General features: G+C 37.2%; 3 protein-coding genes across 4 annotated transcripts; 1 reads left to right on the forward strand and 2 right to left on the reverse strand.

The window, feature by feature from the left end:
• The first annotated feature begins 1,648 nt into the window (after positions 1-1,648).
• Positions 1,649-56,657, forward strand: LOC127630635 (sodium- and chloride-dependent creatine transporter 1-like). The gene is made up of 13 exons (XM_052108262.1): positions 1,649-2,612; positions 20,515-20,646; positions 21,177-21,441; positions 24,653-24,785; positions 31,103-31,237; positions 32,353-32,456; positions 32,789-32,913; positions 44,038-44,150; positions 48,347-48,484; positions 49,145-49,247; positions 49,468-49,568; positions 50,388-50,558; positions 51,913-56,657. Exons 1-13 carry the CDS (start codon positions 2,309-2,311, stop codon positions 52,051-52,053), a joined length of 1,965 nt encoding a protein of 654 aa, XP_051964222.1. The 5' UTR covers positions 1,649-2,308; the 3' UTR covers positions 52,054-56,657.
• Positions 56,658-62,646: 5,989 nt separating this feature from the next.
• On the reverse strand, positions 62,647-87,955 carry LOC127630438 (B-cell receptor-associated protein 31-like). Of its 2 annotated transcripts, none has more exons than XM_052107958.1 (8): positions 87,839-87,955; positions 86,976-87,084; positions 85,411-85,511; positions 83,942-84,086; positions 75,663-75,798; positions 69,579-69,705; positions 67,823-67,923; positions 62,647-63,158 (listed from the first exon to the last, which is right to left on the reverse strand). In XM_052107958.1, exons 2-8 carry the CDS (start codon positions 87,065-87,067, stop codon positions 63,120-63,122), a joined length of 741 nt encoding a protein of 246 aa, XP_051963918.1. In that variant the 5' UTR covers positions 87,068-87,084; positions 87,839-87,955; the 3' UTR covers positions 62,647-63,119. The 2 variants fall into 2 exon arrangements, with proteins under 2 accessions (XP_051963918.1, XP_051963917.1); XM_052107957.1 differs by having other exon boundaries at positions 86,976-87,120; positions 87,839-87,936.
• Positions 87,956-88,186: 231 nt separating this feature from the next.
• On the reverse strand, positions 88,187-106,573 carry LOC127631237 (UDP-galactose translocator-like). Its single transcript, XM_052109302.1, has 5 exons — positions 106,297-106,573; positions 103,637-103,819; positions 99,518-99,669; positions 97,148-97,842; positions 88,187-89,754 (listed from the first exon to the last, which is right to left on the reverse strand). Exons 1-5 carry the CDS (start codon positions 106,367-106,369, stop codon positions 89,721-89,723), a joined length of 1,137 nt encoding a protein of 378 aa, XP_051965262.1. The 5' UTR covers positions 106,370-106,573; the 3' UTR covers positions 88,187-89,720.
• Between the last annotated feature and the right edge of the window lie 8,254 nt (positions 106,574-114,827).

Raw genomic sequence — 114,827 nt, forward strand, 5'->3', positions numbered from 1 at the left:
AGATTTCAACACTGTTCATTTTCATGAGCTGCAACATGGATTTAAATTTAGTAAAGGTGAGCTCTTCTATGGCGGTGTTAAATTTCATGTTCAGCTCTGCCAATTGAGCGGAATGTCCAGCAGCATCTTGGTGATTAAAAGCTTCAACAATCGAACCGGATCCTGAATTCTTTGGCACACACTGATTTTGGCATTTCTTGTGCTTGGCACTCTCCCCTTGTTTAATTAAGCTCTTGCGCTTAAAATGTGTGGATTCAGTGGCGAAGGCAGTGTTACCTGCAACCTCTGTCACACAGACATTACAATGAGCCTTGAGACACTCGAAGTCTTGCAGCCACTCACTCCGAAAACTGTAAGCCTTCTTTTCTGCTGGTGGATCCAGATTCACCACCTGATCGCCATCACCAACTTCAGGAGTTACATTAGCTGTAACTTTAGGCGGCTTACAAAAGAAATCTCTCAGTGTTCTATTCATCTTCTCTCTTCAGCTCTTAACATTTTGCATGCCAGTTAGCCTCCCTGTCACGTGACATGGAGCACAGTGAAAAGGAGTGATTGACGGCCAATATTAACCAATCCAAAATCTGCATTAGATTTAAGAATGTAAAGATCAAGAATGTAAAGTTAAATTGGTTATGTAATGTTGAATGTAGCGGATGACTGGTCACTATATCAGCTCACAGCAGGCACATAGTGCCGTTAGCGAATATTTTGTAGAGAAATGAAAACCGGTTGTGTCCCAGCAACTATTTGCTTTCGCACAGATGCTCCCAAATATATTTTGAGGATGCCCAGATGACATTTCGGGAGCATATGCGACCAAAATGGTTACAATTTCGAGACTTGTATCCTATTCACCTGCAGTGTCTTGACAAATAAAGCAAATTATCTAATTTTAATTAGTTAACACCTATTTTGCATATCAATGTGGCAATTGTGATGACGTTATTAAACACAAATTTGACTGTATTCACCTGTAATGTCTCCAATATGTACAGTATATTGGCCTGTATGGCCATGATATATTGCATGATATATTGCCTTAGCTAGACTTTAGCTAACCTATTACATTAGCTAGTATAACTCATGAGTCATGAATGTTAGCAAGACACAAGTTAACTATATTTGCTTTTGGCTAATTAGGCATCGACAAAATCTCATCTACCGACCTGATGTTTTGATTTTTTATTTAATAAATATATTTGTTTGACAGGGAAGCTGTGCGCAAACAGGAATATATATATATATTAATTTATTTATAAAAATATATATATATATTTTTTAAAACACCCCAGAAAAAAGGGCACTTTCTCTCGAGGAAGAAAACGGGCAGGTGCTCAAGCCCCCTTTGATGTGTATGTGTGCACGTGCCTGCCTAGTCCTAAAAGGTTTCATTTTCTTTAAAGAGGGGAGGGGCATCATCTTTCATATCGCGCATAGAGTGAACCGCACTTGCTGCACTTCATGCAGTATACTGTGTGTACTAGTATGTAGCGACGGGGGCAGTACATGAGCCTTCCATTCTCTGTTTTCCATAAGCGGGACTGAGGAGCGGAGGGCGGAGGGGGGAGGAGGGATGGATGAGCTCTGACGTTACTGAGACCATTAAAAGAGCGACCGGCTCGCACGAATGCCTCACAGACAGTCCGCGCGCGCACCGAGGAACAGAGCAGAAGCAGTTGCCGCCACACCTCCTAAAGACTTGAACCTCGTCTCGTTTATACATTCTGAGTGTGTAATACCGAATAAGACGATGGTCTGAAGATATTTAGGCGATAAATTCTCGAATGTAATTCCATTACATTCATCCAGTCAGCGCGCGCTCGAAGGGCCGCTTTGGTTTCTCGGTCTCTGCTGTCGCCTTCTCTTTGAGAGATATACGAGCCCATGCGATTCTTCAGACTCACCTTTAAGTGTTTCGTGGATTGTTTTTGAAGGTGCTTTTTAAATTCGATGTCGTTTTCTTTTACGATCTATTATTTATTTTCCAAACGCGAATTTTGATAATAAAAAAAAAATCCGCCAATATTTTTGCCAATTCGTCGAGAAATCTACCTGTCACCCGTTAGGCTATTATAACGGTCTGACGCTGATGAGAAAAGGAAAAATACATTCTTATAGAATAACGCTGCTGATTGTTTTGTTATATATATATAAGGATAAAAGGACCAGTTCCTGTGCTGATCTTAACAGGATCATCTGAGGAAGAACAAATAATAGACATATATTTATAAAACAAATATTTATTTTGACTTCCGATTTAAGCCCTTCTTGTGTGTGGTTGAGGGTCGCTTTGTTTACAAGTGAGATGGAGAAAACCTCTCTGGACGAAGACTGCTGCGTCCTGAACACAGTCCTTGTGGAGGAGAAGAAAGGACATCTCATTCCCAATGGAAACGCGCATCAAGGCGTCAATGGGACCCTCATAGGAGGGGCCAACGGGGGCCCCATATCAGCAGCCCCTGGAGCCATAACAACGGCTGTGAGAGGTGGTTACCCCGAGCGAGAGACGTGGACCCGGCAGATGGACTTCATTATGTCCTGCGTGGGCTTTGCCGTGGGTCTGGGGAACGTCTGGCGCTTCCCGTACCTGTGCTACAAAAATGGTGGAGGTAAGACATGTAGATGATTGTTCATCACACATTGATGGTCAAGATGACATTCCCCCCTCCCCCCTCTGACGTCACTGCATGGCGGAAGACACCTCCTAGACCTAAGTATCAGACTAGACCCATTGATTGGTTCATTCATTCACCTGTGCACCTATGCCTCATTGACTTGAAGCGCATTTTCATGTTAAAAATATTAGTAAAATTATAGGTACTTTCATCAGTAAATCATTAGCAAAAATTCTACAGTGCAGGCTAATCATGTAATGCAGCAGTTGATATATTAAAATATGAATACATAGAAAGTAGTGTTGGGTTCGAGTCTTTAAACAATCGAGTCCGAGTCCAGAAGGGGCTGAGTCAGACTCAAGACTGAGTCCATAACAGGCCGAGTCTCTGAGGAACAGAGCAGCTGCTCTGTTAAAATATCTACTCAAACATACACCAAAGAAAGTGAAAGCTGCATTAGTCATTACAACCAGAGTTATTATTATTTCTACTTCATTTTCAATTTGTCTATTCAATTCAATTTAGATTGATCTTTGAGAATAATGGGTGAAATTGAATGTATTTAATGAAATATATTTAATAAATGATAATATTAAAAAATGAATAATGCCCATAAAATTAAATGCAACAACATAAAATAAAAACAGAAAAGATCAGATACCCTTAAAAAAATATTTATATACTACAGTACCACACTTCACACTTTTCAGTCCTCCTGTTGTGTCCAGGTGTATCTTACTTCCCTAAAGTCAAGATACAATTTTTGACAAACTCACCTTGGGCTAACGTTCCTTTTCACATTATATTTAGTATGGATAATATCTAAATAAAGACTTTGCCCCTCACTTTTTGCCATTGAAATGCAAGTGCCTGCTTTACAGTTAACACACAGAGGTTGCGCTACAAAGATGTGACAGACTGAGTTGTACAATTTCCATCATGTTCTATTTCATCCATCAAATTAGTTTAAATGTCCCTGATACATAGTAAATTAGATTTTGTCTATATATATATAGTCAACCTTTTCAGTTAGAAATGACTTTGTATAGTAAGCGTGAGTCTGATAAAACATCTGATAAAACAAGTTCTATTCAATAATTTGCAGAGTTCGGGAACTTACTTTTTTAAAGTGTACTTGTGTTATTGATATTTCTAGATGAGAGTGGCAGAGCACGTCTGTGCGATTGGCGATCTCTTTCCCGCACACACATATAGCATGTGCGCGCGGGTGAGAGAGTTAAAAAAGTTGAAGAGTGCGCGGTGCTGCTCTCAGCCAGATTAATCACATATAAGGACATATACGTGTAAAAACTGATGCGCAGTATCAAATATACAGAATGTATGCTAGTACTAACTGTAGAGAGCACATCAAGATGAAGACAAAGCCAAATCCCGGACATTTAGAGGCAACTTTGAAATCCCGGTCTGAAGCTTTTTTCAGGTCTGAAAAAGAGGACATGTCTGGGGAAAAGAGGACGTATGGTCTCCCTATGTTATGTTATTTTTTTGTTTTAATTAAATTGTTTTTCATTGCATCACAAATGCCATGGACTTGGCTGGACTCGTAAAATATATTCCAAGTCCGAAAGGCTCGAGTCCGAGTCAAGTCTGAATAAAAATGCATCCGAGTCCGTGACAAGTCCAAGTCCATTAAAAATGGACTGGTGACAGACTTGAGTCTGAGTCCGAACTCGAGTACCCCAATTCTAATAGAAAGTATTTGTACAAATAAGCTATCCTTAAATTGTGTGAATTCCAGTGCTAAAACAATACACTGAAGAAAATTGAGGTTGACAAACTGGAGTGGTGGTGTAGTGGTCTAAGCACATAACTGGTAATCTGGTAATCAGAAGGATGCTGGTACGAGCCCCACAGCCACCACCATTGTGTCCTTGAGCAAGGCACTTAACTCCAGGTTGCTCCAGGGGGATTGTCCCTGTAACAAGTCCCTGTAATAAGGGATAAAAGCGTCTGCCAAATGCATAAATGTAAATGTAAATATACAAACGTTAGTGAATCATGCCTATTGTTAATGTGATAAACTATACCAGTGGTTTCTCTGCTGGGACATCCGTGTGAACTTGAGGTACATCCTCTGAAAATGGCCTTGGGACCAGTTAGTAAAATGTAATTGCGAAATAGCACAGAAAATCAAAGTTAGTTTTGAGAAAAGGCATAGCTTCATTTGTTTGCAGATGCCGGTTGGTTTTATGCTTTGTTATGCAGTGCAATGGAATTGAAAGCGTGCCACTGTATACAAATCGAGTTTTAATGACATTTCTAGTCATTTGATGTAAACTGACTAATGATCTGTGAAGGACTGTATATATTTTTTGTTAATCCTCATAAAAAAAATAGTACATTTACTATATATGTGCAAACTGTAAAATAATACCCGTTTCCATTGCATGCTATTTGCATTTACTGTAAGTGCTGAACAGCAGGTTTGTAAGAGCGCATGTCAGGTTATCCCGAATCTTTGGGTTTTCCCCTTTAGACTAGTGGGCGTGTCTTAAACCGGCTCTCATTTTGCTGCATACTGAGTGTGCAACAGCATTGCGCATGTCGCTGTGCGATGTACTGCTATGTGTCAGCATCAAATACAGCCATAAATATAATGTGAGGCTGTTGAAAGTGAAAAGACTTGCTAAATGCAGTAAGATTCATTCTAGTTTGAGTCTTAAATGTATTGCACAAAACGCATGAAGGCAGAGGTCACACATTCCCATGCAACCATTAGAGAAGTCACCATAAACAAAATTTCCTTTCATGATAGATCTTGGCTGTGTATCAAAAAAAGAGTAACGGTGTTACGTTACCTCAATAGCAATAGGATACTGTTGGCTGCCTATTTCCTTCAGATGTAAGGAGGGCCAAATGATAAAATATAAATAAATTGTTTAATCTACAAAATCATTAAATTACTAAATAAATCAATGAATGTCCCTTGTATATAATTTTGGCACTAGTTTTAATTTGAGCATTATCTATGGCTGAGCTTGGTATAATAAGAGATTTATTGATTTTTTACAAGATTTAACTCTTGCAGATGAAGTTGCCAACCAAAATGTTGACAATGACTTAAATTTAACCCATATAATAAATGTAAGGGAAATGTTTGCTGAAATAAAAGCTGTAAAATTACAGGAAATTGGCTTAGATGTGTAGACCAGCTTTAAGCAGTATGTTCAACTGGAAAATAAGGCTGATTCTGTGAGAGAAGGTCGTTATCAAAGAGGGCATCCTACTTTGTAAAAGGTGACGCACACTGTCGATGAGTGATGTGCCGATAACGTCATTCATTGAAAAGACACAAAGCTCATGCTTCAATGAAAAATCAACCCAAAGGTAATGCTACAACTAAAATGGACGCAAACTTGTTTCTACAAAGGGATATAAAAATGTACAAATGGCACTTTGCCAAAGCAGAAGTAAAACACTCGCAGCATTTATCAAATGGCCCCTTCATTTTAAAATAGCTTGCTAAATCAACACAAACTATGAAATTTCATCAAAAGGTGAAATGTCTGCTTTGAATGCACTATAATTATGTGGAAAAAAGGGACTGCCAAAACACATATAGCATAAAAAAAGAGCAAAATATTTATATAATTCTTAAAAAAATGCTGTCTATATAGGCAGCACACTACTGTAGGTTTTGAGACACAGTCCTTGTCTGATAACTAATAAGGGTAGGGTTAGTAGGCATTGTGCACCACTCATCATCAACTCCACTGATTCAGGGTTGATTCTATTTCTTGTCCTCTGTGATTCACCTTCTGATGCCTTTAGAATGAGAAGCACAGGTCTGTGCTTAATGGGCCCCATTAGAAAGAGATCCATTGTGTTTGCCTGAATGACGAAGTTGTCTCTCAATGTCCTCAGCACTCTGGATGGTGTCCAGAATTTGCTGAATGAATGGCCTTACATTAGCAGGATGGTAGTATGTTAATATACTATTTGTCTCTATGTCTGGATGTTTCATATAATAAGTACATTATATGAAACATGGAGTAATTAATGATTATCATGACAGTCTTACATTATATGCATAAGACTACAGCTCTAATGTCCAGTAGTTTCTGTAGTTCAACTGTTCAACATTTCAACACTAAGGTGAAGTGTTTAATTCCCAGTGAATATAGATACAGATAAAATGTATACCTTGAATGGACTTTAAGTGGCTTTGGATAGAAGCGTCTGCCAAATTGCATAAATATTTTACATATTTGAAAGATGATATCACATGGCTCCTTACAAGTATTGCGGCAGTTCTGAGGTAAAATGCCCATTGAGTGGTGCTAAAAATGAGTAACATTTTCTCTCAAACAGATGAAGGTTTTTAAAGGTTATTGGTCCATCGAGCTTTAAATCTACAAAACCGACCTCCCAATCCGTAAACCTAAACTGATAGTGTCAGTTAATGGCAAATTGACAAAAAAAAAAAACATATAATTTCTTGTGTTGTTTTTAGGACACTTTCATATCAAATGGTCTATCATTTGAGCTACCATGCAATTAAATTGCGCTCAAACAAACTTGTAAATTTAGTTGATTATAATGCAAACATTATAGTAAAAGTGTCCAGATGTCATAAGATAGCATTCTGTGAAGAACAGGGTGAAAAGTAAGTGTTTATGAACTGATAATCTGTTTAAGATTTGTGTTAAAGAGAATAAAAGTAATTGTTGTTTTAGCGCCTCTATTGTTAATTTCACCAGGACATTTTGAAGGAGCCACATAAAAGTAACATGATTCTATAAGACCAGAGCTGTGTCTGAAATTCCTATATAGTGAATAGCAGTGAGTGCACTATATATCTCAGCAGTGAGTGAACTAAATGAGTGAGGTATTTCAGACGCTGACGTAAATTCCATGCATCAGAGCACTCAGGATCTGTCGCAGACATTTTGTCATGAACATTCCACCTATGTGGCTTCTGTAATCTTTATATAGTTTATATATATATATATATGTATATATATATATATATATACATATACACAGCATATTTATATTTATAATATGCAATTAAATATTTTACTGTGCATACTATTTTTTTCTTAAGATAGTTTTTTACATTTTCAGCTTTGGAGTGTCAATAGGAAATATACATTTTAGACTCCCCAAAAATGTACTTTACAAATAGAATAGAATAGAATAACAGGTAGCCCTGCAATAGATGTCATGGTCCCCACAAAGCACCCACTGAATATTGAGTCAGGCTGGAATTACAAGAAGAGACAAAAGCAATTGAGAATTAAGAATTGTGGCAAATTCTCCAAGAAGCTTGGAATATCGTATCTGCCAACAACCAAGAACAATTGTATCGAGGTGAACAGTCGTGGCTAAAAGGATTGGCAGTGTCATCATTTTTGTGTTTTGCTAAGGTTGCTGCTTCATTATTTGTAGATTATTTTTTCACATTTCTATAGTATACTGGAAAACAATGATAAGCATTTCATAAGTTTGAAAAGCTTTTATTGGCAAAAACATTCAATATATGTAAAGAGTCAATATTTACAGTGTTGACCCTTGTTCTTCATAACCTCTGCAATTCGCTCTGGCAGGCTGGACATCAGCTTCTGGGCCAAATCCTGACGGATGGCGATCCATTCTTGACTTATCAGTGCTCGGAGTTGATCACAATTTGTGGGCTTCTGCTTGTTCACTCGCTTTTTGAGGATTGACCACAGGTTCTCTATGGGATTAAGATCCGGTGAGTTGCCTGGCCACGGATCCAATATTTCAATGTAATGATCTCCGAGCCACTTCATTATTACTCTTGCCTTGTGACATGGTGCTCCATCATCCTGGAAAATGCATGGATCATCACCAAATTGCTCCTGGATCGTTGGAAGAAGTTGCTCTTGCAGGACGTTTTGATACCATTCTTTATTCATGGCAGTGTTTTTGGGCAGAATTGTGAGAGAGCCCACTCCCTTGGATGAAAAGCAATCCCACACATGGATGGTCTCAGGATGCTTCACTTTTGGCACGCCACAGAACTCATGGTAGCGTTCACCTTTTCTTCTCCGGACTATCGATTTTCCAGATGTCCCAAACAGTTGGAAAGGGGCTTCATCAGAGAAAATAACTTTGCACCAGTCTTCTGCTGTCCAATCCTTGTAATTCCTGCAGAATTTCAATCTGTCCTTGATGTTTTTCTTGGAGAGAAGTGGTTTCTTTGCTACCCTTCTTGACACCAGGCCATTGTCCAAAAGTCTTCGCCTCACTGTGCGTGCAAATGCAGTCACACAAACCTGCTGCCAATATTGAGCAAGCTCTGCACTAGTGGTGACATGATTCCGTAGCTGACTCCTCAGGAGGAGATGGTCCTGGCACTTGCTGGACACTCTGGGACGTCCTGAAGCCTTCTTCACTGTAGTTGAACCTCTTTCCTTGAAGTTCTTGATGATCCGGTAAATGGTTCTTTCAGGTGCAATATTCTTTGCAGCAATTTCCTTGCATGTGAGGCTATTTTGATGCAAAGCAATGATGTCTGCACATCTTTCTTTAGAGATAACCATTGCTAACAAGAACACAATGATTGGAAGCTCTCCTTCCCTCCTTTTATAGCAATCAGTATGCTCTTGTAATTCAATCAGAATGATAGAGTGATTTCACCTGACTAGTACATTTTCCTAGGTGCTGCTTATATGATAAGTGAAATTATGTTAGCTGGTCATTTTGTACCAGGTCCAAAAAACATTTTTTTGTGATAAAGTTAATTTCTTTGGCCAATGAAGCTTTTTGCAATTATTTAAAATGCATCTGATCACTCTGCACAATAATCTAGAAACAATGTGAATCAACACCACAACAACTGAAGCAGAAAACTTTGTGAAACACAAAATTTATGTCACTGCCAATACTTTTGGCCACGGCTGTACCTAGGAGGATTTGTGCTGTTTTGAAGGCAAAAGTGGTCACACCAAATATTGATTTAGCTTTTTTATGTTTACTGGACTTTGTATGACGTTAATTGATAAATGAAAACATATATATATACATATACTAGAATTTTGTTTAAACTACCTACAAAAACGTCTCTGTTACTGTTGTAACCTCAGTTCCCTAATGGAGGGAATGAGACGTTTGGTCGATGTAGTGACATTAGGGGTCGCTCTTGGGAGCCCCAAACACCTCAGATTTTGAGAAAAGGCAAATGAGAATTGGCGAGTGGAATTTGCATGCCAATCCCCTGGACAAATGGGTATAAAAGGAGCTGGCTCAAAACCACTCATACAGGTTTTGTGCTGAGGAGTCAAGACAGGGTTCCGGACATTTCAGCAGGTAGTACAGCATTGTGGCAAGGGGGACACAACGTCTTGTATCTATATCTAGTATGGGAGCAGACCGCACCAGCCGTGGTCTTTTCTCTCTATGTTTTCTCTCCACAGAGTACTTTTTCAGCTGGGGCCTTTTAACGCTCATTATATGCTCATATTTCTCATTGCCCTGCATCTCCACTCCCTCTTGTCCTTCTGCTCTGGCTCCTCTGGTATTGAATCAGGGGAACACACTGCAGCAACAATGCAGTTTTCCTCTGATGAGGCAATTAGGATGGGTGGCTGGATGGATGACCTCCCACCTATTACCTCATCCATGAGTTTGTACCACTTCCATGTTCCTGCAGTGGATTCCCCCGATTCAGTCCCAACTACAAAGGGTGGTTTCTTTAGCTCCTAAAAATGATTTAGGAGAGAATGATATATCTTACAGAGATACATGACATTTTCATATAAAAAGGCTCTGACAGCATAAAGTCGTTCAGTATGGTTTTAAAGGAATGGTTCACCCAATAATTATAATTTGCTCTTCATTTACTCACCCTTAAGTGGTCTCAAACTTTTATGACTTTCTTCCACGGAGCACAATTAAAATATTTTAGAGATATGATCTGTTTATCTCCATACAATGCAAGGCATGAAGGCGGCAAAAAGGTTATGCACAAGACTTTCTAATAGCTTTTTGATTAGAACAGACAAAAACATTTTCACTATAAATCTTGACATAAGCATAAATAATAGGGTCTCCTAGCCCTAGATTTCAAGCTCAGGTCTCCAAGATTTAAATTTTTATTACACTTCCTGGCACCATCTTGCATTCTGGCATGCATCAAGCATTATGAAGTGTAATTGAGCTTGAAATCATGATTGGCTAGGATGGCTTTATGTCGTTTTTGGAGCTAAAAGATTTGGTCACCATTCACCTGCATTGTGTGAACAAACAGACGTCATATTTCCATTAAAATATAATTGTTTGAATTCTGTGGAAGAAAGTCAAAGGAGTTTGAGATTAAATAAGGTTGAGGAAATGATGAGAGAATTACTAAATATGATCATTGTTGGGTGAACTATTTCTGTAATTCAATGCATGATAGTGAGTATACTACCTGGCCCACATGACTCCACATGCCGAAGTGTCCTTGGGCAAGACACTGAACCCCAAGTTGCTCCCAATGGCAGGCTAGCGCCTTGCATGGCAGCTCTGCTGCCATTGGTGTGTGAATGTGTGTGTGAATGAGACACAGTGTAAAGCGCTTTATAAGTGCAGACCATTTACTGTAGTCTAAAATTGATATTTCCAATTAAAACTCTAAGCAGAATGGAGGTGCTCTAAGCAGAATATAGTAGTGGTGGTGGAGTAGTGGGCTAAAGCACATAACTGTTAATCAGAAGGTCGCTGGTTCGAGCCCCACAGCCACCACCATTGTGTCCTTGAGCAAGGCACTTAACTCCAGATTGCTCCGGGAGGATTGTCCCTGTAGCAAGGGCACTGTAAGTCGCTTTTGATAAAAGTGTCTGCCAAAAGCGTAAATGTAAATGTAGAATAACTTGTCTTAAGGCAAATCTTTTTATGAAGCACCTAATGTGCCTAAGACTTTTGAACAGCACTGAATAAAAATACAGCTGTGCTCAATGTTTGCATACCCCTTGTAGAATCGTTAAGATTATTTTTCAAATTAGCAAAAAGAAAAAAAAAGTTTTTTTACTCCATAAAAATAATAATGAAATACTTTTAAAAAAAAAACCTCTTTGTTATTAACTTTAAGCATAAATGATTGTTTGTAGCCTTTTGTAATAGTTGGACACTCAATTGTTCTGAGTGGCCAAGCTGGATCAGCCACTGTGTTTGAGAGATCAAACAAGAAGTGCTATGCACAAACATCACAAAAGGCTACAGTCATTGACCCTGAAGGAAGACACACGATAATACGAACCAAGGGCTTGTAAAATTTAACAGGATAATTTGTAAATCTAGTTATGATCTGGATTTGTGAAATGTATGTACGTATCTGTAATATCAAATAGCTTCATTAATGCAGTACAAATCAAAGCTGCTTTTATTCATCATTAAAAAAACAAATTGCTGCAAATCAAACCTATCTCTTTCGGTACAGTTCTGTAGTGCATATAATGTAATGTTTTAAATATTACTAATTAGACATATCAACTGAAAATGAACTCCTGAGGAAAATTCCTGAGGAAATGTCATCTTCAAACTCACTCTTATCCAAGATGGGCTGCATTCCTGCACCCAGAGAAGAGATGCCCATTGGCCATCCTGCTCATTATGAGAAGCGTCTTCATCCATCCCTAAAACAATAGAAAACTTTGGTACATTATTTTCTAAAGTGTATGCGAATACAGTAGTAATATATGATCAATAATATATGTAAACAATCCAACAAATTATCATTCGCTGTGTGAAATCCCGACCATAAAAATTACCCTTGCTAGTTAAGTGTCAAAAATAGCATTCAAGCTGAGTTAGTGGCCAATCATACATTAATCGATAAATATGTATAATTTTACTTAGATTTTATTCTGTTTTATCTTGATACAGATGTATTTTTATTACTTACTTAGTTACTTACATTTGAAAAAGTTGCCACCTCTGTGTCTGCCATTTGCAATTTTCTTTTGCACTCTGCCGCCGTCTCCGTGTTGGACTATGGGAAATAGGGGTCGGAGAGCATACATCATATGTACACCCGAAATCAGATTGCATTGTGGATAAGAATGAGTGAATAAATTTAGGGAACGAGATGTAGATAATTAATTCAAAAACCACTTCAAAATGGCCGACACCCGAAATAGAGCACTATTTTGTGGATTGGGGCGGTTTCGGACACGGCTCAGGTAAGATATTTCAAGCTATTACACTTGTGCGATAGTTGTAACAATTCACTATCTATAGTAGTTTACATACAAACAACATTCTCTTTGTACCTTATACTGAAAAAAATTCAAATGTCGAATCAATTTAATAGTGAAAATATTTTGAAAATAGTATCCCACTGTTCTTGGGAAATTTCCAACATTGTTTACCTGTCTCATTAAGATATGTGTTAGGACATCTTCTCATGGTTTATAAACTTACAGTGAATGTGTAAACTGTAACAGTGATCTTGGTACTTGTTCTAAAAGAAGTGTTTGCTTTGGCATTGCACTGGATCCCTGTTGTGGAGAAAATGATAAGACTTGGTAAGTGTTGTGTTAGCATTTGGGTTAACATTCCATTCTCTCTTGATGGATAACTTGAATTCATTCCTTCTGGTTATTTAGAAAGTTATTTTAGTGTATTTTGGCTCCAAAGATTCACCCGCCTGTGGTAGAGGGGAAAGGCCATTGAACCAGCTGATGGGAACAGATCTCCAGCACCATTCATTCTTACGAAAACAATACTTGATTCAAATGGGAAATTCCAGCTTGAGAAAGATGAGATGCCATGAGCATGTTGTGAGAATTGCCTGACTCTTTGAGCTCCCCATGGCCAAATACTTGCTTTACCCTCAATTAGGAGTTCTTATAAGTAACAAAATTTAGTGTCTCCACGTGCAGGTCGCAAAACTCAGTGTGTCATCTTTATGTGTAAAACTAATAGGCTCCTGAATTGTTTTGCCAAATCAAATCAGGGCTCTTAGAAAGCCCATAAAGATTATTGCTGGTAGGAGAAGAGTAAATGCAGATAATTTCGCACTGTGATGAGGAGGAGGGCGTGGCCGGGTCGTGAGGGTACATGGCCGGTGCTGAATCAGCGGGAGAGTGAGATAAAGGGGAGCCGGTGATGCCAGATTGAGAGGGAGAGAGATACACATGTGGCCGCTCTGCATGTGTGTCTGTGTGTCCTTATGTTTTATGTTATTTTAAGTTTGAGTTTTGACATTTAACTTGCGTTGATTGTTCAAACTGTTCATGCCTCCTTGTCCATCCTTTACCCGTTACATGCACAGTCTTGACTTTTTGTGCACTGTTCAAATGTTGAGACTTGCGATATTTACTTTTAGAAGTTCATGTTTGCAGTCACCCAGCTTTTTAGTGTTTCTTAGGCTCTGAAGACAAATTTAGCTGCAGCAAAATTCAAACCCATATATTTTTTTTTTATCTATTGTGGCAGGGTGGAGGGTGAGCCCCTCATGATTCCGCACACCCGGCCCCTCAACCCCTGCTCAACATACTGAACACGGCCATAATAATAATAATAATGTCAGAAGATACACTTACCGAACAGGAGAGCAGCAGTCACCAAATGAAACGCAGCATGAAAGCAGCAAACACCGGAACAGACACCAGCGCCACAGAGCTGCAAACACAGAGCAGCAGGAACCCAGAAACAGCGATTAGCTGACCTGGTCACGCCTTTTTTTTATACCCCCAATAAATGCGGCTCAAGGTAAATGCCAAAGGGGCATGGGCATCAAACAGCCTTAAAGATAGAGGCAATGAACTACATTTCACCACATATATCTAGCCAGAGTTTTCGTGCTTTGTCCCAGACTCAAAGTATGACTATCTTGCCCTAAATAGCCAAAGCTCCACCTTCCGCGACAAATTATTATGTCTGTATTTCAATGGGGTCAATTCTCTGAGGCCATTAGACGACATTCAGTACTTCAGTTCTGCCACGGCACTTTTAATATTCCCTTCCAATTCCACGATTTCTTGGTTTTGGATTATTTGGTGAAGGAGGCATACTCCTAAGAACCAGTTTAAGTGCCACGCCCACTGAGGACCAGTTGATCTCCATATAGACATTGATTTCAGCTTTTAGGTTTTGCAAGAGGGATATATTAAAGTGCAAACCATATGATTTCCTTTTCTTCATGTGTGGCAACACCTCTATTCATCTGAAACGCCCTGATGCGTGAGACTAACATTTTTCTGATTGAGCAATCAACGACAGATGAAATGAGGGACTAAGATATTTAAAATAATCTATTCTAGATTAAATCTTATGAACTGATAAAAAAAAAAACATTTATAGTACCTACCAGTTGGGTTCAAGAGCCTCCAAACTGTAATTTAGTTTGGAGGCTGTAATTTCAAACTCCAACTGTAAGACAAAGATTTTAACACAACCTGTGAAGTGTCAATGCTGCTCTAGGGGGCTTGCTCACTTTTGCTTCACTATGATCAAGGACTGAGTCCATCAAAAGATTAAAGTCTTCTCCCGATAGTGTATCATGAGGTGTGTCAGTGGCTTGCAACAGCCCTTCAAGATCTATAAAAAAAGTTAATATTAGCCAAAATAAGACTGTCCCTGAATTTCAGCTAAAACAATGATTCTACCTAATTTATCTTTACTCTGTTTGAGACATTTTAATTGTAGATGTTTACTTATCAGTGTAACGACTACCCTACTTTTACTCGAGCCAGCACTAAATAACATGCTTCCTGTGGAGAAAGTTGCGTTTCTTGAAGAAACACTATATCCTATTTCTTATGCTTAAGATGAGAAATAACCTTCCTTATTTTTATAGGGTGCCCCAACATATTCACATTCCACGTGGAGAGAGAGCATCCATTCATATTAACATTTTACATTTTGACATAACAAAATATAGATTGTGTGTCAAAAACAGGATTCTAAAGACCACATTCCAACATTAGTGTAACAATCAAACCTTGAACATCCCTTAGAACAAAAAAAAAAGATAAAAGAAAAACGTGCTCATTAACCCCCGCACACAACAGCGCCAACTGGTGTCCATCCCTCCATACTCAAACAGTCCATGTGTGTCTACGAGAACCCGAGATAGGCGGTACCAGCACAAAAAGAGTGCGCAGAATCTTCAAACAGTCCATTGACTTTATGAATGACATTGCTTGCTGTTGGCATGTGAATGTTTTACGTCCATCCTTAGCATCTATTCTCAATTTGGCAGGGAATATCAGTGCAAAAGCGACCTTCCATTGATGTATAAGTTTCTTGAATCGATCATGTTTATCGCAACGTCTGGGATCAAGAAAATGCTATGATTCTTCCAAAAAAGCCTTCCTGTGAGCCCGCATGATTTCCAGTTTATGGCCTGCTATATTGAGCATACTCGGAAAGAGTCCATCCAAGAATTCCACCATATTCTGTCCCTCCACTCCCTCCGGGACTCCACAATACGGACGTTATTCTGCCGGCTACAGTTTTCCATGCCCTCTAACCTTGGACGCTAGTGGATTAGCAGATAATTCCTTCTCCAATGACTCCAGATAATCAATCCGTTTCTCGACATCCCCCACTCTTGCGACCACATCAGTAAATTTTGTCTCCATGGCAGTGATTGATCGACATATCACAGCAAGATCCTCCAAGTCAGCAATGACCTTCATCAGCATTGCCGACATGCTCAACCTCTCTCACCGTAATTCTCCGACCAAATCGAGTCTCCTGTCCGCTGCCCGATCAGGGGTGTCAGCCTGAGCATGTAAGTGTCTTTTAATGTCTCCGGAGTCAGAGGATTTTGAATTCTTTGATATATTGTCCTGCTAGAACAGTTATGGAACAGAGTGTATCGAATCTCACGGGTTTGTCATTAAAAGGCATTCAAACTAGCAAAGTGTGCAGAGCTCGCCATTCACATGTCTGATCCTCGTGTGGTGTCACATGACCTGACTTTGCTGTTTTTTTAAACAAACTTGCTCATCCTATTGTTGCCAAATCCCTTGTGAGCTAATTGATTTCCCATAGGTCTCATAAGAGGTATCTCTGCACCTGTTGGTTTCACTAATTTTCTGTATTCCTTACAGAGATTTCAGATTCTATTAAAACACTCCAAAGATCTCAATAAAAGTCAATTAAGGTAAAGAGACCCCCTGTTATGTTAATCTGTTGTTTGAATAAACCCCTAACTCTTAGTATAAAACGTGTAACTCATCCCACACCATTTGTGCTACAGACAGGAATATCACCTCAAATCATGCGTCTAAACTGGAGTTAAAATTCCATTAGACTGACATTGAGGAAAGGGCTCGAGCCATATCAGGAGCTAGAATATCATAGAGTCTTGAGGGTGGAGTCTTTTGCCTTGAGCCAGTAAGCAACCACCTTGCAACCCCATAGCCAGGCCTGGCAACCACCCACACACCCTAGCATCATGATGGTGAGTTTAGCATTTCTCACATTTATTTGCTGACACACAGCCCTAATCTTTAATAAGGGTTTATGATAGGACGTGAGAGGACACATTAGTTGTCTTATTTGTTTCTTTATTAAACTTGCTCCTCACTCTGTGCTCTCTGAGGTCAAGAAACTTTTAAATGAGTTGCTTTGATTGACATTGTTCCTTTAGTCAGACCTATAGTAGCTACCTTTGAAGACGCAGAAACAATCCAGCCTTTTGTTCCTCGCTCCATGTGGACGGGTGAATAGGAAGAGTGCCGGTTAATCTTTATAATCCCCTTTTTCTGACTGGGGCCCAACACTGGGTGCTTTAGGGTTCAGGAAGCATACAGCCGAACCCATCTTTTTGAATTTATCTTCACCTGATTTCTTAATATGCTGAGAATTAAACAATTTAACTATTCCTCAGAATGCTAATACCCTTGTAACATAAAACTGTATTTCTTAAGCTTTAAATGGCAGGCATCTATAAACTTGTGTGACCTCTTTTGACTTTGGCCAGTGATCCACCTAGCAATGTCCTAGCAGCAACAAATCAACATACTAAAATCACTCAGAACACTTAAACAACCGAGTAGCAACACTCTGGCAAGCACCCACAACACCCTAGTATTTGTCTAGTTTATTAATTACACTTTATTTTAACTTCTTAGCTTGTTACCTTTTCATTGGTTAAGGATGCTTCCTACATCATTCTGACAAGATCAGTATATATGAAAATCAGTGTTCTGATGAGCCAGATGGTCTGAATTAATTTTTGTGAGTGTAAGAAGAAACTTCCTCTTGTTTTCCAAGAATGAGTAGTGCCTTAAAGGTTTTGTACATTTAATATTTGCTAGAACAAGCCCAATCAGTTCAAAATTTTGAAATATTTGCTAATTTTTGTATCTTCAACAAGGTAAATTAATCTCCTAATCCACATGACTGGCAGAGTATTGTGAGAAAATGTATAAATAACATAGTCATAGATCAAACATGCATGCATGGACTAGTGGTTGGATGACTGATCTGAAATGTATAATAGATAGACATGCTTGATCCCCAAGAGGCAGTTGAGCAACAAAACAGGAACAGAAATGTATAGTGCACAGTAAAAACACTAGCCTACCACAGTATAAACACCACATGTGTATTAAGGGATAGTTTACCCAAAAATGAAAATTCTCTTTTGTGCTCACCCTCATGCTATCCAAGATTTGTATGACATTCTTTCTTCTGCTGAAGGTTTTATATTTCTTATATTTAATATTTCAGCCTGTAGTTCCATACAATGCAAGTCCATGGTGGCCAGAACACTAAAGGTCCAAATATGACATAGAGGCAGCATATAAGTAATCCTTACGTGGTTTAAACAATGTCTGAAGCAATCTGCAAGATGGCTATTTTTAGGCCATGTCCATACTAATAAGTTTGTGATTGAAAACACATAAATTATGTTATGTTTTTGCTTCTTTTCTACACTAGAACTCCGAAAACAGAGCGTTTTCGAAATCTCTCGCCATTACCGCATATTTTGGAAAATTATGACATTAGGAAACAAATTAATGTGAATGTGGCCTTAGTTTATTTTTCATTCAGTTCCAAAGTGTGCTGTGATGGAAAGAAAATGTTTTCAAAAGTGTCAATTTTTGCCAGAAAATGCTGTCCCAGTGTGGATGAGTGATTGAAACACTGCATTTATAAACAAGAACTTCAATCTGGCCTCAGTATTAGGGATGGGCTGATCGATACTAAAGTAAAATATCGACCCTCACATAAAAATATCGATTCAGAAGTTTTTTAACAAGTTTTTTTAACAAGTACTTTTATTATTTAGAGAACATGAATATTAACGCATCTCATAAGCTTCGAAGTGGAAAATAATAATTATATGAGCGAGTTGTTGCATGGGACCGGAACTATTTTTTCTTCCGCTCAACTTGACGCACAGAAGCTGGGCTTCATGTGCCAATTTTGCTAACTGGCAAATGGGATTGAGCGCCCTGATGATCACCTTCTCTCTTAGCATTTTTAGCATTTTTTTTCTTTTGTTCCTCATGTCAGATATTTATTATGTACACATGTTGATGCAGAGTCAGGTGCTCCATAGACAAGATTCTTCCTCTTCTGGGCAGTCACAACGTCAGCCACAGCAGCAACTCTGTGTGTGTGACTCACATTTGTTCTAATTCCATTGGTGTGTGTGTGTGTGTGTGTGTTCCCGTAGTCACATTCTCAAACATCATCCGTTTTCTCCTGCTGTTTGACACAAGCCCACGTATGCATATTTTATAGCTGCCATTACGCCAAGGAACGGCTCACATCACGGCATGTTTCCAGACATGGCTATTTGTTATCACTGTGTGGAACGGTCTGGATATCTGTATCACACATTTTGTTCAATGCATCGTCCCATTGGCAGTTTATCAAAAGGCTTCTTTCTGAGGCACAAATAATAAAAAAAAGCTCTTGTTTTCTAAATGTAGACCAGACCAAGCTCCTAAAAAAACCTGTTCATTCATATTCTTTTTTTTTATTTTTTTTATTTAAACAAGAAGCAGTGTTTTTTAGGTTTAATGATGTATGGTTTTGTTGTTATTATTATTTTCTATATTAGCTGTCTGTCTGTTTATTCTAAATGGGACGAATTGACTGATTTGCCAAGTACACATTTTTCACACTGAATTGGGCTTTTTTTAAACTATATATGTGTTTTATTTCTATCTAAAAATGCATATTCTAAAATAAGGGAGTGGTATGTTTTGAGTTTTTGGTAAGGATTTTAGGATAGTTTAGATTATTTTGATATTGTGCTGTTTTTTACGCAGACCAGGCAACCCTGGTGTTGCGGTGAGCCAGCAGAGCTTGTATTACATAAAGAATGTCACTTTGTATAATGCCGCCCGCTCTGTAAATCTCTCTCCATATCTCTGACTCATTTCTGTTCTCTGCTCTTCTTTTTTCATTGTAACCCTCTCTTTGTCTTACACTGGCTCTCACATTCTCTGTCCCTCCCCCGCAGTCAACCTCACATCTGAGTAGAAAGTGACATCATCAAAAATGTCACTGTGTGCCAGCATGGTATTCAATAGATAATCTGCATCACGCCGGTTAGAAAACCCAACCGTTCCCTTACCCGCTACCCCTCAGCCACAGCAAATCTGCTACTGTGAATGTCAATCTCAGATCAGTCGAGTAAAAGTTTATTTTAAATACATTTCAGCCTTCGCGTTGGTATGCTGCCGTGCAGACCCCATGATGAATTTCTAATGCGTCCAGCAGCAGTCAAATCCTAACTGACCTGCTAACACGTGAAGGTGTTGTGCACAAACAGCAGATTATTCCCTCAGACAAAATGGGCTCTTATGTCTTAATATCATGAAGATGTATACAATGCAATTAGTGTTGACACTATATCAAAATTTCAGTAGTCAGTAGTACATTATGACACCTTGCGACTAGAATTAATTGAATTCTCATGACGTTAACCTCTCCCTCTTGTTTTGTTTCACAGGGGTGTTCCTAATTCCCTATGTTTTGTTCATATTTCTGGGGGGCATTCCTATATTCTTCCTGGAGATTGCACTGGGTCAGTTTATGAAAGCCGGAAGCATCAATGTGTGGAACATTGCACCTCTTTTCAAAGGTTTGTTGTTCATATTGATAATTAGAGATGCATACTGTATGTCTATTTCTGTTTTAGCTGTAATGCTTATCTACTCTTTTTTTCTTTTTTCTTTTTTTTTTTTTTTTCACAAAAATAATTCCCCATGCATCATTTAATGTAACATTTTTTATCACAATTAAGCCATATAATTTTTTGTGGTCTCATCAACTTGCATCTGAACATTGCAGTATATTTCATTATCGTCACAAGTAATACAAATACAATATTTGGATTGTACTGTATGTCACATAAATAGATTCAAAAGCCAACATGAAATCAAAATTGACCCTTTTTACTTTCATTATATATGTCTCGGGAACTGGTTTGTCCCCTATTTTAATTGTCTAGTTTTGGTCCTTTTTTAGTCTAGTCTCTTCTAAAAGTTGTCAGCTTTTGGGACTACAATAGTAGGTAGCTAATAGACGTGGAATGTTTTTGATTTTATAGGGTTTTAAAATATTTTGCATTTTTATACTGGTTCATGTTTGTCTTTAATTGGCTTGTTGTAGGACTTGGCTTCGCCTCTATGGTGATTGTGTTCTTTTGTAACACCTACTACATCATGGTGCTGGCCTGGGGTTTCTACTACTTCATAAAGTCCTTCAATGCCACACTGCCATGGTCCACCTGCGACAACCCGTGGAACACAGAGAAATGCATTGAGATCTTCCACCACTCCGACTGCCAAAACGGCACCATTGGCAATTACACCTTCGGCAACATGACGTGCGAGGAGCTGGCCAATGGGCGTTCCCCTATTATTGAATTCTGGGAGTGAGTTGCTGCTATTTTATGCCATTCATATTGTGTATATATAAAATTTTGAATTTCACAAGGAAAAATCTTGGATTTTGAAGGACACTCAAGTGCGGAAATCTGTTGAGTTTACAGAGCTCAGATATTGACAGTTCTAAACTTCTTATTGTTAGTTTTAAAGGGGTGATATCATGAGCGATCACAATTCCTTGATATTTTGAGATAAAAGAGCTTGATATACTATGAAAACATACTGTGTGTCATGGTTCTGGCAAGACCGCAAGTTTGTTTTGTTTGTTTTGTTTTGTCATTTTCTCTCCCTCGTGTTTCGCAGGCGTTCTTGAAATGATCGGTGTTTCCATGGGAATGTTTATTGTTCTCAGGGTGCCGCCGATCATGCCACTGATTGGCTTGTCAAACAACACCTGTTCCAGCCTGATTTCACTCCTTACATGTGCCCTCATGATTCTCTGTTTCTTTGTCAGATTGTTATACTAAGTTGAGTAATAACCTCACTCTCCTAGTTTAGCTGGTCCTGTCTTGCCACACTGTTGGTTGCCTGCGTCCCTGCTGCGCTTTATATCAGACGTTTATTTCGGAGCCCTGCCGAGTGTTTGATTTGCTTGGCTCAAGGTTGGGAGACGGTGAGAATTTTGTCTGGACTATCTCAAGGAGATTGACGGGTTGCAGATTACACGATCGAGTTTCGCTCTCTTGCTGTCTCTCTTTCTCTTATTCATTTGGTTTACCTCCACGATTCAGTGATTTGATGGATTTGGCTATTAAAGTCGAACAATGCCTCACTCATCAACATCGTCGCTGTTGTCATCGATGACAGAAGATTCCAGTGCACAAACAATAAAACAACAAGACAGAGATAATAATACAAACAAATAGAATAAAAAGAAAAGTGAGTAGAAAATAGAATTATATATAGAAATACACAATGAGACAAAATATATATATATACAGATGCAAGGGAATGTATGGCAGAAGAGGTAGGGTATGTTGGATAAATATAAATGGAATATAAATATGAATGAATAGTTGAATATGCAAATGATGGTATTGCCACAATGGAGAGTATTGGGGGGCAGTTTTAACTGTTCATAAGTGTGAATTGCCTGAGGGAAGAAACTGTTCTTGTGCTGACTGCTCTGATGCTCGGTGCTTTGAGGCGCTGGACAGAGGGCAACATTTCAAAATGGTAGTGTGCTGGCTGAATAGGGTTCAAAGCCATTTTTCCAGCCCTTTTCCTCACTCTGGAGGTGTACAGTTCTTGGAGGGTGGGAAGGTGAGAACCAATAATCTGTTCAGCACTCCAGACTGTCCTAAAGTCTTCTGATGTCAGACTTTGTAGCTGAAACAAACCAGAGAGTTATTGGAGTAGAACTGCATCAGGTGTATCAATGTGGCAGGTTGAACTGGCAAAGGAAGTACAACCTCTGCTGGGCCTTTTTCACAATGAGTCATTTGGGTCTCCCACTTCAGGTCCTGTGAGATGATAGTCCACAAGAACCTGAATAACCCCACTGCTGCCACAGTGCTGTTTAGAATGGTGAGCGGGGTCAATTTTGGTGTGTTCCTCCTAAAGTCCACTATCATCTCCACTGTTTTGAGTGTGTTCAGCTCCAGGTTGTTTTGACTGCACCAGTGAGTGTCCCTTCCTGCACCAGTGAGCGGGTCATCCTACCCACTCTGCCTCTCCAGCTAACTCATCAGAACCTCGACCCAGTCTTGAACCCATGCTAGTAACCAGGACTCGAATCTCCCTTGGGAGAAACAGCGGCGCCTTATTAATGGGCTGTGTCTGCATTGTGATGCCCCGGGTCACCTTGCTGCCACCTGTCTGTTAAAAGACATCACTCGTCAGTAGGAAGGCGGTTACTGGTTAGTGCAACACCTTTGGATAAATCTGCTGGACTTTGGACACTTCTTTCGGTTCGACTGCATTTTGGAACGGCCTGTCATACTGTTTCTGCTTTGATCGACTCTGGCGCTGAGGGTAAATTTACGGCCCTTGAATTAGCATCCAATTGGCAACTTCCAAAGTTTCGGCAGGATGAACCTATCAACGCCCATACCCTGAGCGGAACACCACTGTCCATCATCATTCATTCCTCTAAGCCGGTCATGTTCATCTCTGGGAATCATACGGAACAGTTGTCATTCTTCTTTATCCTGTCTCCATCAGCTCTGGTAGTGTTGGGGCATACTTGTTTGGTAAAGCACAACCCACACATCGATTGGTCAACCAACACTTAATGTCTGCCACCTTATTATTTGTTTGTCTTATCTCTGCTGTTTCCCCTGTACAGTCTTGTGTTTCATTGCAAGATGAACCAGCGGGCTTATCCGGAGTGCCGTTGACTTAACTTGATCTGAGGGCAGTGTTCAGCAAGTCTCACTCCTTGACCCTTCCTCCTCATCACCTATACGACTGTGCTATCGAATTGCTCCCTTGCACTTCTCCGCCTTGGGGATGGCTCTATTCGCTCTCGCATTGTCCGCTGGACATCTCCCTCATCACCTTGCTTCTACGGAGAATTCTGCCAGGTTTCTCCAGACTTCCACAATGCACACACTCCACTGACGAACACACTACTCTCTAATCTGCACGGTGGCGCATTGCTGAATTGTGAATAAATATTTTGGAACTGTTACCTTTGCTCCAGGGTCATTCTGTCCAGGACCTACCAAATAATTTTCCCAGACCAAAAGTTATTCATTCAAAACTCGTTAAACTTTATAAAATATATGGATCAATGATTTTTACTTGGTGTACAGAAACTTGGTCCACCCAGTCACTGTGAGAAAATAAGGAGAAAGTAGGGTGGATACCACTAGAAAGGCTGACGATAAGATCAAAATTTGTGAAAGTCAATTCTTGTGCAGATACTTCTAATGGATCCCAAAGTTTATTAGCTGATTCTTTCTGTTTGATCATAACAGTTTATACAGAACATCTCAGGGCAGATTGTTTTATGAATCTGTCACAATATAATTGTAAAAAAAAATTATTATTGAAATTTAGGTAGTAAAAAAATATTCTGAACCCATCAGCAATCCTGCAGCCCATGTCTTAGTGGAGCAAAGCTCTGTTGTTCATTTCACATGAAAACTGTATTTCTTAAAGGCTCAGCATGAGATGCAATGAAAGAAATCATTATGGACTAGATCTGTATACACCTACCATATTTTTATTCATGAATATCTTTCTGTATCTCAGGAACAAGGTTCTGAATATCTCTGATGGGCTGGACAAGCCAGGTGTTATCAACTGGGAACTAATGCTGTGTCTGTTTGCTGTCTGGGTGATGGTGTACTTCTGTGTGTGGAAGGGGGTGAAATCCACAGGAAAGGTAAGGAATACATATTTTTTTCTCTGTATGTCTCTCTCGCTCTCTCTGTTTCTATCTCTCTGTTAGTCTGTCTCCATAAATTCATAATCTGTTTAAGGTGAACACAGGTGAAAGCAGCACACTGTCACGTGTCACAGGGAATCTGATACCTGCACTATACCTTAAGCTTTATTACATAACAGTCTCTTGAGCAACAGTTCAAGCTCCTAACATAATTAGTTAACTACATTGAAGATACTTAAGGGGGCTTTGTAAATATATAATTATCAGATTACATAATTTAATCAGAGCAGTATTTATCTGGCACAAAATCTATGCATACTTTTGAATGAATTAACTATTTCAATTAGGGTGACAGCATTACTACTTGAACAGATACATTTACACTAAATACATCTAATATAAAAAATAAAAACATTTATAGATTCAAAAACACAGTGATGAACGACAGCATTTAACTAAATGTTTCGCTATGAAAAATACTAGTATTTAAATCAGTTCGATATCTATTCCAATTTTTAAAATCAGTTTATTAAGATTAACTGTCCAAATAAACCAGTTCACTTGACTGAATCTCACTTTGCAATGCTACGTATCAGAGAGAAAGGGGACAGTTTATGATAGCATGTTTGACTATTGCAACATTATCTAGCAGGTAGGTATGAAATTCCCAAAATGAGCTGTAGTCTTGGAAGCATCAAACAAATCTGTTATGTTTTTCACCACATGCCATAGTTTTCCATCAAAAGTGTTTGCATGAACTCATTGTTTTAATGGAGTTGCATTATAGTTATATAAGTTCTACCATTATTGGTAATTAAACCCCTAATTAATTATTTGTAGAAAATGTAATGTTAATTTAAATATATACAAATATTTTTCTGAAACATAAATATTGCTGCTAAAAATAAAGTTATATTTTGTGATGGGGCCACTGAAAATGTTTGCCGGGTCTGCAAGTGAAAGCTGAAAAACTGTCCTGCCAGGCCTTCAGACAAAATCCTTACTATTGAGCCCTGATTAAATTGTAACATTACAACTACAAAAAAGTTGCATTGCTACTAAATTACAACTGTTTTGACTACAGCTGAGCTAATGTCATGCTGTTGAAAATGTAGTTAAGTTAGTAGTATCTCTGCATTTAGTTCCCCCAACACTGTTAATAACCTTCTCTCTCTCTCTCTCTCTCTCTCTCTCTCTGTCTCTCTCTCTCTCTCTCTCTCTCTCTCTCTCTCTCTCTCTCTCTCTCTCTTTGTCTTTTATGCTCATGTGGTCTTGACCCAATTGAATCCAAACATGCTTATCACATTTGAAGCATTAACACAAATTTTACAGCCACTCTGCAGGTCATTGGGTCATTTAATAGGTCCGTACATAATCTTGCCTTGCTTCATATTGCACATAACATTCATATAAACATTCATATAAACTATAAAAGGACATTTATTTCTCTGCATCATATGTAGTGTCCCTTGGTTGACCTCTTTTATCACACAGTGCAATGTGACTTTCTCATGTCACCTTGATTCGCATAGCTCCACCCACTGCTGTAGCGCAGAAGTGAGGTAGAGCAGTTTTTTTGTCAAGGGGGTGTGGTGGGAAATATTACAAAGTGCACCGTCAGGGAGCCGCTCTGTGATTGGTCGGTCAGAGACAATTGTCTGCAGTGAGACGTGACAAGGCGCTTGTGCTAATGGCCAACAGCCATATTCCCTTTTAAGGAGGCGGTATCACATGAACCCTTTGAAATATAATAACTACATTTTATTTCTGCTCAATATTTCTGTATTGAAGGTCAACCTCACATTACGAACATGTGTTTCTTCTGCACTACATTGTAAAGCCTGCTGCATTACTCTTGTGTACTTAAACCGAGGCATAAAGGATAAGTTCACCCAAAAATGAACATTCTGTAATCATTTGCTCACCCTCATGTTGTTCCAAACCAGTATGATTTGAGATTATTGATTGAGATTGTCAGAAAGATCTCCTAGATGGGTTATATTATAACAACACTAGGGTGAGTAAATGATGACAGATTTTTCATTTTTGGGTAAACTTACCCCTTTAACATTTCTAGTAAACTGTTAAAGAATGTAACCGGTGGAACAGTGGAACAATGTCCTAGTTGTTTAACTCCTACTGTATGTAGTTGGCAGCTAGTATTTTTCCTCCAGTTTCTCAGTGAAGGAAATGAAGGATACTCTGAATAAGAAATGAGTTATGCTCATTCAAAAGACAGTGGCACACACACAATAAGCCAGTGTTCCAGTGAGCTAATTGGTTTCAGAATCGGATTAATTATTACGGGCTCAAATCAAAGCGCCAGATTACCCCATCACAGGCTTATTGGGAATTGGAACAGGGAATGTTTGTTTACTGACAGTAATTTTAGTTTAAGTCTATTTATATATCATTATAGTCACTCAAAGAATAGTAGACTGCTGAATCTTTAAATCTGACCTGATAATGGAGATTTTAGGAGTATTTGATTTCAACAGCATTGTACCAGACGTTCTAATCAAAGAACCATAGATCTGTCAGAGAGGAGAAAAGGAGAATTTGATGAGAAATGTTTGCGTTCATATTAATGTCTCTGACTTTTGAATGCCTACTTTGTTTTCTTAGCAACCTGAGCACAGTTTAAGAATTTTTGTAGATCTCTTCTGAAATTTTAGAGGAGATACATTACTGGGAGATTACTGTGTTATTATATTCACACAGATTTTCATACAACGTTCATAGTGACCATGTCTCGCAAGCTCCTAAAGGACAAAAAAATTACAAATAAAATAAAAAATACCATAAAAGCATCATAAAAGTTCACACAACCAGTATTGGGTAGATTACTTATAAACGTTAATCCAGTAATTACTAATTAAGATACTAAAATTGTAATTAGTAATGTAATCTTTTATATTATACTCTGATTACTTCTAATTAATCTAATGTGATTATTTTTTAATTGCTTATTGTATGTGTATTTGTGTATAAGACTGAATTGCATAACTCCTGACACAAATTAAGACAAATACTGAAACTTGAGTCATATCTTTTTAATGATGTATTAGTTTGTCAAGGTAATAACATTACATCTAATAGTCCGTCAAAATGTGCAAAGCTTATTACAATCACTGCTTGTGGCAGAGCTGACACCTAGCATCGCTACAGGCTATCCTCCTTGGTTTAGAAAAAAACAATTCAAGGGCCTTTTAAGGCCTTAATTTGAGATTATCTTTCAATGCTTTTAAGATCCTGCGGGTACCATGGTTAATGTGTCTTGTCCCCTCACAATGACAGTAAATTAATTATTATGCTACATTACATCAGTCACGTCACATAGTGTTCTATTTTCAGTTAAAAATGGTGAAAATAGACAAAAGTTTATTAATTTGCCTGATTATTTTTGTGATTCGTTTAACATTTATGACCTAAAAAAAACTGTCAAATAGCAAATGTTTAGTTTAGCAACTTACATCTTATCTCGCACTTGACCGACCGTAAACTGAAGCGCGTCGAGTCGCTCCTTTACTGTCGAGTCGCTCTGCTAAAATTTGCGCTGTGAACATAAAGCCCGCCTACTTTGATTTGATTGGTCATCACAAATATTCTGACATTGACGAACAGTGACAGACCAATGAGGCTCAGATGAACACACACACACACACACACACACACGCTTAGCGCCGCTGCGGAAGAACGCGCTGATAACAAGACTGAAGCGAACACAAAGGCTTATCACATATTTAAAGATGGAAAGGGAGAAAACAGGACAGAGTAACACGGCGAATATCGCTCATATATATTTTTTTGACGACGTAGTTAAGGCGGCAAGCGTGTGTTGCTTAGGTGGCCGCCTTAGTTACAAAGTGCTGCGGGAAACCCTGATGTTTTGATAAATGTAATAATTTATTTTAAATGTGTTATGTACCGAATGTATTAAGTTAAAACTTCTTTTGCTTCATGTGTACTAATATTTAATTAAACAGCAACAGCAAAAACTAAGATGGAAGAAAATGATAGCATGCATGTATTTTTAATTTTAAGAGAATTGTTGATATTTAGCAACAGGGATTAGATTATTTTTTTTATCCAGCTTTGAAATAAAAAATGTCTCTGGATAAAATGTAGAGATTAGTAATGCAATCAATCTGTAATCACGTAATCCTTAAGTAGCTGTAATCGGATTCTACAAATAAAAAAAATGCAATGTACAGTAATCTTATTTCAAGAACTTGATTTTAGAGATTACATTAACTAGATTCCTTGCAATCTGAAACTACCCAACACTGCATACAACTCATGCACAATATTCGAAGTCTTCTGAAGACTTATGATAGCTTAGTGTGAGGAATAGACAGAAATATAAGGTAAATTTGTTTTATCTTTAGCATTGCTTCTAATATGATGTCACAATAACAATGCCTCTTTTAACAGTAACAGTCAGGTGGAAGTATCTGAATATATCTGAACAGGCAGAGAAAGGGGGCGTATTTTATCTTGATATGAGTAACATAGTGTGAATACAGTACAAAGATAATCACATCACTATTGACTGATTGTTTCACTTCGTTTATCAGCGTCTCGATTCATTATAATTTTTTGGTGTCTTTGGACTACTCATAATAACATGGTTTGGTGGCTCTGCACTCGAGAGCTCTGGACTGGGGAGGAAACAAGGAGTATTCAAACAGAAGCCAAAATGACATGGTAAATCCAGAAAGTTCTGTACGTGTTCTGTAAGTGTTTTACACGTCATTAATAGTGTCCGTGTTTCTGTCGTAAATGGGCAGTATTGTTCTTTAAGAGTATATTAATTTCCCCGAGGAATTCTGGAGATAGTTTTGCTAGGACAAGTAAAGTCTGTGAATAATTACAGTTGAGCTGATTGCTTTAATGTGATGGGTTTGATCTAGAATGCTTGCCTTTTATGGGGAGCAGTTGAACAAGGCCGCCAGTCCTGTTAGACTATACAATGGCATAAGAGCCTAGTCAATAAACCAGAAACACTTTGAATGAGCAAGTCTCAAATGTTCCCTGATAACAGCCCTTCTTGTATCACCAGAGGTCAAAGTTTACAACGTTTGGAACCAACGGCTGAATCGATAAGCCTCTCCTTGCTGGAGCATCGGAGAGGATCTAATAGTAGAAGGGAGTGAGACGTGTGGTACATGCTTATCGACATTATTCACATGATAGAATGCTTAGCATGTGACTAAAACTGTCTGTCCTTGCTGAGTCCCTAGAGAGATAAAAAAGTCTTTACAGACACAGTGTCAGCAAATTGCATGATATTAAATATCTACTGATAATATTTGCTTGGACTAGGTTGCATTATATAGAGTACATCGGTATAATTTAAGCTGCCACACTTACTACGATCAGTTTAGCAAATGCTTTCACTGTCTTTGTTCATGCAAATGACATGCATGATCATTTATCAATAAAGAATATGGATAACATCCCTCACCAAGCTAAAGTATTGGGTTATGCCTTTTCTTTACTGATTTTGGGGGGAAATCTACAGAATTGCTTTTGAATGGATTTAAATGTTAAAATGTGTTAAACTTGTATAAATAAATATAATAATAACTTTCAATATTTGATAAACAAATCTATAAGGGACGAGGGATGAATGTTAAGTTAAATTGTGGGCGTTTAGTTGTGGCTGTCAAGTTGAAATATTTTAGGGAGTGACTTTCTGTACTTTTTCTAAAACTATTTTAAACTATTTATATTGTTTCTTAATTCTTGTACAATTGTTACATTATATATTTAACCTCATTCTAGCTGAGATTCTAAAAATAGCAAAACTGACCAGTCAGTCATACCACATAGAATATACACTTTCCTTTTTACATTAATATAAATGACAGATAACTCTTCAGTCTAATATGTAATAGCCAAGTCCTGCTCTAAGTCAGACCTACAATTCTAGTGTTTATAAAAGCAGCACTGTATCCTTGATATGTGGAAAATATGTAGGTAGTACTAGACAGCAACTCTAACTAGTTTTTCAGAATTGGTCCTTTATAGATTTCTTTTTGTCATTATAGTCTTTAGATGTCTCTGGACTACTAGAGACAACATGGCGCGGTGGTTCTGTACTCAACAGAGCTCTGAACTGGGAAAGAGACAAACAGGAGAAATCAGAATGACATGGCGAATCCAGAAAGTGCTTACTATGCAGTACACATCATAAATAGCATATACATTTTACACCTAAAATCTTTATTTTGGAAAAAAAAAAAATGGTTATGTTATTTGTCAATTTACTGGGCACTGATATGTGTAGTAAATGTTTCCATCTTTCGCAGATCGTGTATGTTACTGCCACGTTCCCGTATGTGGTCCTGATTATTCTCCTGGTGAGGGGTGTAACTCTTCCTGGTGCTTATGATGGAATCTTGTATTATGTCAAACCTGAATGGTCCAAGCTAGGAGAACCACAGGTGAGACCTTTACAGAATTGGACAAAAATGTTCTGCCTTTATCCAAAATGAACAAAAAGTATTTTTCTACCATACAGTGGTTCAAAAGTCTGTTTTAGTCCACTTGTGAATGTTTTGTATTTAAAATAACTTGCAGTTTTTGTCATTTCAAATTAAATTATAAGCATAGAGCTGCATCGAGCTGAAAACGTGATGATCCATGTTATCCAGCATGATTTGTGAATGTTCCAAAGAGCATCTTGTGTGCTTCAATGAAAATGAAATGTAGGTAATCCTAAAGATTTAAAGGAATATTACAGGTTCAATGCAAGTTAAGCTCAATCGAGAGCATTTGTGAGTAATGTTTATTACCTCAAAAAATACATTTGACTCGTCTTTCCTTTTCGTTGAAAAAAGCAACATTCGCGGTTACAGTGAGGCACTTAATGTACAATGGAAGTGAATGTGGCCAATGTTTGGAAGACAGAAATGTGAAGCATATAATGTTTATGCTAATATACAATATAACGATGTTGTATAAATGGATACAACGTTTACACAGAAAAGGGTAGTACGTGGTTTTATCACACTAAAATCATGTTGACATGCATATTGTTCACGTCTTAAGCCTATACTTTTGAAACTGTAATCTGTCACTATAACCCAGATTTATTAAGAAAAGGATTGACAAGTTTAAATTGGATTTATGTGGTAGTCAACATTATGCCACAAATACTGTTGGTTGTGCTTAACTTGTATTGAACCTGGAATACTCTTTTAACGTTGCCAATGAGAAATTTTATCTTACATTTGATTAGTGCAATATTTGTATACATTTTAAGTCAAAATATTATAGCATCTTAAAACTTAAAACTAAAAAATGTATTTCAAGGCTTAAATTAGATTTAGAGTCTCAGATGTTCAATGTAGACATTTGAACCCCACTGTAGGCATCATAAGCAATAATTCAATACTGTCTTATTCTACAGATTCAAAGCACTTTACTCTTTTAAACTTTACTTTGGTTTTACGTCTCTCTCCAGAGTACCCGGCGCTACTTTGAGTTCAATAATATTTTCAGAGGTACTGTAGATGTGTGTTTGTCTGACTTTCATAATGCTCACTGTCTCTCTCAGGTCTGGATCGATGCTGGTACTCAAATCTTTTTCTCCTACGCTATCGGGCTCGGGGCCCTCACTGCTCTCGGCAGCTATAACCGATTCAACAATGACTGCTATAAGTAAGTCAACACTGCTGCCTTGAAGACTCAAGGAGATATATCTCAAAAGTCCTGGATGCATAAGTAGCTTGAAGTGTTGAATCAGCAATGCTTTGCTTTGACTTCAATGCACAAAGTGCTTTGACTGGTTATATATCAGGTTGCCATATTATTTCTAATATCTAGTTTTGTAAGTTTTAATATTAACTTCGTATAACAAAAACAAAAATGTTGAAACCTGTTTTAATCAAAATCATCCCCTGTGATATGAAATTGCCAGAAGTTGAAGAATCAACTATTTATAATGTATTACCCAACCTGTAGTTAATGTCTGTTTCTTCCTCTCCTGACAGGGATGCCTTCGTGCTGGCTCTTATTAATAGTGGCACCAGTTTCTTTGCTGGTTTTGTCGTCTTCTCCATCCTGGGTTTCATGGCATCCGAGCAGGGTGTGGATATCTCTAAAGTGGCTGAATCGGGTAAGAGTCTAGTGCACCTACTGCTGTGTACTTTATTACACATGATGGATTATTTACTATAATGGATTTGAGTGATAATGCAAACTGTATATTCATAAAGTATATGTATATGTTTGAAATTACATTTATGTACCATGCAGTCCCAATCTAATTGCCAGGCCTTAAAAACATGTATCTTAAAGCAGATGTTGAATAATTCACTCCACACCCTGTTGTATTCAGTGCACACAAGTGAATGCCTGTTTTGGCCCGGGGGCTGGTTGTAGTAAATCATTTATGAAATCAATATTTAATGCAAGGATGTTTTCTAAATTACCCCCTGAAATGCATTGCCTGAACATATGTCATATGATAATGATATTCTACTGTAAATACAATGCAGAGTGATATGTGGCTTGTAATGTGTATTACTGTATATTTTTGTTGTTGTATTGATGTCATTGAAAGAAGAATATAAATGGAGATCAAGTTTAATTTAAATATAACCCCAATTCCGAAAAGGTTAATATAAAGTTAATGCTAATAAAAACAAAAAGGAGTGATTTGTAAATTATAATCACCCTTTGCTATATTGAAAGCACTACAACTACACAGTATATGATGTTTTTCCTTGTGAATTTAATTGTTTTTTGAAGATGTACATTAATTTCAAATCAGATGATTGCAACATGCTCCAGAAAATTTGGGACAGTCAAGTGTTTATTACTGTGAAACTTCACCATTCCTTTTAATAACACTTGTTAAGCATTTGGGCACTGAAGACACACGTTTGTAAATTTAGAAAGTGGTATTTCCCCCCATTCATCCATTATTTAGATTTTTAGCTGCACAATTGTACAGGGTCTTCATTGCCGTATGGTGTGCTTCATAACGCGCCACACATTCTCAGCAGGAGACAGGTCAGAACTGCAGGCAGGCCAATCTAACACTCACACTCTCTGCTTGCAAAATCATGCACTTGAAATCCGGGCAGTATGGGGTTTGAAGTTGTCCTGCTGGAAAATGCAGGGACGTCCCTGGAAAAGTCAGTGCTGGATGGCAGTATATGTTGCTCCAAAATTGTTACATATCTGTCTCCATTAATGGTTCCTCCCAGATGTGCGAGTTACCCATACCATGGGCACTGACACACCCCTGGCCCATACAGACACTGGCTTTTGGACCTGACGCTGATAACAGCTTGGATGGTCCTTTTCCTCTTTGGCCCAGATAACACAATGGCTTTCTTTTTCAAAAACATTTTTTGAAATGTGGTTCTTTGGACCAAAAACGCAGTTCCACTGTTCTACTTTCCATCTATGATGAGACCAATCCCAGGGAAGTCGGCAGCGCTTCTGGACAGTGTTGATGTATGGGTTCTGCTTTGCATAGTAAAGACTTAACTTGCAACTGTGGATGCAGCGGCGGGTGGTGTTGACTAATTAAGGTTTACTAAAGTTATCCCAAGCCCATGATCATGATATACATTACAGATGAATACCGTTTAAAACAGTGACAAATGAGGGATCAGAGATCAGGCACATTCAGAAATGGTTTTCGTCCTGCACTTAACGCACAGAGATTTGACCAGATTCCTTGAAACCTTTAACTATATTGTGCACAGTAGAGGGTGAAATTCCCAAAATACATCCAATTTTTCTTTGCGGAACATTGTTCTCAAAGTGCTGGATTATTTCCTGAAGCATCTGATAGAAAATTGAAAAGTCTTGAATGATCCTTGCTCTTGAAGGACTAGGCTGTTATTGGAGGCTCCCTATATACTATGAGAAGATTGCCTCACCTGTTTAACATCTCCTGTTTCACATCGCCTCGCTATTTCAACTCGTCACATTTTTATTAGTCTTAAATTGCCCCTGTCTCAACTTTTTTGGAGCGTGTTGCAATTATCTGATTTGAAATTACTGTACATTTAAAAAAAAAAAAAAATAAATAAATAAATTCACAATGAAAATCATATAATGTGTAGTTGTAGTGCTTTCAATATAGCAAATTTTTCATGCAAGTAATTTTTTTCAATAAGTCATATTTTGTGAAAGGGACTGTACAATCAGCGCGCGCGCTTGTGTGTGTGTGTGTGTGTGTGTGTGTGTGTGTGTGTGTGTGTGTGTGTGTGTGTGTGTGTGTGTTAAAGTGTCTGTTCTGAATGCAGGTGTATATGTGTGAGACAGAGACAATAATTAAGAATTAAGTAAATGTAACATTTCTGGCACACTGTGTCCTCCATGCACAAAACAACTGATTCCCATGATGCACTGCCTTGATTTGCAGACATAAAGCTCATCATTTATAACCATATTATCAGTTAGGCGTTTATTAATCTTGTGCATGCCCATAATGCAACACATTAGGGAAACACAGATCATTTATAATAGAAATGAAATGATATTAATGAACAGATAGCTCAGACTAGACTAATAGTATGAGGCATGAATTTAACACCCAGCATGCTCTACTCCGACGCTCATGCATGAAAGCCTGTTACCAAATCACACGTACATTTCATGCATTTACAGTGTGAAAACCTTTTATAATAGTGATTCCTTATTGCAATCTTTTTAACTATAATATCTACTACAGTACATGTTGCATAAATAATAAATACATATGAACACAAACAATTAATCTTTTCTACAAAACCAAGACTACATGTCACAATCTGTGGTTGATGCTTGGAATATATTTAGGTAGTTTTTAAAGGGGTCATGACATGTTTTTTTTTATTGTATTATTATGTTCCCTTAGGTGCAATTATAGTATTAATATATTTTTTTTTAAGAAAAACTTTTAAAATCTAGTGATTTATGACCTTTTCCCACCCTGTTTCTCATCCTCTGATTCAAACAGTCTGTTTTGGGGGCGTTTTCCATTTAAGACTTCAGTGTTAACGCCCACTGTTATGATTGGCTAACGTTAGTGCCTATGTATCAATTATTGACGCCCCCAGCCAGAACAATATGCAAGTAAACTAAGTAAAAACACTGTGATTATTCATAATGAATGAAATTGCGCTTTAAAAAGTAGTTTAAAGTTTAAAATAGATTACTTACAGTTTGTGTCGTCGTTGTTCCCAGAATAGTCGGCACGGACTTATCTTTGAGCAACAGTTTTCTGGCAAAGCCAGCATCATATTGAGATTTGTTCTCAAAACAGTCATCCTTAAAATGTACAGAACAAACGCTTAAGTTAACACTGCCGTGACTGGGTCGATCCGCAAAAAATAAACTGCATCCATTTTTCCCTGACGCCTGGATCTTTCGGCAGCTTATTCAGAGGTTTTGTTTGACCACAGCCAGGAACAGCACATCTGTGTGGCATCGTAATTTTCCTGTGCACAAGTAGTCTCTGTCAGAGCTCGCTGTCCATCGACTGAACACTTGTGAGGCGCACGGCGATACTGAAATCAGCGTAGTTGTCTTGCGCTTATAGCGTAGTTATGTTGTGCTGGAGGCGGTCATATGCAAACGCTGTTACGTCACTTCTAACCGACACGTCACTTCTAACCATGAATCCAGAACGAGCTGTATTTTGAGCTTGATTAAATAAATGATTCGTTTAGAATGGGGAGGACGTCTTAAAATATTAAACTTGCAGGACGTTTTAATGATACAAAGACCTCTTATATACCAAAAGATCAAGGCAAATTTGGTTTCTCATGTCATGACCCCTTTAAGAAGAAAAAGACATTGCAGTTATGTAATTTCTTAGCAATTTATGGTTCACCCTACTTCATGAAAATATAGCATACAGCGATAAGGTAAAGCAGTTTTATCAAGAACAGGGAGCACTGTTGGTTAAAGGTCACTCATGTTTTATAGTGTCCATATATCTAATATGTAACTTTAGTTGAGACATACTGTATTTACTTTTGCATAAATAGCATTTTCTTCCATGACATTTAAATCCTTTAAGACTTTACTATGAAATTGCCTAGTCTCATAGAATGAACATTACTATAACTAAACATTTAGCAAACTGAGATATAAGTGGCACGTTCTATGTTTTACCGCAGTTTCCTGGTGAAATTGACACTAGAGGTGCTACATCAACTGCATTTTATTAATTTTAACAAAAATCACAACTTTATTAATGCTTATTTTTCACACTGTTACTCACACGCTGATATGTTATCATATCGATACACTTTTATTATAACCTATAATTTGAAAAAAGACACATTTGAATGTATTGCACACCAACCTTCATTTACACACTTATTCCAATGTAATTAGCTTTCGCAGTAGCTCACCTGATTGAGTGTTGGACTTTGGACTCGGCAGACAGTGGTTTGAGCCCAGTCAAACATGGATGCTGACACAAAATGACGTGGATGCTTCAGAACATTTGCCTTTATTGTTGCATTTGAATTTTCCACACTATCAGTTAGGTTTAGATGTTGGTTGAGGGTAAGGATGTCTGTTTTTTTCACCTCTCATTTGCTTTAAAACACCATGGTTTACATTTAGGTTAAAGTTTAGCTTAGGGAGGTACATTTTACTCATTAAAACCTCCATCTAATAAACCTTGTCAGATTACAACACCATTTCACTCACTTTTAGCACCACCATTGGACATTTCACTAGGAAACTGCTACCAAACGTGTAATGAAGCACGTAATTTTGATAAAAAAGGCTGCCATATAAATGTTCATTAATATCATATCATAATGAATGTTTGAGCGTGAAATTTAATTATAACTAAATGTGAACCAAAGTTGACCCCAGAAATCAAAATCAAAACAATGTAGTTTAATGTCTTTGCAAAGCATTTGAATTGGGTATGAATAAAAATTGGGTAGATTTACAGCATTTTTTATAAAAAGAAATGTTTAAGTCTACCTTGGTAAGCCTGTTTTTTAAAGCAAGAACATGTCCAGTCTTTAAAATCTTAAGTCCCATTGGGCATTTTAGTGATATCGGTTTTACTCTGTTCTCCTTAATGTTCATGTTGTACCACTTGCCATTTCAAAATCAGTTTTACCTTTTGGCACAGAAACGGTGCACTGGTTTTGTTGATGCTTAGTAAAGGACAGCATGTTCTTCGCCTGAAGGAGAGAAAGGACAGGGAGTTAGATGACAAAAAAAAAAGATTATAAAGCGATATTTTTAAAGGACATGACAAGGTGACACAGAGTTTATACAAGTGACTCAAGTTCCTGTCTTACTGGCACAGATCACTGAATTTCACATTATAAATGCTGCATGCAGTCACAATAAAGAGAATGCTGATATTACATGAGCATTAATTATATCATAGCAGTCCACAGCATGTCCCTTACAAAACTTCACTATGGTAACCATATTTCCCACCACAACACCCTATTAACTACAGTTATTATTATCATGGCAAAATCCCTGCCATCCCTTTACACACATACTTTTTCTGAATTTATTAATCAGAATGTTTTGAGAGATTTGTTTTGTCTGATGGCAATGTGTATGCATAATATTGTGTCTAAAATGTCTATCGTCACTTACTTGTCTATCTGCAAATCGGTTGAGACTACTGAGTGGATGTTATGTCACCTAATTAATATTCATAAGCCAAGCAGAGTTTTATAACATGTCTGCCCCACTTTTCAGATCATTCTTGCAACCTTTAAAGAATCATAATATATTAATTGGTGTTTCTTCAACTTCAGGCAATTTCTTGTCCCATGGGTTGATTTTTGTTGAAACTAACAGATTTCAACTTTTTTCTTCTCGTTATAAGAGGTCACATTAATACTGACTTAGAAACCGTTTACCAGGCCTTCAATTTTTTTTTTTACAAATGCCCTATCATGTATAGATTTGTATTGTTTTAGTCTTAAAAGTAGTAAACTATGAAAATCCATTATAAAAATACAAATGATTACATTATTAGATTAACTATGATAATCTATACAAAGAGTGAAATAAACAAACCATTGCAATGTGTGTGTGAAAATGATTTTTGATCTGTCCCACAGTTGTGGTGTTATTTCCATCACACCAAAATAATTTGCTTGTTAACCAAGTCAACAAAAGTGTCAGTGATGCGCATGCTTGAGATGAAGTATGAGACAAGTGATGTTTGAAGAAAACAAAGAATAATCAAGGTAAATATCACTTAGCAGCAGAATATCTTTATTGGGCATAATTTCCAATCAAGCTGCAATTTTGCCAAATGATGTAAAAAAAAAAGTGCATATTATTTAACATAAACATTAAACATAAAATGTTATGCTATGAATTTAGCCTTAGGATGCAAAAAAGAAGTCAGACATTTTATTTCAAAAAGAGAATTCTATTAAACACAATGCAGAATTTGAGATGTGCTAAATGACACATCAAGTGGGAATTGTCATGACTTTCAGAAAAAAATAAAAATACTTCTGTGATGCATTTACATACACTGTTGGCAAATTAGTAGACATATAAAAAAAATTACAAGTGTGAAAAAAAAATGACTTTAACAAGTCTTTTCAGAATCGACAGTGTTAAAAGTGCCCGAAGTTGAAAAACACCATAATTTGGGATCTTCTTCAAACAAGGTCTGAAGCTTTCAGAATCTTTCTTTCATATTAATTTCTTAATTTATTTTCATTAGATTAGGCATAATACAATTTTACAAAGTTTTGTAGTAGAAAGTCTACATGTAGTAACTGTGGTAATTTAGTGGAAACTATGGTTAACATGGTCAATTTTTGTTAAGGGTGTTAGGAATATATCAGGAAGAATACAGCAAATGTGGACATACACATGTTTTGAGTGTGTGTGTATATGTGTGTGTGTGTGTGTGTGTGTGTGTGTGTGTGTGTGTGTTACCCCTTGTCTGTCCCCTGATGTGTTTGTCTGTTGATGTGTGTAGTAAGAAGTTTAGAGGCAGATCCCAAGGTGCATATGTGCCGTTATGAGTGTGTGCATAAAGAACAATGTTGTGATGTTCGAGTAGGTTGTTATGTGGTGTATCTCCAGAAAATTTAAAGATGGAAACCATTGGTTGTGGCTTTTTATTTTTCATTTTCCTGCAGCACACAATCAGAGTTACAGTTAGAATACGAACTAGATTCCCCAGAATAAATTTCATGCTTTGACTAGTTTTCCTTGATTGTCTTCAGTCCCGTTCTATATACTGTGATTCATATATTCATTTATATCTCTATATCTATATTTTGGCTTTATTTAAGTATTAATTTAAGGATTATTTAACCAGGAACTTTGCCTCTTGAGATGTGCACATCTCGATTTCAAGAGGGGTCCTGGAGCAGTCTGCCAATGCAGGTAAAACCTCTGATATCTAATGTTAGCATTTACACCTCTATTACAGCCTAGCACTTAAGTCAGCACCTACGATTATCCTCCATATGTGGACGTGACACAGGCAGGCCCAATATGCAGAGCGTAATGTAATTCCAGAATCAGGCTCATTAACAAGTTTTCAAATCAACAAATTTGTAAAACCAAAACTGCCAGCCGTCGCACTAAGTCTATTTTAACGAAATCCCAATGCAATAATATGCGTTAACGTCTTGCACTAAACTTTTCCAAACACAATCGATACATTGAGTTGAATCACAAGAGCACAGTCATTCAGTTGTCTCATGACATTAAAAATAGAGTAGTTCCTCTGGATGTCACAACTTATTTCCATTAGATTGAACTATATCTTGCCACATATCATCTCTCTGCAGTCAAATCAATAAAAAAGTCTCAAAGTGTAAAAACAGTACTTTGTTGGTAATATGCACTGGCAAGACATTATTTTTACCCCACTCCTGCAGTCCCTTAAAGGGGTCATATAACAAGAGTTCATTGCACTCTAGTGTTGGGTTCGAAACCACCTTAGTCGAGTTCGAGTCAAGTCCGAGTCTTTAAACAGTCAAGTCCAAGTCCAAAAGGGGCCAAGTAGGACTCAAGACCAAGTCCATAACAGGCCGAGTCGAGTCCGAATTAATCTGTTCATGAATCTGAATTCAAATTGTAACCGTAAACTCAACGTCAATATTTTAAGCTTATTTTAACTTTCACAACTAAGAAAAATAATTTTCAATATAAATGTAACAAAAACACCTTTCTATTTTATGATTAGTTTCCTGCTGAACAAATTTCAAAGTGGTTTCAGGATGAAAGCATATGCTTTAGATGTATGAAGACAAAACTGTCCGTCAACACTCTTCCTATTGCGTTCTGTTGACATTTTAATTATTTGTTGCTTTCCCCCTCCACTCAAACATAGACTAAAGCACATGAAAGCTGTGTTAGTCATTAAACCAGAGTTATTAGTGTTTTTAATTTTGTTTTTTATTTCTACTTCATTTTCAATTTGTCCTTTTAATTTAGTTTAGTTTGATCTATGATCCCTATCTAAATAATATATACTGAGATTACTTTGTTGTCTCTATCTTCTGACTGGTTTGGGAAAATAATGAGTCAACATAGTAGTTCTTAGCACTCGCTGAGAAGTTACATCTCACAACTTGACTGCAAATGCTACACCCAAAAACACTGGAAAAGCCCCCTGCTAATATTAGGGCCATTTAACACGGACATGATTGTTAATTCACGGAAAACATAGGGTAGTTCTAAGCACTGCTTGTGCACCTAAAACCCAAATGTGTCCGTGTGTTATCGTTTTAAAAAATAAGAGTTATCATAAAAATGTATTTTGTACTACCTTGAAGAAGCTATTTGACAACAGATTCTCACATACTGTATATTCCACAAGACAAAATGGTACCTGAAGTTAAACAAATGGTCCAGTTCAAAAGTTTACATTCCCTTGGTTCTAAAAGGATTAGTTCACTCAAAATTGAAAATTCAGTCATTGTTTACTCACCCCTGTGTTGTTATAACTCCATATGATTTTCTTTCTTATAACACAAAGAGAGAAATTATGAAAAAACAATTGTGCTCAGTGATGTCACACAATGGCAGCTCATTGTGTGCTTTTAAAATAAACGCACACAAAAAAAAACAATAAATAGGTGCTGTTTATCTGTTTAGAGTTTCTGTCTGCTTTAGCAATGAAAAAACATTTTCCTGACTATTTAAAAAGTTACCGTTAATTCATCAAGGATCAGTTTAAGTTGACTACACTGAGTGGACCACAAGAGACTACAGAAGCCTACATGTGTGGATACATTACGCCTAAAAGACTTAATAGCCCAATATTAATAATATTTTTTAGAATTATTATTTTTATGTTGTTTTACTAAACTGTGAGAGACATTATGTGGGTGATTTGACTTAATGAAGTTCTTAACCATGACGAAACCACAATGCCAGCACCGTCTTAGCTGCACAAACGTTGCGTGCGATTTTACCAGTTGCCAGGTCCCGTGCCATGTGAAACTGCCTTGTAGTTTCTAGTAAAGTGGCTACATACCTGTCTTTATGTGTTCATTGTACCAGCCACCTCGGTAATCGATGTTAAACAGCAGTCTCCATAACTCTGGCTACATCTACGGCATCAGGGGGTGCTACAACTGCTTGCAGACAGTATCCATTTTTTTTCAGTTTCGTTATTTTTATTGATTTATTTTGTTAATTGCATCACAAATCAAATTCCATGAACTATGCTGGACTCAGAAAAAAATCCAGAGTCCCAAAGGCTCGAGTCAGGTCTGAGTAAAAATGCATCCTAGTCCGTGACAAGTCCATTAAAATTGGACTTGTGACTCGAGTACCCCAACTCTATTGTACTCTAAAAACATACTGTAACTGTCAGTGCTCGACAACTTCCAGTCCAAAAAGAACATTTATTGAAAAAACCTTGGCTGTGACCAACTGCTCTGCATCTCCCAACATTAGAAGCAATTGTCTGAAGTGTATTTTTAACTAGGTCCCTGATCATTTCAGTGTGATCTTAACAGTTTAAGCAGCACATTAGAGCACAGATTGTTTTGTGAGCCTGAATTGATGGAGCCCAGGTTCTGCAAAGATGCTGTTGTTTAAAAATCAAAAACTAGATTGGATTCGACAGCAAATCTGTCCTCTGTTCGGTTCTGATTTCTCATGTGAAGATAGTGTTTACATAGAAGTTTTATAGCCACAACAGAAAAAAAGGCCAGTTTAATTCTAAGGATTAGAGAAAAAATATATAATTGAAAAAAAGGATGATTATGACCCCTTTAAGTGCTTTGTTTTTTCTGTTATGAGTAATATGGTTGAAACGGTCTAATTTTAGATAGAAAGAGTGCACAATTTCAAGGCATTTGATAATTGCTTCAGCCAGCCAGCTCAGTTCAGTTTACATTTATTCATTTAGCGGATGCTTTTATCTGCTTTTAGTGACTAACAAATGTTTCAAATAACAAACTCAAGACAAATTTGTACTCAACAAATTTAAACTAACTTTTTACATTTGTCTGAATGTAAACTAACAAAATTCTAAATATTTTGGCTTGTGTGCTGTAATACCAGTATTACGACAAAGGACTAACGTTAACGTAAATGTACACTGATCAGCCACTACATTAAAAACCACCCATCTAATATTGTGTAGGTCCCCCTCGTGCACAACCCGCATCTCAGAATAGCATTCTGATATGATATTCTTCTCGACACAATTGTACAGAGTGGTTATCTGAGTTGCTGTAGACTTTGTCGGTTCAAACCAATCTGGCCATTCTCTGATGACCTCTAGCCAAACTCGTTCAAACTGACCAAGTCTATGGTAACTCAGATAACTACTCTGTAGAGTTGTGGTGAGAAGAATAGCATCTCAGAATGTTTGGCAGGTGGTTTTAATGTTGTGACTGATCTGTGTAAAGCTTTAGATTAACTCCCCAAATATTAACATACTCACATGCCTCTATTGAGACACTGGCTACCATATGGGTGGTACGTTTCCTCTTATAATCTTCTTTAAAAAGCTTTGTAACCTCCTAATTTATGCTAGCAATAAACAAATTCTACATGCCATGTTTCTCATAACCAAATGGCCAATTACAACCTGTCTTTGATATAAAAATAAAAACAATTAAACAAATAGGAAAAATGTTAATTGCCTGCCCCTTCTTTCACGAACTATCACTTAGTCTCACCTCATCCAGGTGCTTCCTTCTGTCTCTCTGTTCCATTGGTACTGTATGTGTGTATGTTTGTCTGAGGGCAGTGTGTAGCCCGTGGTGACACCTCTCTCATGCTGCTTTTCTCCCTGCAGGCCCCGGTCTGGCTTTCATAGCATACCCTAAAGCCGTATCTCTGATGCCCGTGGCTCCGGTGTGGGCTGCCCTGTTCTTCATCATGCTGCTACTGCTGGGACTGGACAGTCAGGTCAGTCCACACAGAAAGACTTGTGGAGAGCAATGGGGTTAGAGGTCAGGATGTATATAGGTGGTGTGCTTAACTGTCTGCAAGAGACTAGTCACATGTCCGTTTAAAGAGAAACCTTTAATGCCACTCTTTTTCTTGTGAATAAACTTTTTTAAGCACTAAAGCACTACATTTTTACATTTGTGTATAGTAAATGGATTTCCGTTAAATTATTTTGATCAAATTATAAAGTAAAATTAATATTAATTTATAAATACATTGTATTTGTATACTTCATACTTCAATACAATATATGTATATATATATATATTACAATGTGGCTCAGGTGGTAGAGTGGGTTGTCCACTAATCGCAGAGTTGGTGGTTTGATTCCCAGCCCACATGCCGAAGTGTCCTTGGGCAAGACACTGAACCCCAAGTTGCTCCCAATGGCAGGCTAGCGCCTTGCATGGCAGCTCTGCCGTCATTGGTGTGTGAATGTGTGTGTGTGAATGAGACGCAGTGTAAAGCACTTGGAATACTGCTAAGGTTAAAAAGGCACTATATAAGTGCTTACCTTTTATATTATATATAAAAATGTTCACTATAATACACTGTATATATTGTAATATATATTTGTATTTTTTATATTGTCCAATCTTAAAAGAGGTATTCAAATACTTCTGGATACAGTGCATTCAGAAAGTATTCAGACACCTTATATTTTTTCACATTTTATGGTCTGGCATTCACATTTTATGTTGCAGTCTTATGCTAAAATGCTAAAAATATCACATCAATCTACACTCCATACCCCCATAATGACAAAGTAAAAAACAGATTTTTGATAACTTTACAAATGTATTAAATAGAAAAAAAAATGAAATATCACAGTGACATAAGTATTCAGACCCTTTGCTATGGCACTTGACATTTAGTTCAGGTGCACCCCATTTCTCTGGATAATTTTTTGATGTTTCTACACTTTGGTTGGAGTCCACATGCGATCTACGATGACACCACAGATGACCACCTTGGTGTGAAGCTCTCCAGTTCTTTTGCTGTTTTTGTTTTTGTTTGTCCAGTGTTTAGTAATGTCTGAGAAATCAGTTTCACAAGAGATGAACTGTTAAATATTCATCAGCAAAACCAGATAATTGTTATCCGGTATTTGGACATTTTAGTCGGGAGGATCTGCAGTGCTGTACAAGCGCACTAAAAGACACAAGTGAGGGAAGTGAGCCAGTGCGCTGGTCAAACTGCATCAACGTGGCTTCTGATCCACGCTGCCAAGCATAAATCTAGCAAATCTCTGCTCTCTTTGTAACAAAATGGACAAATTACATCTCCTACAGCGCAACAGCGCGTTACATCTCCCGGGCTTTCAAACTGTTCAGAACGGCTGGCATCGCAGAGTTATCGGGGAAACCGAGAGATGGTGGAACGTGCTTTTTCATCAATTGAAGTTGGTGAACAGATGTAACCACATTGAAAAAGATGGGCTGCCCTAATTTAGAAGCACTCTTCCTCAACTTTAAGCCTTTCTACTTGCCAAGGGAGTTTTCCTAGTTTATTCTGGTGAGTGTTTACATTCCTCCACAAGCGTGCATGAACACAGCGCTGCAACAGCTGGCTGATCACATCACAGACATGGAGCAACAACACCCAGACTCACTTATTCTTGGAGATTTTAACAAAGCAAACCTCACACGTGAACTGTCCAAATAGCACATTGCATGCCCAACAAGAGACATAAATTTACTGAATCACTGTTACACTACATTAAAGGATGCATATAGCTCTGTCTCTAGAGCAGCTTTGGGACTCTCTGATCACTGTCTGGTTCATATTCTTCCAACATACAGGCAGAAATTAAAATCAGCTATATCTGTAGTTAAGACTGTAAAGAGCTGGTCCAACGAAGGCAGAGCTGGAACTACAAGCCTGTTTTGACTGCACTGATTGGAGTGTTTTTGAAGCTACAGCCACCATCCTGGACGAGCTCACAGATACTGTAACATCATGTATCAAGTTCCTGTGAGAACATGTAAAAAGGTCTGCACTTATAATAGCGCCTTTTTAACCTCAGCGGTATTCATAGCGCTTTACACTGTACCTCATTCACCCATTCACACACCAATGACAGTAGAGCTGCCATGCAAGGCGCTAGCCTGCCATTGGGAGCAACTTGGGGTTCAGTGTCTTGCCCAAGTACACTTCAGCATGTGGAGTCATGTGGGCCGGGAATCGAACCACCAACCCGATTAGTGGACAACCCGCTCTACCACCTGAGCCACAGCAGCCCCGTACATGTGAACATCATACTAGAACTTATTTCAAATACAGCAATGACAAACCATGGCAGCTTTGTCAGGACAAAGAGGATGCCTACAGAAGTGGGGATAAAATCTGGAAAACATGTTTTCAGCTAACGACCCTGCATCAGTGTGGAGTGGCCTGAAAGACATTACCAACTACAAGATACCATCCCCCAACACTGTAGGGAATCAACTGGCTGATGACCTGAATGTGTTTTACTGTAGATTTGAAAAGCCCAGTCTCACACCCCATACCTGCTCTGACCTTCACTTCACATAAACACCAACACCTCCTGCAACCCCCTTCCTCCCCCTCCTGCTACTCAACCTGCACTTAAGATCTTTGAAGAAGATGTGTGTTGGGTCTTCTGGAAACAGAAGACAAGGAAAGCACAGGGGCCTGATGGTGTTGCACCAACTAAAAGCCTGTGATGACCAGCTGGCTCCCATCTTCACACAGATCTTCAACACATCAATGGAGCACTGTGAAGTTCCTAGCTGCTTCAAACGTTCCACAAACATCCCTGTCCCAAAGAAATCCAAAATTGCAGGACTACAGTTAATGACTGTTGTCCCTGACATCTGTGGTCATGAAGGCATTTGAGAGACTGGTGTTGGCCCACCTGAAGCACATAACTGGACCCTTTCTGGATACCCTGCTGTTTGCTATCTAGCTATCAGGTTGGTGGATGATGCCGTCAATATGGGAATGCACTACATACCGCAACATCTAGACATACCAGGGACTTATGTAAGAATCCTATTTGTGGACTTCAGTTCAGCCTTTCAACACCATCATCCCTGACATCCTATGGAATAAATTAACCCAGCTCTTGGTCCCCATCTCTCAGTGGATCACCAGCTTTCTGACAGATAGGCAGCAGTTAGTGAGACTGGGGAAATTACCTTCCAGCACATGTATAAAAAGGACTGTTGCCCCACAGGAATGTGTGCTCTCCCCACTACTCTTATCCCTGTCCATAAACAACTGCACTGCCAAGGACCCCTCTGTCAAGCTCCTGAAGTTTGCAGACAACACTACAGTCATCGGCCTCACCCAAGATGATGACGAGTCTCTCACCGGTGCAGTCAATACAACCTGGAGCTGAACACGCTCAAAACAGTGGAGATGATTGTGGATTTTAGGAGGAACATCCCAGCATCAACCCTGCTTACCATTCTAAACAACACTGTGGCAGCAGTGGAGTCATCCAGGTCCCTGGGCACTACCATCTAACAGGACCTAAAGTGGAGACCCACATTGACAGCATTGTGAAAAAGGCCCAGCAGAGGTTGTACTTCCTTTGCCAGCTGAGGAAGTTCTACCTGCCACAGGTGCTGCTGATCCAGTTCTACTCGGCAGTCATTGAGTCTCTCTTCTGCACTTCTGTAACTGCCTAGTTTGGTTCAGCTACCAAGTCAGACATCAGAAGACTTCAGCATAGTCCGGACTGCTGAACCCACCCTCTAAGAACTGTAAACCTACAGAGTGAGGAAAAAGGCTGGAAAAATCGCTTTGGACTCCATTCACCTAGCCCACTACCTTTTTAAACTGTTGCCCTCTGGCCTGTGCTACAGGGCATTGAGCACTAGAACAGTCAGGCACAAGAGCAGTTTATTCCCTCAGGCCATTCAAAAAATTTAATTAATATTCTTTACTGGTTTCAGTTCGCATATAATTACCCATCACAAACCCATGTGTTTTGTGAATGTGTATATAGAATGCATTTTTGCTTAGACCTACTTTAGACCTCTAGAATGCTTAATGCATAGAACTACTGTATATCTATAGGCAGTATAAGAACTGACAATGTTTGTCTTAAAGCCTACCTAACAAATGCTTGAATTATTAGTCACCTATAGTGACTAATATGTTTTTTCACTTTACATTTCCCACAGTTTGTTGGTGTGGAGGGTTTCGTAAGTGGCATTCTTGATCTTTTCCCTGGAAAGTATTACATTCGCTATCAGCGCGAAATCACTGTGGCAATCTGCTGTTTGTTATGCTTCATTATAGATCTCTCCATGGTTACACAGGTGAGTCCCCTTAATTAAACACCCCTTCATAACATGGATAGGAGGGATATTGTCAAGTGTGAAGATGTCAGCAATTTAATGCTCATGCGATCAATAAAGTGTAATAATGTGTTAGTCAGATATGAACATAATGGTTTAACTGCTTCCATTGGGTATTAGGTCATCATGATAAGGACACTGAAAAACAAGAAGTACTTGACAGGCAACATTAATCAAATTTGGACATTTTCTTGTTAAAAGACATATGAGGGGGCTTTCGCAATGCATTTACAGTACTTCCATAAAGTGACATATTTTAGTGCTAAAGAATATTTAGCGGGATATTGTGTAGGACAGGACTTAATTTTACAAATCAATACAATTATTGGATTATAAAAAGATAGGTTATGATGTTATTGGTTAATCTCATAGATTAGAATAGAATAGAATGGAATAGAATAGAAAATACTTAATCCCCCACACTGGACATTTTTTTGTTACAATAGAAAACATAAACTGCAGGTGTAACACCTAATTCAGCAAAGCATTATCACACAAAAAAAATAGAATAAGAATTCAAATATTGATAAAATAATATGCATTCATATCATGCGTGTGTGTGTGTGTGTATTAATGTCTTGTTGTCCCTTTTATAATTTATGCGTATGTTTTCGTTTCTAGGGAGGGATGTACGTCTTCCAGCTTTTTGACTACTATTCAGCCAGTGGAATGACCCTACTGTGGCAAGCATTCTGGGAATGCGTGGTTGTCGCATGGGTTTATGGTGAGAATCGCTTTGTGTAGCTGTTTTTTATGTTTTCATGTCTTATCAGTTAATCTATTTTTCTTTATTTGCATTACATTGCTTATGTTTAATAGGCATTTATCTTGAAATGTTTGTTGCACTAAGAGATAAAAATAGACTTTAGGACACTGTGCTGATGGAAACACTATTTAATCCTAACAAACCCAAAAGAGTGCTAAGTTTATGTTGTTGTGTGTAGGTGCTGACAGGTTCATGGATGATATTGCCCGTATGATCGGTTACCGGCCATTCCCGTGGATAAAGTGGTGCTGGTCCTTTATAACTCCATGTGTTTGCATGGTGAGTACTTGAAAAATCTCCCAACTTATGACTTGGCTTTTTCATTGACCTATAGCCATTTTAATGTCTGTAACAACTGTACATAATTAAATTAAATGGTGACTAATGAGATGAAACCCAACAAACACTTATTTTACACAAATTTCCTATTTTTGGTTAAAAGTAGCAGATTTAAGCTTTTTTATTTTTGTTTAATGAAACTCACTTTAAAACGTTATTGGAATTTTTTTATCATGCTTTCATTATTTACTTTTTGCTACTTTTCAAATACCTTTTATGTATAAATGTTATTGTTTTACCCATGCCCCATACCCATATTAAAATATGAAAATGTATCATAAAATTATATTTATTTCTTTAAAACTATGATAATCTGAACAAAGAGTTAAATAATCATAAAACATTATATCATACAACACATCAAAAACAAAATATTATTTGATTTTGTTTATTACATACTGGCTATGAAATTAGTCTTAATAAGACAAAGAAGTCTGACATTTACTCCAAAAACTTCATTTCCATCACAGAATTCAAAAATAGACTGAAAACAGAGTATGTTTATTTTCCATTGAAAAGGCTGCTGGAAGATTTTTAAATTGATATTGGGAGGAATTAATACTTTGCCCAACAGCACATTTATTGAACAAGACCAAAAATCTTACATTTCCAAAATATAAAATGTATGTGTCTATCACTAATCTATGATAATCTGGTCTGTGCATTACCACAACCAAATTGGAAAGCTGCCCTCCTCTATTATTCAAGAGCCAATCAGAAGATTATTTTAAATTGTGATGCTGTGCTTCATGCTTTCAGGGTATCTTCATATTTCATTTGTTGAACTACAAGCCTCTGACCTACAACAATGTGTATGTGTACCCGTGGTGGGGAGAGGTGATTGGATGGTGTCTGGCTCTCTCTTCCATGCTCTGTATCCCTGTTAGCCTTGTGTACAAGCTTGCTGGTGCCAAGGGAACATTCAGAGAGGTACATAACGTGTAAACATAATTTCATTTTCCAATGACAGAAAATAGTTGAATCAAAATGCTTTGCTATTTAGCCGTATTTTGGATCCAATATTCCAATAACATGACAGAAGTTATGGAGAGTAGTATTGTTAATTTGCATGATCCCGGATAAGCCCCCACTTTTCATGGCTTGAACCCACAAAATACTATGCAACTCGCCACATTTTGATTCCAGTATTCAAACATAATAAAAGTTATGTTGAGTACTGTCAGAGTAGTACTGCTTATTTGCATGATCCTGGATAAGCCCCCACTTTTCAAGGATTGAACCTACAAAATAATATGCAACTCGCTGCAATTTGAGTCCAGTATTCCAATATAACAAAAATTATGGATAGTAGCATCTGGGTAGAATTATTTATTTGTATGATCCTAGACAAACCCACACTTTTCAAGGCTTGAACCCACAAACTAGTAAACCAACAGCAATTAGAGGCAACATTACAAATAGAGAAATTTAAATTAGCTCTTGGTGCCAATGAAATTTGGACTATGGGTCAGTTACCTCACGCAAAGGCATTTGAATTACTCATGGGAGAGCAATGTGTGTATTTATAGTAAGTAGGCTAATGGTTGTCATTCCGCTGTAGATAGTTCACAATGCTTCGCATCCCTCAATGTTTGCTTCCTAACACACAATCATGGAATACAGAAGGCAACTGAGGATTGTGCATATATGATGTGGGAAAACAATGAATGAATGGTAGAGTAATAATGTGGAAAAGAATACTGACACAAAATCTGAAGAGAGCTTGTTTTTTTCTTTTCTTTATAATAGACAAAGCTAAATCAACTGTAGTTAACATCATATATGCATCACTTATATACTGGCTTAGTTTCAAATGAATACATAAAGACAAAACAACTACTTTTTTATTATGCACCTCTCTGGAATACTTGATCCTGATTGGTCAGTTGCAGCATGCTACAGTAAAAAAACAAATGTGTATAATTGCCTATGAACTGTACCAATGACCATTGTCCCAAGCAACCGATTTACTATTTAGCTGTGGTAGTTTCATGTCCCTCTTTTGCTCAATGGTCACTTCTCACGTAATGAAATAATTTAATCTCAAATCAGTATTTTATGTACATTTATTTGCTAAGTAGCTGTGTAACAATGGGATGATAATGTGCTATCAGCTGGTCACAAAAATAAAAAATTTCAGGGTATTACAAGACGAGAAGTACATTATTCCTTATTTACACATTTACATCTAATTATAATGTGAACTTCCAACAAACATAGTATTGTTATTCAGTAGAGAATGCGCATGGGATTAATTCAAAATGTGCTTTGTTTTTGTATGCAGCGTTGGGAAAATCTGACCAAACCAGTGTGGGGAGCCCATCACCTCGAATACATGGCCCCTGACACTGATATTAAAAACCTGGCCTCTCTGTCTCCTGGAACTGAGGAGAACAAGGTGATCATCTTTGAAAGTGTTATGTAGACAAAAATTAAATGGAAAGCCTACGACAACCCTCCTAAGGCAAGCTATTGAAGTATTCATTTGATATTTTAGGGAATTCTACATAAAATTCTATGATCTTTCAGTCTTGGTACAAAAAATAATATATAAAAATTTACGGAAATTGATGACTACATATATTGCATACTACAAATCCTTTACCAAGTACACAAGATTTTATCAGATCAGTTTAACGACCTCATGAAATGATGAAATGTTTAAACAAGTCTTTTATTTCTTTGTTGATGTATTTCATATATAATCAGGAAGTTTGGGCCAGGCATAATGCAGGGCTCGTCCCTTTTTCTTGAAAAAAAAAAAGGCCAATAGGCTTTGATTATGTCACGTGGTGGTGGTGGCGCCATAGGCTTTAATTATGGAGTGGTGGTGGCTTTGTGGGCTAAAGCAGATAACTGTTAATCAGAAGGTCGCTGGTTCGATCCCCACAGCCACCACCATTGTGTCCTTGAGCAAGGCACTTAACTCCAGGTTGCTCCGGGGGGATTGTCCCTGTAATAAGTGCACTGTAAGTCGCTTTGGATAAAAGCGCCTGCCAAATGCGTAAATGTAAAATGTAAATGTCACAGCCATGAACCACGATTTGCTACAGTCTAGTTGGTTGCAGGTTATATTTGTGATGGGGCATTCTCATTCTCACGTTGGATTGGACAAATATCTGTGTAGTGCAAGATGAGTCATCAATATTTCTGACCTGTTTTCCCAGAAGATAAGGACTGTAAATTTTATATGTGTATATCGGCTAAAGGTTGGATTAGTCAACTTTTTAAATTGTCCAAAAAAAATTGATTTCAAGGGGTCTTTAAGCTGTAACCTAAACTTAAAGCATTGCAAAATGGCAAAGCAAAATCAGCATGTCTTTGGAGGGGGAAATATAGTGTCTAGTCTGACAACTCAAAGCTTTACACCTGGATCGATTGTTAACCTGGGTGTAGTTCATAATTTCAGAACAGGACAGAATTCCCACAGGCCAATTTCCTGAAAATTACAATGGTCTCTTTGCACTGACACATGAGTATAAAACATATCCAAAAAAGAAGCACAAAATACAAACGTTAGCTACAAATGTTTTACCAATATATCCTTGACACAATTTGGCCCATAATGATGTCCACAAATGTGGACGATAAAGAGCATTACACTTTTTCAAATTAATAAAATCAAGCATCAGTAAAAATAAATATATATATACTGTATTATCAAAAAATACAAATCAGACTAAATGTGTGTTTGCAGATTTTACATTGATAAGGCCACATACACCAACGACAGTGCATTATTTCTGTAAAGAGTATAGATTTGCTTGATGTGTCTTCGTGTGAGACAGGTGACCTCAATACCTTGTGCAATAACTGCGTTTAATATACATTATGTGCCAAATTGAGCATGTCTTTCCATCTCTGTTGGTCAGAAGATGATTTAATTTGCCATAAAAAAAAAATTTGATATCTCATCATCTACCTGGTTCAGCTAAAATATACTGTGCTTGATGTGTCTTCCATATAAGTTATTCATGTTTGGAAACATCTATAGTTTTTATTGCAGACATTTCGAAAGAAGAGGCTTTTTTAAAAGATGCTTTAAAAGATGCCTGAAAACCCCAAAAAAGTAATGGATGCATTTTGTTGGTGCACAGGAGTGGCGGTGGTGTAGTGGGCTAAAGCACATAACTGTTAATCAGAAGGTCGCTGGTTCGATCCCCACAGCCACCACCATTGTGTCCTTGAGCAAGGCACTTAACACCAGGTTGCCACGGGGGGATTGTCCCTGTAATAAGTGCACTGTAAGTCGCTTTGGATAAAAGCGCCTGCCAAATGCATAAAAAAAAACAACAACAAAAAAAAAAAAACATTTTGTTAAGAATTGAATGGTCAATCAATCTCCAATTTCCACATTCTGATCCACATTTTGAATTTGAGTGGCTCTTATAGTCACAGACGTTTTTAATTTTATGATTTAAAATTGTCAGACACATCCAAAGAAATATATCAAGACATTTTAAAAGACAGACAAAACATTTTATCGTAATTCTATTGTTAAAAAAATTATCTTGTAACAGTAATGACTGTCATAAGACACTTTAAATTCTATATACAGTACTGTGCAAAAATCTTAGGCATATAAGATGTTTCACAAAAGCATTTGTCTTAAGATGGTTATTTATATCAGCTTTTGAATGAAATTCTTTGCACAGCATGGAAGCAATTTCTTCCTTTTCCTTTGTTGTGGTAAATAAAAGGCCCTTAGAAGGGTATGATCAATCTATCCTAGTCACTTAATCGTGACCAGCCTCACATTATCCTGCACCCTTAAAATCGAATCAACTAATACAGTATCCTTCGATGACAGTTTAAAAAGTTAAAAGCAGTTTGTCTAAATGCAACGCACAAACAAAAAAACACGTTAACAGCAATTTGTCAATAAAATCAATTTACAAACTTTGCCAATATCAGGTGCAGAATGTTAAATACAACCCGAGAACACATTTTGTTATCTGCAATTCTGCTGTAAAGCCTGTTATGTGATTTTGCAGGTAAACATTTTAGGTTGACACATAGTTGCCAAACTTTGCCTTTGCCTTAAGATTAGAACCTATGGACAAATAGCCAAGATTATACTGAGGTGTCCCGAAAAACTGGCCTCATTCCGACCTGTGGGAATTCTGTCTTTTAAGACACACACACAATCATTGTAACATTGTTGATGTACTCAGAATGTACACATTAGACTACATTATATAAGGCTTCAGAATACATTTGCACATTGTTGTAAAATAATCTGCTAGCACCTTTTAATGATGCTAGACTGTTTTTTTTTTTTTTTTGTTTGGTTTTATTTTACTGTAAAATGAATCAGAGATTTATTTTGTGAAGGCTTTTATTTTGCTTATATGCATTTATAAATACATATTGGGTATCTGTGTGTTATATTTAAAACATTTGATGCTGTATTTACTTTTAATAAAGATTCAAATATGGAGCCGGAATTATTACTGAAATGCTTCAGTGCAGTTGCAGGGAGGACTATGAGACAGATAACACATTATAATTATTTTATTTTGAATATCAAGTACAGTTGTTAAATGTATTAGATTAGAATGTATTGTGTGTCTAAAACTCCAGTATTCTCTACCGACCACCCAAAATTCATCTCTGTTTGGTTTTCAATGAACAAATCATCTAAAGACATTTACTTGTGTTTCTGCCTATTTCTTCTTTCGACAATACCCATGAAGCTGGCCTACACCTCTACAGTTCACACATTTATGGAGGAAAACGTAATCCTCAGATTTAAAATATATATATATATATATATATATATATTTATCAAGCCAATCTGCTAAACGAATCCAAGTTAAAGGGATAGCTCACCCAAAAATGAAAATTCTGTCCAAATTCTGTTCCATCCGAACACAAAATAACACAAAATGAGATGTTAGGCAACATTGTTTAAAAAAATAAATAAAAATACAGTGAATGACAATGGTGACTCAGGCTGTCAGACATTTCATGCATAATATATCTTGTTGTGCTCCACGGAATAAAGGAAGTCATGTGGGTTTGGATGGATCATGTGGGTTTGCAATGATCACTTGTAGATTTATTTCTGTTTTAAAGGCAACCAAACTATTTTAACCAAGGTATTACTAAATATGCACTATTTTGTCATCAATTAGGCAATCAATTATCAATATAAATCTTTCTTTACATCCAAATGAGAGCTTGGGTTGGTCAGTAGATAAATTATTAAATAGCGATAAGAAATGTTTAATGTAGAAATGTTTATCTAGAAAAAAAAAATACATGTTAACAAAATAAGAAAAAAATGTTTGTGTTATTTCTTGTACTCTGCCAAAATTGTTCTCGACAGTATCTTTGTGTGAAAAGTTTGCAGAATGAGGCTGGTCGAGATAGGGAGCAAAATTTACACAAGAAATCCTTTAAGATAATTGGCAATAGCACATTAGTATCACATCTAATATAAAAATGATTTCAAATTTTGTTGCAGTACAGATATATCTGGCTCTAATGCATTCATGTATTAACTCAATGTACATAAGCCATACTAGATTCCATATTTAAATCAAAAGGAATTCAAATGTGGCTTTGAGGTCAAGGTCCATTAGACTCCGTTTAGGGAAAAGAGAAAAAAAAAGCTGATTACAAAGACATTGACAATCATTTGTCAGTTGTTTTAGACTTGGTTGCAGAATTCCAAAATCTTGAGAGTAGATGCAATATGTGTAGAATAAAGCAGCCCTTAAAGGAATTATATAGTGAGAGAGTTCAAAGCTTTTTGGGTGAGGATACTGTCTTGAAAATTCACACTGCCGACCTGGTTATTAGCATCTTTCATTCTTGTGGTTTGTAACATACTGCGATGTAACCATGGTTACCATTTTAAAACTAATGTAGAAATGATGGTGAAGTGTACAGTAAATGTTAGTGTTCCATCTGTCTAGCAGTATCCCTCTCAGTGTAAGAAGGGCTTTATGCTCAACATCACTGTGATTTTGTGCTGATCCACCTGCCTAAATCAAAGCAACAAATGGCAATAAAATAACTCCATGAAAGAAATCTGTCATTGCATTTTTTTTTTTTCTCATCTCTAAAGTATAGATGTTGGATATTGCAAATGATGACAACACTCCACAAGATAAACTAGTTTACTTTTTGTTGCAAAAAACCCCACAACAAATGACTTTGTCCAACCATTGGGCAAAAATCTTTGATGTCAGCATGAATTTAAAATTGACCCTAGTTACGTATTGTGCATTCTTGGTCTCATTCTTCAGTGATGGTTATTCAATGTGGGATAAATAAAAAAAAAAAAAGAGTCATCCGCTACAAATTACCTCTCTAAATAGACATCAGATTACACTACACATTACTTAACAGTAAAAGTATACATAATTACTTTATGTTAAAATCACATTTAAGAACATTTCACAGAGGGCCTGTGTAGCTCAGCGAGTATTTACGCGACTACCACCCCTGGAGTTGCGAGTTCGAATCCAGAGCATGCTGAGTGACTCCAGCCAGGTCTCCTAAGCAACCAAATTGCCCCTGTTGCTAGGGAGGTTACAGTCACATGGGGTAACCTCATGGTCACTTCAATGTGGTTCTTGCTCTCGGTGGGGCGTGTGGTGAGTTGTGTTTGGATGCCGCAGAGAATAGCGTGAAGTCTCCACACGCACTACGTCTCCGCGGTAACGCACTCAACAAGCCACGTGATAAAATGCGCGGATTGACGGTCTCAGACACAGAAGAAACTAAGATTCGTCCACTGCCACCCAGATTGAAAGTCAGTAGCTGCAATCTAAATACACAAACTTAAAATGCAATGCGTAATATAATTTTTTTTTTTACTAAGAAATAATTCGATTACAGTAAATAATTACTTTGCAAATTAGATTACACCCAATACTGCTGTTATTTAAAATATATTTTTTTCTTTTGCTAAAATGCAATAACTTACATCACAATAGGATTGGAACGTCTACTTATAACTAACCAAGAAATTCCTAATGGATAAATCAATTCTTTGTCCAAATATCTTGTTTCACTCAGAAATTTGTCCGATTTGTCAATTCAAGTCGACTTTAAAACATCCCTTAAAAAGGCTCTCCCTTACAAAGATTTACCTTGGTAACCATAGCTACCAAACTGCTACCATTTTGTGATAACTAAATTAATGAAATAAGAAAGAAAATCACAGAAAGATTCTGAAAGCTAAATTAACTGTAGGAATGATGGTATTTTGGCAACATGTTACCATCCGTCACCTTTCACTTTCATTGCATCTTTTCTTTTCTTTTCACAATGACAGTGTATAGTGACTGAGGCTTTCATTCTGCCTAACATAAACTATGATTACCATGGTGCACTCTTGTTAGGGCTGTTTGTATCAATATCTTATGGTTAGTTCTACCGTACACAAGATGACCACATACATTTTCCTGGCTGCATGGTTGTTGTCTTCAGACCTGTTCACCAGGGCGCTAGGAGGGCTAGTCATTATACCAATGCGGTTCAGACTGGTTTTAAAGACAAATGCCTTTTTTGTCAGGAGAGCGCAGCTGCCATATTAAGCCAGGACTGTGGCTGGCAGAAGTTTGTTGACTATGTTTAGCTGAGCTACTCTTCTCTATTTCTGTCCAGTGCTTGAAACAGATGGGCATTCAGTTTAGCAGAAGTAAACAGTAATTATGAAAATGAACAGAAAATAAAAACAGAAAATAGCAATGCTGCAACTGCACCTAAGTGCCAAACTCTAATGCAAATTACACAACGTGGTTTATTACACACATTGCGGCAGTTCCAGGTTGAAATGTCCACTGTGTGTAAAAGCATGTTCAATTTTCTCCCAAACAGATGAGGTTAAGGTTAATGCTCGATTGAGTTTTAAATAAACAAAACTGACCTCCCTATCCTAAAGGTTGCAGCTTGAAGCAGAAGTTTCTGGTTTCCTCGAACATTGCCCCAGTCTTCCGTTGGACAGAAAACACTGTCAATCTACAGTCTAGTATGGCTTACTTATAACTGTCTATGCATATTAAGATCAGATTAGAAAAAAAAATGTAACATTGAAAAATTGCACTTTAATACTAGATCACAATGCAATAAGTGGCCTAATATCAGTTATACTGTATATGTCAAGGAAGAGATCTGTTTTGCATCTATTTTTGACTATGCTGTTACTAAGCAAGGCACTGATAGAAACACGATATACATGTGTAGACATTATATAATAATATTTGGTTATGTAGCATAGGTTCGAATTGGCATTGAATGTATAACTTAAATTCCTCAAAATGTTTTGAAATAAGACCTTTGGCAACAAAGTCCAAAACGGCTTGATCTTCTTGCATCTGTGTAAATATATTAAAACATACTATACACTACAATCGAAAGGGAAAAACTATGCGGACTGATAACAAAATATTCATGTTATTTCGCAAATACTGTATTAGTATATTATCGGATCTTGCCCTCTTCTGTCCTAACTGGGTCTGTAGCACATAGTTCACAGCTCTCAAATGAGACTTTGTCCCACATGTTAGTCTGAAGTATCATGGTATGTAGAAAGATTAAAGAGCGAGCAGTCACGTCATCCGTTTAATATCAGCAGCTTAACTACTGCAACTACCCATGGAATATTGGCATACTGACAAAAGAGCATTAATGTAGAAATGCAAGACAGTACGGAAGAAAAAATCTGCACACACGGAATCAGTGCAAAAAACTCTGACCTTATTTAAATCTTAGTTTTGCATTCTCTCTATTCCCACTATGATTTTACTACAGTAACCATAATTGAACTATTTGTAGTTGTCATAGCAACCATACAATTTACCATGATTTTACTGCAGTAACTACTGAAAATGTAAGCCATGATATTCATAGTGAACCCATAGTAATACAGTTAATGAACCTTTGGGCAAAATTCAATGGCCCAAATTTCAGGAAACCCCTTTACTTTTGGTTTCACTTTAGATCATTATAACATAGTTTTCCTCCATAACCAAAAAATAAATAAAAATGCATTGCAGTCAAGTTAAAATGGCTGAAGTAGAATTGATTGGTTTTGTTCATCAGAATCCCAACTAAAGCACATCACCAAAACACAAAATACTCAGAATTTCAAAAGTCAGTTGGATGTTTTTGCAGACAACGCTTTCTTGAAGAGATTCAAGGCAGATAACAGCACTCCCATCAGTATATAAATAAAATAAATACTGGTATAAGAAAGAACAAGCTACATTGGAAATGCATATAAAGAAGAAAACTTCAAATTATACAGTCTGTTTATTTATTTATTGGTTTGCTAATTACATGACATAACATGACACCAAATGCAATTCATCTGTCAAACTATCTTAGTCCTCAAAGACAAATGTCGAAATGCCCCCATCATCTTAAGGTACACATTAACATTTTGCGGCTCGTGGTTCTGGTTAACGTTTCACTAATGTAGCCATTCGTAGAGGGAAGGAAATCGTACACTATCGTCATGGTGGCAGATGGCATTCCTCACATTCTTATGATTGCTAACAGCCCAGGAGGTCTTGAATCGGAATCATCCAACACCATTATACCGAACCCGATGACCTTTCTTCTAGGAGTCCAAAACAGCGCAAATTGCGTTCCCTCTGTACCTAATTTAAACATGGTTGTGATGTTATTGCATTGGATGATTCCAAGCAATTAAGATTTCTAAACTACACATTTAACATGTGCTTGACACGTGTGGCATTCACCAAAGAAACCAAGGGTGTTTAACAACATGTAAAATATCAGATCGTAATCATATTGACTGTAAAGAATATGAACATCAATGGCACTTGAATACATTTCGAGGTGGATGGTTCATCCAAAAATGCAAATTCTGACAACATTTCTGACCTTCCATGGACACACAAAAGATGATGACCTCAGTCACCATTCACTTTCATTGTATCTTTTAACCATGCAAAGAAAGAGAACTGAGGATAACAGTCTTAACATCTCCTTTTGCCTTCCATAGAATGAGTCAGTGATGACAGAATTTTCATTTTTGGGTGAACTATCCCTTCAAGTTATGGTGAGTTTCGGTTTTAAACATGTGGCCCTCAATCGGGACTTTAATATGATTTCAAGACCTAGAAGATGAGAGATAATGTTGCTTTACTGTGCTCTGCCAAAGAGGTGTTATTACCTACTGTAACAGCCCTGCCTGGCTCATATCAGATTATACCAACACAGAGGCTTCAAACCAGATAGGACCGGAATGAACCCGTTCACTCTATCTGCTCTACAATAGCCCAGAAATGTCAGGAGCTATCCCACACCCAGGACAAACAACACAAGTATATCTGCCTATAGCAGCAAGACGGGCCAAGCTTGCTGATGTGGAGGGATTTTATATTTTAAAGGGACAGTTCACTCAAAAATTTTAATTCTGTTATCATTTACTCACCCTCATGTTGTTCCAAACCCATTTTACTTTATTTCTTGGAACATAAAAGGAGGGGTTAGGCAGAATATTTTGGGACTGACAGACACCATTCACTTTTATTGGGAAAATAAATGATGCAATGAAATGTATTCGGTGACTGAGACTGTCATTCTGTCTAACAGCCCGTCAAAAAGCAAATAGATCCCATTAAAAACAATGTAGCCATTTAAACTGGAAGCATCTGTGATGCGCCGACAGTAAACAGATGCAGTGGGTATAGCTGCAGGCTATGGGGTTACTCCAACAGGCGGCTGGGTCAACTCCAAAAGGCGGTGACACCTCAACACACTGTAAGTGTTAGGGAACGGGTTAGGGACTCTCTATATATATCTCTGTGGAGGAATGGTCTCAGATCCTTTGCCAGGAGTTCTCCAACCTCATTAGGCAGTATAAGAGAAGAATCAGAGCTGTTATCTTGGCAAAGGGAGGTTGCAAAAAGTATTGAATAAAAGGGTGCCAATAATTATGCCCAATGCGTTTGTAGAAAATATATTTAATAATGAGATAGTTCCCCATTTAAATGTTTTTACTTCCATTAACGGTTAGATTTTTGTGGGGGGTTTTTTAATGAAAGATCAGAAGAATTAATGCACAACTGTATATCCTTCTCAACGGATGCCCCTATCCCTTTAAGTCAGGGATTGGGAACGTTGGTACATGAGCACGTTACGGAATGTGTACGTTAATCTCAACCCGCAATCAGAAATTACAAGCAATTGTATGGCCCACGGATAATTTTGCAAACACTCGAATGGCCATTAATGGGAAAAAGGTTCCCCATCTCTACTTTAATTGCTTATTGGGTGAATAGTGTTATGTGGAGCAAAGGTTTCTCATAAGGCAAGAAGGGGCGGCTGTGTCTCAGGCGGTAGAGCAGGTCGGCGGTTCGATTCCCGACCCACATGACTCCACATGCCGAAGTGTCCTTGGGCAAGACACTGAACCCCATGTTGCTCCCAATGGTTGGCTAGCGCCTTGCACGGCAGCTCTGCCATCACTGGTGTATGAGTGTGTGTGAATGGGTGAATGAGACACAGTGTAAAGTGCTTTGGTAACCTCTAAGGTGCTATATAAGTGCAGAACCTTTACTATGAAAATTAAAGCATCTAATCTAAAACCAACAATTATGAATGAATTATGAATGTATTGAACGTTCGACTCAAAATATCTAGAACAAACGGAAATTTTTTTGGTCCTATTAAAACCACAGGATTCATTTCTGGGTAAACCCGTCGTAAAAACATTCTCACATAAATTGTTAAATACATTTTTTAATATGTCACCTAGTGGTGTGGATGCAGCATCATTCAAATGCAATGGTTTGGTTACTGATGCCATTGTAGAGATTCACTATTCAGTCAGCCATGATTGACATGAGTGTCCAATAACAGATCGGTTGCTGAGATTAATGGAGTAGTATTCGGCTGGTCATGTGATTCTAACATGGCAGCCCCCATGAGGGGACCCTTTTCGTGTAGATTTATTAAGCTCTTATAAGGTGACTGGAGTCTTCATCTCATGTGAAAGCTCATGGTTTTATACATTTACTTCTAAATTACAGTTTCTTTCTTTGGGTTTTTTATTGAAGAAAAACTTACTGAGTGCACCTATAAATGCACATTAAATTTACACAAAAATAACTTTATGAATGGGTTACACAGAAATGTATTGTGTTTCATAAATGAGGCCCAATGTATAAACCGTACAAACACATCGACATGTCAAGATAATCTTTAATGTAGTACTCGTGTCAGTGAACATTCAATAATCAACTCCAACAGGTTTTATGCTGTCTTTATGACCAAAACTCCAGAAATAAACATTGAACACCAGTAATTCACAGCAAAAATAGAAAGACACATTTGACAGTGCATAACAAAAACAGGTGTTTTTTTAAATCATGTATTAAACACATTTATGCGGAGTGGAACCTTGTTCTTACACTCGGACGCCAGAGGAGTGATGCACAACCCAGTCGAGCTGCTGCCAGCCAATGAGGATGCAGGAAAGAGAGCGTGAATTGTAGTCTTCTTTCAGTCAGATTTCTTATCCTGCTGAGCATCACATTTGGTCTGTTCAAAAACAGGACAGAAAAAAAAAAAAAGTTAAATATTTAACATCCCCTACCGACACAGATTTACACAATCCTGAAGGATTTGGCCAGCGATGTTTGGTTAGTTGACATTATATTTCTAATTAGAATTTGTATTACTAATGTCGTTTCATTATTATACATGCAGTTTTTAGGATTTTATATTAATGAAGAGACCACATGAAATATATTTATTTTTAAAAATTAATTTGTCACACTGCAGAACTAGTGAAATACAAAAAGGTGATTAAAAATAATGCTTACTAGTTATAGCATCTAAAATATTCACTTTCCTTTACACATTACTATATAGGTAAAAACCTCATCATGGACATGTCAAATTACAAATCACTTGTAAACAAATGACAAAATGATATATGATGTGTACTGTACTGTATATAAACACAGTATATGCATACTGTGAAAAACAACTACAATGTTTTTTTAAATGGTCAAGAACAATTGTAAGTATGCATTATGGCATTGTGTGTTTAATTTATGCAACTACTGATAAAATAAATTAATTAAAAAAACATTGCATCCAAGATGCTTTTCATTACAGTGATGAGAATGAGAAAAGAAATTGCTTAATTGTTATGAAAATATTAACACAATGCCAAAACATTTTAATGGCCCTAAAGAAGCAAAATATTATTAAATATAATATAAAATATATACAACTATTTTTTTCTTTAAAATAATAATTGTTTATAATATTAAAATACATAAATTCATTTATATAATTTTCTTATATCATATAGAATATTTGTTTGATTTTTTTTTTTATTTAGGTGTGCAATATCACCCATTTCATTTTGTGAGATCCACCCCTTTCCTAATAACTGTCATGTATTTGGTCAAATCAAATTTCCATCTCTTTAACAGATGTTCATGCAAAATATATTTTCATTTTTCAATTATTTGTGCAGATATACAGTGAGGAAAATAAGTATTTGAACACCCTGCTATTTTGCAAGTTCTCCCACTTGGAAATCATGGAGGGGTCTGAAATTGTCATCGTAGGTTCATGTCCACTGTGAGAGACATAATCTAAAAAACAAAATCCAGAAATCACAATGTATGATTTTTTAACTATTTATTTGTATGATACAGCTGCAAATAAGTATTTGAACACCTGTCTATCAGCTAGAATTCTGACCCTCAAAGACCTGTTAGTCTGCCTTTAAAATGTCCACCTCCACTCCATTTATTATCCTAAATTAGATGCACCTGTTTGAGGTCGTTAGCTGCATAAAGACACCTGTCCACCCCATACAATCAGTAAGAATCCAACTACTAACATGGCCAAGACCAAAGAGCTGTCCAAAGACACTAGAGACAAAATTGTACACCTCCACAAGGCTGGAAAGGGCTACGGGGAAATTGCCAAGCAGCTTGGTGAAAAAAGGTCCACTGTTGGAGCAATCATTAGAAAATGGAAGAAGCTAAACATGACTGTCAATCTCCCTCGGACTGGGGCTCCGTGCAAGATCTCACCTCGTGGGGTCTCAATGATCCTAAGAAAGGTGAGAAACCAGAACTACACGGGAGGAGCTGGTCAATGACCTGAAAAGAGCTGGGACCACCGTTTCCAAGGTTACTGTTGGTAATACACTAAGACGTCACGGTTTGAAATCATGCATGGCACGGAAGGTTCCCCTGCTTAAACCAGCACATGTCAAGGCCCGTCTTAAGTTTGCCAATGACCATTTGGATGATCCAGAGGAGTCATGGGAGAAAGTCATGTGGTCAGATGAGACCAAAATATAACTTTTGGTTATAATTCCACTAACCGTGTTTGGAGGAAGAAGAATGATGAGTACCATCCCAAGAACACCATCCCTACTGTGAAGCATGGGGGTGGTAGCATCATGCTTTGGGGGTGTTTTTCTGCACATGAGACAGGGCTGACTGCACTGTATTAAGGAGAGGATGAACGGGCCATGTATTGCGAGATTTTGGGGAACAACCTCCTTCCATCAGTTAGAGCATTGAAGATGGGTCGAGGCTGGGTCTTCCAACATGACAATGACCAAGCACACAGCCAGGATAACCAAGAAGTGGCTCTGTAAGAAGCATATCAAGGTTCTGGTGTGGCCTAGCCAGTCTCCAGACCTAAACCCAATAGAGAATCTTTAGAGGGAGCTCAAACTCCGTGTTTCTCAGCGACAGCCCAGAAACCTGACTGATCTAGAGAAGATCTGTGTGGAGGAGTGGGCTAAAATCCCTCCTGCAGTGTGTGCAAACCTGGTGAAAAACTACAGGAAACGCTTGACCTCTGTAATTGCAAACAAAGGCTACTGTACCAAATATTAACATTGATTTTCTCAGGTGTTCAAATACTTATTTGCAGCTGTATCATACAAATAAATAGTTTGAAAATTAAACATTGTGATTTCTGGATTTTTGTTTTTAGATTATGTCTCTCATAGTGGACATGCACCTACGATGACAATTTCAGACCACTCCATGATTTCTAAGTGGGAGAACTTGCAAAATAGCAGGGTGTTCAAATACTTATTTTCCTCACTGTATAGTATCATGCAATAAAGTGACTGAAATAAACCATTCGTTAAAGGGACTGGCTCTGCAGCACAGTGACGTGCATGGATGCTGTAAGCACCATGCTGACACGGCTGCTTTTGACATGCAATAACTTCAGCACATGCTCAAGAGTCACGGCCTCTTATGAGCTGATGATTTATATGTAATCGAGAGAAGCCATCTCTATAACAGCCACTCGCTCTGTCTCACATTACCACACACACACACACACACACACACACACACACACACACACACACACGGGCCACTGCAGTCATAAAAGTAATGTTTCAAGTGGGCAGTAAGCAGGTGCATTGAGTTCAGGGAAATAAGTAACAGAGATGAGCATCTATAATAACTCAAGAGGATGAGATATGATCATCAAAACAACATGTGTGGAATTTTAATAACAGAATATAATTGAATACATCAAAATACAAGTCGAAAATACAACTTTCTAGGGTTGTGTGCTCATGGATAGGTTCATGGAAGTCCACATGTGGCAATATACTTGCTTTAAAATGTTTTAGTAAAATACAGTACGCAGGTAAATAGTACTGATCATTACTATGTATTGTTAAATTGGTGCATATAAAGGAAAATATTTAGTGAAAACATGCCTTGATTAGGTTTTTGAATATTTGTAAAAAAAAAATGTTTACTTATCATTTTAAACATTTTGATTCTCCCTAACAACAATAGCTGTTTGGTCGAAATTATAAAAAAAAAATGATCTCTCTCATTTATATAAAATATACACAATATTAGGCAGGTGGTTTTAATGTTGTGGCTGATCGGTGTATATACAGTATAAACACACACACACACTGATCAGCCACAACATTAAAACCACCTGCCTAATGTTGTGTAGGTCCCCCTCATGCCGCTAAAACAGCACCAACCCACATCTCAGAATGGCATTCTGATATGATAATCTTCTCACCACAATATTGTTCAGAGCGGTTATCTGAGTTACTGTAGACTTTGTCTGTTTGAACCAGTCTGGCCATTCTCTGTTGATCTCTCTCATCAACGAGGCATTTCCATCCACAGAACTGCCATTCACTGGATGTTTTTTGTTTTTGGAACCATTGTGTGTGGAAAATCCCAGGAGATCAGCAGTTACAGAAATACTCAAACAGCCCTTGCCGAAACACAGCTCATGTAAAGTGTTCTTCCGCAAATGACTTGCAATTTTAAGTTTCAACCACAGATGTCGCTAGAGAGCACAAAGTTCCATAGTGCAACGTTAACCTAAACCTAAGCAATAGTGTCCAAAAACAAAATGCGAACATTTGCGGAATCAACCACATAATTTCATGTCCCTTCTGTGATGCTTTTGTTTCACGTGTCAGCATGCATGTTTGGCGGGGTTTGAACCGCGGTATGCCAAGTCCAACACTATCAGGTGAGCTACCATGTAAGCTAATCACATTGGAATAAGTGTGTAAATGTAGGTGGGTCTGTAATCCAAACATTAAAATGTATGGTTTTTCAAATTATGCTTAATAGTAAGTGTTCAGATATCATTTCATAGAAGTGCGTGAGCAATAGAGTGAAAAATATTTGTATAAAATCATAATCAGCTATTGTATTCGTGATTTGTGAAAGTGAATAAAACATAATAAGTAATAAAATACAACAACGAGTTCTTGTAGCGTCTAAGAATAAAAAGTACAGTAGTGGTGGCAAAGTATGCAAGATAGTACGCTAGTATGACAACTTTATATTTTATTCAGTTCTGAAAATTATTGATAGAAAATAGTTCCATATTTATAAGAAATTGACTATGACCCAATAATTGAGAGTGCAGTGAATTTTTGTTTTGTTTTTTGTACTCAATAGAGTATTTAGTTATTAATGTAGTATTGGTGCACCTACAACTAGAGTTTACACCAATTCAGAAAACCTTGTGAATCCATTGATTTCATTGGGGATTCTGTGCTCATGGAGATGCTGCCAATGTTATGAAAATCCATTTTGGTTTGAATGTTGCCTTAGAGGGTATCTTCCTTTGTAGAACCTAATGCAGCTCACCATGGTCTCATACTGCGTTTGTGGGAAAGATGTTAAGGATATGACGCATGCTTGGGCACTGACCTGCAATTTGCCGTGTTCCTCCAGTAGACGGTCGTACTCTGTTGTGAGGTTCTCTGCCTGCTTCTTCATGGCCTTCACATCACTGTCTGACTTCTGAAGAGCTTCACACACACACACAAGCAAATATTGTTGATAATCAGCAAAAACACAAGTCAGACATCTAAATGAATATCATTGCAAGCCTTGAATCTAAAACTGTTATTGAAAGGATTTTTGTTTTCCTCCCGAATTTAGAATTCCCAATGCGCTCTAAGTCCTTGTGTTGGCGTAGTGACTCGCCTCAATCCAGGTGGCAGAGGACGAATCTCAGTTGCCTCCGCATCTGAGGCCGTCAATCCGTGCATCTTATCACATGGCTAGTTGAGCGAGTTTCTGCAGAGACGTAGCGCATGTGGAGGCTTCACGCTATTCTTCGCGGCATTGACGCACAACTCACCACGTGCCCCAAAGAGAGTGAGAACCACACATTATAGCGACCATGAGGAGGTTACACCATGCGACTCTACCCTCCCTAGCAAGCGGGCCAATTTGTTTGCTTAGGAGACCTGGCTGAAGTCATTCAGCACACCCTGGATTCAAACTCGTGACTCCAGGGTTGGTAGTCAGCGTCAATACTTGCTGAGCTAACCAGGCCCCCATTAATTCAAAGGATTAACGAAATCTTGCAGAGCAAGACTTTCACTATTGACAGTCTGGTCTGTAGCTTATTTTAGCCAAGAACAGTCCACTTAGGCTGAAAAACACCATCTGATTGACATGTAACTACAAATGTTTGCATGAGAGTTAAGGGATGAGTAAATGTAAACTAATTGATACCGCAATAATGAACAGGCATGCAACAAAGCAAAAGTTCATAGTAGAGGACTCAAAACAACACATGAAATGTGATGATTAGTGATGTGCATCACTCCAAAAATGTGCTTTGTCATGAACTCCATGGACACCTTAGTTCCAAGGCAACCTATGGGGTTGTCAAAGTGTCATGACCTCTTTTGCATTGTTGAAATACCATGTATATGTAAAAGGGGCTTTGGAATCAATCATTGTAGGGTCATAAGAAGGGCCCAAATTACTAAAAGTCTAAACCCTAAAATTGGTTGTCAAAATTAATCAGAATGATTTAATATTGTCTGATTATTTACCTTATTCATAAAACGTCCCTGGTTTTGTAGTGCATCGGTGCACATCAAAATATTTGTTTTTATAATCCATTAAAATGTTATAACTTTCTCCACCTTTGAAGTGACTTTTCAGCTAATGTAATCATCATTCTCTAAGGCAGGGAAAAGTATTAACCAATATTAATATATGTAATATATGCAGTTAATTTGCACCTTTTATTCTCCATGCATTTTTTGTGCACCTGTTGACTATTCGCAACAAATCGTTTGATTGTCCATTTTTATTACAAGTGTGTTGCATCTGTCTGAAAGGCATTTCACAATATTTAACTTTTCAGTGTCAGTTAAATCTCTTTTTTGGCCCATTTTACCTGAGGTAATGAAGCTGCCTAATAATTATGCACACCTTGATATAAGGTGCCACTTTCGCCACACCCTCAATCATTACACAAATACATACCACCTGAAAATGATTGAATCCAGTTAGCATTTAAGTTTATATGGTTTGGAGTTGAAAAATGTGCATGGAAATATTGATAAGATCAGAATACTCACTTGCCTAATAATTGGGCACGCAGTGTACTAGTGAATCTAAGTGTGCACTCCAGTGTGAGTCAGTCAATGTGATTCAGTACCTTTCTTAGTTGCTTCAAGATCATCCTTCAATTGTCTGACCTCTTCCATCAGATCTCTCTTCTCCTCCACAACACCCTTTGCCTTCCCGCCCTCTTCAGGCACTTCCACGCCCACTTGCCGCAGTTTCTGCCGAAACACAGTCAGCCATATCATGGGATATTGTCATATCACAGTAAGTCATATCATGGGATATTCATCTATTTCTCAAAAGTATTATGCAAACCCTTTGAGTCCCCCTGAGGGTCAATTGTCTCCAGAGGGTGTTGGTTCTGTGATTTGAAGAAGTTCATATGGATGACTATGATTACGCATGTAATTTGTCATTATTTTGGTTGACATCAAATTTTTGGAGTTATGCCTCATTTATTTAGTACTTCTAAAATGTCCTCTAATGAATAGTGTAACAATAAAAAATACATGGTGTCATGTGTGACCCGAGATATGTAATAGTGTCATAATATACAATATACTTTATTTGTGCTTCCATAAATCATATTTTATTTCATATCTAAATAAATTTACTATCAAATTATATCTATTTCTTGTTTATTATTACAATAAAAACTAGAACTATATTCATACAAATGACTACTATATAATTTTCTGTAAATTTTCTCTGCAACAATGGTAAATTATTAGAATTATATTTGCGCATCAGTATCCCTTATCCAATATGCATAAAGTTTGTGAAACTGAATGCAACAATAAATGATAATAATAAATAATCCATGAATGTTACTGTAACAAAGGAGGCGGCGGGAACCGGCTGAACAGTCAAAATAATATTTAATAAGTACACCCCTCACATTTTTTGATTATATCTTTTCATGTGACAACACTGAAGAAATGACACTTTGCTAAAATGTAAAGTAGTGAGTGTACAGCATGTATAACAGTGTGAATTTGCTGTCCCCTCAAAATAACTCAACACAGAGCCATTCATGTCTAAACCGCTGGCAATAAAAGTGAGTACACCCCTAAGTGAGAATGTCCAAATTGGGCCCAAAGTGTCAATATTTTGTGTCGCCACCAATATTTTCCAGCACTGCTTTAACCCTCTTGGACATGGAGTTCACCAGAGCTTCACACGTTGCCACTGGAGTCCTCTTCCACTCCTCCATGAAGACATCACGGAGCTGGTGGATGTTAGAGACCTTGTGCTGCACCACCTTCCGTTTGAGGATGCCCCACACATGCTCAATAGGGTTAAGTCTGTAGACATGCTTGGGTCGTTATCATGCTGAAATACTGCCCTGCGGCCCAGTCTCCGAAGGGAGGGGATCATGCTCTGCTTCAGTATGTCACAGTACATGTTGGCATTCATGGTTCCATCAATGAACTGTAGCTCCCCAGTGCCGGCAGCACTCATGCAGCCCCAGACCATGACACTCCCACCACCATGCTTGAGTGTAGGCAAGACACACTTGTCTTTGTACTCCTCACCTGGTTTCCGCCACACACGCTTGACACCATCTGAAAAAAAATACGTTTATCTTGGTCTCATCAGACCACAGGACATGGTTCCAGTAATCCATGTCCTTAGTCTGCTTGTCTTCAGCAAACTGTTTGCGGGCTCTTTTGTGCATCATCTTTAGAAGAGGCTTCCTTCTGGGACGACAGCCATGCAGACCAATTTGATGCAGTGTGCGGCGTATGGTCTTAGCACTGACAGGCTGACCCCCCCCCCCACCCCTTCAACCTCTGCAGCAATGCTGGCAGCACTCATATGTATATTTCCCAAAGACAACCTCTGGATATGACCTGAGCATGTGCACTCAACTTCTTTGGTCGACCATGGCGAGGCCTGTTCTGAGCGGAACCTGTCCTGATAAACCACTATATGGTCTTGGCCACTGTGCTGCAGCTCAGTGTCAGGGTCTTGGCAATCTTCTTATAGCCTAGCCCATCTTTATGTAGAGCAACAATTCTTTTTTTCAGATCCTCAGAGAGTTCTTGCCATGAGGTGCCATGTTGAACTTCCAGTGTCCAGTATGAGGGAGTGTGAGAGCAATGACACCAAATTTAACACACCTGCTCCCCATTCACACCTGAGACCTTGTAACACTAACGAGGCACATGACACCGGGGAGAGAAAATGGCTAATTGGGCCCAATTTGAACATTTTTACTGAGGGGTGTACTCACTTTTGTTGCCAGCGGTTTAGACATTAATGGCTGTGTGTTGAGTTATTTTGAGGGGACAGCAAATTTACACTGTTGTACAAGCTGTACGCTCACTACTTTACATTGTAGCAGTGTCATTTCTTCAGTGTTGTCACATGAAAAGATATAATCAAATATTTACAAAAATGTGAGGGGTGTACTCACTTTTGTGAGATACTAATATATATATATATATATATTTATTTATTTATTTTTTAAAGCATTTAATCATCTTTGTCAGTGTTAGTAATTATAAATGCAATTGTTAATTAATGTTAGTTAGTGCATTAACTAATGTTAGCATATACAATTTTTATAAAAAAGAATGTGGAAAAATGGGAACCAAGGCAGCAGAAAAAGTGGTCATTTTTGCTCTCTAGAATAACTGCAGCAAAATCCTCACAAAGGTTGGGTAGGTCATCTCACCCTGCTCATGGTTAGTCATGCTGCCCTATTGCTTCTCTAGAACGGAGCGGCCAAACACTGCATGAATGAGATTTACAGGCCTCATTTTGTTAGGGTCAAACTTAATTTACTAAATTAAAATATACTATCATCTGTCATTCAGCATGGCTTGTTCTCTTGTTTATGGTTCTGTCTGTTGTTACACCATTCGACAGACATTAAATATTGCTGTATGTGTGAGTGTGTGTGTATGTGTATGTGTATGAGCCACGTGTGCCAGCATGCAAAACTCAATGCAGTGACTTATAGCACGTCAGCACTGTAATTTAATCGTGTGGCACTGCTGATCTACCCCCACACTCTCCACAATCAGGCATCTACATACTTACACTGAGAGCTGTGCAAAAGACAAGAGAGCATATGATGGCTTTTTAATTGTAGGGACCTATGATTTCTGTGATTCGGAAAACACAATCTGAATTCATAAAAACAGAATTAACTATAAAATGCAGAATGTCCAGGAATTTTACATATTTGGTATGAATGCAAAAATAATTAAATTAAAATCATGGTATGTCCTAGTGTTATCATTAAACCACAGAAGACTGCGATTTAATGAAATAAAATATAATCTGTATGTGCTGCATGCTTCAAAGTGAATGTGTGAAGCTGACCACTCATACTCTGGCACAGCATCATGAGCAATGTCCCTTTCCAGGCTAAATAGTCTCTGTTCATGTACATCCCACGTGCTCAGTGTATAGCAGATGACAGAGAGCGGTGCACTCATTAACCTTGAAGCATGCAGCACATGTAGACTATATAATTAAATCGCAGCCTTTTGCGATTTAGTAAGCACATTAAGCCAGATAGCGAACTGCTTATCCGGAGGTGAGAAGCTACCATCAAAAACACACAGAATCTGAAAAGGACAACAAAATAAAAGCTTCCACCAAAATAAAAGCTCCATTTAAGTTGACGCATGAAATTGAAGAAATCGATAGAAATATCTCTACTACTATTTAGTAAAATTTAATATTCAATGTAGTAGTAATACTAATAGTATTACATCAATAATAATTACATTACATTACATTATATTTAAGCAATATCCCACAAGAAAGAGTGCTTTTTTTATTGATTCATTAATACTGTGAAAAAATACTCCAATGTTGTGTTTTGGTTGTCTTTTTAAACGTCACCTTAAAGAAACTGAATTCAAAAGAGTGATTTAGTCGTTAAAATATTTTAGAACTGGGCATTACTGTATATTCACTATAGAAATGTCCATTACTTTTTAAGATTTTATTAATTTCTGTGACTTTTCCAAGCCTGGAAAACACAATTTTCAAATACCCTGAAAATACCTGGGATTCCATGAAAGTGAAAACCCTGTAACGCATAATAATTAATCATTTCAACAGCCATTACTGATAGTGTATGAAAGTTCCTCATTTTAGAGATACATTCTACAGTTGAATCTATTAATTCATCCATTTAAGATTTTATCAGTGTATGTTGCCTTGGTATTACAAACATAACCTTTGTATTGGTAGCACCATGCTCCACCAGTTTAGCTACAGGAACACACAGGAGTTTTCCAGACACTTTTATCCAAAGCAACTTATAGTACATTTAAGGTTCATATTTTATCAATACACATGTTCAGTGGGAATTGAAACCCATGACCTTGGCGTAGCAAGCATCAACACTGAAGTCTGATGACATCAAGGCTGAAACATGCAGATGAGCACAGTAATACAGATAGTGGCTTTTGTTATCTGCAGTCTGATTGCAATATGGACACAACCCTAAGGGTTCAACTAACAATCGCTTATGTTCTTAGTTTTATTATATTCTTAGTAAAATTAATTATTATTATTTTTTAATCATTGTAGCCCTTATCTATTGGACTACAGATCTCCTCTTCATTTTTTACTTGTCATTTACCAAATTCTAATTACCCAAAGAGGTTCAAAATACATTTACAGGGAAATTTAAGGGAAAGTCATCCATTAATAGGTTGTCTTGATGCAAGAGCACAATGGCGGTAGTTCATGGAAAACCCCTTTCGGTTACAAACCCAACTCTCCCTTGATCAACGCAACCGTTGGGTTCCCAGCCCTAATTTATGATATTCATGTTATTAAACATGCCTTCAAAATTTATTTTAAGAATACCTTGATTAGTAAAGATTTTGCACCAAACTTGCAAAATACATTGTGTTTTTGCATTCATTGAAATCGAATGGTGACTGAGGCTAACATTCTGCCTAACATCTCCTTTTGTGTTCCACAGAATTAAAAAAATATATATTTGTTATTTTTATAGTAAATAAAATAAATATCTAACATTTTGCCCAGCCCTAGCAAATAAAATTAAGCAAATAACATTCTGCCTAACATCTCCGTTTGTGTACCACAGAAGAAATAAATCCTTCAGGCTTGGAACAACATCATGATGAGTATGTAAATGTCAGAATTTTTTTTTTTGGGTGAACTACCACTTAAAGACCTAATCAAGTTCACCATGTGAAATGCTGCCCTCTAGGGGTGAAGCATATTAAGAGCAAAGTGTGCTGGCATGATCTGTCACCCACTTACTAATATGTCCAATGTTTTAAGAGGAAAGAGAGATGGACAAGTTAATAAAACAGAAAGACTCATGAAAAACATGTAAAGCTAAACCATTACCAAGAAAGTGCCTTCTGGTATTTCAAGGAAATTACAAACATGTTTGCAATCATTAACCAAGTACCAGGTAAAGGTTACCGCTCTCTGAAAGCTCTTAAAGGAATAATATTTTTGTCATCATTTCCTCACTCTCATGTTGTTCCAAACCTGTTATGATATACTTTCTTTCATGGAACACTGGTCTTTTTTTCTTCTCTTCCTCTTTTCTCCCCAATTTGGAATGCCCAATTCCCAATGTGCTCCAAGTCCTCGTGGTGGCGTAGTGACACCTCAATCCAGGTGGCAAAGGACGAATCTCAGTCAAGACACTCAATCAGCGCATCTTATCACATGGCTTGTTGAGCGCGTTACAGCGGAGACATAGTGCATGTGGAGGCTTCACACTATTCTCCACGGCATCCACACACAACTCACCACGCACCCCACTGAGAGCGAGAACCGCATTACAGTGACCACGAGGAGGTTACCCCATGTGACTCTACCATCCCTAGCAACCAGGCCAATTTGGTTGCTTAGGAGACCTGGCTGGAGTCACTCGAACACTGTTCTTAAACAAATGGAATTGTAAAAAAATATTACGCTGCTCTTTTATCCACACAATAAAAGTGAAGTGTGACATAGTGCTATCATTCCCTAACATACTGCAATGCATTTCATTTTGTGCTCCAAGGAAGACATATTATACAGGTTTGGATCAAAATGAGGGTGAGCAAAATTATGGCAGGATTTTTATTTTTGGGTGAAATATCCCTTTAAGTCAAGAAAAAGGCTTTACTACAGTGGACCAGCACTGGTAAATGCAGAGTCTCAAGGTCTTACTCACCTCTTGCAGTTTCTCATTTTCGTCCATGTACTTCTTCGCAGCATCATTTGCTCCCTCTGCCTGCTTCTTAAAGGCTTCATTAGAGGCCATCAGTGATGCCTGCTTGGACAGTAGAGTGGCCAGGCGCCTTAACAGCCTGCAGGGAAAACAACATAGCCATCAGAAACAAGTGCACTTACTGAACAGTTAGTGCATCCCTGATCGTTACAGCTTAATGCAGCAGCCTACGTTGTAATTTTGAAATGATTAGTAGTGTTTTCTAAGGCAAGTATCACTATTACTATGGCTCATGTTTATAGGATTAGGGGCATGTTCAAATGCCTAACAGCAAGTATTACATTTTATTGTGTAACTCCCTCAAAGCTGTTTGTGCAACTATGAATGATGGAGTGGTGGTGGCGTAGTGGCTATAGCACAGGGCTGTTAATCAGAAGCTCACAGGTTCTAACCCCACAGCCACCACCATTGTGTCCTTGAGCAAGGCACTTAACTCCAGGTTGTTCCAGGGGGATTGTCCCTGTAATAATTGCACTGTAAGTGGCTTTGGATAAAAGCGTCTGCCAAATGCATAAATGTAAATGAATGATACCTCAAATTGTGTGGTTGGATGAGGAGAGGTTTGATATTTTGTTTCTATGTGCTCAAACTAACAATTTTAGCCTGATGGACAATAAAAGGGGTGCAACAAATCAACTTGCACTGAAGGAGGACCTGAAAACAACAGAGACTTGCGAGCTGGCTTTTTTGCCATGGGCCAGTAAGCAACAATCTAGCAACATTTTAAAAATCACTTAGAACACCTTAGCAACCACACAGCAATGCTCTGCTAACCACCCACAATTAACAAGCATGGACAAACCCAACTAATATTTTCATCAGAAAATCTATGAAAATGTATTGTAATTAAGATGCTTACAATTATCTCCTCAGCGGAGCTCAGAAATGATCGCTGCTGTTATAACAAAGTGTTTTTAGGCAATTTAGGTCACTCAGCGGACATCTTTGGAACACTCTCTGGCAGCGAATTTCTATGTAGACAAGTGGCATACAAGTGCAACTCCTATCTACTTGAAAGGGAAAAGACTAAAATCCCCAAAACGGTTGGTCAAGATTACAGTCAAAGAACACATTTCATGCTAAAAATATCCAGTTTGTATAACGAATGTGCATGCGTGTTCTCCAGTTCATTGACAGGCGATGTCTTTCTCTAAAGTGTGATTGGCTCATTTACATGTAAGGTGGGACTTCCTTTCTACATCCGTTGACTGTTGGGCACTTATCTCCAAGGATGGGAGTTCAAATTTCTCCCATTAGTTTTAATAGAAGTGACCCGTCTCTGATAAATAGTCTCTGATTTAACATTCTAACCTCCAATCTAACCATCGCTTTCTAAAATAAATAAAAGGCATATATAAAATTAAAGGAATACTCTGGGTTCAATTCAAATTAAGATCAATCGACAGCATTTGTGGCATCATGTTGACTCACAAAACATAATTGACTTGAGGTTAAAAAAAAATAAAAAAAATGCAAATATCTTTGTTACAGTAAGACACTTACAATGGAAGTCAATGGGGCCATTTTTTGGAGGGTTTAAAAAGGCAGAAATGTGAAGCTTATAATTTCATAAAAGCAATTGCATCAATTCTTTAATTAAAACTTGTGTATTATTTGAGCTGTAAAGTTGTTAAAATTGTCATTTTTGTGGCAGACTACTAAATTACAGGGTTTACAGTGTTATGTCATCATGGCAACAACATTGTTAAATGTGATATAACTTTACACAGAAAAGGTTAGTAAGTGATTACATCATACTAAAATCATGTTAACACGCATATTGTTTACATTGAAAGGCAGGGTGCCAAGGTGTTTGCATTCAAAGAACAAAACTCCCCAGGGAGGCAAAGAGCATATGTATGATCTCTGAGAAAATCATCAAATTAACTTTTCACAATTAGCATCTCTTCCTGAGGCACCACACCCTACAGAGCGAAGATTACAAATTCACTCCTCTTTGTTGCCCTTCCACATCTGTCCCATTCACTCCCCCTTTCCCCTTCAGCTCAGAATCCCCTCAAACTCACCTAAGATCTGCATGTAATAAAATATCACATCTGATGTATACAAATAATGTAAGAAGGCATAGTTGGTATAATTTAAAACGTCTAAGTGCGACTGGTACTATGGTCTCATCCCCACAACAGCATAATTTCTGGTAATACAGTTAAGAATGTAGACAAATTCTGGCCACTGTATGGGGGTGCGCCTACCTCCTTGGTCTTTCATCTAAATTACCTCCTGTATGCAGATAAAGTATGACTGCAGGACTTCCAAACGTAACCACTCCCAAATTCCCTTTGTTTATGTTTTCTCTGGTTTGGGTATTTAAGGAAATGTAACACATTGTTCACTGGAATTTTCTGTAGCCAGAAATCCTCGTAGTTTCAAACTATGTACTTTGCTTAAGTAAGGTATGCATCTGTTACTCTTAAGATTTTTATTGATTGTGTTTAAATTGATTAGTTATGTAATTGACTTGACACATATTTACCTGACTAATACATTGTTAAACTTGATTCTATTCTGAAATTCTTGGCTTTAGATTACGTTCAATTTCTGTTACCTCAAATCTGTAATCAGGATTAATACATACTAAGAGCCAGCATTTGATGGAGCATGAAGCACATCAACTGGGATCTTAACTAAATTCAAATGGTAAATCAGAAAGCTTAAGTGTAATAGACTGTAAAGGCTAAAATAAAGTGCTATTTGGAAAAATGTAATATTGATCGACCTGTTCAAATAGCATTAGTCATGACCCCTGTTTAATGCTAATATTATTCTAGACAAGTGTAATAGGAAACTATACAAATAAACAAAACTAATATTCGGGTAATGGTATGTTGGTCTCCCTTATCCAAACGGTATTAGTCATTTACCTCTGTCTAGAGCTAATATTACATTAATTAAGTATACACAGATCTATAGAAACTAAGCAAAACTACTGATTAGAAATAGATAAGCTGCGGCAGTATTCATTGCGAATGAACGAGTGCAATTTAAAAGTATAGAATTAACTAGAATAATCAAGTATCCAAATCTAGAGAAGATCACAATTGATAATCAATAATAACTGGAATCTCAAACTAAATTCAAGGTCCAATATAATTGGAGTCAGATAAAATTATTAATGGAGTCTGATTCGGTCTTAACTAAAACCAATTTAAGATGACAAAACCACAAGTTCAGCAGAAAAGACGAATGCGCAGATACCTCCACTGTTTCACTGGACTCCACCATTGGGCCAGCGAGGTGGCATTTTAACAATGCCTTGTGGCTATATTTTGAAACAGTGAATATTTTAACATTTACAGATCGACCCCATTCACTTCCATTGTAAGTGCCTCACTGTAACCCAAATTTTAGTATTTTTTATTTATTTTTTTATATAAAGAAAAAGAGGGACAAGTCATAATTATTTTATGTGGTAATCAACCTTAATGCCACAAATTGTCGATTGACCTTATATTGTATTGAACCCGGAATATTTCTTCAAATGCAGTAGGATTTAATGTGAATGGTGAACTATATAACATTTTGGTGATATTAACAGTAAAAACCTAAACATTCTGTAAACCTATATGAAAAATAAAAATTTTGTCTCTGCCATAAAGGAAGAGATGCACCATGAATTTCAGACATAGTACTTTCATATGCCGCAGCATTAAAACTTTGGCACGCTCACATCTGGCCTTAATTTAAATAGCACATGGTTTGCTCTTAGATGCAAATCTAAAAGGCAGGAGTCAAAACTGAGCCTACGGCCTGTAGAACATTTCTAAAACGGATTGCAGAAATATAGTCTCCACACTTCTGAAAAAATTATCTAATCCAAAAATGCAAACCAGGTCAGAGATTGGGTTACGTAGCATCACTCCAGAGGCATGCATACAAGCACTTCTAGGAAACAGCGATGTGCTTTAATCGCATTTGGCCAACGACAAGACAAAAATCTGCATAAACAAATGACTCACTCTGCTGCTCTCAGCCACAAGCAAATACAAAAATGGAATGGCTTTCACCAAACTAAATTATGCCTTTTCGCTATTCTCTTATAAATGTACAAACTAGATAAACTGTCAGATCTCAAGTGGTGACACTTGAAGTGTCCTTGAATTCAGCTGGCAAAGACATTCAATATTTCATAGATGGCAGTCAGAACTAAAATGCAGAGGGGGTTGGTGGGGTTAACCATGCCAACTTGCATAAACCCAAGATTAGCGAAACCCACTCCTTGCTCAGAGGCTTTGCATGAGATAACCAGGTGACCTTAGAAGACATGCATTAACTTTATTCTATTATGTATAACTTTAAAAATATTTTTATTTGCCAAATTTGAGATACAGATATTTTAACACAAAAAAAACAAAAGGAAGTCCAAAACTCAATTAATTTTTTTTTAGACAAGTAAAAATAAATTACAAATTAAACAAAAACACAAGTATTCTATTACTGCATTACAATGAAAATCATCCGTTCAGACACTATACACATTTTTTTATTATTATTTATAATAATCTGCATAACTTAAAAAGGCAGTACAACAAATAATACCATTATGTATATATAAAATAACATTTGAAATAATACAATATTTATTTTAGCTTCTGAAATTTGTGTTGTAATGAAAACTGGATACTTAAGAGCAAAATATGTTTGTGTTTTCTTTTGATTTTGGGGAAGAAATATTACCCAATATTACGTTTATGAGAAGCTTTATGAGATTCACCAAATAAATATTAGAAATGTGCAGTTAAAAAGTGTGAATACTTAATCAGAAATTGCAGTGACAATCTCTAGAGATTTGAAGACTAATTATAAAACAATGATATCAGAAGCGTGTAAATGAAAAGTATGAATGAAAATTCAGTTATAATTTACTCATCCTCATATTGTTCTAAACCCATGTTAGGTACTGACAGCCTCAGTCACCATTCTCTGTTTCTGTATGGACAAAAGGATTACATGAAAGTTAAAGGTGACTGAGGCTTATATTCTGCCTAACATCTTTTGTGTTCAATGGAAAAAAGAAAGTCATACGGGTTTTGGAAAGTCATAAGGGTTATACCTAACACTTGCATTAGACACAGAACAGAATTTCCAAAAAGCGTTTTTGGTCTGTTTCAGCTTGGAATGAAATAGAAGAGACTGTATGGTTACTACTGCATCCTAACACCCATTTAGCATAAATTAAACTGTCACGGGCCGCTTCAGTCACCTTTCTGGCATCTACACGTCTGCTGCCAAGATGGGAGAGGTCCATTTTGTAACAGGAGTCATGGCCTTTTAGACAGCGAGAATGCCATGTACACAGGCTAAATATAATACCAGCCACCAGTTGCTTGATCACATGTCCCGCAGCTGTCCACATGATTACGAAAATGACACTCAAAGCGTAGCAGTCAAGGGAAGTCGTATCGCTAATGGATGTAGTAGCTATCAGCCAGGGTATAAATAACATGCCATTCAGGGAATTATGGTGAATTCCCTGTAAGGAAAAATTATGCAGCCTGGACACCTGATCTGGGAGACTCTCAAATGTTACATACAGTACACAACGATGAAAAGGCCAATCAGGTTGCAGGAAATTAAGTGGCCATGGATGAGGTTTGTGAATGGAAACAGTGTGGGGAGGACCTCCCGCTGGATCAACATAAGATTCTTTCCACGTCTACTGTAAGATAAAGACATTCACTCCTGTACTCCATGTTCCACATTTCTACACAACTCATTCACCGTCAAGAACTATACATAACATCACTATATCCAACAATCCTGCTGAAAAACTTCTTCAATCAGTCTAAGATGGTTTGCTGGTCTTAGCTGGTTTAAACTGGTCTCCCAGTATGACAAATCTAATTTATGCAGGTCTTCCAGTCTGACAAGTTATAAAAAGTACTCAAAACCCCCAAACCACCCAAGGCTGGTTTAAGCTGTTTTTATAGCAGACATAAGCAAAAACTGTACAAGTTAAACTAATGAGCAAAGTCATTTTGAAGGGGATGCAAACACCATTGTTTTGTTTTTGTTGAAGTTCTATACATTTTCTGATATACAAAAAGCATAACTTATGATTTTGGATGGTTTTGGTCCAATAATTTGATATTTGAATAACTAGAACACATCAAAACAAGAGCCAAAAAGTTTCTGAATATTTAATTGTTATGATTTTATATATAATTTTATGAGAAATGTAACATTTGGGCTCATCTTTCTTGAAGTGACCTTTTTACTAAAAGCAATATCTCATGTTGCATGATGTAGCACGTTTTTACAAAATACCATTTAGACAAAAGTTGATCTTATGATCTTTATTACTAACTTAACTAAATAATAAATAAATAAAAAGTAGTACAATTTTCTGTGGATTCTAGATCACTTATTTTTAAATATTCACAAATTTGCAGATTACAAGATCATGGTACCAAATTTGCATATTTTAATATATAAAGTCACAGAACAAAAAGTTTGATTTTGTGCATTCAAAATAGTGTCAACGTTTTATTTTGGAACAGTTTCCTTTTTAATCTTTTTACCTCACCTCTTAAATGCAATTATTATTCTTACATGACTAGTACAATTTGCAATATCCAATCAATATCCACTTCGATACAGGTTAAGCTGGCAACACTTTACAAAAAGTTTCCATTTGTTAACATTAGTTAATCCATTGGGTGTATATACACACACACACATATACAGCATTTATTAATGTTAGTTAATACAAATACAATTGTTCATTGTTAGTTCATGTTAGTTCAAAGTGCATTAACTAATGTTAACAACCTTTATTTTGAAAAATGTATTAGTATGTTGAAATTAACATTAAGATTTTTAAGTGTTGTAAAAGAATTGTTCATTGTTAATTTATGATAACTAATGTTGTTCACTAATGTTAACAAACGGTACCTTTTTGTAAAGGGTCACCATTAAGTTCAATCAACAACTAAATAATCGACAAAAAATTTTTTTTATCTTGTCCCTTTAAAAAAATAAAATAAATCATGGTTAATGTAAGGCACTTACAATGGAAGTGAATGTGGACAGTCAATAAACATTAAAATACACATTGTTTCAAAAGTATAGCCACAAGATGTAAACCTTATACAAGTTAACATGATTTTTGTCTAAAATTACTAACTAAACTTACCTGTTTTGAGTTGTATACATTAGCATAACTTTGTTGGCATGACAACATACTGAATCCTGATCCTGAAAAGTGATTTTATCACACTAAAACCATGTTAACATGTATAATGTTTGTGGCTATACTTCTGAAACAATGTGCATTGTACTGTTTATGGATTGGCCTCATACACTTCTATTGTAGGTGTCTTACTGTAACATGATTTACGCTCCTATTTTTTTAATATTTTTACATTAAATAAGTCAAGTTAATTTTATTTGTATAGCGCCTTTCACAACACACATCTTTTCAAAGAAGCTTTACAGAAGATCAGCATTAACAGACAATAAAACTGTGATTCTATAATGTCGATGAATCATCATTGTGTAATTAGATAAAATACGATTGTTAATCATGTTTAAAAATAAGTAATTATATAATAATTGTATTAATAACCCCAGTGAGCAAGCTGAAGGCAACTGTGGCAAGGAACACAAAACTCCAAAATAGCTTTTTGAGGTTATTAACATAATGCCACAAATGCTGTCAACTGAGCTTAACTTATGCTGAAACCAGAACATTCCTTTAACTGAATATGTTTGATGTATGTTCTAACAGAACATATTTTGTTATAATACAAGTAATCTATCTGTTCTTGTGGTTTTTACTTAACCATTTGTCCTGAATAACTTTCAGTTGGCAGGTAGTCTGATTTCAACGACAGATGCGGGCAGTGTGGCTGGACTGTGATTGGCAACCTACACAGTTGCATTGAAGCAGCTTAATGGTTTATTGCTGTATTCCACATGGACTGTGGACAAATCATACAGAAGACAACCTGCTGGTGTTTTAAAATGGTCTCAGGGACAGAATGTGCAAGACTGCAGAACCTGAAGACCCTGTCCTGAGAACCAGGCTGACGTTCAGTACAGAAATCTGTTGGGTGCCATCAACTAAACTAATATCAGATTGTGAAACTGATCGCTTTCAGAGAACCTTTGCCAAAGCTCCACGAGGAGGGAGACATGTTGTGGTGGGCAAAATAAAGAAACGAAAGAGACTTGTTCGATAGATTGGAATGAGACACACTCACAAACACAGGAGCAAAGCGAAGCCAGCGATGTACTCGTTCCTCTGTGCTCTGAACAGCTTCATGTGGATGTGCTCGATGGCCACAGGGTTGTTGCTCAGATCCACTTTTTCTGTCACACTGTACTTTCTCACTTCTCTAAATGCATCTTTAGAGGTAGAAACATCAGCTTTAGTTTAATTCTTTCATTGAGACAACTCCAATTAAACATGTTCAGTAAAATAAAACTGAATATAACATGAGTAACAGTCACTGCTGAGTTAATACGGAATATAAGTGGGTGGTCATGTTTTCTTGTGCCATGGTTTTAGCAATAAAAATTACTGTATTGTTCCATTTGATTTCAATAAATGCTCTGGTTGGACTAGGGAGTGATTTCTGAGGAGTGAATGTTAGAGTATGTCTAAATAGTAAATCAAACTCTTATTTTTAAAAGAACCAAAATATTATGTTTCCTTGATATGACTTCTGTGTTGGCCTATGTACATACATTTTTCTACTTAAAGGAATAGTTCACCTCAAAAAGAAAATTCTCTCATCATTTACTAACCCTACTAGTCATGTCATCCCAGATGTGTATGACTTTCTTTCTTCTGCTGAACACAAATGAAAATTTTTAGAAGAATATTTCTGCTCTGTAGGTCCTTACAATGCAAGTGAATGGGTGCCAAAATTCTGAAGCTCCAAAATGCACATAAAGTCAGCATAAAGGTAATCCATATGACTCCCGTGGTAAAATCTTCTGAAGCTATATGATAGGTATGTGTGAGAAACAGATCAATATTCAAGTCAATTTTTACCATTAATTCACCTCCCTGCCCAAACGGATGAATAATGTGAATCACCAGAAATACTTAAATATTGAACTGTTTTTCACCCACACCCATCATATCACTTCAGAAGATATGGATTAAACACTGGAGTCATATGGATTACTTTTATGCTGACTTTGTGTTTTTTTGGATCTTCGAAATTTTGGCACCCATTTACTTGCATTGTGAGGATCAACAGAGCTCAGATATTCTTCTAAATATCTTAATTTGTGTCCAGCAGAAGAAAGTCATATAGATCTGGGATGGCATGAGGTTGAGTAAATGATAAGAGAATTTTAATTTTTGGGTGAACTATCCCTTTAAAAAGGAATATTCCAGGTTCATTCCAAGTTAAGATCAGTCAACAGCTTTTGTGGCATAATGCCGATTACCACAAAAAATATCTTCAACTCATCCCTTGATTATTTAAATATCACAGTTACAGTACAGCACTTACAGTGGAAGTGGGGACAAACTGTAAATGCCATACTGTAACTGTGATATTACAGTTACAGTATGGCAGTATACAAGACTAATTCCTTTTTTTTTTTTTTTTTAAATAAACAAAGGACGAGTCGAATCATCAACATAATGCGACCAATGCTGTTGACTGACCAGACTGCTCAATGGGAATGATACAGTAAGGTTTTCTAGGCTCACCTATGAGCAGAAAGACAAGGATACATATGATCACGATGAAGGCAGTGTTTCCATACGTCGTGATGACAGTGACCAGGCGAGATTTGAAAAATTTGCTCCATCTAGAAAAGACAGCATGATTTAGAAACATAGATAACACCGTTGATAAACAGAGAGCAAAAATCACAAATGATAATAATCATCTTTATCTACAAGACCAAAGAACAAACATTAAGATTTGAATTTTAGTGATAAAGAAGCATCGGCAACACTTTACAATAAGTAATGCATTAGGCAACATGAACAAACAATGAACAAAATATTGTGGATTTTTCTTTTATTTATTTGTGATTCTAAGAAAATGTTGTTTACCAAATTTCCCGTATTTTTATTACCTAGAAACATTGAAAGCAATCGCAAAGTCGTGTGAATCCTCTCAAATTTAAGAAATGATTTCTTGTGACAGAAGTGCATGTGTGGAACGAGAGCTTTGAGCAGAATTAAAGGATCCTGGCAGCAGCAGAATCAAAACACTCAAGTCAACAATTCAATAATCAGAGTCATTAATGTTTAAGGACTTTAGGAAAAAAAACATTATTTCACAACAACTGGACAGAATTTTAGTACTGGCAATAATCTAAGACTTTTCCTGGAATGAGGCTTCCTGGATGTTGAAGAGGACAGTTTTAAGGAAACAAGACCTCATGTGTAAAGTGATTTCTTTAATAGAACACAATTCTAAGCAAATGGACTTTGGGAATTTAACATTTCAGGACCCAAGAAGCCCTTACTGTCCCATGGCATCATAGAGATGAAACATACTTTAATGATGTTTCAACTCTATGATGCCATGGAAAAGTCTTCTAATAGCAGTGCATCCACTACCAATATTTCCCTTTTACAGCTTATATTTGAATGCATTTTCAAATATTTGCATACAAATATAGCCAAATATTGACTGCATTACTTCTGATTCAAGTGCTTAACTCCTTACTTTTGTATTCTAAATGTGGGTTATTTTGAGTTGAGTTGAGCTCAAACATATGCAGGCTTGTGCAACAAAACTACATTTCTATGTGGTCACATTGATAAAGCATTGATTACACATAATGTGTGGCTATGCCCTTCATTTAGTTGCATTGGTACTAAAAAAAGCTACCTGTCCCTGCCAGTAAAATAAAAATAGACAAAGAAATGTAAAAATCAAAGTAGGCCTTTTCTTTCCTACTAAAATCACTTGAATATCCAACCTCAAAAGTATTAATTTTCCAGGACTTGAACGCACCATTAGCCTCAGGCACAATTCACTTTAAATGCATCTTTTTTCCCCATCCAATTTTCTGACCAATGGCAAATGAAGGGTGTGTTTAGGAAATCTGTTTTAAAACAGTTATTTTTATTATGCCGTGGTGACACGTTGGTGCAAAAATTACACACTTCTTTATGAGATAAGACACTAAGAAGAAAGGGAAAGTTAAAAAAAAAAAGTGCATGGACTTTTAAACCAGCAACATGTGTTTGACAAAAAATTTAATAAATGACATATTACAGACATGATAAAACAGGAACAAAAGTTAGAAACTTACCGTTTTGGGGAGATAAATGGGACACATAGCAAAAGTATTGCAAACACTTCTGCATACAGAAATGTAGCCACGGCAGTCCACTGAAGACTCATTGCTGCAACCTGCAATTCTATGAGATATCAGCAACAATCAGTCTAACTTTACCCTAAAAAAGGAGTCATAAAAGGAACTTTATTATTGACATGCTCTGATCAATATACAGCCTAACTGCCACAGCCTGATTGCACAGGATTAGGGAAAATTACATTTTGTTTTGCAATAATTGTTGGTGTTTAAAATATCCAGAACTGAAGCAATAGCACCATCTTACGTCTACCAAGCAGAACCCCACCACAAGATGAGCCCATATATCCAGGCTTTTACAGATTTCGAAACATGATCAATAACCTAGGCATGACAAATTCAGGGAAAACTACTCCCTTATAGGTTTGCAGTGAATCAGCCCAACTGATAAAGTCTAGGACTGACATTAGACACACAACAGCAAATCTCCACATTCAAGAGACTTAATACTGCTGTAATTATCAAATTACCCTGATAAAAAGACAAAACGGCAAAATATCATGTTTTCACACCCAACATACATGCAGATATAAATTAATCAAATATTTGCATGCATTAAATAGAAATTATTCCTAACAAGAAAACGTCATCTTAGACAGGCTTCAAATTAAATCACCATCTGATTTTAAATAACAAGACAATAATGGAAGTTATCTGAAAATTGTATAAAAGCAGGAATACATTTGTAAACAAACACGTTTTTCTTAGATTATCTGCAGTACACGCCCACTTTATTGCAACATAAAGAGCGCTAACTAGGTCTCAACGTAGAATAAAACAATAAAGGAGTTAAAACTTACAGAATCTGAAGGAAAAACAAAATTGTTCGTAGAAAGCACTAAATTAATTATACTTCACATTAATCTGCTTCCGGTATACGTGCCAACTCACTCTAAAGACGCCATGACAACTTCCGGTGCGTATGATCATGGGGAAAGCGTCATGCTAGTGTAAAATAAAATAAAATAAAATAAAATTAAATAAAATTAAATACCTGACAAAATGGAACTTGATACATGAGTCAGAGTCATTTATGATTTTAGGATCCTAAAGAACACTGTTCGTGGATTCAAATAGTAAGGCATTTATTGATATTCAAAAAAAATTAACATATTGCATAAATAAATACACTGCAAAAAGCACTAGCAACAAACACGCTCACATTTGCATGTCAACGAGGCAAACTGTGTTTATTTTGTCTATTCAAAACACACATAGTACCATATTATATTTATTTATATTTTAAAACCGTGTGCGACCTTTGGGATATTTTTGTCCTTTTCACATTTGTTTTTTAGATAATTTAGGCTGTGTTAATGTCAACGACATAAATTTGACCAAAGGTGTGTATTTTGGGGGGAATTTTGATATTTCAACATCAGTTCCTATAATACATCTACAATATACTGTGTCCACAAAATAGTTTCACTCGGGACCTTAAGGACAATAATTTCCACATTGATACCCATTAAAAATGCAATATTTGATTCCAGTGCCATTAAATCATAAAATAATGAATTCTACGATATTGTGCTTTCATTCCGTGGCTTCAAAATTATTTATTTTAGTTTCCACCAGATGGCGCCACTTTTCTCATATTTAGCCGATGGAACAAATACCAGCTTTTTTCCCCTATTTTCTGATTGCTGTATTATAGAGCACTGCAGGCCAACTGAATAAATGATGCAGCTAAAATTGTGTGTTTTGTATGTGTGTATTGAGAAATGTGTGTGTGTGTGTGTTTGTGTAAAAAACAATAGTGGCATTATGTAAACAAACTGGCATTTAGAGGGTAAAAACCTGAAAATGTATGAATATTTGGTAGTTATGATCAGCACTGGTGTTGGTTAAAAAAAACTAATTCAGTGAAAGTGGAAAATAATATTAATATATCATATTTTTATGGCAGTTATTTGACAGACATTTTGAGTCACTTTTTTTATTGACACACAAGGGTTAAAAAAAATGTAGGCTATATTATTTTTAGATCAAATCTCTTAATTGAAATTATTTTCCCCCTCAAAAGGTTGACAGATGTTCACTCATGACACTGGAGAATTTTTGACAGACAAACCTAACGCTGCTCGTGTAATCTAATGACAGATACAAATATTATAAAAATATTCTTTAAAAATATGTTTGTTTTTGTCTATATCCTGTTTAACATAATGCAGTTGAAATGTATAAGAGATAAAAGCACTAATATATTTCCAATGGGAATAAACTAATAAATAAAAGAATAAACTAATTAGACATTTAGACACAATATTAATGAAGAAAAAGCAAGCAAATTATTTCATAATAAGGCAGCACCTTTTGAATTCAGCTTGATAAGGCCACTGAATAATGGACATATTCTTTCTTTTACATTTTCCAACTCTGGCAAACAAAATACTATAAAGTTTTCTACCGTTTACATTATCATCAGCACTTTAGGCAGTCATATGAAATGCATAACATTAGTGAGGTATTTGTATAAATATATGATTCCATCAGTCAGCAAAATAAATTTTTCAACAAATACAAAAGTACCATCAGTTTTAAAACTGTTAAAAACTGTCAGAATAATTAAAACACTTGAAATATAACCCTCAAATTTTCCTATGGAATTAGGGCAGGAGTGTGTGAATTTCAGGTACAGTATTGGTCTCCTCATCGCTTCTCATGTGGATGCTTCAAATTTCAGTTTCCTTTCTTCTTTTCAGGGATCTTGGGACTAAAAATAACAGAGAAGAGAGAGAAGATATTAATGTGGTTAAAAAGGAGAAATTGTTCATCATATACAGTACATCTGCGTTTGCTCGCAGTACTTGTTCGCAGGAATTTTGTTATTAAATTGAAACGTGTAAAAAAAAAAACGTGCTTTCTTAAATATCATGATAGTATAAAATACTGTGCAATTCTAAACATTTAAAACATGTACCCAGCAATCTCAAAATGCCACTTTATGACATGTATATCTTAAGAGTTTTGCGGTATGAAGTACATTCTCATTACATAAAAGGTATTCTCACCATCTAGCAGGATCAAAGATTGCTTTTGTTAGTAGTTAGTATGCACCCACGCATTGTGCAGAATCACCTCTGATAACCTGTTCTGTTTGCTGGCCCATTTTGAATGTCAGCATGTGCCCCAAAAAGCCTGTTTCATGTTTAAAAGGTTGTACAGAACAAAACATTACATTTTAATGGGGTTTTAAGCTACAGTGGGACAGTTTGTCTATAAAGAAGCCAACAAAAGTAGTCAATTACGAGTGAAAGGTTAACAAAACGCTTTATGATACAAGAATGAATGTAAGCTTAACTATGTTCTTATGTATATTAACCTTTAGGTTTGCTCTACAGTCATTTGCTCAACTATTGCTTACCTTCAAATGAATAGTTCACCCATCATAATTCTCTCATCATTACCCTCAATGCCATCCCAGATTTGTATGCCTTTCTTTCTTCAGCTGAACACAAAGATTTTTTGAAAAATATCTCAGCTCTTTTGGTCTCTTCAATGCAAATGAAATGTGACCAGAACTTTGAAGCTCCAAAAAGCACATAAAGGCAGCATACAAATAATCCATAAGACTTCAGGTGTAAAGTAGCAATGTGATAGGTGTGGATGTGAAAGTTTAAAACTGAAGTGCTTTTTACTATACATTGTCCTCTCTGCTCAGTAGGGGGCGATATGCATGTAGAATGTGAATTGCCAAAACTAAAGAAGAATGTGGAACTGAAAGTGGACATGTATAGTAAAAAAGGACTTAAATATTGTTATCTGTTTCTCAGCCATACCTATAAAACCGCTTCTGAAGATGGAGTCGTATATGGATTACTTTTATGGTGCATTTAAATGCTTTTTTAGGGAAGTTCTGGCCACCATTCAATGCAAGCTCAAAAAAAGCTCATAAAGGCAGTATAAAAGTAATCAGAGCAGATATATTCTTCTGAAAATATTTGTAAAAATTGTTATTATCTTTGTATCTTTTATATTATCTATAATTTAAAACAAAATTTGTTTGTGTTCTGCAGAAGAAATTAAGTAATACAGATCTGGGATGGCATGAGGGTGAGTAAATTGATGACAGAACTTTCATTTTTTGGGTGAACAATTCTTTTTCTGAGCTGCATTGCTTACAATGAGCAGGTAAATGCAATTAGGTGGGACAAAATTGGTGGCTAAATTAATTAACCAATGAGAGATCTTTAGGGAAGAAATTGGGCAGCACTGATTGAAACCAAGATAAAACCAGGTCAGTTTAGTCTTACCAAAGTGAACCCATACAGGTAAATCATGCTGAGTGGAAAATAAATCTCAGAGGACCTCAGGGAGAGGGTATTGAAAGCACATTTGTCTGGGGAAAGCAAAAAATTAATCAAAAAAAAAATGTTGAGCTCCATCGGTCCATCGTGAGGCAGATCATCTACAAATGGAGAGCACTGAAAATTACTGCAACTCTGCCTAGAAGTGAACGACCTTCTAAAATATCCACAAGAAAAGTGATATTTCATGTAAAACCCAACCCAAATATAACATCAAGGGATTTGCTGACCTCTCTTGCTACATCTGGGACACATGTGCATGCTTCCACAATAAGAAGAAAACTCCATCAACATGGCTTTCATGGGAGGGTTGCTAGGAAGAAGCCTCTTCTCTCAAAAAAGAACAAAGCTGCCCGTCTCAACTTTGCCAGGGAGTACCTGGAGAAACCTGAAGCTTTCTGGAAGTCCATTCTGTGAACAGAGGAGTCCAAAATTGAACGGTTTGGTCACAACCAAAACCATCACATTTGGAGAACACTGCATACCACCATAAGAACCTTCTCCCAACAGTGAAGAATGGTGGTGGGAACATTAAGATCTGTGCCTGCTTTTCGTCCTCAGGACCTGGACAACTCCACATAGTCCAGAGAATCATGAATTCTGAGGAATATTGTAAAATCCTGGAACAGAACCTCAAGCCGTCAGTTGTGAAGTTAAAGCTTGGCCGAAAATATATCTTGCAGCTTGATAATGATCCGAAGCATTCCAGCAAAACAACCAAAGAATGGCTGAGGAAGAATTAGATTTGTGTTTTGAATTGACCCAGTCAAAGTCCGGACCTGAATCCAATTGAAATGCTGTGGCGGGACCGGAATCGGGCAGTTCATGCAAGACACCCATCCAACCTCACTCGACTGGCTGCGTTCTGCAAGGAGGAGTGAGCAAAAATCCCCCAAAGCAGATGTGAGAGACTGATTAGTCGCTACATAAACCGTTTGGTTGAGGTTATCGCTGCGAAAGGAGGTGTAATACATTATTAAAGGGTTAGTTCACCCAAAAAAAAAATCCCATAATTTAGTCAACCTCAAGCCATCCTAGGTGTAAATTACTTTCTTCTTTCAGCCAAACACAATCAGAGTTCTATTAAAAAGATATCCTGGCTCTTCCAAGCTTTATAATGAGAGTGAATGGTACCTTCTGAAGGCAATCTGAAGCGCAGAAAAATATCCATATTTATAACTTTATAAACTATAATCACTGGCTTCCGGTAATGGCCATCTGCACGTTCACAAGAGAGTCGAGTTCCGGCGTATGATGTAGGTGTAGCGTAAGCTCCGGTGAGAAGTGACAAATGCTTCCATGTTGTTTAAAGCAAAGGAAAACAGCGAAAAGAAGCAAGTTGTTTTAGCTATACGGTAGATTTGTATTAGTAATAATACGGTTAAAAATGGTGTGTTCGTGCATCTATAAAGTCATTCCAATCGTCCATTCATGGCAGCAAACACTCTCAGCCTCTGTTGGCCTTACCTCGCATTTCCTGCATGAGAACAACCACGTCTCCCATATTCTCCGTCAACAAGATTCTTCTGTTTGTGCCGCTGCTGTAGCCTCCTTCACCTCCAGGAGTTCCTGGTTGGTGTACTCCAGTTCAAACAAAAAGGGCTGGGCAAAAACACTCAATCTCCTCTCCTCTTTTATCGAAATCCTCTGGCACTTTTCTTTAAAAATTCGGTCTTCTAATTCATGACCGTTGTGTCTATTTTGCTCCATTTTCTGCACTTCTGTGTTCGTCACTTCTCACCGGAGCTTACGCTATGCCTGTGTCATACGCCGGAACTCGACTCTCTTGTGAATGCATGGACAGCTGTTAACGGAAGCCAGTGATTATAGTTTATAAAGTAATAAATATGGATATTTTTCTTACAAAAACGCATCGCTTTGCTTCAGAAGGCCTTTATTAACCACCTGGAGCCGTATGAATTACTTTTTTGATGGATGTATGCGCTTTTTTGGGCTTTAAAATCTAAGGTACCATTCAGTCCCATTATAAAGCTTGGAAGAGCCAGGATATTTTTTAATAGAAGTCCGATTGTGTTTGGCTGAAAGAAGAAAGTCATATACACCTAGGATGGCTTGAGGGTGAGTAAATTATGGGATAATTCTTGGGTGAAATAACCCTTTAACTGAAGGGGTTCACATATTTTTGCACGCATGAAATCGGAGTTATTGTTAAATCAACCACTTTCGTTAAATAAACAATGACAATATATAATTTTCTTTTGTTTGAGTCCATTATTTCGAATGTCAGTTTTATGAATTGGGGTATAGATTAAAATTTAAGGTTATTTTAGTATTCTTTACTAAAATCTCTGTAGGGTTCACAAACTTTCAAGCAGCACTGTATATACAATACGTGTATTACAGTCAATCATTATATTAAGTAAATTCTCTATACTCAAAGTAAAAAATAGTAATTTATAGTTTTTTGTTTTGATATAGAAAATGTTTTTGTGAGATTCCCACAATTCTGCGATCTATAGAAATCATGCATTCGTTTGTTTGATTTTGTTCTACACAGCCAAACACACACAATATTCACTTCTGAGGCTGATATAAGAAACACAAATCTATTCTCTATTTGATGTTTATTGTTAGCCTCAAGAAAGAGGCCACTATAAGAAATTAGCCATCAAGGGCTGTACTTCAACTTTTCACAAACTATTTACAATATTGAACATGATGCCAGAGACAGGGTTTGACAAAGACTGTACTTCTTGATTTATCATAAACCTGTGATGATGAAATCTTTGTCTTAGTCTATTTCTGCAATAATGACTGTTGACGGCTGTCACAGAACATAAAATTCAACAAATCTCAACTGGACATGTGCAATGTTTTGTATTGTTTACATACAATCATCTCTGCTCAAGATATTAAAATCAGATCTTCTGTTTTCACCAGTGAGCTAAAAAATATATAAGAAAACAATAGACAACATTTTCGGTTTAAATAGTATCACAGGATTTTCCCAGAATGTTTCTTTTTTTATTCACTAAAAATGCTTCCATCTTTTGCAACCCTAGAAATCATGATATTTCTGCTCTTTTAATGGCCATATGTTGAGATACAACCAAAAGTGCTCATCAAAAATCATGGTAATAATCTCTCATAAACAAATATGAAAGATTTACATGAAGGATTGCATTGCACAATGGTGTTTTGTGCCAGAATATGGCTTGTAGTAAATTCTCTCATCCCCAAACACACACACCAACACACTCGTATATAACATAAATACATATAGGCACACAAAAACTTTAGCTGCCTGAGGCCACTCTTGGCTCATTAGTTTCTTAAAATGTCTTGATATTTTCACTTAATGGGGTCTAAGAATCAGCATGGAGCCTCTTTTAGAATTATTGGGATCTACCAAACCTACAGTTTTGGATTTAAAGTTGACATGAAACAGCATTTGCAACCCATTTATCCCATACTGTAGTTTTGTTGGTGGCCTTTGTATATTTATATATATATAAAAAATGAAACGGATTCATTGTGGACATGTTTCTTCATCTAAAACAGTGAAGAGACCACCTAAATGTATTGTTCAGATGTTTAGAAATCAAACAGCGCTAAACCAAGTCATCTTATGTTTATATGAATTATAACATATATTTTAACACTTTAAGAGCGATAAAAGTAATTTACCTACACTTCCCTTATCCCTATGTGTTCCATCACCTTTTGGTCAGTTATGTGCTCTGGTGAGCATATTTTGTACTCCAAAATTAAAATAAAACATACATTTTATATCAGGAGGCTCTCTCAAAGTGTGTGGGGATTTACTGAGAACAGTTTTGTCATATTAGTATCAAATATTTGCACAAAATCATTTGTACAACACATAAGATAAATAAACCAATCTTGATCATTTTTTGCATCATAAAAAGAAGATATAATATTTTGATATTATTTACAGTGTAAGAACTATACTAACATTGGTAGGTATCATTCAGTCACATGTGGGTTGAGAAAGGCACAGCATTAACCATTGCCATCGGTTGGTTAAGCAAAACTTGTCCCCTTCACACAATGACATGTATATGCACACATGGGAAAAACAGCCCTCATTAAGGAGCCATTTGGAGGGAAAATGACCAGTTAGCCAGTTCTAGTAAAGGAAAAAGCCATCGAAGAAAGGTTGTAGAGCCAGAATTGAATTGCATTATGTCCCGAATGCAAACTGCAAACAGTGCTTCAAGGGATTTCTCATTCTACTAGTTCTGCAGTAAACCACTATCCAGCATTTTGAGGCTGGTCAGCATTATTAGAGTTCCAATACATTAAATACCACTTTGCAAATTAAATTATAATAACATTAATGTAGCAACATGTCAATTAGTTTAAACATTGCATTATGGATAAAGAGGACTTACGGAGATAAATGTTTAATGTGAACTTCATAACCTACATTGTAACGACATGAAACAGATTTTAAAGATTCCTTTGTCTGGCCCTATTGGGCATCTTTTTAGCACACTGCCCTTATTATAGGCCTTCACATCCCAAAATCACTTACTATAGGAGTGAACTCAACAAACAAGTAGCAAAGTGCCACATGACTGTATATATGTATGTGTATATATATATATATATATATATATATACACACACACACACACACACATATATACACACACACACACACATATATTTAAATATGATTTTAAATTGCCATAATTAAAAACAAATTTGAATAATATCAAATAAAAAATAAATCTGACTTTCTTCACTGTATTTCAGTAATATTTGGGGGAGGTGTGCTTAATTTACATAACCGTGTAATGCAAAACAATCTTACTGGTCCTAAATACATAATTGTTTTATGCTAAATACAGTCTTTTTATTTTTTTATTTAGGGGTGAAATAGACCCTGACATTTCTTCATGAGAGTCACAATATGAGCTTTTAAAGATCTAGCCCAAATATTAGAGCCCATTCCTTTGCTCAGTACTAGCAACCTAATGATTATGATTATGTCAGACACAAGCATAGTAAGCTGTCTAACAAGAAAATGCTGCTAAAAGGAATAGTTCTCCCTCCAGTTTCAACTCGGTCATCATTTACTCACCTACATGTTGTTCCAAACCCGTATGATGGCAGAATGTTAGTCTCTGTCACCATTTACTTTCAATTTACAGAAAATGTGACAGTATCTAAAATTCTGCCTAACATCTCACTTTGTGTTCCATAGAAGAAAGGAAGTCTTAACGTGCTTGGAAGAACATGAGGGTGATTAAATGATGACAGAATTTTAATTTTTGGGGTAAACTATCTCTTAAAGACATACAGGGAGGCGAGGTGAAGAAATCTGTAAACTGATACCACAGCTTTTTGGTTTAAAAAAAGTAAAGAATGCATGGAAACCTCGGGGGCCGACTGCCACGTTCATAAACGGCCTAGCTTGTAAACACTTGAGGAACTCTAGTGTTCAGTGTTCATGAAAGCACCACGACCCCAAAGACAACTCTGCAGTAGAAAATGGCACCTTCACAACAGCAGAACCCAAAACCCCACAGCAGCAGAAAGAAAAAGCGGAGAGAGTTAGGAAGTCCAGCGAGAGAGGTAAAGGATGATTAATGGGACTTAAAGGTATAGTTCACCCAAAAAGCAAAACGAAATATGACATAATTTACTCCCTCACGTCGTTACAAACATGTATGACTTTTTTCTGTGGAAGAAAATGCTTTTTAGAATTTTTATTTTTGGGTGAACTGTTTCCTTAAGAAGGAAAAGGATGTGGAAGGGGACACAGATCATTTGCAGGCAGGTTGCTCAATTCATTTCACCAGCACTGACTTTGGGAGAAAAGCATCCAACTCGGAGTCTCCTACTTTGTTGTGGCCCGACAAGGATGTCTTGGAACTGGAAGTGCTGGTGTTTGGTTTGGGGAGACTGTACATATAGACAGCACCTATGACCAGTCCTGCGCCCAGCGTGAAGATCAAGTCCACGTGGAAACCAAATAGGTAGACGGACGTGATGGTAGATACGATGATGGAAAAAGAAGTAGCGAATCCTTTGAGAATATTGTCTGCGTATTTAACAACCACGGCCACCAGGAGGCCACCAAACGCTTGGTTGAAGATGACCCCCCACACCATGGGCGTGTAGCCAAACAGGAAGCCTTTCTCGGCAATGACGGCTCCATCGTTCCACCAAAGGCCGAGAAGACCCAAAAAAGTCCCAAAGACACCGAGCTGCACGTTCCTCATCCACACGGAAGCCGAGCTGCCCTTCAAGATCTTCTCGAAGTAAACGCCGGCAAACCCAGATGACAAACAGGACACCACCACCGACACCAAGCCTTTGGCGTAGCTCTGATTGGCATCGGTTAAAGCCTCCTTCTGTTTTCCGCCCTCTTGTTCCACCTGGACGATTGCCACGCCAGCAAACAGCAGCACTAGAGAGATCCATTGGACTTTAGAGAGACTCTTCCGCAGCATGAGAACTGAAAACAATGCTGTGGTCAAGATCTTCAGCTGATATGTGACCTACAGAGAGAGAGAAAGTTGTAATAGCATCTCTGGTTTAAACTTCAGTAGCAAAAATGGCCTTAGAGCTGGTCAGCTTGATTTATTTCAAAGAATCATTTCAAACTCTCCGTTCCAACGAATCGATTCAATGCTCAGATTCAACAATTTGTGTGCGTCATCACTCAAAAACGTTCATGGAAGTCTGAAGGAAGTGTGTTTATTTAAAATACTGTACGTACATAAATGGGCGTTTCTTTTGGGCACTTTCATGTTTAATTTAAATTAATTTTATTTAAACAAACTTTTTTTCTTCTGTTAAATGAAGGTCTTATTAAAACTGAATTGCAAACCTTTTACCAGGCCTTGTTCATTTATTTTTACCTATTATGTAGAGATTTGATTGTTTTAGCCATGTGCCAAACCCAGGCTTTCAATATTGAACGATGAAAATCCATTATCCATAAAATGTTATATTATATATATATATATATATATATATATATATATATATATATATATATACATATATAATTTGAAAATTTGAAAAGTGATGTTTGAAGAAAACAATGAAAATTCAAAGTAAATTTCACTTGTAAGCAGAATATTTTTTATTGGGTGCCATAATATGTAATATGTAAATGATGCAAAAAGTGTGAAAATAATATTAGTTAATTATGTGTATTTAGGATACATAAAAAGCTCTGAAATTAGCCTTAACAAAACAAAGTGGTTGGCAAATAATAATAAAAAACATTAAAAACATAATTTACATCACTATAATTTCCAACACCGAATACTTTTAAATTGTGTTTAATGTTCGATTTTAACAAGACTTTACATACTAGAAGTCCACAAGAGCCAAATGTGTCCCAAGTTGAAGAAACACCCATATTCAAACGTTTTAGTATATATATATGCAGGTAAATATTACTGTTAACTGTTAACTCATTCAGAAATCTGGCCAACCCACCCACAATTACATATCAACACCTTCAGCAAGTAGGTCTGTAGGATACAAAATACAGAAGTCTAAAAATAGATCATTTACATGAGGAAGTCTTAAAGGTACAGTAGGAAAAATAGCCTATTAAAGGTATAGCTCACGCAAAAATTATGATTCTTTCATCATTTACTCACCATTATGACATCTCAAATTGGTATTAGATTTAGGTTCTGCGGAGCACTTGCATGCATTAAGCGTGAGGAATTGTAATCGAGCTTCCAATCATGATTGTGCCAAAGAGACTGCAGATATCTTCAATATAAATCTCACACAAAACTGATCATATTACTTCAGAAGACATGGATTAAACCGCTGGAGTCATATGGATTACCGTTATGCTGCTTTTATGTCCTTTTTGAGGCTTGAACATTTTGGACCCAACTGACTTATATTGTACAGACACACACACAATGTCTCCATCAAACTTTTTGGTTTGTGTTCCACATAAGAAAGTAATACGTGTTTGAGACAGCATAATGGCGAGTAAATGATGAGAGAATTAAAATGTATATATACAGTATATAGCCATATATAGATACATAAGGAATGGCTATTTATCTAATCTAATATCTCCATCTATCATCTATCTATCATCTAACTATCCTAATGGTACAAAAGTGTTGAATATGGCTCCTTTAAATTGAAAAGAAAAAAGTGAGTGATAAGAAAAGTGTTAGATGTGGGTCTCACCTGGAAAGTGGCTGCAGGTAGATTAGAAATGGCCACATACTGCAGGTTGTTTTGTAACGTGTAGATGAGGGACGGCACTGCTAACTTCAGTGTGTCCGAATACTGTACGACTATGGAGTCATACAGCAATATTGCAAAGATCTTCACATTACCTGTATTTATAAAAAAAATTTAAAAAGAACACCAATCACACACAGAGTTCTGTGAATACAATACTGCCTCCTAAAACATAATTTATTAAAGCAATAAGCCACGAGAGGCCATGTGTTTGTGTTTTTACTAAGGTTAACAGGGATTTTAGTGATAAAATAAAAAAATGGTGGCAGCAACAGCAATATGATACAAGTCACCAATGTTCAATAAATAATTACAAATATAAAATACAAATTCAGTCACTATAAAAAGAATTCCACTAAGTAATATATTTCATTAGCCTAAATGTAGGCTACTTAGTTGCCAAACAACAAATTGGCACATTAACGTAGAATTCAAATGATGTGCGGTCACAGGTGTGCGTTTATCAGCTATGATAGCATGATACTGGAGCTGATAACCTGTTTTAATATTTAACTTTTTGATTAGGCCCATTCTGCTCCAAGAAAACATAAGGAAACATTGTGGTGTAATATAATCATAAAATATTAATTTTATTGAAACCCTGACATTAATATCTTCAACCTGATATCCTGAAAAGCACATTATAGATGCTGATAATCCTTCAACAGGTGAAAAATGAATATGTCAGGCTGCACTGCTACATGCAATGAGATCAAACTAGTAAAGGCCGATTTATACTTCTGCAAACATATGCCGTAGATCATCGGTGTTGGCGCAGACCACAACAGCTGGGATTGGTCTGCTTTGTAACCTGAGAAGCTCCACAAGGATGATCAAAATTATATCTGAGGTTGCATCGCATTTCACCAAGACTATTTCAAGATCTATGCATTGTATCACATTGAATTTGGGCTTGTTTTAATAGGGAGCATAAACTGTCTTTACATTCCATTTGTTTCATGCAAAAAAGCAACCAAAAAAGACATCGGTTTACAACTTATCAACTCTAAAAGCTTTTTTCTCTGGGATTTTACTCTCTATACATTTGGTATGTGAGTGAAACAAATGTATTTGTTGTATTCCGCTCCAGACCTTATTGAACTTATGTTTGACAGTATGGTGTACAGTCAATAATCATACTTCATAAGGTATGAAAACAGAACTTTCTTGTCAGGAAATTAAAAAAAGGCACCTGTTTTTCCTATATGCATTGTGCAGTTTAGTTTCTAAGCTTTAAAATAACAAAATTAACTATTGTGTTTTGCTCAAGCAAATAGTTAATTAATTGGGTATTTTTATTCCAGCATAGAGCATCAAAGTATGCCAACATTTTTATTTATTATCATTTAAGTGACTCCAGAGCAAGTACATATATATACACCTGATTTACTTGTATAATAAATAACAGAGGACCCCAAACTTTGGCCTGTGGGCCAAATAAGGCCCTTCAAAATGATTTGACTGGCCCGTGGAACCACACCTTTCACACGTTTTTATCAGCCTGCAATAGAAGTGTGTCACTGCTTTGGTGGCTTGTCATGCAGGTACTTATATGTCCTCTAAACTTTGCAATCTGATACAAATATTTGTTTACATGTGCATTACATGTATTGCGCATATGAAGAGCGTCAGTCGTTGCAGTCTGAAGGAGCGTAGAAATGCTGAGAAAGTGAGAGTGGCACCTGTAATTGTCATTTTTGCTTTGTTGATATCTACAAAATATGCCAGAAAAGCTCTCTTCTTCTGTTATTTACACTACTCTTCAAATTAAGAATTAGAAGCAGCGTCTAATTTCATTTCTGACTTAACCATGTATTTGCCTCATGCCCGTTCTTCCTCCAATCTAAACGCTGGCATCTGCATGCAAGTACAAAGTGAAGACATGTGGGTGAGTGTTGTCCTTAAAGGAGTTTACGGATGTGAAATGAAAACAAAATAATAGGGACTTTAAGCAACAGCAGCAGATGGGATGCTACGCAAAAATCACCAAGCAATAATGATGGTGGAAAGGAGCAATTAATCAAAGAAAAAGTAGGTTATTTAAAACAAACAGCAAGAGAAGGGATGCTTGCAACTTTATGTTGATGTATGTAGCATAATAATGCAGGTATTAAGTTAAAATGCTGAGATAGTAATTAGAGAAAGAAAAACTATTTTTTTTAGTAAAAGGTGCAATATAGAACTATTTTCATGTAATATTTGCCTTATTTTTGCCAATGTGTGAACGGCTTGTAACGCAACTTAAGAAATGAGCCCTTCCTGGACTTCCTAGTTTGCCTATTAAAGCCCGTAGAATGATTTTCATGCGAAGGGAGCAGGTCGGTTTCAAAGGATGTGACCTTTATGCACACTCCCGAGAGCCTTTCCTTAGTAATTGCTTCTCTTCTGCTATTCAACAGTGTCAACACAAGGTAACGTTACCTTAGAGATGGAATGCAGCAAACATCGGCTCCCAGCACAACACCGACTCCTACACAAACTCCGAGTAAGCCAAAAAAATAATAATTATATACTGAATCCCATTTAGCTAAGTGGGAACGTGATCATGGTCCAAAGAAAACTAGAGTGAACATCGGCAGGGCATTTGAATCCTGGAGGGACCTTTGTTCGGTTTTGGGGATCAACAGTTCGTTAGTTCGGTAGTATGTAGATGTATGCGTGTTTCAGTATGCTGTGTTAGCTGATAAGTAGTTTTAGTTTAGTCTCAAAGTTTGTAGTAAAACAACCATAACTGTATAATTTTAATTATGCTACATAATCTGCCAGCATGATGCCGGTGAATCAAGTTCAGTCTCTTTGTACGTTACGTCATTGTTTTGGATGCTCGCTCGCTTCCCTATGGAGTGCGTGTACAAGCGCGAGAAACAGGTAGCTGGCTGCAGTTCACTTAATAGCCACAGGTGTCATTAATAACAAGGGATTCTGAATCTTACATACTGCACCTTTAAGGACCCTAACGAAAATCAACCATGGTTTTACTATAGTAATATTGCAGTACCCATGACTGTAATAACAACTGTTGGCACCATTGTTTCCTTGGCAGAGATAATACATTTGATACAATTAACCATTGTTTTACAACAGTAATACTGTAGTTTCCATATAGTAATCTTGATTTTACTATAGTATTGTGACCATGACAGGAACCATGTTCATTTTGCGGTTACTATGATTTTACTACAAATTCGTTTTTTAAACTATGGTTACTGAAGTAAAACGATGGTGATTTGTAGTGAGAGCAAATCTCTTTATGTGCCGGTTACTAAATAGAATATTTTACTTTGGATTTGGCAGTAATATTGTTTTCCCTCTGAACATTACAAATACCGAACCGTACCGAAACAGTGACCCTAAAACCATGGTACAAAGTGAACCATGTGAAATTTGATCCATTACATCCCAAATAAACATACATATGCATATGCATGACTGCAAGGTATTTTAGGATATGATTGAGAATGTAGTCAGATTAAAGCATGTAGGGTGAGATGGGGCGCCCCCCTTAAGAACAATGTTCATTTACTTTTACATTTTAAAATATATAGATAGACCTTTAGCATGTACAGGATGATGATGCATCATACAACATATTATTAAAGTTAATAAATAGAAACATTTGCTAATTTTGTTGACATTGCATAAAATAAAAAATTATGAAAAGGGGCCATTTTACCCCAATCCATGTAATAAAAGTAGAAGAATAATCTCTGACAAAAATACCGTAGATTCACTCACTGCCCGCCTTGAAAACATAGCAGAGTGACCTTGCTCAGGCAGCAACTAAGTTTGGGGACCCCTGATAAATAATATGTACCTAAACTCATTTTTTTAATGAACTTTTTAAACTTACAATAATATAATAAATACGTTATAATCTACAAATTACACTGCTTTAGTTTATTTCTAAAAATGTACACCCATAATTACATCAGAAATGAATTGTCTCTCAATACACCAGCAATTGAAGAACTAAAAATGCACATCATGAAGCCTATTGCACAAGCTTGATGCGTAATTATAAACAGGCCTTAAGAGTCATAAGAATTGACCTGATGAACACACCTCTCTTTTGTATCAGGATGATAACCAGACTGGTAAGAACTTTAAGAACTTCTGCCATGACAACAGCTGAGGTGGTGAAGAAACGGTCTCCTGGCAATGTCCGCACATAGCGGATGCTGAGGATAAGCGATGCGTTCTGGATCACCAGAATCGCCAAACTGATGTACTTCAACTTCTTATTAACTGCATGGGAACACAAGCATGAGACAACACAACATTAACCAACTTTTAAAGGATGTTCCAGGTTTAAAACATGTTAACAGCATCTGTGGGATCTCAATTTGAAAAAAGACCCATGTGCGCAATGATGCATCCATTCGAGTCTTTTTTTTATTTTTTACAAGTGCTTTGTTTTATCATACTGTGAAATTAGTCAAAATTATTATGTTAAACGCCATCATGTCACAGATGCCGACCACAGAATTTTACATTTAACCTGAAACATTTCTTTAACAGGCACAGGTATGTCTGTAAGACTGCAAATCATAAAATGTGTACTAGAAGGTCAATCTAAAAGATCTGATTCAGAACCCTGACATACATCTACCTACGTCAACACTAGGCAACTTTCAACTTTTCTGAATGCCGAAGCACACCTGCACACGTCGACAGCAGAGCAATGTTTGCTCAACTCAGTGGCAACACCCTCTTTACAGATGGTCGATTCATTCATGCTGCTGCGTGGCATTGAAATAGCTTCCTGGTAAACAAGCCAAACAGGAAGTAGGCAGCATGTGTTCAGTTTGCACTGGAAAACTGGTATTTTAGATGTTCATCTGGTTCCATTGAAATGAAATGTCAAGCCATGCCTTTTTAAACAAAAGTCTTACAATCTCAGGTTTCCAGGGACAGCCTATAGAACTTGTTTTGCCTGTTTAATGTTTTTTTGCCTGCTTTTACTCTGCAAAGAATGCCATTGTTTCACATTAACAGCCAGCAGTGCTGTCCCACCCTCTTAAATCTCTATTTTTTCCATGTCAAACAACTGATCAATTATCATACACCCGCTGCCACAGAGTAACTAAACATTTAAGACACTTTAAAAACATTCTGTGTACATAAGAAAGGCAAGTTTCTTTAAATAGCATATTTTATACAGAGTGGTCATTCAATGATCTTTCCCACTTCTCATCCTCCAGTACTAAGTTCAAATCTCTTTCCCATAAACTCTTAAGAGCTGTTAATGCCCAAGACCAAGACCAAGAACCATACAGCTTTAGGGGGCTGTGTACTACCCCAAAAATAGCGTAAAGTAAATACCCGAAAAATTGAGACATAGATGCACATACAATGTGAAGTAAATCATTGTCTAAAAAGAAAGAAAGGGGAAAAATAAGAACAAAAAAAATATTTAAAGCTTGATAAAACATTCAAAGTAGGCCTAGTACTATAAACAGTGATGGTACCACATGGTAATACTGTAGTACTGAATAGCCTAATTACATAAAGGTAGCTTGGTATTTCCCTTTTACTCCATGGTACATTAAAATATGTCATGGTTTTACAATTGTGTGCCATGTCCAAAATGACCATGGTAATACTACAGTACTGTTTTATTAGAGATAGTTTCCCCTAAAATACCACGGTTACTTTTTATTACTACTGTAAAATTTTTATTAATTAATATGGGATTTCACTCAAACAATGCAAAGTTTTGAGAATCATTTGTTTTTGTCTGGAATCTTTTTCTGTCATTGGTACTAAAAATGTACTGTAGTACTAATAACTGTAGTCCCTTACAAAAAAGTACTGTGGCGGTACCATGATACAGTGAAGGCAACAGATGCTAATACCATGTTATTGGATATACCATAAGTACTCTATGGTTTCTATATCACATAACAAAGTATTTACATAGTATTCCAATGTACTTCAAAGAATGCCATGGACTTACCATGGTTCATGTGCTCAAAAAAAAAAATAGTATTCCAGTGGAACATGTTAAAAAACATGGTATTACCATAGTACATGTCCAAATATATGGCATTACCATGGTACGTGTCCAAAACCATGGTATTACCTTGGTACATGACCAAAAAATAAGGTATTACCATGATATATGCCCCACAAAACGGTATTACTATGGTACATGTCCAACAAAAAAATAAATATTACTATGGTTTTACATGTCTAAGAACATGGTGTGGTGCATGTCCAAAAACATGGTATTACTGTGGTGCATGTCCAAAAAACAAATTAGAACATGGCATTTCCATGGTGCATGTCCCAAAAAAACATGGTATTTCCATGGTGCATGTCCCAAAAAAAACATTGTATTTCCATGGTGCATGTCCCAAAAAAACATGGTTTATCCATGGTGCATGTCCAAATATACATACCATGGTAATACCACTGTAGATGTCCAAACAAATCGTGGTATTACTATAGAAATTGTCCAAATAATATGGTATTACTATGTTACATGTAAAGTACAAAATTATGGAATTACTGTTACATATTCAAAAACATGGAATTGCCATGATATATGTCCAAACAAAATGGTATTATCATGGTATCATGTGCAACAAATGAAGTAAATACCACTGTCCAATTTGATATATTTGGATCTGACAGTCAAGCAACGTGTAACTAGGCAACAAGGGTTATCGATAAGCGATATTTTAGAGATCACAAAAGATGAGCAAGTTTATCAGGCTTACCTTCAGTCTGTCTGCTGGATATTGTTTTATCTTCATCATTTTTATTTGGACTCTCACTGCTTGATGCCATCATTGTCAAGCATGGATCTGATATTCACCCGCTCTTTCCACGCACAGCCACACAAACCCTGCTCTTCTCGCTCGATCTGTGATGAATGCAGAGGTTAATGCTGATTTCTCCACCGCTGCGCCATGAAACAGCTCACAGGAGACTGTAAATGCGGACTGAATGTTCAGTGGTGTTCGAGGAAAGTGTTGACGTCCCCACGACAATCATTTCCCTGTTACCGTCAATGAGAGTAGCAACCAATCACACGATTTCTTCTTCGCGGTGTTTTATGCATCAAAATGCATTAGCGACATCTGTAGGGTTTATTCGACTACCAACTTCAACTGTTGATTCCATTTATTGTTACACTTGCCACCAATGTGTTTTTTCTCCGGACGGGGTCATATGCGGAGTCGTTACAACAATAGAATCGATTAATCTCCAATTTTAGAATCGAACTCTATACAAGAGTTGACTCCGATTTAGGGTTGAGGGGGATCACGGTCCCTAACTACATCCTCAACAGTTTTAGCAATAAATGCGTTGAGTTAATATGCGTTATTAATAATAATAAAAAAATTGTATATCCTTTCTTATATGCTAAAATTATACATTTCCAGACCCATGACTTAAATTTTTTTATTTTATTTAAATGCTTTCAATTTTGGATGGTTTATACATATTTGTTTATATATATATATATATATATATATATATATATATATATATATATATATATATATATATATATATATATATATATATATATTTGAACATTTGAACATTACATAGAAAAACTCCACAGTTTTACCACCATTTGTGGACTTTTCAGACGGCCCCTTACCACACCCTCCACAGTATTAACACATTTTAGCACAACGTGTGGACTTTTCGGACGGCCCCTACCGCACCATCCACAGTATTAGCACATTTTAGCACAACGTGTGGCCTTTTCAGATGGTCCCTTACCGCACCCTCCAAAGTATTAGCACATTTTAGCACAACGTGTGGCCTTTTCAGATGGTCCCTTACCACACCCTCCAAAGTATTAGCACATTTTAGCACAATGTGTGTACTTTTCAGACGGCCCCTTACCACACCCTCCACAGTATTAACACATTTTAGCACAATGTGTGGCCTTTTCAGATGGTCCCTTACCGCACCCTCCAAAGTATTAGCACATTTTAGCACAACGTGTGGACTTTTCAGATGGTCCCTTACCACACCCTCCACAGTATTAGCACATTTTAGCACAATGTGTGTACTTTTCAGACGGCCCCTTACCACACCCTCCACAGTATTAGCACATTATAGCACATTATAGCACATTATAGCACAACGTGTGGACTTTTCAGATGGTCCCTTACCACACTCTCCACAGTATTAGCACATTTTAGCACAACGTGTGGACTTTTCAGACGGCCCCTTACCGCACCCTCCACAGTATTAGCACATTTTAGCACAACGTGTGGACTTTTCAGATGGTCCCTTACCACACTCTCCACAGTATTAGCACATTTTAGCACAACGTGTGGACTTTTCAGACGGCCCCTTACCGCACCCTCCACAGTATTAGCACATTTTAGCACAACGTGTGGTCTTTTCAGATGGTCCCTTACCCACCGTAGGCAAATTTCCCAATTTATATCAATGTTAAATTGCCGATCTGGACCGATTTCACAGTGACATCATCTGACCAGCTTAAATACGGGACAAATCGCATCCCAAATTGAATCAATATGAGATGCATAATTTTATCATTAAATACGGGATGATCCCATATTTTCTGGGACAGGTGGCAACCCTACTCTGATAAGGGTTGCCACCTTGGCCCTGTCAAATTTCTGGACACCCTATCAATAATAATAAAAAAGAATCCAAGTGCTGGCTTTCAAACAAGCAATAAAACATTTTTATAACTGTTTGATATGGATTTTTACAGCAAAACAGCATGTAATGAATTCAAACAATAAAATATATTTTTTGATTATTGTTTATAAGTAAAACATATTTATTTATTCTGTCCCTGAGCAATTTTAAGTTGAGGCTACCTTACAAAAAGAAGAACAGTAGTTAGCTACACTACATTGAAACACTATCTTTTTTTAACACATTTAACTATCAGTATTAAACGGTATTTGAACAGATACACGATAATGTAGTATTTTGCTAAATATTTATAAAAAAAAAATAAAATAAAAAAAATAGGTGTAGATAAAGAGGTCAAAAGAGCTGCAATGATGCTGTGGGTAATCTGCATGAAATGCTCAAATTAGTCATCCTTCAATATATGGTTCATCAACATGAATCATCTGAATAAAAAGATTGACTAAAATGAATCGGACTACTCAATAATAGCGTGAGGATGGTTTAGGAGAGCTTTGTATACATGAATCGTCCAAACGAACCTATTCTTCTCTTGGTAGGTGAACCCGGCAAGGCTGTCCTCTCACCTGTCCTATTGTTCTGTCTTTTCCTAGAACCAGCAGCAGCCGCAATAAGAAGAGGATGGGTTTCCTGTTATTGTTGCAGGAGGTGTGGTGCATAAACGTCTACTTTACGCAGATTATATATTATTGTTTGTCCCCGACCCTAGTAGGTCTGTGCCTAGCCTTGATAGGATTATTCATTCTTTCTCCAAATTTTCAGGGGTGAATTGGTCTAAATACAGAACCTCTTGCTCTGACAGCATATTGCCCTGCCACGGCTTTCCAGCCTGGTGCCTTTCAATGGCTCAAGCAAGGCATTATGTATTTAGGCATTTTATTTCCAGCAAATTGGAGAGATTTATTTAGTTAATTTTGACCAATTGTTGAAAAGGTTCTCATCTGATGTGGATAGGTTGGCTTCACTACATTTGTCTATGGCAGGGAAGGTCAATGTTCTAAAAATGAATTGTAACCCAATATTAAAGTACATACTGTCTCTCTCTCTCTTATGGTTCCTCTTTCTTATATTAAACAATTTGATATATTATCTAAGTCTTTTATTTGGAATGGTAAACAACCTTGGTTGCATTTCAGTCATTTACATGACTCCCCAAAATGTGCTTTATTACTATGCTTTTAGTCTCATACACCTGCGGCCCATTGGTATCTTCCACCTGAGAGAGACCCTCCCTGGTACTACACTGAACAAGCGTACTCCTTGCCCCAATCTCACCATTGCAAAGTATTTATATTAAACTGCATAGAGAAGTGAAAATGCATCCCATTATTTCATGCTTACATTTAGTATGGACAAAGGTTTCCCGTATGTTCAAATTTTGATACTTACCTAAATGTTTTCTCAAACATATGGTTGAACTCCAAATTGTTATTGTATATTGGGAGATGAGGCGGTCATTAAAGTAGGTGACAAATATACAAAAATCTGGGTCCAAACTAGCGTAACGATTGGCAGACAGATCATTCTTAGAGGATGGAAGTCAACTGGCGCTCCCTCATTTCAAGTATGGTTAACTGAATTGGGCAGGGTGTCTGTGACAGGTATCTTGCTCTCTTTATTAAGGAAGTGGCAGGGTAAACAATCCACACTGTCTTATATTGACAGCACTTTTCAGTGTAACACAAAGTATTGGCTTTTCAGAACAACATGCACCCACAACACAAACTCGGCTGCGTGCGTCTCTTTCTCTCCCCTCCGGCAGCTTGGACACCCTTTTTATCCCCTTACAGCTCTCAATGAAACACAGAACAGCTGTTAGAGATAATTTCCCACAGGTGTCAATCCTTACCTTTCTGCTTCTCCAGGCCTGCTCTACACAGAGGTTGCTCAGCCATGGCCACATCACAACAATGTCATATGAGCAGCTTGGCAGGTAGACATGTATGGTAAGAAACGGGACAGGTATTTGGCTTTTCTGGAGGGCTCTCATTGAGGACCATGTGGAAATAAACAGAATTGTGGTGGTAATTGTAAATTCTATTCTTTGTGGAGTTCTTTCTTTTCTTTTCTTTTTGTTTGTGTATTTTCATATTTTTTCAGATATTTTCTTTTGTTTGTTAATATGTGTGCATATCGTAATTTAGTTGACCGGGATGGTCAAGGAAAATGATGGATGCTTGGCAACTATCTGATAGGGCCAGTAAGACTCAAGGAATCATTTGAGACAATTGAGCTGTTTAGCCTTGATGTCAATTTGTAGGTGAATCTGGAAGGCTAATTCATCACAAGCAGTGGTGTATGCTTACTTTTTGTTTACGTATAATGACTTCTAAGGATCAATATTTGTGTATACCCTCGGTATTAATCTACTGTTGTGTTAGTTTCCGTTTAACTGTATTGGATGTTGTTTTGTGAAACTAGAGATTCTTTGTTGTAATTGGAGCATTATCACATGAATTCTACCATTCCCTGCCCCTGACATCCGTTGTCACCGCCGTCATCGACTGAGGGAATTCATGGAATTCCTGTGGAGAGAGAGTGACCCTTATGGTAAAGCAGTAGTATCAAATAAAATTAATTGACAAAATATGCCAAACGTCCCGTAAAATAAGGAATCGTCCCGTAATTAAGGGGAAAAAATTGTGTTCCGCATGAAATGCATACAAGATGCCATTTGTTTCGTATTTTAGTGTCACACACCCAAACTGCTGAGAATGTTTCACAGATCGAGAGAAATTGACCTGAAACACACACAACTGTTATGTAAGATGTCAGCTGTTTTAAGACGGATGGCTTCACACCTGTATAAATGGATCATTCCTACAATTCGGTGACATTCAGTCCCCAGTAAAATAGTGTGTGGTATTTATATTGTTTACTTTCACCTGATTACAATTTTAATAGGCTTGTTGAAAAGAATTAAGACTTTTTATAATGTTACACATTTCTGTTCAAATTGTCACTCAGCAGCATTTGCTTTGTTCCACAATGGCCACTAGAAGGCAGCAGCCCCCAATAGATTCTGCATGTGTTTGCTGAGAGATCACGCTTGAGTGTCAAGTTTACTGGATACTTCACCCAAAAATGTGTATTCTCTTATCATTTACTCGCCCTCATGCCATCCCAGATGTTTATTACTTTTTTCTTCTTCAGCAGAACACAAATTAAGATTTTTATATCAGCTCTGTAGGTGATTAGTGAATGGTGATCAGACATTATTTTGCAGCTACAAAAATCACATAAAGGTAATATCAATGTAATCCAGTGTTTGACTCTAGTGTTTAAATACATATCTTCAGAAGCAATATCATATGTGTGTGTGTGAAACAGAACAATATTTAAGTAATTGTTACTCTAAATCTCCACTTTAACTTTCACTTTCAGATGTGAAAGTGAAAATAGACTTACATTTTGATCTGTTTCTCACCCACACCTATTATATCACTTCTGAAGATATGGATTAAACCACTGGAGTCTTATGGATTAATGAAATGTTTCCTTTATGTGATTTTATGGAGCTACAAAGGTCTGCTCACCATTCACTGCCAAAGATCTAAAAATCTTTGTTTGTGTTCTGCTGATAAATCTGGGATGGCATGAGGGTGACTAAATGATAAGAGGATTAAACTTTTTGGGTGAACTATCCCTTTAAGATACTATAAATATAGATCATTGTCACTTTCCTACTGAGACAGCAAGAATATGAGAATATGGGGTCGTGTGGCGCCATGCGAGGGGCGGATATGTGAACGGAGAGCTCTGCGCACTTTGCTAGTTTTGAATGCTTTTTGTGTCATAAACAGGTGAGATTCGATACACCCTGTTCCATAACTGTTCTATGAAGAAAACATGTCACAGAATTCAAAATCTTCAGGCTCTGGAGGCATTAAAAGACACTTATGTGCTCAAGCTGATACCCCTGACAGGGCTGAAAACCTGGAACTCAGTTGGAAGGTGCGTTGGGAGAGATTCAGCGTCAACTCTCGAGCATGTCGTCAATGCTGGTGAAGGTCATTGCTGACTTGGAGGATCTTGCTGTAATACGTCAATTATTCACTGCCATGGAGACAAAGTTCTCTGAGTTGGTTACCAGAGTGGGAGACTTCGAGAAACGGATCGATTATCTAGAGTCATCAGAGAGGGAATTAGCTGCTAATCCGCTAGCGACCAAGATAGACATGGAGTGTGTTTGGGAAAAGTTAGAAGACCTTGAGAATCGTAACCAGCGAAACAATGTCCGAATTGTTGGAATTCCTGAGAACGAAGAAGGCAGAGATATGGTGAAATTCCTAAATGAGCTCTTCCCAGCTCAGAGATCCGTGGAGGGAGACAGGCCCCGATCAATTCTTGCCAAATTTCTTAGATCATCCGATAAAGATCTTACGCAAGGTGAGGCGTAAAGGAAGGCTTTCTTGGAAGAACCACAGCATTTTCTTGTTCCCAGACTTTGCAAATTTGACAAGAGAGAAACATGATTGATAAAAGGAATGCAAGAATCTCTTACATCAACAGAAGGTCGCTTTTGCACTGATGTTCCCAGACAAATTGAGAATAGATACTAAGGAAAGCCGCAAAATATTTACATGCCCACAGCAAGTGATGTCCTTCATAAAGTCAATTAAATGAGTAAATCATTGTGTGATGCTCTCGATGCAGCCGAGTGAGACTGACTCACTGAACATTCACTTGAACGTCCATGGAAACTGAATGCCTTTTTTGTTTCTTTTTGTGCTGGTTCTGCCTACTGGCTGGAGTTTGTTTTATGGAGGAACACACCTTCGGGACAGTTATGTGGATGAATCTGCATGTTCTTTGTGCTTGTGCCTCATATTGGCTGGAGTTTGTTTTGTGGGATATTTCTTGCAAATCATTAGAGTGATTAGGGCATGTGTTACACTCACGTAATGGCCAAATGGGCCAGCTCACTGAACATTCATTTGAATGCCCGAGGAAACTGAACAGCCTTTTTTGGTTTGTTTTTTTTGTGCTGGTTCCACCTAGTGACTGGTGCTTGTTTTATGGAGGAACACACCTTCGGGACAGTTTTGTGGATGAATCTGCACATTCATTGTTCTTATGCCTCATATTGGCTGGAGTTTGTTTTATAGATTATTTTCTGTTGTGTAATTCTGTCACACAAAAAGTGTACAGAAACACCAAACTTGAGCAATCCGATGGCAAATGTGTTGCTGGGGTTCTCATAGGCGTACATGGACAGTTTAGAAAGATGGATCCCAGTTGGCACTGCCATGTGCAGGGTTAATGCACATGTTTCTTTTGTTATGGGGGAAGATCTTAGTCCCTCATTTCATCTGTTGTTGATCGTTCAATTGGAAAAAATTTATTCTCAGATCACGCCCTGGTGAGTTTAGAGGTGTTGCCACATACAGAGAAAAATAAATCATATAGTTGGTGCTTTAACATATCCCTTTTGCAAACTCCTGAATTTTAACAAATGCTAAAGGCTGAAATCAATGTCTATATGGAGACCATCTGGACCTTAGTATCCTCTGTTGGCATGGCTTGGGAGGCACTTAAGGCAGTTCTTAGGGGCCGGATCATACAGTATGCCTCATTCATAAAAAAATCCAAAGCACAAGAACTCGTGGAGTTGGAAGGGACTATTAAAAGTGTAGAGGCAGAGCTGAAGCACTGAATGTCATCTGATGGCCTCAGAGAATTGACTCGATTGAAATACAGATATAATTCTATTTTGTCGCGGAAGGTGGAGTTTTGGCTATTCAGGGCAGGACAGTCATATTTTGAGTCGGGGGACAAAGCTGGGAAGCATTTGGCTAGATATATAAAGCAGAGTGATTCTTTTTCTATTTTGTATTAAACAGGAAGTTATTGCCCCTATGTCACCATTGCAAAGCCTTTCCATCAAACTAATCAGAGAAGTTAAATTACACCCCGTTATGTCCCATTTGCAGTTGGTATGGACAAAAGTGTCCAGAGTGTTTAATTCAGAAATGTATTTAAATGTTGCCTCCAGCATATGGCAGAACCCAAAATTATATATTAATAAATTCCCTTTCTGCTGCTCAGAGTGGATTGTGAGGGAGGTTAATACGTTCGGTGACCTATATGAGAGCGGAGTTTTGTGATCTTTTGAAAATTTGGTTCAACATTTTGGGATTCCCAGATCTCAGTTTTATAGGTATTTACAGCTGTGCCACCTGCTCTGTATTATTTTGGGGAGTAACATACACCCCCTAAAGCGGCACACTCTGGGAGTTGTGATTAATGCTTTTGGAAAAGGTCATGAGGCATCAGTGTATTACTCCCTGTTAATTCAGTCTGGGAGATGGACCTTTAACTTCTATCAAGAGATTATGGGAGAAAGATTTCAACTTGGTATTGGAGGGGCCCCCTAGGGGGTAGCTAGGATTAGAACAACTTCAAGTCTGCATCTAGAGATGCAAGGGTGCACATTATGCAATTCAAGATTTTACATAGATTGGATAGGCTTGGTCTTAACATGAAATAACCTATCATGAAGAGTCACATAATCCATTTTTTAGGGTGGCTGAGAGATAAAATAGGGTCTAAAATTGCCTTTGAGTAGCATTGATTAAATGTAAAAGGACAAATT

This window comes from Xyrauchen texanus, chromosome 37 (assembly GCF_025860055.1).
Source record: "Xyrauchen texanus isolate HMW12.3.18 chromosome 37, RBS_HiC_50CHRs, whole genome shotgun sequence".
In the NCBI taxonomy this organism is placed as follows: domain Eukaryota; kingdom Metazoa; phylum Chordata; class Actinopteri; order Cypriniformes; family Catostomidae; genus Xyrauchen; species Xyrauchen texanus.

Coding starts and splice junctions, on each gene's coding strand:
- LOC127631237 (XM_052109302.1), bottom strand. CDS start 106,369: ATGATGGCATCAAGCAGTGAGAGTCCAAATAAAAATGATGAAGATAAA. Junction 103,820..106,296: donor ATCCAGCAGACAGACTGAAG/GTAAGCCTGATA, acceptor GTTCCCATGCAG/TTAATAAGAAGTTGAAGTAC. Junction 99,670..103,636: donor CATCCTGATACAAAAGAGAG/GTGTGTTCATCA, acceptor TTATAAATACAG/GTAATGTGAAGATCTTTGCA.
- LOC127630438 (XM_052107958.1), bottom strand. CDS start 87,067: ATGAGTCTTCAGTGGACTGCCGTGGCTACATTTCTGTATGCAGAAGTG. Junction 67,924..69,578: donor TCTTGAAGCAACTAAGAAAG/GTACTGAATCAC, acceptor GTGTGTGTGAAG/CTCTTCAGAAGTCAGACAGT. Junction 63,159..67,822: donor AGGAACACGGCAAATTGCAG/GTCAGTGCCCAA, acceptor GTTTTTGAACAG/ACCAAATGTGATGCTCAGCA.
- LOC127630635 (XM_052108262.1), top strand. CDS start 2,309: ATGGAGAAAACCTCTCTGGACGAAGACTGCTGCGTCCTGAACACAGTC. Junction 44,151..48,346: donor TGCTGGGACTGGACAGTCAG/GTCAGTCCACAC, acceptor CATTTCCCACAG/TTTGTTGGTGTGGAGGGTTT. Junction 50,559..51,912: donor CCAAGGGAACATTCAGAGAG/GTACATAACGTG, acceptor TTTTGTATGCAG/CGTTGGGAAAATCTGACCAA.